This window comes from Paramisgurnus dabryanus, chromosome 16 (genome assembly GCF_030506205.2).
Source record: "Paramisgurnus dabryanus chromosome 16, PD_genome_1.1, whole genome shotgun sequence".
In the NCBI taxonomy this organism is placed as follows: Eukaryota; Metazoa; Chordata; class Actinopteri; order Cypriniformes; family Cobitidae; genus Paramisgurnus; species Paramisgurnus dabryanus.
Window position 1 is genome coordinate 18,973,783 of NC_133352.1, and position 116,674 is coordinate 19,090,456.

Here is a 116,674-nt window from a genome sequence, read left to right on the forward strand (position 1 = left end):
CATGGTGCATTATCCTGCTGGAAGTAGCCATCAGAGGATGGGTACATGATGGTCATAAAGGGATGGACATTGTCAGAAACAATGCTCAGGTATACCGTGGCATTTAAATGATGCCCAATTGGCACTAAGGAGCCTAATGTGTGCCAATAAAAAATCCCCCACACCATTACACCACCACCAGCCTGCACAGTGGTAACAAGGCATGATGGATCCATGTTCTCATTCTGTTTACGCCAAATTTTGACTCTACCATCTGAATGTCTCAACAGAAATCGAGACTCATCAGAGCAGGCAACATTTTTCCAGTCTTCAACTGTCAAATTTTGGTGAGCTTGTGCAAATTGTAGCCTCTTTTTCCTCTTTGTAGTGGATATGAGTGGTACCCGGTGGGGTCTTCTGCTGTTGTAGCCCATCCGCCTCAAGGTTGTGCGTGTTGTGTCTTCACAAATGCTTTGCTGCATACCTTGGTTGTAACGAGTGGTTATATCAGTAAAGTTGCTTCTATCAGCTTGAATCAGTCGTCCCATTCTCCTCTGACCTCTAGCATCAACAAGGCATTTTCGCCCACAGGACTGCCGCATACTGGATGTTTTTCCCTTTTCAAACCATTCTTTGTAAACCCTAGAAATGGTTGTGCATGAAAATCCTAGTAACTGAGCAGATTGTGAAATACTCAGCCCAGCCCGTCTGGCACCAACAATCATGCCACGCTCAAAATTGCTTAAATCACCTTTTTCTTTCACATTCTGACATTCAGTTTGGAGTTCAGGAGATTGTCTTGACCAGGACCACACCCCTAAATGCATTGAAGCAGCTGCCATGTGATTGGTTGATTAAATAATTGCATTAATGAGAAATTGAACAGGTGTTCCTAATAATCCTTTAGGTGAGTATATATAGGCTATGTTTAAGCTAGGGTAGTGCAAACTCCTTAAAGGGGACACTTCACAAGACTTTTTTAAGATGTAAAATTAATTTTTGGTGTCCCCAAAGTACATATGTGAAATCCTTGCTCAAAATACCATGTAGATAATTTATTATAGCATGTAACTTTGTTGGTGTATACAAAAAATGTGCCATTTTGGGTGTGTCCTTTAAACTGCTAATGAGCTTATCTCTGCACTAAATTGCAGTCCAGTGATTGAATAGTGCAGATTGTGGGGTGGTTTTATCCCCTTCTGACATCACAAGGGGAGCCAAATATCAATTACCTACTTTTCCACATGCTTGCAGAGAATAGTTTACCTTGGTTGATTTTTTAAACATTTTCTAGGTTGATAGAAGCACTGTGGTCCAGAAAAAGTCAGATTTTCATGATATGCCCCCCCCCCAAGTAAATAAAAACCCTTTGTTAAAATTGGAACAATATTATTAAGTTTTTCCTCGTTGCAGCTGGATGCAAAAGCATATTTACTTCAAGATTTATGTGATGGATGGAAATGTCCAGAAATCATTTGTGGTGCATTAATGTCTCCATTCCTATAGTACCCATTGAATCCCAACTAAATGTTTAAAACAACATGAGGGCAAATAAATGATGACAGATTTTTCATTTTTTGGGTGAACCATCTCTTAAATGTCAAAGATTGAAATCAATGTGAAATCAAAGACTGAAGTCTCATTAAAATATGATACTTTAACCTGGACTGAAAAGACAGGGTCACATTTTGAAATTTACATTTATTTTATGTCTTATTTGTAAGAGGTCGGACTAAGATTGCTAACCTGTCATTCATGATTCTAGCCCCCAGTTTCTGAGCCATATAATGTAATTAGCCCCTCTTGTTGGGTTTATCCGAATAGCCAATCAGTAGCAGATGAGGTAGATGACTCTTGTTATCAAAGTCACTCCAGCTCAGACAAGACCTTAATCAAGGCACATCAGTAATATTCAGAGGTCAATTTAATTCCCTTAAACAAATGGCCCAATTATCAGTAGCCAACACGTGTCTCTTTTTTACTCTCCATCTGTGAAAAGGGCTTGACAGTATCCTCTCCTGCTCTTCTATGGAGATCCCCATTTAATTGGGACGCACTGGCCTGGAGCTAATGAAACATGCTAATGTGTTCAATCGCCCATTTGAGCTGGTTATTCTCCACATAGACCTCTGCAAAACGTGCAGTTTCGCACCTTTATTTAGAAAGGCTATTTCTATCCCTGTATAAATATGTTTTTATTAGTTAAGGTGGCATGTTTATGTGGTGTGCATTTTTAGGGGTTAATTGATTAAATAAAAATAGATTCTTCTTTGGTTTGCCCACTCTCTAACACAGACACGCTTGGCAAATATAGATAATATTTATACTTCTGTGTTGTTTGTAATGGAATTAATGCAACGGAAGTCACGGATGGTAGCGCTGGTTTTGTAATGGCATAATTTGTAGACAAAGAGGGGGTGGAGGGCAATAGTGTTTCCTACTTTAATTCAAAAATAACCATTGATGCTCAAGTAAACATAATAATGGTTCTGTCTCTATGACTGACAGCATTTGTGTTTTGGGGAAATTACTAGAGTAAACTATGTTTCATTTACAATATAATTGTTGACCCATGAGTTTTTTTAAACCTTTGTTGGTTTTAAAATTGCACACTGTACAGTTTAAACCCTGGGTTAAAGGATTAGTCCATTTTCTTAAAAACAATATCCAGATAATTTACTCACCACCATGTCATCCAAAATGTTGATGTATTTTTTTGTTCAGTCGAGAAGAAATTATATTTTTTGAGGAAAACATTCCAAGATTTTTCTCAATTTAATGGACTTTAATGGACCCCAACACTTAACAGTTTTAATGCAGTTTAAAATTTCAGTTTCAAAGGACTCAAACGAGGCATAAGGGTCTTATTTAGCAAAACGATTGTCATTTTTGCCAGGAAAAAAAAAATGCACTTTTAAACCACAACTTCTCATCTTTCTCCGGTCGTGTGATGCGTCAGCCGGACCTCACGTAATTGTGTAATGACATTGAAAGGACACGTGTTACATAAACACACATTTGCAGATCATTTTAAACAATAAACTGACACAAAGACATTAATTAGTATCATTCCACATACAACAACGTTGAAACGGTCCTCTTTCTCCACACTTGTAAACAGTGGGGTGTAGTTTCGCATACGTCATCCGTTACCTCTTGACATGATGATGTATTACGTGAGGTCGCGCTGGCGCGTCACAGGACCGCAGAAAGATGAGAAGTTGTGGTTTAAAATTACATATTTTTTATTTTTCTTGCCAAAAATGACAATCGTTTGCTAGATAAGATCCTTATGCCTTGTTTGGGATCATTTTGAGTCCTTTGAAACTGCAATTTTAAACTGCATTAAAACTGTTAAGTGTTGGGGTCCATTCAAGTCAATTAAAATAAGAAAAATTCTGGAATGTTTTCCTCAAAAAAACATAATTTCTTCTCGACTGAACAAAGAAAGACATCAACATTTTGGATGACATGGTGGTGATAAATTATCTGGATTTTTTTTTTTAAGAAAATTGACTAATCCTTTAAGTCCAGAAAAGTGGTGATATCACAGTTGTGTATTTTCTCACCTATGTTAAATATATTATGTACAGTAAACCTCATGAATATGTAATGGAAGTAAGGCAACCATCGAAGCAGTTTCTTCTACTTAACAATGCATAGCTACGTCACATTCCAGCATTGTTTCACATAAACCTATAGAAGTTATATAGACAAACTCATATATACTGTATGTACATATGGGGATGAATCAGTGGAGGAAATCGGGCTAGGTTCCATCTTCACTCTTTTTAAGGACATGCCCTTGTATATTTAATGACCACCGAAAGTCAAAGCCCAAGTTTAAGGTCTGGGTCAAAGAAAACTGCCTTTTTATAGCACTCTGTCCCCATCACTTTACTGGGGCATTGGCGCCTGCACAGACTGCATGGTGATCGCCACCTGCTGGCTTCAGTAACAGCTTCTCCATCTGTGGAGTTTCCCCGTCAATGACATCCTGACAATACTGATGGCATCATGCCCTTCATTATTGACTTTCCTAAGCTCTGAAGACAGCAAAATAGGTGTCAGCAAAAAAAACTTAGATGATCTTACGTTACTATTAGAAAATATCAAGGTTAATGTTCTTTACATTATATAGGATGACTTATGTAGTAAATCACCAAAAGTAGGCCTACTTTAGTTAAGTTCTTACAGGCAGGTTCACAAACATGAACTGCTCACAAAAAAATAGTATGGGGCTGAATTATGCCAACCAGCCAAACTCACCTACGCACCGGACCGGCCCAACCTAAAAAGTAAGGTCATATTTGGCATGAGTTGTTTACAAAGTGTCCCACAACTCCATAGGACACGGTGACACATAAGTATGTAAGCAAAACGTTTTCATGCGCACATGCATTCGTGCACACACCTTTTCTCAAGGACACCTCCACATGCGGAGGCATACTGGCACAGCTCATCAACCCTCCTCTCTATGCCTGCTGGGTGGGTACAGCACATCTCGTTTCTACGCTTGGCACACAGTTGGGTCTACCGTTTGTCTGTCGTCCCGCAGGAAACGGCGTGAGAACGCCACATTCTCACCCACGTCTCAGTCACTCACTTCCTAAACGACACATCTTTATCATGATCTCTGCTATGACTGAATCAACCTGCTGGTGCCATCTGTGTCCGTATGTGTTTACGGGTAAATGTGTGTGGGTGTTGTGTTAACACATGCATATGGGTCACAGGGCCGTTAATACCAAAGACTCATCAGAATGTTGGATTTAGTTTTTTTAGATTTTAAATATTTGCAATTCTTAATATAGATTATAAAATAATCAAGTGTGTATTGTGTAGCTCAACTGGATGAGCATGTTTTTTTTTTTTTTTTGCTGAATGCGTAAATGTGTGCAATTGTACGGCCATTCACAGTTTTAGCCAGCAGTCAGCTCACAGGAAGGAGGAAAGGAATCAGGTTCACTAGACAATTAGGTTACAAAACCAGCTGCAAGATTCCATCACTTCATGTCTATTTTTGGACTCAGGACTCTGCGTGCTGCACTGCCCCCTTGTGGTCGACCAGAGTTAGCACTCAGACTCATGATTATGTAAGATGTTGCAGAGAATGAGTCATCATTGGGTTGTGTTTTAGAGAGGGCAGAACTGTGTGTGTGGGATGGGCGGGCCGCACAGGGGGCGATGAAACGTGAAAGTGGGTTTTTCCAGTTTCTTTTTTTGGCTATGGCTGATCGGTGCCAGTGGTCAATCCTCAAACCTGTTAAAGAGCAAACACTCTGATGCTGCTGATAGCTGATGGAACTGCATTTGTGGCTTGATCCAAGATTGAACATATTCAGCATGATATTCAATCTTCCTTGACTGAAAGAAAGCTTCTGAACAAAAAATGAACCTTGTTTCCTTCTTCTACCGAATATGCAATCATATACTGTAAGTCTTGTGTCATCATTACCCATTCGTCTCAAGTACAATAGTTCCATTATGATTCAGGCTTCCTTTTCCTTTCTTTTTCTGAGAGCTGAGAAAAGGCCGTCTTGCTGGCAGAATAGACTCTCTTTGTTTTCAGATCAGATCTGGGAAGCTCTATGAACCTACATCTGTGATTCAGTGGAAAAAGCACAACCCATCGATCAGAAGAGATGAATGGGTTGTGCAATAGTGTATTGTACTTTTCGAAATTAAATTATATTGTCTGGCACCTTAAAAGGTTTCCTAAAATAGTTTCAAGCAAGATGCTTTAAGTCTACGACTGTTCAGTGAACAAAAACAATAGATTACGTATCAAGCATTTATTTTCTCATGATCGGTTCTGTGAGCTACCATTTTCTCACAAAATTAGTTTTTATTGGTCTATCCCGCAGTATGGTTTCAGATATAGCACATGGTAATGTAATGCTTTGTAGAGCAACGCAAATGTTGTGGGTTCGATCCCAGGGAAAACACACATAATTATAAAATGTGAAGCCAGTAAGTCACTTTAGATCAAAGCATATACTATGATATTAACATACAATTATCATACCGTAAACATTTGTTTATTTCTGGTTTTGGAAAAATTATAATAAAGAAGATCTCACATGCGCTGCTGCGCATATGCAACTTCATTATTTTTCCAGCTTTATTTTTTTTTCAAATATTAATATTAATCGGCCGATTTTTGATGAATTTGAAACCATCGGCATATCGGCAATAGGATGAGAAAGGCCGATACCGATTGTTTATTAATTAACTGCATAAAGAAATCCATTATATGTAAAAAATAGTTAATGTTGTTAATAAAATAAATGCTGAATAGCAAAAACCACCTTTGAAGGTTGTCATGCTGTCTTATTATATTTGTTTTAGCTTAATTTGTGTCTCTCTTATTATGTTGGTCAGTTAAATGTTAATTAGATCCAATCCATGTTCAGTAAAAATAATTTGATGCAGAAATAAACTAGCTAATAGACCAACTGAATAGTATTGTATACAAGTGTTTAATATCGGTACCGGCCAGAAGTTGTCTGTTTAAATCGGTATCAGTATCGGCCCAAAAAAATCCTATCAGTGCATCCCTAATATCAACCGAATGCTCTTGGCACGTATTATATGAAAATTCACAATTTTGCTTCAAATGCACTTTATCCCAGCCTCAGACCATTCAGAAATACTGGTTTGTTGGCACAATCCATTAAAAAAGTCCCTATAAAATAAAAAAAAACTAATTTGTTTTGGAATATTGTGAATTTTTTTTACAAATGTAATCTGTGAGCCTCTTTTTTTATTCATGTACCGGAATAATTTTTAATCAAAAATTCTAATCTCCTCCCCTCCTTAAAACGATCTCTCTTTACTTCCGGTCATATGGTATGGCAGGTGGGCGGGGTCTGGGAGAAGATTGCTGTGATTAGCAACATGACCCAACTTTAAATGATCCAATCAGATCTCGATGGACAAAAACAAATCTAGCCCTGTCTTATTTCATTTCAGAAGCCATTTAACTCCGATATACATCACCAAGTGGAAAATAAGGCAATCAATACTTCCGTTTCATGGCAACTTTAAAGATGCCATGTTGTGATTGTTCTCTGATATCTACATAGAAGGTATGTGACTTTATTAAGTGCAAAAATGATCCAGAGATGCTTTAACATGTCTGTTTACAACCCAAGGATTTTTCCTGAGAATTAAATAGGCCGTTATTACCTTATTTGGAAGGGGCATGAATAATAATGTTGAGCTCTGCTCTGATTGGCTGTTTCACGGCGAGGCTCATGATGAGGAGCAACCAGCTGTTTGAAGATTGCAAATTGATGTTACTGGGTGGTACGTTTTGTGTGTTTTTTCATAATGGACATGCAAAACGTAACTGTAACGTCAATAGTAGAACTTCAGTCTAAACGTTAGCATATAGCATTAACTAATATATAACGCTAACTCAGCAGTCACAACTCTGTCTTTACACATTAAATTAATTACAATGCTAATGTAATGTTGGGGCGTATATCGAGACTGTAATGTCATAGTAGGTGCTATGTTGAGATTGGAATGTTTTTAGTGGTATTTTGCATGCATGAGGTTTACATAAGAAGGAGGCAACAATAATTTTGAGGCTTACGATAATATGTCATTACCATGTACAGAACACTTATGCCACGGTAAACACAGTTTTACATTCTATGGCACCTTTCAGAGTCTGATTAAAAAATGCTCTTTTACAAGAAAACATGCACTTAGAATCTTCATATTTTAGTATCTGTAAAATTACAGCTATATTTAAATGAACATATTGAAAATACAACATCGCAGTTCATGTTCTCATCAGGCTTGTGCTAATGAGAGGCAGACAGCTCCACAGCAGGACTCCGGAGCATCCCGTGGTTAGATGACTCAAGAGATCGGAAGGGAAGGGTTAAGCGGGGCACGCTAACGTGACTTTCCGCAAAGGAGGAAGCATATGAATGCCAAGAAAAGTAATGCAAAAAAAGGGGGTTCTGAAGCCAGATTTTAAGGGTCTTATCAAATTTATTACAGTAATAAATCCGGGATTGAAAATACAACATTGGCAGCAATGGTATAAAAAGAAACTACACAAAGTAATGTTGTGAGCATTATTGATGGTGGTGGGTAGAGGTTCGGAATGACTGAGTGGTTACTGAAAAACGGCAACGAATAACAACAAAATTTACCTTGACACTAGGAACATACAGAGATGCATATACAGCGTTGGTGCCCTGATATTGCTACATTTATTTCAATAGGAACCGGAAAAAGTAGAGATTGTAAAATTGTCAACAGAGCTGCAATATACTTTAACATGACATGGGAGAGTATCAAAAGACACGAGTCGTACAGCAGGTTTGGAGTCATAGTGCAGCTAGAAACTCTGAATAGCTCAGCATAACATTTAGTCCCTAAAATATAGTGCCTGTCTCTAAATCTCTTTCTAATGTAGTAGTTTGTATAGGTTGCTACATCTCCCATGAGAATGATCTCTGTACAATCTTGGGAATGTTGGCAGATATGCTCAGCTCATAAAACCTCTTTGTTGGATGAATCTATCAGTGCTTCCACTCTTCCACCTCTTGTTCCCTTTCTGGCCATCTGTCTCGATTAAAAGGCGTGGGGCCCGACGTAGACCGTTAAGCGCAGGGCAGAACTGGTCTGGATGCTCAAGAGAGGGTTTACAGAAACCATCTCCAGGTCCAGCACATACTCTGTGGGACCATTCACGGCACGGGCGAGAACAAGCATGCCGCTGATGTTGTTGATTTGCTGAGGAAAGAGAGATGAAAGGCATGAGAACTCTGCTCTGAAAGAAAGAGACGGAAGCTGTTCCTAAAGATTATCAGTTTAGACAGCAATGGTCTCATGAGTTCTTTCTCCTTTGACTGATAGATTACTGTGAATTAATTTGCATTAATCAGGAATTAGTTACTGGAATTTATCCTAGCTAACAGTGTCAGCCGGTTACATCTTTTTTCGTGGGCGCTCGATGCAAAGTTCGTCACAACATGTATGTAGCCCGTCATGTGTGTTACTCGTGTTTTCAAAATATGTGTTTGTTGCATAATGTGAACCATGTGCATCACGTGTTTTGTCAAAATAAGTGCCTGCTGCAGACGCGTCTAAAGGGTTTATGATAAAAGAGACGCTCACGTTTGCCAGATACTCGCACAATCTCATGCGTAATCACAGTTTAGTGTTAAGGGAGTGTCTTGCGTGTATTTTGTAAACGTGGGCGTCTCTTTTATTATAAATGGTTTTGACGCGTGTGCAGCAGGCACTTATTTTGACAAAACACGTGATGCACATGGTTCACATGACGCAACAAACACATATTTTGAAAACACGAGCAACACACGACACTCCGAACACTTAATTTGAATTTGCGCCCCTCGGATGAGCAGTCACGAGGCGCCACTGCTAACGTTAGCTAATCTCTCTGTCCAAAAGAATAGGGCTTGATGGACATGACCATGTTACGTATAATAATATGCACACACAAATATTTATTAGGAATATGTGACCCTGCATGTAAATGCATGTTTAAGATCTTGCACTGATATATCTGAACACATTTCAGTGCCAGCTGTTTTTTCTCAAGATGCACACCAGAATAGTTTTTTGTAAGGTATATTTGTAAAAACAATTTAAATTTCTCAATATAACTAAGGCCTAATCCTGGATTAATCTAAACCCTGTCCGGGAATCTGTCCCTTTATGTTTTTTTACATAAAGTCAACCCCCTTAATGTGTGAAAATATAACCTTGATATCTTTAATATTGACTAAGACTATGTCAAAGATTGAAATCAAACTTTGATGCTCCTAATCTCATTATTAGATTGTGAGACTAGCCTGGATTTCACAGACAGGGTCACATATACTTACTGGCAGAATAAACATTATATAACCTACCCTGATGTAAAAGTCTCCATTGTCATCTCCGGAACGGATGCGGAATGTGTTATAGGCTCCAGGATAGACGCTGGTTGCCTGAATCTGAAAGATATCCGAGGGGACGGAGCGTTCCGAAGTGATACTCATGTAGCGATAGACAATAGAATAGGGAAGATCTCGACAGCCAGACTTTGTGACGGGACAAATACAGCGACTGCAATAAAGAGACAGATCATCACTTAACAAAAATGTGCTATCAAACTAAAGAAGACAGGACTGAAGTAAACATTTGTTTTAAATCTGAGCCAAACCTTCTTTATTAAACTCAACTTTATACATTTCTTGGATTGTACTTAAAGGAATATTCAATTTTCTTAAAAGAAAAATACAGATAATTTACTCACCACCATGTCATCCAAAATGTTGATGTCTTTCTTTGTTCAGTCGAGAAGAAATTATGTTTTTTCTCATTTTAATGGACTTTAATAGTGCCCAAAATTTAATACTTAACTCAACACTTAACAGTTTTTTTTAAACGAGTTTCAAAGGACTATAAACGATCCCAAACGAGGCATAAGGGTCTTATCTAGCGAAACGATTTTCATTTTTGACAAAAATAAAATAAAAAATATGCTCTTTTAAACCACAACTTTTCGTCTAGGTCCGGTCCAGCTTGACCTAAGGTAAATGCGTAGTGACATAGGGAGGTCACGTGTTACATATATAAAACTCACATTTGGGGACCATTGTAAACAATAAACTGCCACAAAGACATTAATTAGTATCAGTTGACATACAACAACGTAGGAACGGTCCTCTTTCAACACACTTGTAAACACTGGGGCAGAGTTTCGCGTTCGTCCTCTGTGACCTCTTGACGTCATGACGTATTGCGTGGGGTCACGCTGGCGCAACACGACCGGATCTAGACGAGAAGTTGTGGTGTAAAAGTGGATATTTTTAATTTTTTTGTCAAAAATGACAATCGTTTCACTAGATAAGACCCTTATGCCTCGTTTGGGATCATTTAGAGTCCTTTGAAACTTCGTTGAAAAAAACTGTTAAGTGTTGAGTTAAGTATTAAATGTTGGGCTCTATTAAAGTCCATTAAAACGAGAAAAATCCTGCAATGTTTTCCTCAAAAAACATAATTTCTTCTCGACTGAACAAAGAAAGACATCAACATTTTGGATGACATGGTGGTGAGTAAATTATCTGGATTTTTCTTTTAAGAAAATTTACTATTCCTTTAAATGGATTCAAGTGAAAATAATTGAGATGTATTGAATAGAAAATAGAAAATATATAGAAAAGAGAGATTGTTAAATATTTGACACTGTACTTACAAATCAGATTACAATAGTAAACTTAATTCAGTCCGTTAATTTTTTTGCATGACTAATGTCTATGTTCGCTACAACTGTACCAAATTAAATGAATGTTTAACATACGCCAGACAAAATAGGCAAAATTTTTTGGATGGCATCCATCTACCCAGATATTTCTTGACCACCTGTTATTCATTAAAGTTTGTGGAACTTTGCAGATTATGTTGAGACGTGCTTACAGGCACAGACTCAGAAACTGGCATGAGATATGGAAAAATAAACAGGGCAATTTTAGAAACTGTGTCGGTTACGCTTCGAAGAGACACTATTGACGAATAGTGGTTTAAATAATAGACATCTAATGGAGAAGAAAATATCTCAGAAATTCCGCTGCGCAACTGTGTGCGAGTTGAATAAACTGCAATTCCTCACAATTTTTTGTGTTTACTTACTTGTCAGACACTTGTACATAGGGCTCCTGACAGCCTTTAGCGTCGACACATTTATGACCTCCATGAATGTTCACACACGTTTGTCCATCCGAACACTGGTGAGCTCCTGTCTCACATTCATTTATGTCTAGATTCAGCAGAAAACAGAGAGTAATTGAATCACTAAACAAGAAAACCTTTTCTTGAAACTTATAGAGAGAAAGATGCCAGCCAGATTAAATATAAAGCCTAAAAGGATTTGAGCGTCACAAATTTTCTGAGAAAATTGGGGAGATTGAGTATTATTGAATTGAGACAAACCTTGGCAGAGGCGCGAGCCCAGTAACTGATAGCCCTCAGGACAGACACATGAGAATTTCCCTCGCTCATTAACACACTGATGCTGGCACAGATAACTGGAGTAGCTGCACTCATCTATGTCTGGGTACAAAGAATGAACATTACCAGTTCCTCCAGTTGTAATATGCAAATTCATTTTTGTGATTCAGATTGGTTTGCACTTGCTCCCATCTTACCATTGCACGCGAAGCCATCTGCCCCCAGCTCATACCCCGTCTCACAGCGACAGAGGAACGTCCCGTATGTGTTATAACACCTCTGACTGCAGGGCGCTCCCATGCCACACTCATCAACATCTGAGCTCAAGCACAACGACAGCAGATGAAATATTAAAACATTAAGTGAAGAGCTCAGATGAAAAACTGCGTATTATAAGTTCATCAAATACTTTCACTTTAAATTCGCTTAATCCTGGCCATAAGCCATTCAGAAATACTGCCTTGTGGCCGAATCAGTTAAAAAGTGTGGCTTTTTCAGCAAAGTCCTCTACGTGCATGGAAATTAACTTAAATGAACGATGGTACGCAGGGGCGTCATGCACCAATTTTTTTTAAGGGGGCACAGTGTCAACAGCTCACAGAAATTTGTGCATACCCAGACATCAAACGAAATATTATAGAGCTTTCAGTCTTTTCCATGGCACTTACATTTCCAACAATCTGAAAACCCCTGCTTTCATGCAAAAACCTCCAAAATAAAAGTGATGACTAACTTTCATATCATATACTATTCAATCGGAATAATGACACATTTGCATCATATTCACATCTGAAACGGCATGTTTTATTTAAGTCTTAATGGCTTGTTTAATTGTGTCATTAATGCATTTTGCACAACAACTACATTATCATATAAAATTAATGTAATTTTAAATCCATAAAGTATATACACAACGAAAATGATATAAGCTATAGCCACGTGATTGATTTTAATGTTCAATAATGATTTAAAAAAATATGTTTAGATAAAATTATTAGAGGAACGGATTTTTGCATTAAATTTTACCTCATGTGAGCATGTGAGATTCCGCGCCCGCGTGAACTTTGGCGAACTTTGGCGTTGTGCCAAGAAGATGAATCTCTGCTAATATAACGTTGAGACGGTCACATTTAAAACCATACATTTTCTACACAGAGAAGGTTAACTGCACATTACCGTACTGGGGTTTGGAAATGTTGTGAGCGTTTCTAACACGTTTTAATTCCTCAGATAGCCAAATGCAGCAGCAAGCCAGCAACAGCAGAGAGCTCGAGAGCTCGCAGGTGCCCCCTCAGTTTGAATGGGCATGACGCCTCTGATGGTACGTGTATGTCGAGGTGCAAGATGTTTTTACCCGGTTAAAGGAGGCTTACAGAATATATTAGGATATTGACAGAATTTTTAGGCATTTAACCTTCATTCAGAAAGGACAGGGAAGGGTGACTGGACACTTTATTAGAAGGGAAGATTTTTGCATGTACTTAGAGGGTTTTGCAGCGAAAGACTGTCAAATTTGTTAAATACCAATGAAGTGACATTTGTGGCAAAAGGCATTTCAATTACTTATTAATAACCTAAGCATAGAGCCTGATAAAAAAAATGTTAATTTACAAGAAAACATGTCAGACGCACTATTTTGCATGGATTTTTTTGCATTTGCCTGCTATTGTTCAAACTCGTGCAGTGGGGTACTTTAAAACCACTATCACTTGGCTTGCACACTTAAAAAGGGAAAGGGACATTGGAAATAGTAGGGTTAGTAAGTGTATGTTTAAAATGAAGTGAGCTGTGGCCATTTTTGTTAGCATGCATCAGTGGCTTTAAATTAGTTTCATGACACTACTGCAAAAACAAAAGTTAACTGGGTCATGAAACTTCACTGGAAAATCATTAAAAAGAGGATTTGTGGGATATAATTGTAATATTTAAATGTATAATTAATCCAAAATTTCTGTTTGAAGAATGTTGTGTCCAAAAATCCAAATTGAGCGAAAGGGCAAATTGGATAAAAAGTCTACTGTTGCTTTAAACGAAGAGGATTTTTGTTCTCGAGAAAACTCATAATCCAACTTTTTGGTTATTTGTAAGCTGTATAATGAAATACTGGACGACCCTTTATTTAATTTCAAGCAGCTAAAATTGAACCAAAAATAGTTTGTGCCGTCTTGTCCGAGAGACATCCAAAGGCAACATTCAATTGAATTCAAGGTTTTTCCTCATTCTGCAACAGTATTAACATCCCCCTTTCCATCGAGCACAAAGTCCTCTTTTACTTGTTCAGATTTTGGCTCCATTCAAATAAAACGAGGTGTAGGATGGAATTGTGTAAGTATGTGGGTTTGGATTGCGAGTGTTTGTGTGTGCTGTTGAAGTGTGTGTGGGGTGTGTTGACCTATGACTCAGGGTATGGCAAAACCGGGCGTAGGAGGCTGCGTGTGGGTTGGCTTACCGATACAGGAGCGATTGTTGCTAGCCAGCTGAAAACCAGGCTCACACTGGCAGGAGAATGAACCAGGGACGTTAACACAGCGATGTTGACAGTAGCGATATCGGCACTCATCAATGTCTAAAAGTATGAAGAAGAGGTAAAATGTTTATTGGTATGAACAGGCCTGCGATAGCAGGTTAGGTTTTCTTTTAAAGTGCACAGTGATTTAAATCTTGTGGTTAAGTTAACACTCCATACTTATTTTAGGAGCCAGTGGTTTCCAACTCTGGTTCTTTGGATTGAAACCAAGTTAAAGCAATACTCCAGCCAAATATCCAAATTACCCCATGATGTACTCACTCTCAAGCAGTCAGAGATACAAATGTCCATAATCTTTCAGATGAACACATTTGGAGTTATTTTAGTAAATGTCCTTGCTTTTCCAAGCTTTTAATGGGAAAAAATAGGGGATCAGGGAAGCCCAAAATGGTTCACCCATCCTTTACAGAAGCAATCCACACGGCTACAGAGAGTTAACAAAGGTATTTTGCAGGTAATCTGTGCACTATTGTAAGTAAACTTTAAACTTTATAAACTATAATAACTAGCTTCCGGTAACAGCAGGATCTTAAGGGGATCGCACACCGGCCACGCCGGGCAGCGCGGCGCCATTCTAAAAAAAATCGAACACATTGTTTTCTATGAGTATACGCACACCGGCGCCGCCAGGTGGCACCTGTCCACACCGCCCAGCTGTGACTCAGGGAGTTCACTGCGCCACTCACATAGTTTAACATTAAATACCATCATATTTGTCCCAAATCCTCAACGATTAACATTGACTACTAACGTATATTTAGCATTTTGAAGTAGACGCTATCTGACAAAGCTTGCGCTATTTAATGTGCACTTCTGGTTTACAATACCTCCGAGTTGTCCTAGACGCGACTCGACGCGGCGCGACGCTGAACTGTGCAGCCGGTGTGCGATCCCTTTTAAACTCACACGATTAATGAGAGTCACTGCGCCACTGTACCCGTGTAAACCAATGCTTACTACGCTAAAATTCTTGGGTGAATCATGTGAGTCCAAGATGGCGCAGTTACCAGAAGGTTGTTATAATTTATAAAGTTACACAATTGCATTGATTACTAACAAAAGACCTTTACTAACTCATTGGATCCATGTGGATTACTTTTTTGAAGGATGAATGCACTTTATTGGGGTCAGAAGTTATTCCCTGATCCCTATTTTCTACCATTATAAAGCTTGGAAAAGCAAGGACATTACTAAAAAAACTCCAAATGTGTTTATCTGAAAGATGATTGACATATGTATTTCAGATTGCTTAAAGGTATAGCGGAAGATTTTCTTTTTCCGGGTGGATCATCAAGACTATTGGTCATCCCAGTTGTTAATCATTCTGGTGATATGTTGACGGAAGGCCATCGTATGTGCTCGTCCCTAGGTTCGCTTTTTGCACATTCGCACTTTAAGGGTGTATATGTATGATAGTTTACGGTTTCAGCCATTCATTGAAGCTTGCGTCCTCATCGTGTTTTTTCCAAATATCTGAGGGTCGCAAGAGAAAAGGTGTTTACGAATTGTATGACAAAAAGAGAAAGGCCTCTGAAGAAAGAAACAAGACCAGAGCGTTCGCTATAAGCACAGGTTGGGCTTCAGTCGCAAAGTTTCTACTCGACAGGTAAAGTTTGGCATGCTATAGTAGAAATCCATTTAAAATCACTGCTAGTAAAAGTTGATGTAAGCTATGATTAGTGATGCTAGCCCTGGCACAAGTCACGAACTGCGCAGACATAGTAAACATGCCGACAGCAACTTGTAAACAGAGCGAAGAGAAGAACTAGGCTTGTGGTTGCTCTCTCTCATGCACACGTTTAATAGGCGTTCCCTCTCTGGAGCAGGTAGAGTGCATTTTTTTTTTAAGTGGAGGGACGGTTCTGTTCAAAAATTCGGGAAAATCTTCCGCTATACCTTTTAAGGGTGAGTACATCATGGGATTATTTAGATTTTTGTCTGGAGTAACCCTTTAACCATATTATCTTGGTTATACTGTATTTATTTTCACCATGTCTGTGAAATCCAGGCTGACATCTTACAATCTATGATCTTAGGAGCATCAAAGTTTGATTTCTTACTCAGTCAATATTAAAGATATTAAGGTTATTTTTCATTACATTGTTGCATTATTTAATTATGTCAGATGATTTAGAAAATAGTAAATCACAAAAAAATGACATTAAAGACTGGGCCTGATTGCTCACCAATGCATTCTGTTCCCACTTTGCGGTAACCGTCCGGACATTGACAGGTGAAGGATCCTTCTGTATTAATGCACTGTTGACTGGGCTGACAGTCATGCGTGTCTCGTTCACATTCATCCACATCTGTGTTTGTGAGACAGAATCATGAAAATTAAATGTGAACGTTTTAATGATGCCTAGAAGGACAATAATTAGTTTACAGAAGCTCATGGGATGCTCATAAATCCTGCTCGCTTTTTAAGTGCCATGCATGCTTTCTCTATTCACTTCCTCTTGAGTCTTGATGGTAGACAACAGCTGGGATGTTTCAGTCTTAGTACATTTTTTGGACCCCCTGCAGCCCAGAGCCCTGCCAAGACTTCAGCGAGACTCTCACAGTTGTCTGCGTCCAAACACTAGCTGACCGCTTTCTAAATACCACCTGTTTCGGTCTGAATCATTCAAGTGTGAAGAAGCAAAACTTGCATATAATTCCTCCCAGACGCTCCCACCACTACTATCACATGCTGCTTTGATCTTCATTATGACTCAGATGCATGATTCAGTATAGCGCTCTATTGTTTACCACAAGCCATCTAACACCTGTTGTGAAAACACACACACACACACACAGTGTTCACACGCTTACCCACACAGCTGTCTCCCTGGGGCTCTAAACCAGGAAGACATGGATTGTAAGGCTCGCTGGCCGTGTTTTCCAATCCGGGGTGAATCTGGTTAGGTGGTTCTTGGGCGGGGATGACCGAAGCAGAGCGAGGGAGACACAGGTATCCGCCGTAATGGTTGAAGCACTTCATCTCGCCCTTACAGGCCTCTGGTATTGTCTCGCATTCATTTATATCTGCAAACACAATGCTGGAAAATGTTAGAGATCTTGATATTTGAGGTGATTGGGTAGTGGTAGAGATGTTTTACCTTTGCAGTGTTGTGTCTGTGAATCCCAATGGTACCCATCTGTACATTCCTATGAGATAAAAACAGAGATAAATTGGAATTGAAATGTGAGTGTTATGTTCTTTAAATACAATGTTATTGTCATTCAATGAAACATCAATTGAATTCAGTGAGAGGGTGAGACGAGGAGAAATCAGGAAAAGTTTTCATCCCTTCTTACCGTGTAGGTGTCAGTTTCTGTGGGTGGCTGTGAAATAGCGCTGTGAAGAAACACAGAGATGCACATACAAAAGACAAAAACATTCACGGGCCGCATCCTTGCGCACATCTTCAGCAGTCTCGTGTGAGCTCGGAGGAAAACACACTTCCAGAAGTGTTGACAAAAAAAGAGGAATCAGACACACATGCACACAAGCTCATATAAACTCGTGCACTCTTGTAGAGGTCTGGTGTGGAATAGATGATGCTGAGAAAGGGATTTCTGTGGATGAGAAAGAAAAAGTTTTGAGATCAGTTCAGAAACAAACACATCATTGTTTGAACACATCCCCCTGTATTCATTATTACCATAATTTCGGTGTACCGTCTGGAGCTATTATTAATGTAAGTACATGGTATCTGGCTTATAAAATAGCTTGATAGCTAGACTCCCTCTGGTGGTTGTTTTAAAATTGCAATAATTTTCTCCCAATATTGTGGCAATTCAAATTGCATAATAATTATGATAAATCATTTATGATACTTGTTGGGACGGTTTTCTGGATTAGACTAGTCCTAGACTAAAATAAATGTAAGAGCTATCCAATCTGAAAACAACTTGCACTGACATATCTTAAATTACATCAACGCCCTTTGATTTGCCTCAAAATGCACAAAAAAATGTTTTTAATAAGGCATGTTTGTTAAAACTAGTTATATTTACTAATTAAACTACAGCCTTGTCCTGGATAAAGCTAATCCCTGTCCGAGAAACCGCCCTTTTATTCATTTATTCATTCATTTATTTATTTATTTATTGCTGTGTAATCTTTAACTTTTACTGTTATCCAATATTATAATTATTAAATATCAATAAAACAATACTGATATATACATTTGCAGCATTTAATGATTTATGATTTCATTTATCCTCTGAATTCATGTTAATTTCAGCATTTACTGATATATTTGTGACTCTGGACCACAAAACCAGTCATAACGGTCAATTTTTATTTATTTATACACATTCATTGGTATGGTTTGTTAGACAATATTTGGCTGAGATACAACTTTTTGAACATCGTGAATCTGCGGTGCAAAAAAAAAAAGAAATATTCAGGGTTCCCACGGGTCCTTGAAATCCTTAAAAGTTTGTGAATCTGGGAAAAAAATTCAAGGCCCTGGTAAGTTTTTGAAAATATACGTACAAAGGTACAGGCCATTGAAAGTGCTTATATCTATTTTATGCAAGAAGTTTTCTGGAAAAAAATCCATATTATTCCCTGTGTAGTGTAGGATAAGATCATAAAAATTCTAGACTTTTTAAGCACTTTAAATGCTTATATCTTCTGTATGCAAATGTAAATTCATACCAAAATGCTTTAACACATGAAAACGTCTCGGGTTACGTATATGTAACTGTTGTTCCCTGAGAAGGGAACGAGACGCTGCGTCTCCCTTGCCATACTTCCTGCGTCCCTGTAACGCTGTCTTTGGCAATATTTCAGATAGCGATATACTTCCTGGCTCCCACGTCACCCTGTCTTTAACGTTAAGCCTCACCATTGGTTAAATTTGATATACACATTCAGAAGCACTTACCCACTGCAAGCGTCCCCAAAGTTTCACTGCAGTGACGCAGCGCGAGTTCCCTCGAAAGGGAACTGTAACAGTGTATCTTAAAAGGTAACACAATGTAACCTTGCTCTCACCCCTCGTTCAGACAGCCAGCGACGTTATCGCTGTGTGTCGCTTGTCTCTTTCAATGAGGCGTTTCTAAATCTGCTTGTCATAAACAAATGAGTACCATCCACGCCAGTAACTGACGAGAGAAGGGTGACGTGAACTCCACTGCTTTGTTCTCATTGGTAGTCGCTCCCGAAAGTCGCTGAACATTTGCATAAAGTTAAACTTTTCTTAACTTTCTCGCGTCGCTGGACACGCCCATACGGTCGCCAACGGTCACTGTCGCTCGTGTCGCCGGAAGTCGCCAGGTTTCCATTGAAATGAATGAGATCGCGTCGCTCTGCTACTGCTTGTCGTTGGCTGTCTGAACGAGGGGTCACTTGAAATTTGTCCCCACATTTAGTCCTTGAATTTGAGGGTATTGGACCTGGAAAGTCATTGAAAGGTCCTTGAATTTGAAGTTAAAGGAATAGTCTACTCATTTTCAATATTAAAATATGTTATTACCTTAACTAAGAAGAGTTGATACATCCCTCTATCATCTGTGTGCGTGCACGTAAGCGCTGGGGCGCGCTGCGACACTTCGATAGCATTTAGCTTAGCCCCATTCATTCAATGGTACCACTCAGAGATAAAGTTAGAAGTGACCAAACACATCAACATTTTTCCTATTTAAGACGAGTAGTTATACCAGCAAGTTTGGTGGTACAAAATAAAACGTAGCGCTTTTCTAAGCGGATTTAAAAGAGGAACTATATTGTATGGCGCAACAGCACTTTTGGGAGTACTTCAACTCGCCTGAAAAATCCGCTCCCCTTCTCCCTCTCAGAATGGGAGAGTGAGGGTGTTACTGCGCCGAGTCGAAGCACTCCCAAAAGTGCTGTTCCGCCATACAATATAGTTACCCTTTTAAATCCACTTAGAAAAGCGCTACGTTTTATTTTGTACCACCAAACTTGCTGGTATAACTACTCGTCTTAAATAGGAAAAACGTTGATGTGTTTGGTCACTTCTAACTTTATCTCTGAGTGGTACCATTGAATGAATGGGGCCAAGCTAAATGCTATTGAACTGTCGCAGCGCGCCCCAGCGCTTACGTGCACGCACACAGATGATAGAGGGATGTATCAACTCTTCTTAGTTAAGGTAATAACATATTTTAATATTGAAAATGAGTAGACAATTCCTTTAACTAAGGTGTGGAAACCCTTAGAAAATCGCCTTTTAATCGTCCTTAGCACTACATGTTATCTATGATAAATACATTTTTTATATATTTACAGTAGGAAATGTATACTATCTTAATGGAACATCTCTACATAATATCCTAATGATTTTGGGCATAAATAAAGATATTTTTGACCCATACAATGTATTTCTAGCTACAAATATACCCGTTCTTATGAGTGGTTTTGTGGTCCAGGGTGACATCAAATGCACAATGAACTAACACGAGCAATTGGATTGGCATTAACTAACATTACTAAAGATGAATAAATGCTGAAAAACTGTTCATTGTTAATTCATGTTAGTTAATGCATTTACTTATGTTAACAAATACAACCTTATTGTAAAGTTTTACCACTGTTATTTTGGTGTACTAACTAATTGCCACATTCATTTACAGTTTACTGCAAGGTACTTCAAAAAATATGGTATAGCTATTATGTCCTTTTGGTCATTTCTTTTTTACTTCTTAGAGACAAAATTTACTCTAACATGACCAAAAACCCTATAATTTCCTCTCTAAACCTTATGTTCTCAGAAACAAGAATAAAAGTATTGTCATGTTGACTCAGTGTGACAAACAGCAAGCCACGGGGTGACGTGCAGATTTGCACATTCTGCCTCAGTTACATCACTCTCCAAATACAGTTGTGCTTTTCCACCAAAACCGCATGAAATAATTTAAGTGACTCGCAGTGTATAGCATGCATGACACACTTAAACCCATTTATATCTTGTTAAAATTCAAATATGTCTATAACTCTCTTCTATGACCTACATGCTACTTATGGTTTAAGTAGTGTCCTGCAAGATCTCGAACCGGGCTGTCCCGGTGGTTTTGCATGCGACTGGGAAAAGCCTGAAATCGACCAACATAACAAATTTGACGCCAAAAAGGAGCTGGGTCGAGTCGCTTGGCCAGAGTGTGGCTGTGGGTGAAGCCTCAGATGAGGGACAGTTGACCCTCTGGAATGCCAGTGGAGAGGATGTGGGTACCACTCTGTACAACGGTCAACCGGACCATTGCTGTGTTTCCCAGAGTATCACGTTCCTAGGAAAACCCCCTATGAGGTTCACCAGAAAAGTCAAGTGTGGCTAAACAGAATGCTCTAGTCTGAGCCCCTCTTGCCCTTTTAAACAATGATACAGCAGGTGTTTTAGATTTATTTGGGAATTTGCATGGTAATTGTGCATTTATGATGTCTAGGTTTAAAATAAATCCACTAAACGTGACTCTAGCTGGTTAAAAGTGAATTAAAGAAGAAAGTAAGGTTCTAGTGTTATTTGTTTGCAGGTGCCTGTTGGTTTGATATTTGGTTATTTAATGCGAAGAAATGCATATAGTAGGCCGACAAATACTTTTTGGGTCATAGTGTATAATACACCAATGCACTGATTGTGTTTCTACAGTATATGTTTGTATAACACATTGCACTAAAGTAACATAATGTATATCATATACTGTATATAATATATTAATAATAAAGTCATTCATGTTTAAGTGTAATCAAATATGTGTTGGTTCAACTTAAAAACATCAGTTGACTCATAAAAAAGTTGTGTAAATTATTGTTAACTATTTTTAGGTTGAATTATTAAGGTAACTTACTTTTTTAAGTTGAACCAACTTTTTTACAGTGTATGTTATTTCAGTCAATAAAATAGTGTGAAGCACCTTAGGTAAATAAGTGGTATTAAGGCACAGCTCTTTGTGTGTTCATACGGATAGGTGACTTCTGTATATATGTAGTTAAAACCTGACTTCATAGGCACACCGCTGCAAGGCCCACACACATATAATGACAAACACTCTTTACCCACCTCTCTCTCACCTTTATAAACACCACAATCGCATTAGTCTAGTGTTATGCATAGCCTATGTTAACAGAGTCTGTTCACCTGGCCAAAAAAATCTGACAAGGTGCCGAAGGCATGTATGTTTCATTTTTTCATCTCGTTTTCTAATAAGTAGGCCTAGCAGAGGATCCAATACTTAAGGAAAGTGAATGACTATAGCAATCTCTATTCCATCCACTTCCATTGTACAGAAAAAAAATGTTTTCATACTCTGCCTCATGTCTCCTTTTGTGTGACATGTTAAATAAAGTTAAAAAATATTTCAAATAACAATTTCCCCTGTTGCATATAAAGGGCACCAGTCTGTTCAAGCACTGGTTCACGTATGCCCCGTCACACTTTCTGCTTTCAAATGAATGCTCAAGTCAGCATTCGGCCATATAAAATAATACAACTAACATAAGGTAATTAAGTGGCAAGATATATAAACAAATATGATGTAAGTGCTTGGTATAGAAGTAGCCTGTGCAAGTACAGTAAAGCAGTGTTCCCTGTTCTGATCTCACAGGCATTTTATTGTGTGGTCATTTTTGTTACAACACCTGCATTTCCAGAGGGGTCCAGAAAGTTTTGAAGAAACAGAAACTGTTACCAAGAATACCACAACCTTTTGTGTGTCCTCGAAAACCTCGGGGACGTGCGCTCAGTTCGCAGTATTCCCATTCTGCGATTTCTTTCGGATTAAACCAGCTCGTATAAACAGACAGCAGTTAGTATGAATCAGCTTTTTGTTTTCAAAAATAGAAACGCTATCTAAACAAAGTCACCCATTTACGTTCGCAGGGATCAAATAACGACTTACAGTGAATGGCATTAATCTGGTTGTGAAACAGTGGTTGGAAAACAGATTGGAAAGTTTTGCAACACTGAAGCGTGTCTCGGTGCTAGACATGTCGAGATGTGTAAAGCCATCATAATGGTTGAGTAACAAATGCTGGGGGGAAAAATCTAATTCATTTGTACGCATGTGCACCCCATACTGGGGGTGGAAAGTTATGATATGATGTTCACTATTTTGAGCATGTATGGTAGTAGACATGGAAAGTGCTGAATAATGTGATTGAATAGACTGTGGTGTCGTGGATTGGTTTGGAAGAGAGAAAGAAAGTGAATGTGTGACGTGTGCAACCCTTCAAAAAGCAGTTGAAATTTGCTGCCCTTAATCTCTATATATCATCCTCTGTTGCATGACATAACTTCACTTTAGCCCATTTTGCCACAAACCTTGCATTATTCATTTACTTAGGTGACCATGTCTCAATGGGACCAAGAGATCCCTCTCAAACAACAACAACCAGCAAAGCACAACATAAACATAATGCATACTTTCTTTTATCATTTTACACTTGATTCATTTATAAATGTGCTATACTCACAGGCCAAGCTTCTTTTCCCAGGCGTGTATCTTTCTTGTTTGAGCCTGTGTTTCTTTATCTTCCGGTGGCTTTGTGGATCAGCACCCAGTTCCTCTGGCTCTGCTGTGTCTTCTGTCCTCGCTCAGCCTGATAGAGCGAATGTGGAGACGGACAGCTGGACTGTGAACGTATGCAGGGGAGGGAAAGTCGGAAGAGAGGAAAGAAGGACGGCCCATTCCGACCCCCATACAGCCCCCCTGCACGGCCAACCTCCGCCCCCCATCTTACCCCCCAGGATGAAAATTCCTGGTCTGTGGCCCAAATTCCGAAATTCCAAATCTGTCCAAGTCTGCAACAGAACAACAGCATACAGATTCACACACACACACATATATAACCATCCAACCAACCAACCCCCCTCCATACACATAAGCACACACTATAAGGCAGAGAGTCCACCTGGTTTCATTTAAACTCACCCCCCACAGCCTACAACGTTCTCGCTTTTTTCCCCTCCGTCTCAAGTCACCCTTCATCTCTCCCATCTTTTTCTGTACTTCTCTTTCTCTCCTCTCTATTCCTTTCATTTGGCTGGATATTTATAGCTCGGGAGAAGCTGATGGAATGTAGACAAAAATTAGAGAGCAAACTAGAAAAAAAAGTAAGAAGGCAATGGTAGTTTGAATAGGGAGGATAGGACAGACACGTCTACTTGGAAAAGTTCTTTGCTTCTTTTTTTGCTCTGTCTAAATATTTAAACTGGAGGTATTTGTAGGCTGATATTAGGGAATGAAATGAAAGGTCGTGGAAAGACTGACATTTTTACTGCTGTTACACCTTCACAGACGCTTACTATAATGCAAGTTTGCAAAGTAAGACCGCTGTCAGACGCTTTTGACCAAAGTGCTTCTCTACTAGTTTTGATTCAGGAGAAACATTTTATATTGGACGTGAAGTGGTGACTCTATACAGTTTCAACATACCTGAAACAGTAGATTGGACGTATGGCCTTGATGTCAAGGTAACACTTTACAAAAAGGTTTTATTAGTTAACATTAGTAACTGCATTTATTTACATGAACAAACAATGAATATCCTCCTAAGACCTGGATATCCACATACAATTTTTTTTTTTTTTTTTTTGCACCATAATACTCTGTGTAACTGGAACCTGTTGTACACAAATGTGGACAATTACATTGCTTCATGTTCAAAGAAAAATATTTGGTTATTTTATTTATTGGTTCATTCTAACCCCAAAATAGCTGGAAGAAATCTGAAAAAAGACAAACCAAAGCTCGGGTCTTAGAAGGTTCAACAGTTTTCAGCATTTATTATTTCATTAATGTAAGGTAATGTCATTACAGTTATTCATGTTAATTCATGGTGCATTACCTACTGTTAACAGTTACACGTTTAATGTGTAAAAGATGTATTAGTAAATGGTGAAATTAACATGAACGAAGATAAGTCTAAGTTAGATTAATACATTAACTAATTGATAACAAATACAACCTAGGATGTTTTCTCTATTTACTTATGTCAGTTTTAAAAACTATTTATTTTAAGACTGTGGTCAATGCAAATCATTATACTTTGGCAGGTCAAAGGGTCGGTTTTACAGGTACATTAAAGTTAAAGGAATTGCATTATAATTTCATCAACAAATGGTCACAGAAAACTTCTTGCTATTACCTTTGTACCATAAAAAACCTAGGGTGGTGAGGCTGACAGCTGTCATTACAGTTATTGCCAAAACACACACTTTGTGGCACCAAAGACTTAACAAATTGTACCCCTTAATGCTTTCCGGCCCCCCACGGGCCCACACACAGACTCACCGCACCATGTATCAACTTGTTCTGGCTTAAGCCAAATGGATCAGACCACAAAAATGTTTGTGTTAAAGTTATAATTTCTTATACCAAAACAAAACATTTTAGGAAATTATCACATTATCACTCTTTAACTATCATAAATAAGACAAAACAAGTATGATCAATATTTATGTGTATGTATATATGTATTCGTGTGCGCACATGGGTGTGTGGGCCTATATTGTAATACTTCTAATCCATAAGGGAAACTAAAAGAATGCTGTCATTACCGAATTTACCATGTTTTGTCAAAGGGTTTGGTCACAGTAAACCTCACACACAGTAGAGCTAATAAAAACACAATGCAGACAGTGTCTGTTGAAAGCATGCTGTGTTTATTTACAAGTCATACACTTCTGGAGGCCAAGGGGTGAAAGAATGAAGCACAGATGAAGGAAAAGGGTAGGGAGGTGAAGAGATGGACAGCTGGTGGGGGGACATATTTGGGAATGGATTAAAGAAAGAAAATAAAAAACAGGGGAATTAAACATCGGGCCAGAAGATATCGTATGTCTGCCGATGAGGAGAAAAGAAAGAAAAGGAGAGGAATTGTGTAAATGGAAATTCTTCACTCGTGGTACATTCTAAGGATGCAACTTTTAATTACTCCCATGTATCTAGTCCAAACAGCATGATGCCTGAAACAGAAAGAGAGAAATATAACAGGGCCACAAAGTCCAACTTTATTATTGTTACTTTTGCTCTTGTGCAATATATTTGCCAGCACATTTTAAATTTCCTCTCTGATGAAAATTCTTACTTAATATTGTCTGGAATAAATGCATATTTTATAAGTCATTCAGTGTGTCATGATTTGGGTTGTGTAAACAGAAAACCACATTCTTCAGTGGTTCAACCATATAAATGACTGAGCATGAAACAAAGGTGACTGCGTATAAAGCAGAATATGCATACGATACAGTGACCCCCACTGGTTGTAAAGAGAATTTCCCTAAAACACAAAAATCCAGAAAGTTAGGCTGCGTCTAAATAACCACACTTGCGGTCTTTGGACTTGACCACTTGACTACTTACATGACGTATTTCCTGTATCTTACCTACGTGTTCTAGTGGGCGTGAAGTTCCCAAGCGTGCATGTAAAAATGTATATACCCAATGGTACAAACTAAGCAAGTGTAAAGATGTCAATCCAGGTAATGGCAGCAATTTGCACCAAAACGTATTCATTTTTTTATTTAGGCTACTTGAAATATATATTTTAAGTTTTTCTTTAAATAAACTCAACACATTAACAAATAAATAAATAAAACATTTAGATATTAATATCTACTTACCTGAAACTTTCAGAAGCAGAATTCTTTGCACCTGTAAAAATAACTATTTTGTGCATGCAGCTTTATTTAAGTTTATTGTTTATTCAGTAGTCCCTGAATAAACTACACCATTAATATTGTTTCTAATTATGTGATTAAAGCAGTTTATATGAAATGTGCATCACTTTTCATTTTATTACCAACATGTAATATCCATTTATTAACTTATAATTAAAAGTTTCTGCAACATTTCGCAAGGTTTTGGCAAAGGTCTCACGATTTACATCCAGAACATGATGCATGATGGGATACACTTAGCCTTGAATACCGCTTCGAAGCCGTATTCAAGATTGTGTGGTTTAAGGGACTGCACTTTGCCAGTTTTGCGCACTTACTTCATGTCGCGTGCACGCTATCTCAAGTGCCCAAGACCGCAAGTGTGGGTATTTGGACGCAGCCATATTTAAATAGAAATCCTGTAGTAACACTTACTTGAAGGTGTCGAGTATATGTGCCGAGTTAGTATAATGGGTAAGGAAGAGGTTTGTGTCTGTTGATGTCCATTTGTCCGATCGACAAGGTTCAATAAACTGTGATCAAAAACATGCGGTTAAGACCTCATTGCAACTTTTGCAATTCACTTTACACACTATTTGTAAAAACCTACCTTTTCCACAAGGTCAATGAAGAAATCACGGACATCTTTTGCGTTGATTAATTTGGCAGCGATATTAACAAGGCCTCGTGAGAGATTCTACAACAGGAAGCAAATTACAAAGAAATGTATTAAGCACACCACATCCATGACTTAATGCATGTTTGTGTAAAATGCAATAGACGTGACCAAGTCAGTGATATGAAGTTACTCTCTCAAACCTTAAAATTGGCTTCCATCTCAGTGAAGACATTAGTTTTTCCCCGCAGAGCGGTGCACACTAAACTGAGTAGACAAGAGGTTTATAGTATTTAGAGCAGTGGTCTCCAACCTTTTTGTGAGCAAGGGCTACTATAATGGATAAAACAATCTGGAGGGCTACTTTTTGATATAGTCTACTCAAAACTGTCTTGTTTTACTTGTTGATTTTATTTTATTTTACTTGTTGATATGTTTTAGTATTGTTTAAAATGTTATCATACGTAAACCAAGCCAAACTAATATAAAAAAATGTAATAAATAAATATTACAATTGAGACTATTAATAGAATGTTCTTTGGCGGGCACCAAGTTGGAGACCCCTGATTTAGAGAGATGAGACAGGGGAATTTTCATGAAACATATGATGTTTAGACACACACACACCCTGTTGAAAACAAACCTTTTGTGTTGATCTAAAAGATCCTTGTCTGTGATTAGAATTTTGAGGTCTTTAAGGTCTTGAAGAAATTCCTTATCCAGATCTACATCCATGTCTTCCATCATGTTATCTAAAAGAGAGAATTTAGTACAATAGAGGTTTTCACAACAGACAGCTACTAATACTCTTAAACACAAGTGGCCAGTTTTTATTATGCAACCTCAGACTAGATGCCCCAAAACATGCAGATGTCAATTTATTGACGCAAAGTCATAAGTGATTATGTGCAGTAAACTGATTATCATCAAAAAACCCACAAAGGAAGATGAGGGCCCTGACTTTAAAGGGCACTGACTCCAGCTCCCCTAGAGTTAAACATTTGATTTTTACTGTTTTGGAATCCATTCAGCTGATCTTCGGGTCTGGCGGTGCCACTTTTAGCATAGCTTAGCACAATCCATTGAATCTGATTAGACCATTAGCATCGAGTTAAAAAAATAACCAAAGAATTTCGATATTTTTCCCATTTAAAACATGACTCTTCTGTAGTTACCACGTGTACTAAGACAGATGAAAAATTAAAAGTTGCAATTTTCTAGGCAGATATGGGTAGGAACTATACTCTCATTCTGGCGTAAGAATCAAGGACTTTCCTGCTGTAACATGGCTGCAGGAGGCGCAATGATATTACGCAGTGCCTGAAAGTAGTCCCCTGCTATTGAAAGTTATCAAGGGAACTATTTTCAAGCACTGCGTAATATCATTGCGCCTCCTGCAGCCATGTTACAGCAGAAAAGTCCTTGATTACTTTGCCAGAATGAGATTATAGTTCCTAGCCATATCGCCTAAAATCGCAACTTTTAATTTTCCGTCAGTCTTAGTACACAATGTAACTACAGAAGAGTCAAGTTTTAAATAGAAATTGAATATTGAAACTCTTTGGTTACTTTTTAGCGTGATGCTAATGGACTAATCAGATTCAATGGATTGTGCTAAGCGGTGGCACCGCCAGACCCGGAGATCAGCTGAATGGATTCCAAAAACGGTAAAAATCAAATGTTTAACCCTAGGGGAGCTGGAAAATGAGCATATTTTCAAAAAAATGGAGTGCCCCTTTAAGATAAGAAGTCTTTAATTTTCTACAGTGCACTAAATAATAATAAAGCAAATGTGAGTTAATTGAAATATTAAACCAGTCTTACCCACAGCACCTACTGTCCAGTTGTTGATGAGCTGGCCGGCACAGAAAGCAAAGTCTTGGAAGGTGAGATACTGCAACTTTTTCTTACCCGTCTCAAAGCGATTATTGGCAAAGAAGACTATTGCTGCATAATCCCTGCAAACATTGACAGGATTGTTAAGCAAAATAAAGAGGAAAAGGCTTAATCAGCATTGAAAACATTTCTGTAGCTCAATTGATAGAACACTGCTTAGCAGTCGTGGGATTGATTCCCTGAAAACAGGTCGCTTTGGATAAAAGCATCTGCTAAATGCATGTAAATGTCCTTTGTTTGGTTGTTCACATAAAAAGGATTAGAAAGAATAAAGTTAATTTTTTCGAATTAAGAATAAATCCCAAGCTTAAGCAATTGTTCATTTCTTGTACCTTGCTAATTGGTCAGATAGCAGGAAGTGTTGCCGTATATTTTCCACCAGGGGGCCTTTGAGCTCTTCCACTACTTTGAAAACCCGTTTGAAGTTATCAAACTGCATTCAAGGAGATAGTGGTAATAGCAATATTAGTTGCATAAGGGAAATGCATAGCTAAAAATAGTCTCTTGATTCAGCCTACCTGTCTCCTGCAGCTCTTCAGTGAAATGTTTGTCTTTGCACTGACATCATCAAGATCTTTCTTGGTTCCTTTGGACAGCTTCTTTCCCAGGACCTCTCGAACAAATGCATCATCAAAAGCATAATACCTTTCAAAGAAAATACAAATACACTAAGCTATATAAACTAGAGAAAAAAATATTTACACTGAAAAGGCACAAAAATGTGCATGCATACCTTTCAATAAGCATTGCTTGTCGGTCTGGAGGTATCTGGAATAGAATCTGATTGGCTAGTTTGGATGGGTGATGTAAAAGTCTCTCGCACATCTGGAAGGTCCTGTACTGATCCATAGTGTCACTGAGCAGATCTTCTACACTTGCCTCACACTCCTCCATAATGCCACCATCTATCCGTACTTTCACAGCATCATTTACTAAAAACGCAATCACATTGTCATATATGTAACTAATTTTAAAAGATTGTTCACCCGATAATTTTTATTCTGTCATTATTACTCACCCTCAAGTTGTTCCAAACCTGTATAAACTTTCTGAACACAAAGAATAATATTTTGGGCAATTTTTTGAGCACCATTGACTTCCATTGATTACAAATATCTTCCTTTGTGTTCAGCAAAACAAAGAAATGTATACAGGTTTGTAACAACTCGAGGGTGAGTAATTACATATTTTCAAAGCTTATACAGTAGCTCATAATCATGTACTACCTGTATAACCATTTAACCACAGTTGATACACCTCTTTGTCCATAATAGTGGTGTTTCCAACAAATACATCCAGCTCCACAGACATCTTGACAATAGTACTGTATGTTTTAAAGCTGTACAGAGAAAGAGCTCAGTTAAATGGACGGTAAATAATTAACAGTTGCTTATAACATTCAAAGTTCACATTTGGTATAAACATTAGTGCAGGACTGACATCAAACCTACAGAACTGAACCTAGAGCTTCTCAATTAGCATGCTTTAACCATTTAACTAATGCATGCACCAGTCACACCACTGAACCTAAACATGCCATATCACTATGTATTTTATAACCACAATAAACCCCGTGTGAATATACCATGCACAAATGCATTAATGCGATAATACAATAAACGTAAGATGTCACAGCATAAGCTCTTGTTTTGGTATATCTTGTAGCTTTACCTTTACTATCTAACTAACGCAAACATTAGCTCATAGGACAGTTAAGCATGTTTAAAGATGTTTACCAACAGGCTGATCGCTATGTCGGGATGATCATACAGCTCTACCATCACATAAATCTTTACCAAATACCAACTGTCATAGCAAGCGGCTAGCCCACATCCATAGCAACAGCACACTGTCGTGACAGCTTCCGGGTGTGAGCCGCATACATACTGCGCAACATTCATTCACGTGACTTTATGTGTGCCGTTAGAAAAGCACGCGGTGTATTGTTACTGCATTTATAATATTATATTTTTACACAGATTTAGAAATGTTTACACAGATTCACGTAAATATAATTTCTTTATGATATTTCTGCTTTTATTTTGTTTATACTGTTAAAAGAATATATATTCTGATAAAAGTGTACATTTTAATGGTATAATTCATTATAAAATAAAATATAAAATAATGCAATACATTATAATGTAATTAAATTATGGTTTATAATAGTTTATTAAATTGTAATAAATTGTTTAAACATTTATGCTTTGGCACAATATAAGCTAGTGTTATTTGTTACAGCATATAGAGTGCCTAAAATGTTTTATTAACAAAGCTGAAACTCAATAATGTTAAAGTATGAGAGAGTATGTATATGCATCATTAAACATATCAGGAATAGGTTACTTGGTAATAGTATTTCATATTTTGCTTGAAGTGATTTAAATTTGTTAAAATGCAATACAGGCATATAGTTGTAACTAGGGGAAAATAGTCCTAGTAGTAGGGGAGTAACGCTTGTTGGCTTTGGCTCTACCACAATTAACACACACATCTCTGCTACAAATTAACACTTAAAGTTTGTTTGTGGGACCTACCGTTATCGTACAATTACACTGAAAGTGAAAGGAGTGCAAATATAACAACTTACCTTATAGGTGGGGTTAATTGTAACAAACAGAGGGTTTGTTGTAACACTTGCTAGAAAATTTTGTTTAAACACCACAAAATAATTCAATATAATTTTGTCTGTATACTAAAGGTGGATATTGTTTATATATCTGCATATAATAGATAGATATCCACACATTCATCCATCCATGATCATTTATCTAACCATCCTTGTATTATGCATCAATGCATATAAATAGATTTTTTGAAAGGGCTTGAAAGGTATTTAAACTGTTTTCTTTTTATTGTCATTGTATACCTGGGGCTTAATTAATTGTAACACTGTGTTACAACTAACCCACACTGTTTAAAAATGTTTTCAATCCCATCTATCAGTTGCTGGCATGTTTCAAAATGGTGTTATGTTTTAGGTTACAAGATAGTGATTAAAACAATACAAGGTTGGATTTAGTGACTTACACACCCAACATAAAAAACATAAGATAAAGAACTTTTTACAAATTTACAGGATATCATCTTCTGACAGTAAGAGAAAAAGACAAAAACCACTGATTGCTCAGCCCTGTATAAATATTTAATGTAGTTTGTCCCACACTTAGATCTATACCTGAGGCTTAATTAACGAAAGATGATGAAAATTTCAAGTTAAAGTAACCAAAATATTTCTAATTATTTATGATAAATCATTGCACATTTTTAACTGTATTTTAAAAATTGAAAATTGAAAAATGATAATATGTGCAGGAATGAAACGCATTTAATTAAAACTTATAAAATGATAATGTGACATTTTTTAAATGTGTATTGCATTAAAACTATATATTGTTGGCTCAGATGAAAGATCATAATGGCATATTCTATACAGCTTGTTTTATTTATATCTAAATGCAAGTCTTGTAATTACAATATTTAACTTTCACATTGTTTGTATGTTAAGTGTGTACACTTACATACTACCATCAATCCCCATTGCATCTGCATACAGTCAATGCAAGTCTTCAAAAATCCCACATTTTTCCCACCCAAAACTCTCTTTGTAGTCCACACCTCTCCCTCCTGTGCCTTGCTATTGTTTACCCCTCCCTCTCCTTTATCTTCAACTCTGGCCTGTTTTCATTCTCAGTCCAGCAGCCCCCCTTTCACCCCTGGCCATGGTTAACACCCCACATTGTTTTGGCCTCGTGGTAACAATTGTACTGAAGTGCTGGGCGGAAGGATGTGGCTGAATGCCACGGCTTAAAGCACAAAAAACAGCTTTTGTCACTGTTTCCGTTTGTTCTGTGTGTGTCCCGTGTGCATGCTGTCTCATCCCGGGGCAGTGGGAAAACCATCCAGACATATTTCAACAGAATTGTTTTACCATCCAAACATGAATTGCTTTAACTGCATATCGTTAGTTTATTAGAAATATATCACAAAGCTTTATACATTAAAAACAGATTGAGTGTGGAAACTCACTGTTTTACAAAATACAGTGCATATTTTTACAGTAAGGACAGAGGGGAGGAGGTGCAGCAGAGGGGGAGGAGAGCAGCAGGAGGAGATGGGGGAAGACATCACTGCCTCCTCAACCACCACCATCGCCAAAGGAAACACTGTAATCTCAAGGACCATCTCAACAAATTCCTCAGGATTTTAGCACGGGTTAAGTCCACAGGCTAATAACATTTCAACGTCGTTGCTTCGTATTATCCGACATCTTTGACTTTTTAAAACCGACCAATCCCAGGCAGCAAAACAACCAGGCTGTCCTACATTTCGACACTTATTTATTTATTTCTCGTAATCGCATCGCCCTTTCCGAAAAGTTGCGTCCTGGTGACGGTATTGGTTGTTTTTTTAAAGAAGTAAATCGTTTCGTTTTGAAGAGAATGCACCGGCAGGCACGAGGGCGGAGAGAGACTGATGCTTCCGAGCCACGAGAGCAACGATAAAAGCACGGACATTGTGATCCATGATAATGCAGAGGAGAGAGATGCTCGACGGAGATTATTTTAAACATCTGTGTTGACGTGAGAACCGCAACCGGAACAAAGGTGCTAAATAATCCCTATAGCCAAAATATCTAACCATTAATGTGGCCAATATCGATTTAACGCCTGAGGAGAGAGGTAGGCCTGCTGTTGACTGTTATTTAAATCGTGAAATATGGTGAATAAACCCAGCCACGATGTCTTTGTCCCCCTAATATAACGTTAAGCTATTTGTGGGGGAAATGGACCGTTGCGTGAGGAGTGTTGCGATCAATGTGCAGTGATTGACATCCCATGTGCCTCATAAGACTGACTAGATAACAGATGCAAATATTTCATGGTGCATCCGTTGTAATAGCAAACCTTTCCAAGTGACAATTTATTTTTCGACAATATGGGGAGCGACAGTGAAATTTTAAACCGGGAGCTGTCAAAGATATCAGATGAAGACTTGCTGGCTTGCTCGAAGGAAGAACTCGTGAACCGACTGCGCATGGAAGAATCGGAAAAGATGTCAGCATTAATACAGCGCGGTCGACTGATCAAAGAGGTCAATAAACAACTGCAGGGACATCTTCTCGAAATCAGGGAACTTAAAGTCATCAACCAGCGTCTTCTAGAGGAGAACCAAGAGCTGAGAGATCTATGCTGCTTTCTGGACGACGACCGCTTGAAAGTAAAGAAGCTCGCGCGAGAGTGGCAACTGTTTGGCCACCAGGCGGCAAAAGTGATGCGCGAGGACCTCGGCGGATACCTCAAGAAACTCGCCGATTTGGAGCGCATGCAAGACGGCCTGGTGAAGGAGAACCTGGACCTGAAGGAACTTTGCTTGGTGCTGGAGGAAGAGTGCGTGAGCAGGAGCGATTCAAGCCCAGGTGGCTCTACGGATCTCAACATACCGTGTATGGTGGCCCGGGACCTGGGTGATGGGAGCTCCAGCACAGGGAGCGTGGGGAGTCCAGACCAACTGCACTTGGTGTGTTCACCAGACGACTGATGGAGAGGCAGTGGAGCACAGCCATATCACTTTAACCTTCTCTTTTATGCTTAGAAGGACTGTATATATGTCTACAAACTCAGAGAGGCAGAGCAGTTTACATTTTCTGAAAATGACATCTCAGCTATTTCAATGGAAATAGACAATGAAGTAGGCTAGTTTACGCATGGCCTTTTGATGCCATAAGTACACTTTTCTCTATATCTCATGAATAACATTTTATAGTTGGGCACCTTTAAAACTTGAGTTTGGTTATTTTTAGAGGGTGGCAGGCGAATCGAAATAGTTTTAAGCTTTTGAAATGGCACACTTTCACAGAAATCTTCATTTTGGAAAGCATTACTTTGATGGAAATGCTTAATACATACACTGGTATGTATTTCAGCTGTTTTGCTTGCCAAATTTTAGATTTCTTGTAAATCCCATTTAGTAGCATTATTTGAATGTAAGTTTTATCCAAGTATTGCTGGAATTTTCCCATTCATCTCTTATTTAGGGACATAAATAAGTTTAGTTTGGAGGTTGACATTTGAAACAACTAACCATACTGTTAACTTTAACCAGGTTTTAATGTGCACTGATCTGTTCACATGCTGATGTTTCTTCTATGATGCACTACCACAGGGCTGAAATAAATCTTGAATCTTTAAAGATTCACATTTTTAAACTGATTAGAGCCATATACTCTGTAGTGATCTGTTTGAGATCATAAAAAAGCACTGAATACATTTTCAGCAATTCAGAGGATAGTTTCAAAGGATTGTGCAAAGTGAAGCCTCCGTTGTAAGCGGATCAGCCTGATTTTGTGATGTAATGACATGGCTGTAATTTGGAGGCCCAATAGTGTGATTCACTGGAAATGCACGTTATTAACTTTTTTACCCTATGAATTTTGTGTTTGTTTATTTTGAACTGGACAATATAATTGACTAGATGTAGTGATGTGTGCTCCACTAAACATGGTTTTTGTGCTCGACACTGGTTTCAAATTGAACATTATTTTGTATTAAGCCCACTTTATGACATAACTGTTCAGCTGTACTGTACAAAGCTTTTTTGTGTTCAGCTCTTGCTTTGATAAGGCTTTAATACATCCTAAATTGACAGACTGATGTTGTATATGACAACATTGACATACAATTTTTAGTAAAATAGTGTTATAGTAGTCTTTTTATTTGCTACGTACTACAAAACCCTCATACATAGGATTGTTTTGTTATACATGTTTAAATCTGAATATCATGACCAGTATTATTTTAGTGAATGCACATTGCAATGGTTTAGACCAGACCCAGTTCTCTGACTGCTTTGTTTCAGGCTATGCTCATAATGAATGGGATGGCTTTAAATACACTTTACTGAGACACCAACTTCCGTTCTCTTGTTTTTTGTGTGTCTGTGTCTTTTATCAGATTTTCATTCTACTTGGAAAATCAATACATGTAATCATGAATACCTAAATCTCGCTGGTTTATTTTTGGCATATTGTTTGCGCAACAGCTCAGAAAGAACAGTAACACTTTAACTCTGCAGGGCATACAGAGATCCTTTCACCAGACCATGTGCTCGCAGTTTACTCAGTACAAACTTCCTCTTCATTATCTCAATTATATGTTCTCAGACTTGCCTCCAAGTGACTCACTTGAAATCAGAAAGATAACAAAGGGTTTAGTGTGGAAGAAAGAGTCACCATGTTTTTTAAATTTGCACTCTGTATTTTTAGGAAGTTGACTCAGCTGATTCTCTCTCTGCTAGATTTGTTCATCCTCAGGTCATTTATTTCTAATTCATTTCATTGTCTGCATGAAGCCCAGACTGTATGCTGATATATATTCTTGGGTGATTTCATGCTTGTGCCAAGTAAATAATAATAATTTAAACTGTCGCGTATCACATGAATTGACTGACCACAGATGACAAATTCGCACATTACCACCAATTTGTCCTGAATAGAACTTTAATTCTTGGTAATTCACTAGTTGTTTAACATCTAGTTTCATTCTGTAAGCAGTTTGCAACTTTCAGTGATGTCATCAGGACATCCTATGAGGAAAGAGTGTGCTCCCTCCTCCTTTCCTCTTTCTTTATACCATAGTGTATTGAGAAGGAATCACTTCCCAATAACTTATTAAACAACTGTTTCAAATGTGCCATATTTTAAGTTTGCATTAGCATCCAATCAAATATAAAGTAAAGCATATTTGGCGTGCTGTGCAAGGGGTGGGCTACGAGCTTAGAATATTAGCCTGAACCCAGAGTGGATGGATGTGGTGGAGGAGTGATGCTGGAAAAAACTATATACATAGATACTTCTATGTATATAGATTCTTCTTCTTTTTTTTTTAATCAAAATTTAAGTTAAGATAACATAAAAGTTGAAAATTTGAGTAATTCTAAGTGAACACTTTATTGAGTATATGAAAAGTATAATCCACTCATGTAATCCACTTAAATTTGTAAGAAGAAAATTAACGTAATAATTTTGTTTTGAAACTACATGAATGATTTTAGCTAACTAGGCAGTAGACTCGCATGGGACTGCATTTGGACAGTGATATTCAAATTTAAACAATATTTTATGTGTTTATTATTATATTATTATAGACCGCAAACTGAAGTCACGCTTTACAGTTGCCCAAAACCAAACTGGGTGGGCGCGTTGATTGAATAAACAATTTGTGCCCTCATTTCACAGAAAGATAAAGTCTAAATCCATGTTTATGGAAACAACAACAAACCATAAAAAAGTAACTTGTACCAAGAAAAGTAAATTAAACTGAGTAATACTAGAACTATTAGTTAACTTTATTTTGTTGCGTTTGTATTAAGTAATATTACAGTGTTAATTATACTTAAAAAAGCCTGCAAGTTGACTCAACTTAAAACATCCAACACAGCCACTTGCCTCAATTTTTATAAGTTAGATTTAGGTATTACTTTTCATGCTCCTTTTTCATTACCAGTTCACTTTTATCATTGTTTTCATTAACACAAATTAATGGAAACAAAAGTTGGTAACACTTTACAATAAGGTTCATTAGTTAACTACATTAGTTAACATTAACTAATTATGAACTGCACTTATACAGCATTTATTAATCTTTGTTAATAGTAGTTGTAACGGGCCGGCATTCGTCAAACTTTTATGACCCCCTCCCCCACCCGGTGACAGTTGCTGTCTGACAGGTCGTTTTAATGACCCTTTGACAGGGGGGCGGGACCATCAATCAAAATCTGTACAAGTTGTCAACTTTAGACAGAAAGTATTTAATGGTTTTATTGCCGGTCATTTAGAGTGATTGTTTTTCCTGAGTGTGTTTTATGTCAAGCGTATGGTGTCATGTTTAATGACGGCTCGTGTTTGTGACATTTGCTGTTTATTGACATTTGATGTCAGATCTCAACCATCCTCCCTCCTTTGCTCGCCCCGTGCGCTTCTCAATACTGACTTTCACACCGCGGGTGTGTTGTTGAATCTAAAGTTTTGCAACAGCATAAGTTTATTTAAAGGCAATCACTAATCATATATATATATATATATTAGATGTACCAGGCTACGCTTAAAGCCGATGTTTTCTATCGAGCTATAGTTTCTGATCAGACACAAAGTCTGAACTAAATAAAATTTTAAACGGTTCACGAAGTCCGGGAATCTTTTCATGACCTGGTCTACAGTTTCACGCGTATTAAAGATCCGGCGGTGTCTGACAAAGCGTCGGGTGATTGTTCATATCTGTCATTTAAAATAAAGTTAATAAATGTAATTCTATCCACTATGGCAAAATAGGAATTTATTTTAGATTTAGGGGAATCTTTAACCATGTCTCTGATTAAAACTTTTGATTGTAACATCACAAGTTATTTAATTAAATATTCTGTATACGGGTATAGTTTAAGCAATGACCTGAGCCATTACCTTCGGAGCCGTCAATACTACATTCTTTAGACGATAGTCTAAACTAAATAAATTTTTAAACGGTTCAGGAATTCCGTGAATCTTTTCATAACCTGCACTATAGTTTCACGCGTATTAAAGATCCGGCGGTGCCTGACAAAGCGCCGGGTGAGTGTTCATATATGCCATTTTAAAATAATGTTAATAAATGTAATTCTGTCCACTATGGCAAAATAGGATTTTATTTTAGATTTAGGGGAGTCTTTAACCAAGTCTCTGACTAAGACATGTGTATACGTGCACAGATGGTGACAGAGAAACTTACATATGACGTTAATAAACTTTTAAATGTTTTTAAGACGTATTCACCCCATTTTGGGGTTTTATTTTTAATTAAAGGCTTCTTAAAACATGTGTGAATATGTGTATATTATACAAAGAGTCTTATATTGTCTGCTCTGACAAAAATAAAGTATTTTTTAGGTTTAGGGGAATTGACTGCGTGTGTCTTATAAATACAACTTGATAATACGTTTGTTTTGTAAAGAGACTTCTTTAAAGTCACGCAAGAATAAAATATTTTAGTTGTAACTGGTTAAACTTAAAGCCGATATTTTCTATCGAACTAGTCTATTTTCTGTTCAGACACAAAGTTTTCTGATGCTGATATTATGTCAGTGTGTGTTTGTGTGGGGGTCGTGTGATGTAATCTTTGAAAGTTTATGACCGAACCTTTATTGGGGAGCGACAAGAGATCTCCCGGAATCAGTTTGGATGGAGCAGAGCTGTTATACTCAAGTCTATTGGTATGTATGTGTTTCGCTGTGTTCGTGCCAGTATTTTGTATGATTTATTTAAAAACTAAAAATTCGATCTCTGGTATTGCAGCGAAATTGTCTAAACTGGTATTAACTATTCCTGGTAAATCGCGGAGAAGAGTGGCCTGAACAAAAAAGTCAGACCGAGACTAGAACCTCCCGCAGCGTAACACGGAAATCTTGGAACAAAAGAGACGCCGACTGGCTCGTGTTGTCCGGTGTGTTTTTATTTAATCCTGTTACAATAGATTTAAACAAACTGGTTTGGTTTAATATTTTCTAATAACATGTGTTATCTGTTTTAAAGGTTTGGATATCAGAGGCAAAGCGAACGTTGTGTGTACTATTGCAAAATATATAGCGGATCTCCACGGTACGTTTATCTTGCATAAGAAAATTGTTTTATTTAGATATTTGTCCTAATAACTTTGTTTTTATCTGTTTACAGGTTAGGATACAGACCACAACGCTTTGGACGTATCTTTAAAAAAGATTAAAATCAGAGACTTTTTGGATTTGTCTGGGGACATTTTAAACATTTTGTGGCAAATTGGATTTAAAACATTTCGGATACTGGATACCTAGTTTGATTTGTCCACAGAGCTTGTTTAAGACGTTTTCACCGCATTTTAGGGTTTATTTTTAATCAAAGGCTTCTTAAAACATGTGTGAAAATGTGTATATTATACAATGAGTCTTATATTGTCTGCTCTGACATAAATAAATTTTTATATTAGATTTTAGATCAATTGACTGTGTGTGTTTTATGTCAAGCGTATGCTGTTATGTTTAATGACGGCTCGTGTGACAGCTTGTGTTTAGGCATTTGATGTCAGATATCACCCTTCCTCCCTCCTTTCGCACAAGACCTGCATTCTTTCACAGGGGTGCGTGTTGTAAAGCGATTAAAGATTTCTAAAACTCAATGTTGGTAAAACAATCCCCCATTACGGTGTCAAAAAAGTAAAATGTTTATTTTAGATTTAGACAAATCATGAACAATGCTACGATTAAAACATTTGTTTGTAACATCACAAGTTATTTAATGAAATATTCCGTATACGTGTATAGTTTAAGCAATGATCTGAGCCATAACCTTCGGAGCCGGCAATACTATAATCTTTAGACGAAAGTCTAAACTAAATAAAATTTTAAACGATTCATGAGTTCAGTGAATCTTTTCATGACCTGCTCTATAGATTCACACGTATTAAAGATCCGACGGTGCCTGACAAAGCGCCGGGTGAGTGTTCATATATGCCGTTTTAAAATAACCTTAATAAATGTAATTCTGTCCACTATGACAAAATAGGATTTTATTTTAGATTTAGGGGAGTCTTTAACCAAGTCTCTGACTAAGACATGTGTATACGTGCACAGATGGTGACAGAGAAACTTACATATGACGTTAATAAACTTTTAAATGTTTTTAAGACGTATTCACCCCATTTTGGGGTTTTATTTTTAATTAAAGGCTTCTTAAAACATGTGTTAATATGTGTATATTATACAAAGAGTCTTATAGTGTCTGCTCTGACAAAAATAAATTATTATTTTAGATTTTAGGACAAATGACTGCGTCTATCTTATAAATACAACTTGATATATATACGTTTGTTTTGTCAATAGACTTCTTTAAAGTCACGCAAGAATAAAATATTTTAGTTGTAACTGGTTAAACTTAAATGTACTATTATCTATTTAACTATAAGCTATATTTTCTGAGCAGATATTTTTCTGTTTCTGATGCTGGTCTTATAACAGTGTGTGGGAGATGATGGCTGTTCACAGCAGGTGGCGGGTTGTAAACTAGGGTCTTTTTAAAACTGTAGTGGTAAAAAATGTAATAGCACATTGACAAAAATAAAGCATTTGGTTGTAACAAATTATTTAATGAAATATTCAGTATGTGTATAGCGATGAACGGTGTCAAAATCACCGGGGTCCCAACAATACTATAGTCTTTAGACTAAAGGGTATTTATTTTAATATAAATAAAATCTTAATCTTTTCGTGCACAATATTCTGATCACGCCATTAGATTGTGTACCAGCGTTTACAATAGAGAACATACGCGGATGAGTGTTCATATACACCGTTAAGAAACTTTTTTTTAAACGATTAAAGACATTTTCAAATCATCTTATGGGGTTTGTTTTAAATTAATGACATCTTAAAACCAACAGGGAATATGTGTTTATTACACAATAAAATGTAATTCTGGCCGCTCTGACAAAATAAGGGTTTAATTTTAGATTTAGTGAATTCTTTAATCAAGGCTCTGATTAAAACACATGAATGCGCGAACCACAGTTGCCAGAGAACGTACGCTGAGGCGCTCTTATGGCGTTAAGAACCTTTTTATTGTTTAAGACATTTTGACCCCATTTCCTGGTTTTGTGTCCGCTGTGGATCCCAACCTCTATGTGTTTATTATACAACAAATGCAATTCTGTCAGCATTTCTAATTTAGAACGCCTTTGATTTAAACATGAGGGTTTTAAAATGAAACGTCCATGTGACTTTTATGACAAAAGCTATTCGATCTTAATTTTTTGTTTTAACATCCAAAAGTTTTATACACAGTCCATAATTAAACAACTAGGTGTGTATGAGTAAGATTATATCTAATGTCACACGAGCAGCACCAAATCACGCATGTGTCTGTGTGTGTGTGTGTGCAACCAGGCTGTTTATGTGTGGGCGTGTTTATGAGCCTGTGTCTTTGCAAGGTGTGTGTGCGTGTGTGTGTGTGTGTGTGTGTGTGTGTGTGTGTGTGTGTGTGTGTGTGTGTGTGTGTTTGCATGGGGGGTCTATGATGTCTCTGTTTGTTACTAAAGTTTTGATATTAAGTCTGTGTCCTCATTGACAATAAGTAAGGGTTTTTAGATGTAGGCTTTATTACACAGATACTGATTAAATCATGTTATGCATTATTTGCGATTTAAAGAAACTTAAAAGGTTTAAGACATTTTATCTCACATTGTGGTGTTGTTTTTTAATTAATGTAACCTTAAAACCCTCTGTTATCCATTTAGGGAACAATAAAATGTTAGCAAATATTATTTATCAAAGTTGACGATGTTATAAGCCAGGATGTCACTAACGTGACAACAAACATTTATTTAAAGACAAAACATTTTAACAAAATTGCCATGGCTTACAGAGACACACTAGACTTAATAATAAAAATAAAAATATACTATTCGAACATCCTAACCTGGTATTAGGTTAGATTAGGTTTTAAGGTCAATCAGCGTCTTTAGCTTTACAACTTACAGCACAAAACCCCCAATGACAGGATTTTTATGAAGTGGAGCAGACCCTTGGTATGCCTGTGGGGTTAGGTACAACTAAGGTCAACATCTATCAGTGCATAATAAGCAAACATGAAATTATATTTTAACTATGGTTTGTTAATGATGTTGCTAGGTTCGCGTATTTTTTCTGAAACAAACTTTTCTTTTCAAACTTAGTTAGGATACACACGTTTGTCGCCTCAAACACCTGATCAAAGTTTTTCTTCGCTAGCGACAACTAATGTCTGAGATTTTGTAAATTCATCAGATGTTTCTTACTTGTGTATTTTCTTAAACAAACTTTTTCTTTTCAATCTTAGACAGTCTTCATACGTTTGTCTTTCGATAAGTTGTTCATAGTTTTTCTTCGCTAGTGTCAACTCATGTATGAGATTTGTAAATTTCATCATATGTTCTTACATGTGTATTTTCTGAAACAAATTTATGCTTTTCAAACTCAGGTAGTCATCATACTTTTGTCTCTACATACATTTGTTCAAAGTTTCTTGTAGCTAGTGTCAACTGATGTCTGAGATTTTGTAAATTCAACAGATGGTCTTACGTGTGTATTTCTTAAACAAACATGTTGCTGTTCAAACTTAGGCAGTGTTCATACGTTTGTCTTTTCATAAGTTGTTCATAGTTTTTATTTGTTAGCGTCAACTAATGACAGAGATTTTGTAAACTCATCAGATTCAAACAAAACTCATTCATTTCTGTAGTTTATGTAACACCTTGTCAAACTCTTAAAGGTAGTACTATCTGTTTAAAACAACAATGCAAAGTATTTTAGATTTACTTGATAAATCTTTTACATCAAAACAAACTAGGATAGCAATATGTTTGAATCTGTAACAGGTGATACCACCAATAGCGTGATGTACATAACAAAGTCTGTAAAATAATAAAGATTGATTAGGTTTTTATTTAGTAAACCTTTTAACACAAAGTGTAGAGTCTTTTGTATGTAACAACAAAGATGCGATGAAACAACGCAAAACAAGAGAGGATGCGTTTGTTAAAACACATATAAATTAAGATGCATACATCTACAAATGGGGCAATGTTTGAAATAGTTTGGCCGTATAGCCTCTAAATTCGGGACCAATAGATTAAAGACATTGCCCCATTTGTAGATGTATGCATCTTAATTTATATGTGTTTTAACAAACGCATCCTCTCTTGTTTTGCGTTGTTTCATCGCATCTTTGTTGTTACATACAAAAGACTCTACACTTTGTGTTAAAAGGTTTACTAAATAAAAACCTAATCAATCTTTATTATTTTACAGACTTTGTTATGTACATCACGCTATTGGTGGTATCACCTGTTACAGATTCAAACATATTGCTATCCTAGTTTGTTTTGATGTAAAAGATTTATCAAGTAAATCTAAAATACTTTGCATTGTTGTTTTAAACAGATAGTACTACCTTTAAGAGTTTGACAAGGTGTTACATAAACTACAGAAATGAATGAGTTTTGTTTGAATCTGATGAGTTTACAAAATCTCTGTCATTAGTTGACGCTAACAAATAAAAACTATGAACAACTTATGAAAAGACAAACGTATGAACACTGCCTAAGTTTGAACAGCAACATGTTTGTTTAAGAAATACACACGTAAGACCATCTGTTGAATTTACAAAATCTCAGACATCAGTTGACACTAGCTACAAGAAACTTTGAACAAATGTATGTAGAGACAAAAGTATGATGACTACCTGAGTTTGAAAAGCATAAATTTGTTTCAGAAAATACACATGTAAGAACATATGATGAAATTTACAAATCTCATACATGAGTTGACACTAGCGAAGAAAAACTATGAACAACTTATCGAAAGACAAACGTATGAAGACTGTCTAAGATTGAAAAGAAAAAGTTTGTTTAAGAAAATACACAAGTAAGAAACATCTGATGAATTTACAAAATCTCAGACATTAGTTGTCGCTAGCGAAGAAAAACTTTGATCAGGTGTTTGAGGCGACAAACGTGTGTATCCTAACTAAGTTTGAAAAGAAAAGTTTGTTTCAGAAAAAATACGCGAACCTAGCAACATCATTAACAAACCATAGTTAAAATATAATTTCATGTTTGCTTATTATGCACTGATAGATGTTGACCTTAGTTGTACCTAACCCCACAGGCATACCAAGGGTCTGCTCCACTTCATAAAAATCCTGTCATTGGGGGTTTTGTGCTGTAAGTTGTAAAGCTAAAGACGCTGATTGACCTTAAAACCTAATCTAACCTAATACCAGGTTAGGATGTTCGAATAGTATATTTTTATTTTTATTATTAAGTCTAGTGTGTCTCTGTAAGCCATGGCAATTTTGTTAAAATGTTTTGTCTTTAAATAAATGTTTGTTGTCACGTTAGTGACATCCTGGCTTATAACATCGTCAACTTTGATAAATAATATTTGCTAACATTTTATTGTTCCCTAAATGGATAACAGAGGGTTTTAAGGTTACATTAATTAAAAAACAACACCACAATGTGAGATAAAATGTCTTAAACCTTTTAAGTTTCTTTAAATCGCAAATAATGCATAACATGATTTAATCAGTATCTGTGTAATAAAGCCTACATCTAAAAACCCTTACTTATTGTCAATGAGGACACAGACTTAATATCAAAACTTTAGTAACAAACAGAGACATCATAGACCCCCCATGCAAACACACACACACACACACACACACACACACACACACACACACACACACACACACACACACACGCACACACACCTTGCAAAGACACAGGCTCATAAACACGCCCACACATAAACAGCCTGGTTGCACACACACACACACAGACACATGCGTGATTTGGTGCTGCTCGTGTGACATTAGATATAATCTTACTCATACACACCTAGTTGTTTAATTATGGACTGTGTATAAAACTTTTGGATGTTAAAACAAAAAATTAAGATCGAATAGCTTTTGTCATAAAAGTCACATGGACGTTTCATTTTAAAACCCTCATGTTTAAATCAAAGGCGTTCTAAATTAGAAATGCTGACAGAATTGCATTTGTTGTATAATAAACACATAGAGGTTGGGATCCACAGCGGACACAAAACCAGGAAATGGGGTCAAAATGTCTTAAACAATAAAAAGGTTCTTAACGCCATAAGAGCGCCTCAGCGTACGTTCTCTGGCAACTGTGGTTCGCGCATTCATGTGTTTTAATCAGAGCCTTGATTAAAGAATTCACTAAATCTAAAATTAAACCCTTATTTTGTCAGAGCGGCCAGAATTACATTTTATTGTGTAATAAACACATATTCCCTGTTGGTTTTAAGATGTCATTAATTTAAAACAAACCCCATAAGATGATTTGAAAATGTCTTTAATCGTTTAAAAAAAAGTTTCTTAACGGTGTATATGAACACTCATCCGCGTATGTTCTCTATTGTAAACGCTGGTACACAATCTAATGGCGTGATCAGAATATTGTGCACGAAAAGATTAAGATTTTATTTATATTAAAATAAATACCCTTTAGTCTAAAGACTATAGTATTGTTGGGACCCCGGTGATTTTGACACCGTTCATCGCTATACACATACTGAATATTTCATTAAATAATTTGTTACAACCAAATGCTTTATTTTTGTCAATGTGCTATTACATTTTTTACCACTACAGTTTTAAAAAGACCCTAGTTTACAACCCGCCACCTGCTGTGAACAGCCATCATCTCCCACACACTGTTATAAGACCAGCATCAGAAACAGAAAAATATCTGCTCAGAAAATATAGCTTATAGTTAAATAGATAATAGTACATTTAAGTTTAACCAGTTACAACTAAAATATTTTATTCTTGCGTGACTTTAAAGAAGTCTATTGACAAAACAAACGTATATATATCAAGTTGTATTTATAAGATAGACGCAGTCATTTGTCCTAAAATCTAAAATAATAATTTATTTTTGTCAGAGCAGACACTATAAGACTCTTTGTATAATATACACATATTAACACATGTTTTAAGAAGCCTTTAATTAAAAATAAAACCCCAAAATGGGGTGAATACGTCTTAAAAACATTTAAAAGTTTATTAACGTCATATGTAAGTTTCTCTGTCACCATCTGTGCACGTATACACATGTCTTAGTCAGAGACTTGGTTAAAGACTCCCCTAAATCTAAAATAAAATCCTATTTTGTCATAGTGGACAGAATTACATTTATTAAGGTTATTTTAAAACGGCATATATGAACACTCACCCGGCGCTTTGTCAGGCACCGTCGGATCTTTAATACGTGTGAATCTATAGAGCAGGTCATGAAAAGATTCACTGAACTCATGAATCGTTTAAAATTTTATTTAGTTTAGACTTTCGTCTAAAGATTATAGTATTGCCGGCTCCGAAGGTTATGGCTCAGATCATTGCTTAAACTATACACGTATACGGAATATTTCATTAAATAACTTGTGATGTTACAAACAAATGTTTTAATCGTAGCATTGTTCATGATTTGTCTAAATCTAAAATAAACATTTTACTTTTTTGACACCGTAATGGGGGATTGTTTTACCAACATTGAGTTTTAGAAATCTTTAATCGCTTTACAACACGCACCCCTGTGAAAGAATGCAGGTCTTGTGCGAAAGGAGGGAGGAAGGGTGATATCTGACATCAAATGCCTAAACACAAGCTGTCACACGAGCCGTCATTAAACATAACAGCATACGCTTGACATAAAACACACACAGTCAATTGATCTAAAATCTAATATAAAAATTTATTTATGTCAGAGCAGACAATATAAGACTCATTGTATAATATACACATTTTCACACATGTTTTAAGAAGCCTTTGATTAAAAATAAACCCTAAAATGCGGTGAAAACGTCTTAAACAAGCTCTGTGGACAAATCAAACTAGGTATCCAGTATCCGAAATGTTTTAAATCCAATTTGCCACAAAATGTTTAAAATGTCCCCAGACAAATCCAAAAAGTCTCTGATTTTAATCTTTTTTAAAGATACGTCCAAAGCGTTGTGGTCTGTATCCTAACCTGTAAACAGATAAAAACAAAGTTATTAGGACAAATATCTAAATAAAACAATTTTCTTATGCAAGATAAACGTACCGTGGAGATCCGCTATATATTTTGCAATAGTACACACAACGTTCGCTTTGCCTCTGATATCCAAACCTTTAAAACAGATAACACATGTTATTAGAAAATATTAAACCAAACCAGTTTGTTTAAATCTATTGTAACAGGATTAAATAAAAACACACCGGACAACACGAGCCAGTCGGCGTCTCTTTTGTTCCAAGATTTCCGTGTTACGCTGCGGGAGGTTCTAGTCTCGGTCTGACTTTTTTGTTCAGGCCACTCTTCTCCGCGATTTACCAGGAATAGTTAATACCAGTTTAGACAATTTCGCTGCAATACCAGAGATCGAATTTTTAGTTTTTAAATAAATCATACAAAATACTGGCACGAACACAGCGAAACACATACATACCAATAGACTTGAGTATAACAGCTCTGCTCCATCCAAACTGATTCCGGGAGATCTCTTGTCGCTCCCCAATAAAGGTTCGGTCATAAACTTTCAAAGATTACATCACACGACCCCCACACAAACACACACTGACATAATATCAGCATCAGAAAACTTTGTGTCTGAACAGAAAATAGACTAGTTCGATAGAAAATATCGGCTTTAAGTTTAACCAGTTACAACTAAAATATTTTATTCTTGCGTGACTTTAAAGAAGTCTCTTTACAAAACAAACGTATTATCAAGTTGTATTTATAAGACACACGCAGTCAATTCCCCTAAACCTAAAAAATACTTTATTTTTGTCAGAGCAGACAATATAAGACTCTTTGTATAATATACACATATTCACACATGTTTTAAGAAGCCTTTAATTAAAAATAAAACCCCAAAATGGGGTGAATACGTCTTAAAAACATTTAAAAGTTTATTAACGTCATATGTAAGTTTCTCTGTCACCATCTGTGCACGTATACACATGTCTTAGTCAGAGACTTGGTTAAAGACTCCCCTAAATCTAAAATAAAATCCTATTTTGCCATAGTGGACAGAATTACATTTATTAACATTATTTTAAAATGGCATATATGAACACTCACCCGGCGCTTTGTCAGGCACCGCCGGATCTTTAATACGCGTGAAACTATAGTGCAGGTTATGAAAAGATTCACGGAATTCCTGAACCGTTTAAAAATTTATTTAGTTTAGACTATCGTCTAAAGAATGTAGTATTGACGGCTCCGAAGGTAATGGCTCAGGTCATTGCTTAAACTATACCCGTATACAGAATATTTAATTAAATAACTTGTGATGTTACAATCAAAAGTTTTAATCAGAGACATGGTTAAAGATTCCCCTAAATCTAAAATAAATTCCTATTTTGCCATAGTGGATAGAATTACATTTATTAACTTTATTTTAAATGACAGATATGAACAATCACCCGACGCTTTGTCAGACACCGCCGGATCTTTAATACGCGTGAAACTGTAGACCAGGTCATGAAAAGATTCCCGGACTTCGTGAACCGTTTAAAATTTTATTTAGTTCAGACTTTGTGTCTGATCAGAAACTATAGCTCGATAGAAAACATCGGCTTTAAGCGTAGCCTGGTACATCTAATATATATATATATATATGATTAGTGATTGCCTTTAAATAAACTTATGCTGTTGCAAAACTTTAGATTCAACAACACACCCGCGGTGTGAAAGTCAGTATTGAGAAGCGCACGGGGCGAGCAAAGGAGGGAGGATGGTTGAGATCTGACATCAAATGTCAATAAACAGCAAATGTCACAAACACGAGCCGTCATTAAACATGACACCATACGCTTGACATAAAACACACTCAGGAAAAACAATCACTCTAAATGACCGGCAATAAAACCATTAAATACTTTCTGTCTAAAGTTGACAACTTGTACAGATTTTGATTGATGGTCCCGCCCCCCTGTCAAAGGGTCATTAAAACGACCTGTCAGACAGCAACTGTCACCGGGTGGGGGAGGGGGTCATAAAAGTTTGACGAATGCCGGCCCGTTACAACTACTGTTAATGTTAATTTCTACAATTACTAAGTCTTTATTAAACTGTGAACTAACATGAACAAACAATTAAAAGCTTTATTTCTATTAACTACATTAACAAAGATTAATAAATACTGTTACAAATGTATTGCTCATGGTTTGTTAATGTTAGTTAATACATATCAGGGGCGTTGCACAAGATCTCGGGCCCTATGCATAGGCAGTCCTGGTGGGCCCCCATGCCACACCCCCAGAATATATTCCAGACTTATCAAGGGCCCTATTTTCCTTTGGGGCCCTGGTAATCAGTACTGGTTTTATCCCCAGTCCTACGACCCTGAATACATTAACTAATGTTAACTAATGAACCTTATTGTAAAGTGTTACCCAAAAGTTGAAGTCACACTTGTACTAGAACTAAAAATCTCAGAAATCAAAGTTTTAGCAGAACACATTTTCAGTCATTGTTTATTAGACATTAAATAACATGCAACATAATGCAAGCATTACATCAGTATAAAGTGTCATTTCAAAAATATACTGTTTTCAAAAATAAATACAAATCCATACTTTTGTGGTCAAGCAGTTGTAACCGTAGTCTAACATATAGTGTGCTCAGTTCTTGATAAATTATCTATACTGGCCTGCAAACGTCACACAGCACGGTACTGTGTGCAGTGTAACCAAGTGTTCAATTACCATATAACTGTGTAACCAGTGTAACTGTAAAACTGTTATTGAAGTGCACATTTCCAGTGTTTTATGTGTTGTTGAAATTTTTGTAAAAAACATAAACCGGTAGGTTGCATCCCTGCCGTTTCTTTAGCTTATTCACCATACACTGTAATTTATAACTTTGCATTAATCAAAAACAGAGTGTAACAAAACACAGAAATAACATGATATTGTGGGCATCCACAATTATATGTGAATGGTAAAATGATGTAACCCACTACAATTCTTTGAGACAATTGTTTTATAAAATACTACCTGAATTTAATCAAGGCCCTGTCATTTATTATTTGTAATAATAATAAAGAGCTTTCCAAGATACTTTATAAAAACTGTTAACCTAAAGTACATAAAACATTCCTTACTGAAGAGAATGATAACAATAGATCTGGATTGTGCTTACAATAACTGTATAGCTCGTACAGTAACCCTTTAAACATTTTACTAGCAGGCCAGATATTCAACTGGAACAGTACCACCACCAAATCTATGTAGGTGTGTATACATATATAGTTAAAGTAAATGGATATTTAAATAACACTATTATTAATGCTAATAAGGTCAAATGTTAAGGACGGTCAGTCACTTTTTTTGTGTTATATTACTTAACAATAAACATGTTTACATTTAAAATATGAAGTGTAAAACTTTTGGGTCACTAGGGTAATCAAAAATATAAAAAATGTCAGCTTCCTGGCCACTCCCCCATCTGCCATTGGTCAAACTCACAAGACAATGTTTTTACTACGCAAGTCTAGTTGAAATGATCAATCACACAAAACTATATAATAATACCACCAAATTTTGAGGGTAAGTCAACCTACTAAGCCTTATTTATAACCGTCTTTGCATATTAAGTATTTTAACATTGTTAAACACTTCACTTATGTGTGCTTTATAGTGCATTTGGGTAGCTTGGTAATTATTATAAGCAGACACAGAATACTTAAAGGGATAGTTCACCCCAAAAAAACAATTCTGTCATAATTTACTAACACATGTTAATTTCTTTGTTCTGCTGAACACTAAAAAAGATATTTGTAACGAAGCAGGAAACAGAAGCACCATTGAGTTCCATAGTACTAGGACATTGACTTCCATAGTGCCCAAAAACGGGTTGGTTACAAACATTCTCGAAATATCTTCCTTTATGTTGTGTGAGTAAATGATGACAGAATTTTCATTTTTGGGTGAACTATACCTTTAAGTATAAGCATAACGCACGTATACGTATTCGCTACTCTACTTGTTATGCCTGTAAGGACACTTAAAAAATGAAACAGATGTTTTCTGCTGAGAAGATGAGTAATCACAGGGTGAGGATGGTTGGTGAATTAAGAGAATGATCTGACTGATCCCCACTGCTGCTGCTTCGGCGATGAGCAATGCCACAGGGCTGGGGGTTTCGAGACTGACTGGTACCCTGTTGAGAGGCAGAGAGACTTTGAGATGTAATGACAGAGCTGGTATCTAGTGAAGATGAGGGATAGCTGAAGACCAGGCTGGCAGTAAACGGAGTCAGAGAAGGAGTAGAAATAAGGATGGGGGTATGAAGAGGCTCAGAATCCATGGGTACACTGACAGCAGAGGATGGTGCAGCTGGAGGAGGCGGGATGGTAATTTTGGGCTTCGGTTTGTAAGGCTTAAAGTGGCTTTTTGATTTTCCAGAAGGTCCAGGAAGATCTTGGTCAACAGGCTCGATCTTGATTCCACTCAGGGCTGGGAGGTCGCTGTTGGAGTCAGAATCAGAGTCTGAATCATGGACTTTGCAGATGGGTTTGTGGGCCTCAAGTACCAACTCTAGCTTGTCTTTTTCCTTCTGGAGCTCAGCGATCTCCTTCTTCAGGCGTGATTTTTCATCCTCCAGGTGATCGGTTTCCTGTGAGGAGAAAGAGAGGTTATGAATTTTGGGTCTATGTAAAAAATACAATTATAATTAAGCTATTTTTAGTTAAATGAAGTAAATAAATGAAAGAGAGGATCAGCTTACATTCTGCAATGAGTCAGTCAGTTCCCGTCGACGATTCCTGCACTTGGCCGCAGCCATTTTGTTTCGTTCTCTTCTGATTCTGCGCCTCTCAAGCTCATCAGGAGATAGCTAATAAAAGAAATATGTTTCAAATTCATATTCGTGAGATGGTTTGACATCCATAATGAAAACTAAATTGTGGTATAAAACCTGATCTTATCAAATTTATTGACCCCATCATTACCCCTGTCTCAATTTTATTTGAAATTTATAGACTTATGGAAATCCTGCCATCTAGTGGATGGAGTTTAGATTTCTTAAAATTCCTATTTTTGGGTTTTTGTAAATACTTTCTTATGATTCAAATATTATTCAGTAAATTAAGTTCACGTTTGCTTACTATATATTTGCATCATATGCTGTTTCCTGTCGTAATTTTGATGAATCACCTATGTGACTCAGGTATGAGTCATATGACCCCACTCCACTGAATCACATGATATTCCATTTCCTGTTTCATTATTTTACTCTCACACTGCCAAAGACTTGGACGAATGAGTCACACAGGTTTTCATTAGTTAATATTTAATGAGCATCCCTGTGATGTCTCCTCAAATTCACATAGAGCAGCCGCTTTGTAAATAGTATAAGGAGAGTCTATAACATGCGTGTCTTATTTCTGCATACACCCATTTAAGAGTTACAGCTAAATGCATATCTCACACTCCCGAATAAGCCTAATTGAGATACACACCCTGCAGCTATCAGCATGAAGTATGTTCACCCAGGTCACGTAACACCCTACCGACTCACAGGATATTACACATTGTCTGATTCTGTGACTTGCGCACTTTTGTTTTTTAGACCGTCTCATCTTTACTGTAACAAGCACGGCTGTTTGTGGCCGAGGACATTGGCCGAAAGGGCCGAGCTGACAGGTGTACAGTGGTGACAAATCATGCTGTCATGGGTCCCCTGTGACGAGTCACTGGGATAGTTCATCCAAATATAAAAACTCACAAAATGTACTCACCCTCTTGCCATCCCAGATGCATATGGCTTTGTTTCTTCACTTGAACCCAAATAATTGTATATTACAATGCTGTCATGTTTTCTTGTTTTATGGAAGCCAACATATGAGCTCCTAAAAGCTCATACATCCATTCTTAAACCAATCCATATAACTCAAGGTAGTTAATATAGTTGGTGGCGGCAACATTAAATCTCACTGATTATTGTGTGTCTTGTGACTAGTTGATTTGTATGTTTCCGTAGATATAAGATACCTGGCAAAATAAGCTCAAAATATTTATCACATATGACTATATTATTTCACTTAAGTATATTAACCCACTTAGATGACTTTAATGATGGATAACTGTGCTCTTTGGAGCTTTTGCTATGTTGGCTCCCACAAAAGAAGATAGCATGATGGTATTTTAATATTAAATGAATTATTTTGGTTCAGCTGAAGACACAAAGTGCGCAATGGTGAGTAAAGTATTAGAGAATATTCACATTTGGATGACCTACTCATTAAACTCAAGAACAGACAAACAGCCTGTAAACTTACATGATCTTCAGCTCTGCTTCTTGTTGAGCTTCCGGCGCCTGTAGGTGCTCTTATAACACCTGGTCGGGATAGATGTGAATGGGTGAGTTGAGGATTCATAGATGGCACTCTCGGTGGAAGTTGGTAATGTGGGCGCAGTGGCCTGGATGGCCCCGGGGTGCCCACAAGGGAGGGCTGAAGCATCCATTGAAAGTCTTGGTTTGAAGTTATAGCATTGAGACTGGGCACAAACTGGCTGGATCCTGCCACAGAATACTTCTGCTGTAAAGAGCAGGCCACACGAAAGATGTAAGCACTGAAGACTTATAAAGTTTCTCATCATAATTTCTCATCAGAGAGATTAATGAATAAACATATACAATATAAAATACATACAAATACATATTAATTCTGATTATAGTATAATAAATGACCGGGACACCCACATCTAAAAGAGCAAAAATGAAAGAACAGCACACACATAAAGACCACACACTTTTTGATTATCATTACATTATTACTACACTATTATTAATGTTAGACTCAATCATGGCCACTAATGAGTAAAATAGTGAGTTTGTGATTTGTACAACTCAACATTGAAGTTTAAATGTAAATATTATTGGTAATTGGTGAAATAATACTGTCCACCTGTCTGGTTTCCCTGCCTTTGCTGGGATAAGCCTAAAATATGAATAAGCGATATAGAGAATGGATAATAATATTTATTTAAAGTGTAAATTATAAAAGTATCCCATTAGATGTAAAATGAAATATCGTTACCTGCTGTTGTTGAGATGTCACAGTGGTTGTCGTGATGGAGGCAGAGCTCGATCCTGATCCAGAGCTGTTATCTGGGAAAGTCCGGTCGATTCCTCTGCCTGGATTTCCGTAGTTGTACATGTATGCCGTTAACTGCGCAGTAATCCACAACAAGTGAGCTGACTAAAACTCTGCGCAACTGTTTCCTTTTTACGGCTGCCTACCCAAACGCGTTGTCCTTCTTATATCACTGACAGTTCACACGAAATTCAAAACGGGTTGAAAGTCTACCTGGTTGCGGGAAAACGGTAGAATCCACTAAAGTGAGCTTGGGGGATGCTAGAAGGTATTCTCCACGTTTAAAATCACCATATTGCTGGCATCTATTAAAAACAAGCGTGAAATAACGTTTAATAAGTTGTAAGATAAACTTCTGTTTTCAAGCAAGACTGGAGGTTCGCGGTGTTCACGAGAATATAAATAAGTGATGGTGTACCTTACGGTTTTCGCCCCTCCCAGTTTACGGGAAATGGATAAGCTGGTAGGGCTAAATGACGTATGATCACATGGAAGGTGACGTACATGACCATTTTTGGAGTTTTCCGGGAACTCCTTGTTTGAACTGGTGATAGCTGCTCTGAACAACTTTGTATCGAAACTAATATCACACTGATGCTAGCTTTCGTTGTTGTTTTAATTATTTAGCATATTCGTTTAGAAAGAACACAAATTTCTTATACTAGCGATCGGTTTAAGAACACCTCGTAAACAATGTTTGTTTTAAATTTAATTGGTCACAGTAAGCAGTGCACGTTCTTATTTGATGAGTAAACACGAAAGTGGTTGGTACTTCACTCTATACTGAGGTTTGAGCACGTTCCAGTGGAGACCACAATAGAGTGCTATGAAATGAAAGTATGCTATGAATGAATGAACGGTCATGGAACAATTTTCACTGGTTTATACAAATGTGCTTAATCATCCCTACAAATTGTAAAATGGGGAATGATTCAGCTAAATTAGACATGCATTCTGATTTAATTTGAATGCAGATGTTTTAGTCACAGATAAGATACGTTATCCAAATGTTTCCATACCGGAAGTTTGTATTTTATCATGTAAACTGTTTTTACAAATGCTTTATTGTACTGTATTGTATTACCATTCAAAAAAAGTGATGTTTATTTTTCTACTGTTTAACATCTGCCTGTTTTCAGCATCATTATGAGTCATCTGCTCACTACAGTACTACAATGGATGTACTCATTCTGTGAAACAGTGTAAAAATGAAACCACAAGGGTGAAAAAGGTGTCATATTTGAATTTCGTCACTCGAATTTCCTGTGGTATGATGTCACTGTTCCTTATGTCCTACTTTTCCCTCACCTTTTCAAATATCACTGTATTGAATCTCGGATATCTACTGGCAAAATCTGGTTGTAACCAGAGCATTAGTGCGACATTAAGTGAATTATGACCTAAGCAGTATGGAATGCTGTGAAGACACACCCCTTCTGCAATATTTTGGAACATGCCATGACATGCAAATGAGGTGCATTTAAGCTAATTTGATAGGATCTGCTATTACCCAAGGGTTTGGTACTGATGCAAGCAATAAATCTTGCGTGTTATATGGACTCTAAATTATGACACTCCCCGATTAATACACGCCTGTACAAAATATGCCAAACATATGACACTATTCTTCTATTTATCATGAACTTGTAGCGACTCCTGCTCTTTTATGATAGGTAATAGGGCACAGCACCTATTATTCTCACACACAATGGATTAAGTGTACTCAACCACCTATTTAGATATGCTTTTATTAAGAGCTTGTACATACAATGAGAAAGAAGAAAAATATTTCTTTATATCTGTCCTAAATACCTTTAATCACATAGAAATTGTGTCTGTAGTTTGAGAGGTATGAACAAGTTGTTGATGTATTTTACACAGAATCTAAATGAAAGTGGAAACAGAGACGGCGTAAACAGCTACATCACAGGTGCGAGTAAATCCAATTTACTGCACTGCAAAATAAAGTGTCAATCCTTCTTTAAAGAAGGGAATTAAAACTTTCCTCTTGCTTTTCATTTTCCAAAACAACCATAATGTTTTCAGGTTTTACTATTAATTTATAAACAACTTTGCTATGGATCATAAAAATCATGCAGGACACATAAACATGTAAGTGGTTTAAGTATAAGTACAAGAAAAACAACAACTGAATATTTTAATAATAATGGAAATAAGTTTCATTATAAAATTCATATTTCAAAGTGGTGCTATAAACAAAAAATGTTGTTATGGTTTATAAATGAGTTTACAAAGTATTTAATATAGTGAACTAGTAAAATTCTTAGACAATATATTGTTTAGAACCTTATTATAGCAAATATATAAACTATACTACAGTATTTAATTTGATCAATTTACTGTAGTTAAGACTAAAAAAAAATATTTTGTCATGCAAAATATAATAAAGTAGGCCTATGTCCTAATCTAATGCATAATCTAATAATAAATACTTCTAAATTTTATATTTAACCTGTCAAATGTTAGGCCTGTTACAACAAATACATTGTATCTTGTTGAAATACTAATTGTCTTCTATGAATTATTATTTATTTATTTATTTGTTATTTGTCTGTTTTGAATAATTATTTATTAAAGGGACTATTTTCGGTATTGTTTCAAGGAAATATACACCAGTTAAATGAATTCATGTGAAAAAAAAAACACTTGTTTTCGTATTTACTAAAAGAGGTTGCCTCGGTAAATAAACACGCGTCACCTTTTTGATTGTCTCGTTCTGCAGCCAATCAAAATGTCGAGCTTCCGTTCGCGTAATGCTGTTTTAAACCAATGAAAATGTGATGTTCTGATTCTCTGCCACGCAGGCACATTTCCCATCAGCCAATGAAAAGCGAGTAAGGAGGGCTTAAGGGAGAAGGTGTACTTGTGAGTACAAGCTAGCGCTCGAATTTACTTAAAAAACAATATTTTAACATTGCATTTTAAATGACTACCGATCGCGTGCATCTTTAGTAAAGTAAATGTATTTTTAATGACCCATGAACTACGTTTAAGAATAAATTGACGCGTTTTGTCAGTCATCTTTTAGAGTAGCCACATAGCAAGTTTATTATTAGTCTGATAACTTACTGACATCAGAAGCAACATTTTAGTGGTGAGACTTACTATGTTGAATTGCAAATTTATTCTGTGGTGAAGCTAATCAAATTATCTTATTGTAATCAAAGTAGGAAAGAAGATGGATTTTCAACAACATGGATACCGGGGAGGTAATGTTACGTCTGAAACAACTCGACATGATATTGTTGTGTTATCTGACATGCGTGGACAACATGTTGTGCTTTAAAAGCACAGATGAAGACGTTTGGCAGATAAGTTAGAAGAGCAACTGATATATTAAGCATTTGATGACGTCATGTATAAAATACTTGCTCTGCCACGTTTAGCTACTTGTTCACACTACTGGAGGTAGCCACATCACATACTATCTAAAGCAAGCCTAAATCGAAAGAAAGTATTCTTATCCTAGTATTTGTAACATAAATAGCCACACATATTATATGAGTAATGGTTTCATTTTATGTTCTAGTTTCTCTTTTAAACTCCAGTTCTTTAAATATCTGCAGCAAAACCCAGAACCAGAGCATCTCCACCTACTGGGGGTCCACTTCTTTTTGATGACACCAGTTCTGGACCTCCACCCATAAACAACCAAAACTACTATGAATCGGGTTATAATATGGCTGCTGCACCAGGTGGTCAGGATCCAGGAGTGAGCAATGTCTTTGCTGATCCGATGGCCAATGCTGCAATGATGTATGGCTCAACACTTGCCAACCAAGGCAAGGATATTGTCAACAAAGAGGTATGATGCTATGCTTGTTAAAGAGGTACATAAATAGTGCAGACAGGTACAAAATTTCCCCCCAGTTTCACAGACACGGCCTAAGGCTAGTATTAGACTAAATCACATGTTTGAGCTGTCTCAACAGAAAATAACTTGCACTGACAGATACACACCAGTAACATATTTTTGTTTTATAAGATGCTTAAACATCTTTATTTAACTAAGGCATAGTCCTGGGTTTAGCTAAGCCTTATCTGTGAAACCAGGCCATAAGTTTCTTTTTTTCAACTGTTCAGTAAGTGGTTTTGTCTTCCCTGTAATCTTCTCTACAGATTAGCCGATTCATGTCGGTGAACAAGTTGAAGTATTTCTTTGCAGTTGATACCAAATATGTTATGAAGAAACTGTTGCTTCTCATGTTCCCATACACACATCAGGTATATAATCATTTTTGAATCAAACATATAACTATGGGGTTTGAATGCTTTCTCCCAATTTTAGCAAGTACAGTGTTTCCCTTTGCATGAAAATAAATCTGAAATTGATGTGATATAATACATAATTGTTCAGTTCAGTGTGGTTACTGTAATGCAAGTGTTCAGATAGTTGCATTATTAAAAAAGTAGTGAGAGGAATTGTCTTGGCAAGTACTTGATGCTAATAAAAATGATACTAATTATGATAATCAACAGGACTGGGAAGTACGTTACCATAGAGACACTCCTCTCACTCCACGTCATGATGTCAATGCTCCAGATCTCTACATACCCAGTAAGTATCATTTAATCTTAAACAATCTGACAAATTCCCCATCTCTGCTGATAGATAAAAACAAAAACAAAAAAATATCTGTGATTAACATTTCGTTGAATTAAAAAATCTATAGATTTGTTGATGCACATGAGTTTTGATATCCACAACAATATGTTAATTTGTTTTCATCTAGCAATGGCTTTCATCACCTACATTTTACTGGCTGGAATGGCTTTAGGAATTCAGAAACGGTATGTGATTGTAATTTCATAGGTTGTAACTAATATAAGCTGAAGATCTTAGTCATTATGCAGAATTTGTACAGATATAAAAAAGTGAGATAGAAAGATTTAAAAATGCTTGCTGTAGGCATTCGATTATTTAAAATGATACCTTTGAAGGCAGGGTCCATGAAAGCCAATGTTGACATTTAAAATCACCTAAGCAAACACAACCCTACCCCAATAGAATCTGTACCTTCTTTTGATAGACCCGCCCCACACATATGGAAACTCAGGCAATGATGTCGGTTAGTAGACCAAACACGCTCCTTACTGCTGTTTGGCTACAAGTGTGTTTTGGTAGTCAGGCCAACCCAAAAGTGTTTTCCAAAAAGCATGCACCCCGCCTTTAAGAAGTTGTTGTTGTCATTTATTAAAGTTATGTATGACATCATACAACATGCCGATTTTCCACTGCATGGTATGGCTCGGTATGCTAACTTTTGAGGGTTGTCTTGTCCACTGTTTATAGTACCTGGTATTTTTTTGAGTACATCGAATCTGTACCAATACTAAAATGTCTTAAGTAGCACTGCTATATTTGAAGCAAAAGCCAAAAATACATTTTATGTGTCAAAAAAAAAAAATTCTATGCCAATAATTAAGATATTATGTAAAGATCCTGTACCATGAAGATTTTTTGTACATTTCCAACCGTTAATTCATCAAAACTTTATTTATTATTCATAACGTGTTGCTAACCACACATCGACGGAAACCTCATAAACCCACCTTTCATATGCCTTCAGGGTCACAAATGACTTGTAAACACTGCAGATCACTGATTGGTCAAAGAGAATCATCACTACCAGTGTCATTGCTTAATTCAAGATTAGCTTATCCTCACGCGCCTTCCAGCCAACCTAGTGATGTCGTCATCTGTGCTTTGTTGTACGAGTTCCAAACTCCCTTTTTAGCAGTGAAAAACATTCATAATGATGCAATGCATTAAAGAAACATATGAATCAGCTACCGATACGATGAGATTCACCTCATTAAGATGCACTGTGGTCTGATTTCACATTGGATTTGTACACAAGCATCCGAACCATTATAAGACTACTTTTTAAGAGACTACACTGTAAAAAAAATCTATGCTGCCTTACATTTTTTTGTTGAATCAACTCAGATTTACAAGTCATTTTAACTTACTATTATTTATCTTGACAAGAGATGAGTTGCTACAACTTATTACAACTCATCTGTAGTTATAACAACTTATCTCTAGTCAAGATAAATAATATTAAGTTGATATGAATCAGATTGTAAAGTTGATTAAACAAAAAAATTAAGGTAGCAAAGATTTTTACAGTGTAATGATATTGAATCCACTCACTTTTTCTATTTAGCGCATTTGTCTGTTCACTTGTCAGAGCGCCATCAGTCAAGTCAACTCCTAATAAATGTAACGCTAATAAACGCTTTATAAATTAAACTCCGTTCTGATAAGTCAACAGGACGTACTGTGGCAACAGTTTAGAGAGGAGAAAGCAATTTTAAAATATTGGTCACTTAATAAAAGCATAGCGCTTAATAATTATACATAAATAATTTTTTACCAATGCAAAATATATTAGAAATGATGCATTGCGATGCAAATGCTAATTTGTATCCGATGCACAGTTTTTAAACCGATCCACTGCATCATTAACTTTTTATGCTGATGCTCCAAGGGAATCAAGGAATCTTCCCATCCCAGTTTGTTAGTGCCGTTTTTACGATTATGTGACTGCCAAAGTAAAGCGAGCCGAGCTGTACCATGTCGAACCATGCAATGGAAAAGCACTAATAATTTTTGTGTTTTATTTCTCTTCACAGGTTCAGTCCAGAAGTTTTAGGTTTGTGTGCAAGCACAGCTCTGGTTTGGATCATCATTGAGGTTCTTGCTATGTTGCTTAGTCTTTACTTGCTCACAGTTCACACAGACCTCTCAACATTTGACCTTATTGCTTACAGTGGATACAAATATGTGGGGTATGTTTCAGTTGTATAGTGTCTGTAAGAGCTGTGTTCGTAATCAGGTCCTGTATTTTCATGCGGCACGTTTTCTGTTTGTGTTTAGGATGATTTTCACTCTGTTGTGTGGATTGCTGTTTGGTAGTGACGGCTACTATGTTGGCTTTGGTTGGTCTTCCTGTGCCCTGATGTTTTTTATTGTGAGTATTGGTAGACGTTTGCGACTTTCACTTTTTATTAAAAAAAATGTATGTTTTCAATTTATTATAAACTTATAATTTAAGTATTAAATGAATGAATAAAGACAACTTGATTTTGTAATTGTTTACAAAACACACATTTAAAGGTATTGCGGAGGACTTTCTTTTTCCAGGTGGATCATCAAGACTATTGGTCCTCCTAGTTGTCAATCATGAGTGTTGTTTTTTTAAAGTGGAGAAGGCGGTTCTTTTCTAAAATTTGAGAAAATCCTCCGCTACACCTTTAAGCAATATTAATTATTTTTACTTTTTTATTATTTTATATTTTATGCATTGACCTTTTAAAGTAATTCATGTTTTTTTCTCTTAGGTGCGTTCTTTAAAAATGAAGATCCTCTCTTCAGTCTCAGCGAACTCCATGGGTGCAGGAGCAAGTGTGAAGCCCCGCTTTCGCATGTACATTACTGTGGCCTCTGCTGTCTTTCAGCCAATCATCATTTACTGGCTCACCTCTCACTTGGTCAGGTGACCTACAGTGTATTTGTACACAAAGGAAATGAACTTTCAAAGATGAAGCAATGCTGGACTGGGATGGCTGCAGCCCTCAGTATTTCAGCACTGATGCAGACAAAAAGTGACTTAAACATGAAATTGTGTGTGGCATGGACAGCTATATCTTTTTACATTGTCTCTTTCTGCACAGTTGTTTGCAAATCAAATGTTTAAAACATTTAAATGTTGGAAATACTTTCACCAGTTTGCCATCTTCACTTTGAGGATATTGGGAAGAAGCCTTGCTCGACAGCTCTTGTGATTTCACCATGCTCCTTTGGTGACTCCTTTTTGAGAGAAATGCTAATTTATCTGCCTGTGTTGTGATTTTTGTTTGATGTGTAATTGGGAAACACAGTCAACTCAAGTGTCCTTCGTTTTTGGTATTCTGTGCATGAACAACAGTGTTTTCTTTATAGCCAAATAAATTCCATAATTTAAAATTTTTATATTTGTTTCTGTGCTGTTTCATTATTTTATAACGCTGTTAATCATATTTATGTACATGTTTTGTAATATATTTTGTGAACTGTTACCTACTGTTACATAATGTTGCCTACTAGGTTTTCTACATAACAATATATAAAACAGTTGTATACGAGTGCATAAAATTTGCAGTTAAGTTTTATAAACATGCTAAAAGGCATGTTATATGAACATAAAGATTTCTTCACGCGAATAGCAAATATTAAGATTTTATTACGATTAAACCAAACGCGTTTAGCCTCACCGCCCGTGTCTGGGTGTCTCTTTAAGGCGAGCCGGCTGCAAAGCGTCCTTCTGGTTGCCAAGGAAACGTGTGAGAGGACACAACGCAGACAGGAGCGTGATAGTGTGCTAGTGTTTCTTTTTACATATTTCAACATTATTTGCGAAACTTTCAATTTCTACGAGCTCGGAGTTGGAGGTTAATTGTTGTAAATTCATACTTTACAGTCTGGGTAAGTTTTTCGCTCTTCTTTACTTCTTTTGTCTTGACATAAAAGGTTCACGCGAGAATGAATGCGTGGGCAATTATTCTAAATGTAACTTAATATTCTTGCGCCATTTTCTCAGGTGTATGGACCATGTGGCTTTGCTTTCTCTGTTTGTGTTAGGTGGTGAAATGTTTGCGTATTTTTGTTATGCATAGTTTTTATATTTCATATCGCGCATTAATTCTGTCATATTCCCTTGTTTGTTTAGTACTGGCTGATTTGATACATTAGGATTTGGTTGGTTAGCTGCTCAATCATTTACTAAGAAGTTCTCTCAGTATTCTTGTTACATTTGGAAAGGAATGTGACTTCTGTGGGAACTAGGGTTCTCCATTTTCACCTTCACTTGTTTTAATACCTTTATAGTTTTTTAAATGCTTTTCTTTGTCAAGCTGCTTTGTATTGTAAAAATCACAGTACAATTTATACTATTATAACCTTCAGACTTTACAGAAATTAATAAGAATAAATATATAGCTGTATATTTAATGAGACATCCTTGCATCTCTATATTAAACTATCTGCTTGTGTATTTCTACAGTTCAACAGGTGAATGTGTGGACCTGTACCCCGCAACTAAAAGACAGATGGAGGAAAACACACAAGCACTGCCACTTAATTCTCCTCTGCATTCCCCTAGAAATCATTCAGAAAGTCTATCTCTGTCCCTCTCTCTTACACAGCCTGCTGCTGTCCTCCATGCTTCACTCCCTCTCTCCCCAACCACCCCTACCCATTCTTTCCCACCCTCTTATCTCCAGTCTTCATCAACCCCTCAGGTATCTGGAGGGTCACACTGCCTTAATCCCACCACAGCATCTGACCAGGATGACCTGACCTGTCTTAGCTGGCTGCATCAAAGAGGGAACCTTTTGCCCCTGCAGCCCATGCCCAGAGTTACCAATCTGCCGCAGCCATTGCACACCTTTTCCACCCAGTCGGTGCCCCCCTGCCCCGCTAAGCCACCTTACTCTTTCAGTAGTCTCATCTTCATGGCAATTGAAGACTCGCCAGAGAAACGACTCCCTGTGAAAGATATTTATGAATGGATTGTCAACAACTTCCCCTATTACAGAGAAGCTTCAAGTGGTTGGAGGAACTCTGTTCGACACAATCTGTCCTTGAGCAAGAGCTTCCAACGAATACATCGTGACAAGAGTCAAGTACGCCATTCGCCTGTTCTTGTATAGCATTGACTCTGATTAAACTTTATAGCCTAATTTAAAGAGATATTTTTTATGTTTTGTATTACAGTCCGTTGGAAAGGGCTCACTGTGGCGTGTCTGTCCGCAGTATCGTCCGGCCCTTCTGGAGGTTCTTAGAAAAACACACTACTGCCATCGTACCAACAGCAACTTGTTAAACAATTCTGTTTTGTGAGTTAATACACATATGCATGGTGCTATTTATTGTATTTAATGTAAAGGGACAAATGACTGCTTTATTTTAGTGTATGAGCGTATCTTACTTGCATTTTGAACAGATTGGAGGCATCTAATAATGGGCAGAGCTGCATTAGTGACACATTGGAAATATCAGGTCAGCCACACTTCTTTTAGATTGAATTATAATGAAAGTATACTAAATAAGAACAATAAAAATATCCTATAAAACACTTATGAGTTTAATAACAGTACATATATTGTGGCACAACCTTCTCATGGGTTTTGCCTGGTCTTTTACTAGGCTTCATTACTCTTTTTTGGAATGCTGGTATGTTTGTGAGCCGTTGTCTTGGTAACAGCCGGACATTACCCAAGCAACCTATAGTCATGTGATGACCGGCTCTTTATGCCTGGCTGTTTTACTGCATGGTCATTAATGTATGGTTTACTTGGTTTTATTGCTTAGATCTTTCACTGTTTATTACCAATTAGATTATAACAAATGTTTATGAAAATTAGAGAAAATATCATTACAGTTTAGTATGGTTCATAAGGATAGTTAGTCTAGTGTGCTTTTAAAAATGAAGGTGCTTCAAGAACCATTTGTTGCTAAATGGTTCCATAAAGATCCTATAACAATCAAAAGACCCTTATTTGTGGTGAAAAAAATAAGTGTGTGTGAATATTTTCCCTTTTGGCTTTCTTGTAGACCGTGATTCTATATTCTATTACATACATTTTTTTCCAACTTGTCCTTAGATCTTGAATCTCTCTCTTCAAACCCATCCTGCTCTTTGACACCAGATCATGAAGAGTTGGTCCCAATGGAGTCTGTAGACCTCACAGAAGTTTCAGGAGAGGATTCAGAAAAAGATCCATTGGGAGACAGTGGTTACATTGAGTTACACTATTATCAATACCAGCAGTATCAGTACTTGGTTCTTCCAGGAGAAACTGAGTTGGACCTGGAGACGGTTGAGATACTGCAGCTTGATGCAGAGGCACAGGAGGCTGCGGGGTCACTGCTTGATCTTGCAGGAGGCAACCACTGACATTGACATATGTGTGGTATGTTCAAGCAAGGAGGGTTAATGGGGAAAGGGCCCACTGTGGAAGCTCTTAAAAAACCTTGGCTTGATGTGCTATTGTCACTTTATAACTGCCTGTATTTTTATTTACTGTCATCAAAGGTGCAACACAAGCAAACCTAAATAATGTAGTGATTTAAAAAAAATTGACAGCACTGTGAGAAATCATGTGGGCTTATTCTTGCTCTTTGTGTATATTTTTAACAATGGAAAAAACCATCTGCAAAATGACAAAATATTTGTCAGAAAGAACAAACATATTTTTTTTATGTCATGTCTGATAAGAAAAAATGAATGCACTTCCATACCATTGTTTATTATGTTTTCCAATTTGATCTAGGTCTTTAAAGGGGACATACCATGAAAATCTGACTTTCCTTGTTTAAGTGCTATAACCTAGAAAATGTGATAAAAAAACTTAGTTTTGGTAAACCATTCTCATCAAGCATGTGAAAATAAGGTCATTGAAATTTGGCTCCCCCTGTGATGTCAGAAGGGGATCATCTTATAATAATACCACTCCTTTATCTGCACTATCCAACCACGGCACTGCCATTTGGTGCAGAGATCAACTAATTTGCATTTTGAGCTAAAACTTCCCATACGTACTCTGGGGACACCAAAGACTTAAAAAAGTCTTGTGAAATGTCCCCTTTAAAGCTTTACTGTATTCTGTATTTAAATTAAAGGGGTGATGTTCTGATGTGGTTTTTTAAGATAATTTTTTACAGTACAATATTCAACATTTCCAAGTATTATTGAGATACACTGCCAGCTGTAATTTGGGTATATGGAAAAAATAATAGCTAAGTCTTATTTCTTGTTGTGCATTGTCATGCTAAACAGTACTTAGTTTTCTTCATAGCATACTGCATGTTATATTTTACTTTATTATTGTATTTTTATTTTTTATTATTGTTAAACAGATTGACAGTAAATTTCACTGTGACTCTATGTCTTTTAACCAAAATTAATTTAGCAATAAAGTACTGAATTTTTAAATGTTTTCTTTATTTAATATTTTAAATGATAAAATGAATTTTTTAGCAGAAAATACATTTTAGCTTAAACTGCAGAAACATTAACTGTATGGAAACAAAAAAATGAAATGATATAAAAACAGTGAAGCTATCAAATACATGGTATTATGGCAGTTTTTATGTGCATTTTTTAAATGTACATTAACAATACCAACTCAATAATTGTCTATAGATTTGTAAATGGACCATTATACTGTTGGTTTTAAAACACTCACCGGTTCCACAGACAAGGCTTAAGGCTAGTCTTTAGCAATTTTAAACCCTTTTAAAACCATTTCAAGAAATAAATGCCTATCAAAAATACATCTGAAAGCTTGCCTTGTACCTAATTTGTTGGTTTATAAAAGCTTAATATATCAAGATTACCAAGACTGTATATACTTGATACCATGTGACATTTAGGGGCGTTTTCCTAGACTAGTCCTAGACTAAAATAAATGTAAGAGCTGTCCAAACTGAAAACAACTTGCACTGACATATAAAATACATTGATGCCCTTTGTTTTGCCTCAAAGTGCATGCCAGTAATGTTTTTAGTACTGCTGGGCATAGATTAATCGCATACAAAATAAAAGTGATTTTTTTGCATAATATATGTGTGTGTGTGCTGTGTGTAATTATTATGTATATACACACACCCACGCACACACATTCGTGTATGTATCAAAGAAACATTTACATGTGTATATATATTTATTTATATTTTTATATATTCTATATGATATTTAAATTAAATAAAATAAATATATATAAATAAAAATTTCTGAAATGAATATGTGTATGTGTGTCTGGTTAAATATACATAATAATTACACACAGTACACACACATATATTATGCAAAAAGATACTTTTATTTTGTATGCAATTAATCTTTGCCCAGCACTAGCTTTAAGTAAGGCATGTTTGTTAAAACTAGTTATATTTTCTAATTAAACTAAGGCCTAGTCCTGTGGCCGGTTGCATAAAACTTTAAGACTAGTCTTAAAAGTTAGTCTTGAATTTTTTTCTTTAAGACTGATCATAACTGTTTTAAGTATGTTACATAGAAAGGTAGATTGGTCTAATTTAAATCCAAATAATGAGACTGATTAGCCGTAACTAATTGCTAGTTAGTCAGAATCATTCTTAAGACGCAGTCTTAATGTCACGGCTATGTTTATGCAACCGGCCACTGGTTTAAGATAATCCCTGTCCGGGAAACCGCCCCATAGTCATTTAGCTGGACTATTCCAGTTTACGTGGATAAGAAACAAAAAAGTATTATGTGCAAAACACTGGGGATCTTAAGCTTTAAATAATGTTGACTTTGGTGGTCAGTGGTCTCCTCCATTATTGGGAGAAAAGGTCTTGTAAGAAAAGTGGTGGTAAAAAGGGCATTTCAATGCATCAATGTAACTGCATTGCCTTTACCATAACTAATAAATTATTTTGATCAAAATTAACAACAACCAACAGGCAAATACACAATTATTATTCTTTTAACATACAGGATCACTAAACAAAGATTGTATTATGATCTGCAAGATGTGCTGCTATAACAAAATGTCTGTTACTTTAAACCACTGGACAATATTCCACAACAATATTCTAACCAATAAAAATCCTGACTTAATTAAAAAATGTATATTTTATATAAAAATCTTGTTTTTGTTGTTTTTTGACTACATTTATTTTTCATAATCTTGAAGTCCCTTTGAAAGTCTGTGGGCCCCCAGTGGGCCATGAATCCCTGGTTTAGAACATAGGTTTAGAAACGCTGCTGTTCCATTATGAGAGTTAATGGCTTGCTCTTGGTCTTCTTTCCAGCACTATGACTCACTGTGGTAAAGCAGACACTCCCTACAGTAGAATATACGACTAAAACTATACTGCTGAAAAAATTACTGTCTGTAAGTTAATTTTTTATGTAAACATGAACTGACATATCGATAGGCTACTTTCAATTTATAAGTAAAAATGTGCGCGAAGCAGTTTCGCAACAGACTGATTAACGTGTTCCGCATTCATGACAAATCTGTAATCTTGCATTCTGACAGGACTGTGAACACGTTTAACAAGCCCCGTTTGTAAAAGTGAGTTGTGGGTTTCTCTTGGATATTGTAGTTCTTTTGTTGCCTTCTGACAGTTTAACAGCGTGAGAATTCTTTACGCAAAAGACTACATTTCCCAGCATTCATTTCGGTGGGAAGTTCTTAATCGCACGAAGTTGTGTTTATTGAAACTAAAAACCACACATCATCTGAAACAGAAGCCGTGGCGAGTCAGTAGTGAAAACAGACGGATAAGGTATTTGTTTTAATTGCATATTTTAAAAATAAATCTGCAAAATGTGACGTATTTGAAAACACGGACGATTGTTTGCTGTATCGTTGTGTTTCTGAACGGTTTGATTGAAAACATTAATGTTTGGGCGAGGCGACAGTAACGTAAACTAACGTTAGCTAGTTTAATATTAGCAGAATGTTTGATGTTGATATACAAGTCATATCCATGCATCTTTTAAGCTTCTAACAAATAAACAACTTATGCTTCACGTTTGAAAAAAGTTACATAAGCGATTTGGAAGTCAGCCATTCTGCCCGCATAAGTGGTTTAGATTTACATTGCATTCATAATCATTATTCTTTGTTTACCAAAAAATAGTTGGGGAGTTGGTCTTAGTAACACGCTAAAGAAACTTGCTAATGAATGTTGTGAAGCCACTGTAGATCACACAGACAGTTTGTGGTACGTTCATATGATCACGTGTCATTTTTTTACAGAAGCATTTCTTACAAGTAATGTAAAACAACTTATGAATGTAAAATGATGCATACATATATTAATTGAGACGACTGTGAAAGGATTCCTGACATTTTTCAACAGGTCTTCTCTTCCGCATCTATTTTAATAGGTTCCACCTTTGCTTTTTTACTCATCGTTTATTGTTTCACCTGTACACATGCTTGTGCAAAAACTGTTCAGCTGTACAGATCTCATTTGTTGCATCCACAGCAACTTTCCTCAAACACTGTCTGTGAAAACCCAGCAAAAGTCATAAGATCATGTCAAAGGTTAAAATCAATGTGATAAAATTCCAACATGGATGCTTCTAATCTTTACCCTGGATTTCACAGACAAGGTCACGATTTTTTAAGATAATGTTTAAGAGTGTGTTGGTTGTAGTCATTTTCTCGCAGATGAAAACAGTCAGATTCATTGAAACAATGAACGACATTCAAGCTAGAACCTTTTAGCCGGTTTGCCACAACGCAATTTGCAAACAAACCCCGGCCCTGCTGACCAACAGGGCCAGTAGTGTCTCAATAATGCCTCGCAGAAATTTTTTAATTTCCTTGAACTTGAATGTGTGACCTGTTTTTTGCTGCTGACTAAACGCAGCCATTGTTATTGCCATCCACAGCTAGCCTACAGTTTAACACATAAAATGGGGACTGAACCTGGGCCAGTCCAAATCGTGACAGTCAACAAAGAGGACCATTCCTTTGACCTAGATACGAAGGCACTCAGTCGAATTCTCTTGGCACCTGAAGTCAGAGATAAGAATGTGGTGGTGGTGTCTGTTGCCGGTGCCTTCCGAAAAGGCAAAAGTTTTCTCTTGGATTTCATGCTCCGATACATGTATAAGAAGGTTAGAATGATTATGTGGTTATAAATATATTTTTTCTCTGTTATTGCTGTATTCTTACACTATACACCTACTTGCAGAGTGCAATTTGCTGGAGGGGAGATGGCAGGACGTTATTATCCCCCCTCTGGTCTTTATATCCCTTCCTCTACAGGGCTCATAAAATTTCAAAACCCTGGTAGCCCTTCGGACAGTCACTCTTTAGTTTTTGGTAGCCCGAAATGAACGCAAGTAGCCTGAATAAAAAAGTCATTACTTTTAATGTAGAATATTGAGACAAAACATCTATCAAAACACAAATAACACATAAAATTACAATCATCCGTACAAATATTTGCTTCTAACTGAAGTGAAATATCTATAAACTTCGGAATCAGAATCTGAAATATTAACTGAAGTCACAGATAAGAAAATGCCACTTGACTTTGTGGGCATAGCACAGGGTTCCTCATTTAGCAAAATTTTGCCAATACAAAGCCAATAGGGCCTCTAACCACAATGCTTAATCTGCTATTCTTGTTGTTGTTTTGAAAACTGGATTTTCATGCAAACCAACTGTTCCTGCTCATCTCCACACCAGATATACTCACCATTTAATAGTGGTTCAATGGGTCACAAAACTCACAGTTGGGATCATCCAGTTCGATCAGAAAAAAGGGGCTACTGTCGCTTTAAGAGCGATCCAGAAGTCACATATACTGTAGCATTTTTTGTAATTCTCTTCACTGTCTGTACAATTTATATAACTTTGAAGCTTGCTTCGAGAGATTTTTTTTATGTGAGGATAGAAATGATTGACAGGAAGAAGTTGGAGGATTTTGCACAACAAATTCATGACAAATCAGTATGGATTGCTTCCTGTACTGGGGCTTCATGCGAAAGTAAAACTCGAGAGTGCACTTTACCCCAATTTAAATACCCGATGCCTGAATTTCATACAATCCTATTACCCATCCAAATCTGTGAGAGAATGCATAAGCATTTAAATATATTTTCCCTCCCTATAAGTCAAGATATCCCGACGGGCATGGCGGGGATGCATTTTGGTAGCCCGACTGCAAAAGCACAATAGCCCCGGGAGGTCGGGCTAGCGATTTGGGGAGCCCTATGGAATATTTTTTATCCCCAGTGTTGACAAAATTTATACCCGACCCATTAATGATCATATAACGGCCATATAAATGGCCTAAAATAAAGCTAATTTAAAAACCGCTGCCACCTAATAGTGCAAACAATAGTAAAATCAGTAATAGAGTATTACTGTCAGTGTTTCTGACAGCAAGTTTAGGTTATGTCATGATCCTTTATTAATCCATGCTTGGATTTTTCAAATGTCGACAAGCACAATAGTCTTTTTTAGTGCGAAAACAGCAAAATAATAAATGAAAAGGATTCAAAGCAGCATAGCATTGTATTTAACTGGGCTGTCACAATGCAAATCCAAGAAATATTACTATTGAGAATGAGCCAGCAGAAACATTATTAGAATCAAGAGGAACTCCCAGCATAACACAGGAAAGCAAAAAAGAGGTCAAACGTATGTCATCAAACTAACAGACTATTTTCTGTCTGACGTCTTGTCTGAGTAAGCATATATAGCCTATTTATTGTTATATTGAGAGTACATTGAGAGTTGTGCATTGCATTTTGTGTATCAAATATTTTGATTATAAACTAGTGTTTGGGCAGAGCATAATAAAGGAATGCCTTTTGGCATTTACAGTTCAGGTTCCGAAATTGTTTTATTACGTTTTTTTTATTTGAGACTAAGTAGTTAGTAAGAGCAGTGCAGTAAAATTAAACCTCACAAGATGTACTCTACCAACAGAAGTTAGAGCTTATGGCCTTTAGCCTCTTTGTTTGAGCGTCTAACTCATGCCAGACCAGAGTGGTTTGAATTTCACTCAGGGCTGGTGCAAGTAGGACTGGCTACATTTCTATACGTATTTTATTACAATAGTTACATGAAATAGCTTAAAACACTGCATAATTTATTTTCATAAATTAAAATATTTGAAAAACATCTCCCCTCTGATATAATTAACATGTATACTTGCCTTAACTTTTGTAATTTTGTCCCCATCAGCCTGGTGAGGACTGGCTTGGACAGGAGAATGAGCCCCTGACAGGATTCTCATGGAGAGGAGGCTCAGAGCCAGAAACCACTGGCATCCAGCTATGGAGTGAAGTCTTTGTTGTGGAGAAAAAAGATGGAAGTGAGGTAAGAACCACTCGATACCAAAAAATCACTTATTTTCCAGATATAATGGCCTTAAAGGTGAGGGGGATATTCCTTATGCTAAACATAGGCAAAGTGCCAAAAAAAGCAGTTGGATGTGTGAGAGTATTTCTGTGCCGAATGCATTTCGCCAGGGTTCGTACAAGTTTCAGAAAGTTTTCTTACGGGGCAGGGTTGCAGCAGAGTTTTGCGTTCGTGTTGTTTAATCTGTTGTGAATCATAGTCATCTACTCTATAATTACTCAAGATTAACATGAGATAAGCAGAAACAGCGTGTGTTATGGGAGTGTTAAGTATTTAGACACTTAGAATTAACTGCACTTTCTAGCCATTAAAGTATGATCAGATGCAAAACCCTCTTAGGGGCTGTTTACACTTGGTATTAAGATGAGTTTTCATCGATCGGATCACAAGTGGACGAGAGAGACACATTACGTTTACACCTGGTATTTAAATCCGTCTCTTTTGTCCACTTTCGACCACTTCTGTCCTGAATACTGTGAGGGGGCGGTCTGTCGAGACGATGGGCAAGTCTCTCTGCTGTCATTCAAACGTGAGCATGAGTAATTATGAGTTTATATGGATGCAAATTAATATTATGTCGGAGTCCGCTGCTTGTTTAGCAAGTAAACATGCTGCACAGAGTTTTGTACGTGTGTATGTTAGAGCTTTCTCTGAATTTTCAGCGCAATTGATGAAATAGGATCGCAAAACTTTCACACGCTTTCAAAGCGAAACGACGGAGATCATCCGCTTTAGTTTTATCAATGAAAGGCTAAAAATAGCGCTGTTCACTGTGTGTTCACGCCAGAAGTCAGCAAAGACGTAAAACTTGTGTTTAGTACCTCAGATTAGATAAATGGGCGGAGACACATTCAACCACGTGCGTTTACACTACAAAAGCAATCCGATCGAAAGGGGTTTCGACTACCTCTGAATGTGGTTGAAAGTGGACGCGTTCAAAACGTTTTGAACACCGTTTACACCTGGCATTAAGGTCGTCCACTTGTGATCCGATCGATGAAAACGCATGTTAATGCCAAGTGTAAACAGCCTCTTAGTGCTAACATGTTTTCTTGTAAATGAGCATTTTCATCACTCTTAGTAAATTCTGTATTTCTGAATGGCCTTAGGCCGGGATGAAGCAGATTTGAAGCAAAAGTATTTTGTTAATTTATAATACCTGCTGAGAGCATTCGGTTAAAATCATTATCTCAGTTTTGACAGAGATGGCGTTTAACGGCTTTTGGATCTGAGCTCCTCATGTGTAAATGTAAATGAAGAACTGAATAAAAAGTATTCATTGGTTCTCTAAAAATGACAGTTGTAGTATGAACTGAATTGTTAATCTGAGGTTTGTGTCTAGTAAGCAATATGCACTTGTGCAAGACCTTATGTCAGATTTATGGTAACCACAATGTGATGGGATGACATCATTTCCTGCCAAGGTTTTGTCGTGGGTAATTTTGTCTCGTTGCATAACGTGCATAAAGAAACCATTAAGACACTCTGATACTTGAATCATGTTTGTGGTAATTTTGAAATAAAGCATTTTTTTCTTTTTGTAGGTTGCAGTGGTTTTAATGGACACACAAGGAGCATTTGATTCTCAGTCGACTGTAAAAGATTGTGCCACTATTTTTGCCCTCAGCACCATGACCAGTTCTGTCCAGGTATTTATTTTTCCATTTGTTTACCAGATCATCTGAAAATAACATAATACGTTTACTTATTTCATTTTTAAGTTTGTTTTAATGTATTTTTTATTATTGATGCAGGGATACCATAGAAATAGTGCACCACAGTTTCCTTCACCCATCCTCTCATAACATAATGCATTCTGTTTTCTTTTTTTTTTTTTTTTTAGATTTATAACCTATCACAGAATATTCAGGAAGATGATCTACAACAACTTCAGGTTTGTTTAATCACAACAATCGATGAAACACTTTGTAGGTTGACTTTCCTTTGTGCATTTTAGCACTACAGAAATACTTTCCCACAGAATTTCCTTGACCTAGAAACTTGCTTTTACTACTGAAAGGCATTGCCATTTAGTAATGTGGATAGTGGGAAGTCTTTTTAAAGCCACAATATTTGTATATGTGAATTACCCTAATGGTGGCAGAGTTGGTGAGCTTCAGGTTACGGTTTGATTCTCACAGCAGGAAGTAACTAGGGTGCTCTTGAGCAAGGCACCTTATGTGTTTGTTTACTACTCACTGGCAGTGTTACTCAAAAAAGTAATTAATTACTAGTTACTAATTACATCTTCAATCCTGTAATTAGATTACTGTACAAATTACTTTCTCCAAAAATAATTTAATTGAGGGAGAGCAGTGTGGTCTGTCAATACCAGGTGGAGTTTTGAACAATGTAAGATGACTTCAGTATAATTTCACTTTGAACATAACCAGTGAATTGTTACTTTTGACCCTGTCAGCTGGGACGGAAGTAACACACATGTGGGTAAAATGTAACACAACAAAACAAGTAGTACACTTGTTTTAGTAAATATACATGACTATGACCCTGTTAATATGTAACTGCAAACATATTTGGACATTTATCTTTGCAAAAAATAATGAAATTACATTTTGATTTTAAATTTCAGTTTCATTAAATGTTTTAAAGCAAACCGACAATGTTTGAAAATTACTAATAAACAGCCAATATCTCAGTAATATTAATGCTAATAACCAACCAGTTTTATAGTGAGATTTGGAAACTACACTAGAGTGTTATCATTATTCACCAAAGTATTGAAAAACATGCATTAACCTTAGACTTCAAATTTTGATGTTTAATCCACTATTGAATTATATATAATTGATCTATTAATTGAGTCCACAGACATTATTTAGTTCAATTACATTTAAAGTAATTAAAATTAAATAACTGAAAAAATAAGAGTAATCCCTTACTTTACCCTTTTAAGAAAAAAGTATTTAAATGACAGTAATTAATTACTTAGTAACTAGTTACACACAACACTGCTCACTGGAGAGGTCACATTTAGAGTATGGGTTACCATACTTGACAATCACATCACTTTCGCTTTGATATAAGCATTAGGTGATTGCAAAAGTGTTTAATAATTGTATTCATTTATATAAAGATTATTGCTGACTAGCATTGGTTGTTAACTTAAACCAGTTTTATTTATGCAACATTTATGAATAAAGCTTAATTAGGTCAAATTATTTTCTTTTATTTAATCTCTACAGAGAAATTTAAAAATGTCACTTAAAGGATAAGTAATTTTTTTTTAAACAAATCCAGATAATTTACTCACCACCATGTCATCCAAAATGTTGATGTCTTTCTTTGTTCAGTGGAGAAGAAATTATGTTTTTTTGAGGAAGACATTCCAGGATTTTTCTCATTTTAATGGACTTAAATGGACCACAACACTTAACTCAACGCTTAACAGTTTTTTTCAACGGAGTTTCAAAGTACTCTAAACAATCTCAAACGAGGCATAAGGGTCTTATCTATCTAAACGATTGTCATTTTTGACAAGATAAATAAAAAATGCCCTTTTAAACCACAACTTATCTCTTTTTTTTTAAGAAAATTGACTAATCCTTTAATGCGGCAAAATATTTTTAAAGCAACACCTTTCTTAAATATAAAAATGCAGACCTTCTGCAAGGAAAACCCATTTATTTTTGGTTTTAAGATTCAGATGTCACAAACACGCAATTGGGTAAATCGTTTGTAAATACAATGTGATATTAAATATGTCTTTTAATAACATATTTGTGTCATTTTAAACTGCTACTGTCAAAATAATTTGTAACATGACCGTGTGTTAATAGTTTTGAGCAGTTGTTATCTGGGAATAACAAACCTGCAAATGTCACGACTGGCCAATCAGAATTAAACATTTCAATGAGCTGTGTAATAAAATGGTTTAACAGTCTTCTTAATTTTAAAGTACCAACCCTGTACCTATATTATTTAAGCAATATCACTCGAGTAGGAGTGTGATATAGGTCTATACCAAGAAACGGTAATATTAAGAAACGGCTATTCCATCTGTTGAGTTATTATGAGATTCAAAACAGCCAAAAGTGTTACCTGTCATTCTGCCGGAGAAAGTAGTTCCCAAACAACAGGCCTGGGAAGAGCTCTTAGCCAATCAGATTCGAGAACCAGAAAGAACTGTTGTATAAACATCTATATTGTGCTTTTAATCATTCTATAACTTTGTATGACCATGTTGTGCTTTTTCATTTTGTTTTTTGTCTGTAGCTGTTTACAGAGTATGGCCGACTTGCAATGGATGAAATCTTTCTCAAGCCTTTTCAGGTAGGAAACAAACCTTGTAGATTTATAGCCTTTCTTTACATAGAAATTTCGGTAAATTACCAGAGTGACTATACAAGTAAATACAAAAATGTGCTGTTCACACATACAGTGAAATTCTGTCTTTTTACCAAAAATCATATCATTCACACATCAGTACCAAAATACCGGTAAACTCTGTGAGAAAGCGGAAGTTACCTCTAAACTGCCACGCGGTGAAGTTAGTGTTGTATTTGTTAATAATTGCAGGTTATGACTTCATATCCACGGTACATATTGTGGTGTTTGTTGGTGTGGTCAGAAACGTCGTTAAACTGTGCTGGGGTAAACGCGTCATCTGAATCAAAACGTTATGATTGGCCCAAAGCTGTCAGCGTGTACTGATGTCATCCATTCTAATGCCTGTAATCCTTATTCTCAGTTCACGCATAACGCTTACCAGCAAATTACTGGTAATCTTACGACCTCTCTTACTGGTAAATTGGGTAACACTGACTTACCAGAAAAATTCTGTCCACACATGATCTATTAACTGCAATTTACCAGTGAAGACTGAATGTGTGAAAGGCACTAATGACATCGCTCAAACAATTTGAAATCTGTTTGTATCTGTAGTGACACGTGCCCTTATTTGTATTTTAAACTTTGCGGTTTTAACTTGGCAATTGTGCAAATTATTTAATATCTTCAGGCTCTAAAAGTTCAGTTGTGATACTATAAAAGAGCTGTGGTATAAGATTTAATAGCATGGTTAATAGTATCTAAAGATTGCCATTAATATATAAAAGGATTTACATGGCACAGTAAAGTATGTTAATACCATTTTGTTATTATAACATTTTAACATTTATTATTACCCAACCAGAAACAAATTGTGTCTAAGAAATAAGTAAGGAGATTAATTTCATGTTACTTCAATAATTTCTGTGCCCACAGTCACTTATGTTCCTGGTCAGAGATTGGAGTTTCCCATACGAATACAAATACGGGTTCAAAGGAGGAAGTAATTTCCTGGACAAGCGTCTGCAAGTTTGTGATTTGGCATGACTTTAGTTTCTTGTGGTGTTTCTGTTAATTGTGTATAGTAAATTTACTCTTGTGTGTTTGTGTGGTGATGTTCAGGTGAAACCGTCTCAACATGAGGAGCTCCAGACAGTGAGAGAGCACATTCATTCTTGTTTCACCTCAATATCCTGTTTTCTCCTACCACACCCTGGCCTAAAGGTGGCAACAAGCCCTGCTTTCAAAGGACAACTGTGTGGTATACGACAGCATTTATGTTTTAATATTCATGCCCTACACTATTCTCCGTTCTGCCTAAAGTTGGGTGTGACAGCAGAGGTTGGGCACAGTAAAGCACATTGATTTGAATCTCAAAACATTTTGCACCAATAGGTGCACATTTAAATTTTTGTGATTTGTCACGTCAGCATTTTTTTAGTGATCTATAGGGGCTTTTGAAGAAGTATTTTTTGTAACATGTTGTGAGTAGACAGAATTACTTCAATTACAGTACATACACACCAAAACATACACCTCTCAACAATTCATATCCTGACACGTGTTCTCTACTTCATGCCCTTATCTCCATTATCAGTGCATTTGATTTGTTGTTGTTACTTGTATTTAGCTTTCTGAATGTATGTCTCTTTATTTTTTACTTTTAGATGTGGCTCCAGAGTTTAAGGATGAGTTGCGAGCTCTCATTACACATCTGCTGGAGCCTAATGAACTGGCTGTGAAGGAGATCAATGGAAATCAGGTGACCTGCAGAGGCCTGCTGGAGTTTTTTAAGGTGAGCACACACCTGGTCTTTCAACGTTGCTCTCATGTTTGTTAGCAACAGCATTTTTTTATATGTTGTTTTTCTAATCTGTCAGGCATATATCAAGATATATCAGGGAGAGGACCTTCCACACCCAAAATCTATGCTAGAGGTAAACCTTATTATACGGTTTATTTAACATTTGAGTTTTTTGTAAAATTCTCTCACAATATTAAATGAAACTTTTTTCAGGCTACAGCAGAGGCCAATAACCTTGCGGCTGTTGCATCAGCTAAGGACCAGTACTACAAGAACATGGAGAAGGTTGGTATGGTGTTCAGAATTGTGTTGAACATTAATTACACATACAGAGAGTATAAAAAACAGGTTACTCTGAACCTCAATTTGTACTTCTACATCAAGTGTAGGCATACCCTAACATGCATCTCCCCAAAATTGTATTAATGTGTAAATTCCACACGGACCGCAAGCGCTGTTAAGGAGCCATATTAAACAACTTAGGCTTTAAACAAAAGCTGTCCTCACCGCTGATGCTTCTCCAACAACGTACACAACAAGCTTCTGTTTCTTTGGCTTTTGCCTTGATACTGTGGTTTACACCAATTAACATGCGGACAATGACGTAGAAGTATAAATAAACTGATGCTTAGCCTACGGCATAGAGGGTACAGCGTAGGTACGGTGCAGACGTTTAAATCAGGCTTTAGTCTGATTAATCATTTTTGAAAAAATGGTTTTAAATGGCTGTCTTTAATTTTCAATTTACACTGATCCATAAAAGCTTGCTTTACAGTTTGTTTTACAGTGTCTTTGTTGCACATGTAATTACTGTAGTAATAGCAGTAAATTATGCATAATTACATGCAGTTAAACCAACCCCTACAATAAGTACATGCTTTTAATTTATATTACTTGGTGCTTAAGTATGAAATTACACTAGGTATGTTTACATGCAACCAAATAATCCGTTTGTAATCGTATTGATGGCTCAATCGTATTGATAAGCCTTCATGTAAACACCTTAATCGATACGATTGAGGTCGATCAGATGCAAATTTCGATCGTATTGAAAGGGGTGGGGTAGTCCGATCTGTGATCCAATCAACAGGAGAAAAGTATGCATGTAAATGCGTGAATCGTAGTATTTTAGATGCAAAAATACACTGTGCACATGTTCAGAATATTTGTGCTTAAGTTCACGTCTTCTATTTATCTCTTATTTACGTCTCAAATAATCCTCATCACAGACACATGCAATACCAAGGCAATGGCAATGCATTATTAAGGTAATGGGGTCACACGCTGTACATTCTACGGTGTTCATGTGTACTTTCATAACATTAGGAAACATAAAGCTATAAAATAGCGTTGTGCCTTTTAAAAATTATGTTTTCATTGCCTATATTATATAAATAAAATTTATTAAAACAACTTTCTCCCAACTCTTTTATCCAACATTTATCCAAAAATAAAGCGTGAACTCGATGAGAGATGCTTTGTGCTAGGTGGCATTGCCAAGTCCTCTGCTTTTTTTCAAGTTCAGATTTGGGCGACTGTTGAAATTGTCTCAGTGGGTTGTTTTTTCCTGCGAGTTAAAGATGAAAGGATTTTGTTTATTAGTTTTTGGTACTGGGTTTGTGAATAGTCATGCTTTTGGGCTAGTTTTGAATGTCCATGGGGATGGTTTTGATACGCTAATCTGGCAACCCTGGCTATGTGCTTGCTCAGACGTTCACTTCAGATTATATAGAATGTACATGTAAAAAACATTTTAACCAGATTACAATGTTTAGGGTGCATGTAAACTGTATTGTCGTAACCTTCAATAGTATTTAATTCAGTCAGATTGATAACATTTTGTGCATAGCCACTGTAACAGAGGCACCTTAAAATAAGATGTAACCAAAACTTGAGGTTACCTGTGTGAATACCTACTGTGTGGCTGCAAAGCTTATGTTTACGGTGTGTATTCTCTTTACTTGTGTTTACATAATGCATGTTATTCTGAAATGTTTATTTTAAAGTCATTATTAACATTTTCAAACTAAATTCCCTTAGGTCTGTGGTGGTGATCTACCTTATGTGTCCCCTGACTCACTGGAGGAAAAGCACAGTTTCTTCCTGCAAGAAGCCCTGCGTCACTTTACTGGCACTAAGAAGATGGGTGGACGAGATTTCTGTAAACGTTATCAAGAACAGCTTGAAGCAGAGCTGGCAGAGCTTTGGGTGTCTTTCAGTAAGCACAATGAGGTAAGCATAATTTTAAAACTAAAACGTCCCCAGTACTGAATCATTTTATCAGTTTAAACTCATCTTTAAGCATCATAATTAATAGCATATGTAACAAATTTTCCTGTGACAGTAATTTCTTCATGCTAAACAGGTCGAATGTAACTACACACTTGCCTCATTTAGTATACGCAGACTAGTCCCCGCCTCTACACTTTCACACCACCTCAGAATTTATACGACAAGGTATTTGTTTCAGAGATCAGTTTAGCCACTAGCCAGGTCGATAAATAAATTCAGACTGGATTCGGTTCAGGTGCATAACTGTGACAACGGGCGTGTGTGTGTAGGATGAGACCATCTATAGGTATATATAAATAGGTCTACATTTCAGACACATAACTTCCAATCCAGTTTCACACAATGCATACGTGAACTGCGCATTTGCAGCACTATTTTATTGTGCTGATGTTGACAGGTTAGAGCATTCACACTGCATGTGTAAACAGCATGTGTCAGCATCACAGAAGTATAGCTGAAGCCGCAGTGCGTCTATGCAGTATTCATAATATCTATGGCTCGAACTACTGATCCACTTATTCAACTCTGTTGATATGATTGGTTACATGTTAGTGACGTAGCCATAGAGATGTGGAATAAGATGTTTAATCACTAAAAAATGTTAAGTAATTAATTAATTTTTCAATAATTCTTGATTTCTTTTCAGTCCAAGAATATCTTCAGTGCATTCCGGACACCTGCGGTGCTTTTTGTCTTGATTTGCCTTCTGTATATGCTGTCAACACTCTTGCTCTTCATCGGTCTGGGAATGATTTCCTTTGCATGTGACTGTGTAATTGGTCTGGCCATGATTGCTATGGTGACCTGGGCCTTTATTCGTTACTCTGGCCAATACAGAGCAGTAGGCACAGCTATAGACCAGGCTGCTGGGATCTTGCTGGAACAGGTAAAATGCATAAATCTCTATGTGACATTGAAGATGAAAAATGCATTTATTTACAAATACTTTCATTACTGTTTACAGGCCACAGATATATTGAACAAGACGAGAGGCCAGGGTCAAGTGGCTGTGCAACACAAGAAAACAAGTTAGCTTCTCAGGCAAACCAAAAACGCCAGAGATGTAAACTGCACAGACGTGACCAATAAGATAAAAATAATGCACAACTCCAACCAAAGCGCTTACATATCTACTTTTAATGCATGATGACCTATTTTGACAACATGTTTAGAACCAGATTTTTAAATATCAATAGAAATACGACCAAAATTCACAAACCAGCAGATAGTTTTTCAGGGACAGATATGGATTTAAGCACAAGGGCTTTCCACAAAGATGCAGTGATACGTTTACAGTTCATTCCAGTACTGCCAAAGACGTTACAAACATCCTTAGCAGGTCAGGGTCACTGGTTTGCACTCTATAGACATGTTTCTGTTTGTATTCCTTAGCCTGGGATACATTTGTACATATACTGTTACTTCATAAAAGCTTGTGCTTGGTAAGATGTTTAGTATTAAAAATGTAACTACACTATGTCTTATGTGACCCATGAAAAACCTTTATTATACCAAACTGTGGCCTTCTATGCATTCCATCGATATCATCCTATGATATCTTTGATAAATCTTGTAAATAATTTATAAAGTCTTTGCACTTTGATTTCATACATACTATTCAATGCAAAAAATCATTTAGTCCTGAACTGGTGCTGTACACCTCTTCTGTGTGTTGTTGGGTGTTTAAAACTATACTGAAACATTCATGAAGTAAGAAATTCTTGAACGTATTGATAGAAAAGCCAAAGCAAACGGTTTAATAGTGTCTTGAGGAAAACCCATTGTAGTCTGTCGTCTTATCCTGAAATGTTTGTCCATTGTTTGATATTTCCTTTCATTTTGGTAAACACCTGATTTTTTTGTATTTACAATAGTCCTGCGGGACTTTATTGCAGTCAGCTTCGGTAGTAGTGGTATTTAAATGATCACAGTAACATTCCATTTTATTTGTTATTATTTAATATTACTCAAAATGTGTAATATAGTGGTGAACTTCCCTTTCAAAAAGCTCTGTGGTGGTACTTTGGTTACATTAGCGGCATATGATGTTTAATACCAGGATATTTATGTGATACACCTAAGTACTTTTCTAAAAGAACATCTACATCTAAAAGATCGCAGTAGTTCTGTGCCATGTAAAAAAAATTGTAGTACCATGGTACTTTTTGTAACCATGATATTTTTCCAATGTGTATGTTGAGTAGCTGACCGTCTACACCCAGTCTTTAAAGAAAGAATTTACCATGAAAATATGCATATTTTAGCCACAAAGGCATGTTTGTAATGCGTCTTTGTTTTTTGTTGCATTCCACAACACCGGAGTCTCAGTTTGAGGCTTTGAATGTGTACTGTGGTCTGTTCACATTCTCAATTCAATGGACTTTGCCAAAACTGACCTACAAGGAAAACCTGTTACCTTTCTATGTCATTTTATTGTTATATACACTTGATATATTCAGAAAACAAAAGCTTTAAGCATACAACTGTTGGGTATTGGTGGCTACAGATAAATAAACAGTTTGTCATGTTTTAAAATGTCAATGTTTGCACACTAGATGTCAGCATTTATATGATGTTTGTTTGTGTCTTTGAAGGCCGTATGCCGTAATGGCCACGTGTGGACTTCTATCACAAAAACCTACATATATATATACTGAATGAAGTTAAATGCCTTTAGGTTGAAAATAAAGACTGTATTGTATACCATTTGGTCAGCGGGAGTTTTTTTCCTCTTTTGTTGTGTCATTCCTCGCTGCTGGGAAACACTCCCTCTAGCGCGTGCTGTACGAATTTCTCCTTTTGAATTGAAATGTCCTTGTTTCCTTATATGGCGATCGGAGTCGCGAACCGCCTGATGTGCGCGGCTTCGACTGATGCGCGCTCACGAATGTCACCATTTGCTTCCATATTTGGAAGCGAGTTAAGCGAACCTTAAAAAGGGGCAGAGACCACACAAAGGGTTAGAGAGTATGGAGAGCATCGTGCCTTGAGAATCACTAATATTGCACCCGGTGTGATATGTTTTTAATAAAATTATAAGCAGGTTTGTTTTTACAAAGATATGTCATTTTTATGCTACCCTAAAATAATTTCCCCAACCTGTTTATTCGCACATGGCATTGAAGTAGTCATTTAAATGACTCGGTTTTTGAATTAATATGTGTGTTTGTAAACATATGTTTATAATTTTTTTATAAATTTTACATATTGATTATAAGTATAAAATATTGACATTTAAAAGTATATTGTTAAATTCTTAAAAATGTTTATTAAAATCAATATTGTGTCTGTTAATGTAATGACAAATATATACTATAATGTCGTTTAACGTAAGTGCAACCTGAAATTACTCGATAAAAACGGGCATTTTAGGGACCATCAGTGTGTGCACTGTATACTGCCATAATTAAATTTATGTTAATATAATATGTGCACCGTTATGTAGACTTCAAAACTCCAGTTCCCATAACACCCCAACAAGCGCGTGACATAAGGCGCTCGCTCCCATCTGTCTCACGGCAACGCGCAAAAAGGGCGCGTCCGTGCGTTGTATCAAGTGTGCGAGACCGGAGGACTGCATCACAGCTCATTCAATTCCTATCCAGACGCCGACTAGCACAGAGATACAACTATGGTATGTCTACAATTAAATATTTACAAAATTTGCCCATCATTTCAACATGTGTTACATTTTTGTGACGAGACTGTAAGATTTTTTTTCGTTTTTATGTGAATAAATATGATAAAATCGCCGGTAGTCGACTGACGTCTTTCTTGAATGTAAAGGCTCTGTTGACCAAACCTGCAGACCCAAGTGGAATGGGTCGTTGCAATAAATGATAAAATGCTCGGATGCCAGGGATAAGGTGGCATATTTTAAATGGATATAATTGTTCTCGAAATTATTCTAGATTGTTTGATCTTTGTGCGTCGCCTAAAGTTTTACGGATGCATCGAGATTTAGCCCTAAAACAACTGGCGCCATTTCGCCGCTCAGCCCCTTTATTTCCGTGATCTCAGGCCCAGGAAGGGCCTTTCTGTGCTGTGGTCACATACTGACCGCAGGCCCCATCGCTTTATAAATCTACTAAATCGGATTGAGAATGAAAAAAGACGGGAACAAATCTTTGACCGCTGGCCGTGTGTGTATTAAACGATGTTTTTGCGTCCGGATGTATTGCTTGTCCGTCTCTGTCCTTTGTCTGAATCGCGGCATCATGAAAATAGCATCGCTCACATCTGCCGCAATAGTGAGGTTGCGGGCATGTGTAAAAACCACTGTGCCCTTTTAATACCAAAGGCTGCGATATTAATTTCTTATTTCAGTGAAAACGTATTAACTTCGCGGTCCGGCAGGACACATGCATGGACACTGCAATCATGGCCCCACCCTAATTCTTGATGCACAGATGGCCTTGGTTATTTAAAAATTTGGAAATTCGGTAAAAAAAACATGTATTAGATTGATATGTATCGTTTGGCACTCGTTTTCCGAAGAGACGTTTTAATAATAAGCGCAATGAAAGGAGGAACCTGTTTAAAACCGTTATCTAAGCATTTGCGTGTCAGGCAGTGTGTGCACGAGCCGACTCTTCCTGGTTAGACCTAGCTAACGAATCGTCACGTAATGCGTTTTAACGTTGTTTTCTTAACGTAGTTTTTTTAATGATACAGTCAAAGTGTTGGTATTATGACCATTTTGACCAATACAGGTTTTTTGTTGCGTGTGTGTATAAGCACGACGTTTCTCTTGCCTTTGTTATTGCAGGTAAGTTAGCGCATGTAGATCTTGCGTACAAGAGACTGGGCTCTGCTGTTTTTTTTTTATCTTTGACGCTGCTATTTTCACAAAAGTATGTCTGTAGACAAGTTGTTGGAGAAAAATGCTGTTCAGCTCGGTCATACCACATGTATGTAGGCTGAAGGAAATGCCGGTTCCGGTATGAACAGTCTCAGGATTTTAATCGTCAGTAGGCGAGAACAAAATGGAGCGTCATGAGCAACAAGTGTAGTTAACACATTTTTTGTGAGGCACGGTTTTTTTTAACAGCTTTTTAAAAACCGCATCCGAGGGCTAAGAAGTTTCATTTCCGGTATCCCTATACTTTTGTGCGTCTGTCTGGTTTCACGTCTGTTCACTGTGAACGTGGATGATTCACTCGTTGTATTCGTGCCATTGTATTTACACTTTGGACTTTATTTCGGCCTTTGGTATTTTATGACATGAGATTGTGGATTAACACACATGTGTTAACGTGCTTACAGACGTCAGAATTTGCAATTATTTGAATAAATGGCTATTTTTAAATGTAGCAACCTATAGTGGGCTTTAATTTAAGTATCTGTCGCAATGTTTATTACTACCTCAATGCCCACGTAAAAATAATTTCTCTGCGGCCCATTTTCTCCATATTTGTCCATGTTATGTAAAGAGTAGTCTGACGTATTCCTGTTGGTCTGGAATGCTATTCGCACCACAAGTATACCTGCTTCCACCCTTCATCACATACACACACATGCATTTTTTGTTTGTCAGTGATGCGGGTCTGATGCTGCTTTTTGTGTCCACTTATAGCTTATATGTGTCTTAATAATATTCTCTGATCATTTGGGAGCTGGATAGGCAGTATATAATTTAATTAATTGTGACCTTGCCTGTGCATCAAAAGTTGATTTGTCATTTCACTTCAGAAAAACAAATACTAGTATGCAAGTCAAAGGCTACTATCAACTGTGTGCTTGTCGTCATTTATCAAATTATCTTCTTTTGTCTTCAACACAATAAAGAAACTTTTACCGGTTTAAAAGAGCATGAAGGAGCGTAAATGATGACAGATTTTTCATTTTTGGGTGTTCTATCTCTTTAAAGCTATGACGGTTGTCCTTACAGAATGCTCTTTATTATTTAATGTAGAAAAATTTAAATGAATAAAAATGATTGACTAATTATGTAAGTTTTCATAGACAGGCTTTCTTTCTTTTATAATGTAATTCTTTGTTTCACATAGTATATTTGTATAATATGCAGTGTATTATGACACTAGGGTAATTTTCCATAGAGAAATGTGAAGTCTGTGTATTATAATGATAATCAGAAGACCTGAATAGACTTCTGGTTCTGTTGTGACAGACTGTTTGATATTCACAAAAGAATCATTCTGTCCCTTGCCCATGATTGAAAGTAACTGGATCGGTGTAGATGCCTGCCTTTTACTAATTATATACTGTCTATGGCTCAAATGGTCTTCGACTTGACCTGTTTTATGTGGAGAATCTAGCTTTTGTTATCTGCTTACATTCAGCGAATATTGTTATACCTCTTCAGTCTATGTAAATGTACAGCGTTCCCTCAGTACAGCAGATTTCCTTACAGGCTTTATGAGGAAGTGCCCAACTTTTCTTCAATTTGTATGAGGTGCTTTGAAAAGGGAATATTGTGCCTTGTTCAGCTCATCTTGTCTTTGGTTACTTTTCGCCACACCTGCCAATGGCCGTTGACTTGATCTAAATATTTTTTACTGGCCAAGAAATAATCTGCTGCACTAGTAAAACCTATATTATTAAATAACACTATGCAATAAGGTACTATGTATTAGCATTAGTTAGCTATGTTAGTTAACATGAAGTGATAATAAATAATACTTCTACAGATTATATTAATCTTAATTTTAATATTCAAACATAAGGTAATGCCCATAAACTAATTTAAACAGACAATGATTAACATTTATATCCTCTAACGGGTAATAAATTCTGTAAAATATTTATTGTTAGTTGTAAAATTATGTTAGCTATGTTGATAGGCCCAGCAGTTAATCTTTTTATTTTACACCTATTCATAGTTCATCCTCCTTATGTGTCTCTATTTACATACAAGCCAATCTCTCATAATTTATCATAATTGAAACCCCAAGCCCTGCAGTGAGTTTGTAACATTTGTGTGTCATTTTTCCGTTTGGTGGAGTTCAACTTCCTGTGGAGCTGCACAGAGCAACCAAATTATGACATTGAAGTACCACGAGAGCGATTCATAAGCATCGTTCTCGACTCTTTTTCCTTATGCCTTGATGTAGTAATCACTGATGGTTTTGTGCAGCACTGCATGAAGTCGACAACATCCGTTAGGGCTGTGCCTAGAGTTTATAAAATGTCACCTGCCAACTGGCAATTTACACGGTTTCATGTACTCGTCAGTGCCAATTTTTATGCTTGTTTGGTGCTTTGGGTAAGCATTTTGGCTCTATTTGGCTATTGCTTTTTTTACTAAAAACCAATCCCTGGTATAATCATTTCCCCTCCATAATAGTTTCAATTCTTCAATTCTTTTCAGTTTCGATTCCCTGTCTTCTGTACTTTAAAAGTATAGGCTTGTTTCTTATGTGTCATAGTTTCTGGTGGCTTATATCCGGTAGCTCTTACATTTCAAAACCCCTCGGCTCTAGTTTTGAGTTTATTCTACTTTTGTCAAAAGGGCAGTCGTTGTAACAAGAACAGAAAAGACTTTGTTGCAGAACCCTATTCATATTCGCTCACTTTCCTATTTTCAAAAGGAACCACTAGTAGTCCACATGACCCTTATTTTTTTATGCAATTTGCGCTTGCAGGCCTCCGGAGTTACAGTGGAAGAGAGTGTGTTGACGATCTTCAATGAGATGAAGGTCCGCAAGGCTAATGCCTGCGAGGAAGAGAAGAGGAATAGGAAGAAGGCTGTTCTCTTCTGCCTGAGCGACGACAAAAAGAAGATCATCATGGAGGAGGGCAATGAGATCCTGCAGGGCGATGAAGGAGATCCCTACCTCAAGTTTGTCAAAATGCTTCCTCCAAATGACTGCCGCTATGCTCTGTATGATGCCACATATGAGACTAAAGAGACTAAGAAGGAAGACCTGGTTTTTATTTTCTGGTAAGTTATTGATTTGTGTGTTCGCTTCAGTTTTACTGTACTGCTAGAAAAATATAGGAGTGCATTGACTTGTCCTCTATGTTGTTCAGGGCCCCAGAAAATGCCCCACTAAAAAGCAAGATGATCTACGCCAGTTCCAAGGATGCCATCAAGAAGAAGTTCACAGGTAATGCTGTCCATCAATGGTTTGTTTGTCTTATCAAATTGCAGGGAAGGTTTAGTTGTAACATTTTGTTTGTTTTTCATAGGCATCAAGCACGAGTGGCAAGTGAACGGTTTGGAAGATATCAAGGACCGAAAGACCCTTGCCGAGAAGCTTGGCGGCTCGTCAGTGGTTTCTCTCGAGGGGGTGCCTCTGTGCGATTGAGGGCTACACATTTCAGGGGTTAGCTGTTCATTCCGACATGGGTGGGGCAGATGGGTCAGCACGACTGTTGTGGGGCCACGGGGTGGGTTAACGTGGGTGGGGAGGGTTGGGCAAAAGTGACAGTTTCCAAACTCCACACATACTGAAGGATATGTAGGCTGTCATTCCAGTTCACACGTAAAATGAACAAAAGTGAATAAAGATCTTAAGACATAAGTGAAGGATGATTATTAAAAAAACAAAGTAATATAACTGTAAATGTGTATGGACAGGTTTTGGTTCTGTATGAATTCCATTAGATTGTTGAAAGAAAGGAGTAAGACGGCTTTCGTTACAATTCAGCTATTTGTTCCTGCAACATACTGTTTGTTCTGCAATTACAGTTGTTTTTTTTTTTTTTTTTGCCAAACTTACAGTTGACTTTTCTAAGTATGTGTCTGTCGTTGAGTCTAGGTGTAGTACAAAACAATTGACTTCAAAAAATCACAATGTATTGGACCATTCTGGGAACACAGTTACCCCCCTGTTTTATTTTGAGATCACAAGTTGTTTTAATGAAATTCCATCCAGTTAATATATTACCAAATGTAATTCAAAACCATGGCACTGGTGTCAAAATAAAAAACATTCCTTGAAACCTGTAAAATCTGGGACCTAGAGGGTAAGCAGTCTGTGGATGAATTGGATTGAGTGAGTCATGGATGAGGTTAGATGGGGAGCGATATATTTGTGCAGCCTGTGTACAGAGCTTTGATGGATATTGGTCAGTGGATGTTTTGTATCGTCTCCTTATCTCTAATAAAAAAGCACTAAACAACTCCATGTTTACTGTGTTTTTTTTCATGTTTGGCTTATTTTCTTGGGCTTTAGATTTAAATTGGCCTTTTTGTTTCTGATCCACATATATACTGATGTTTTAAATATTTTAATTTCTCAAAATTGTGTGGATACTCTGCATTTGCTGCTTTTGTAAGGGTACGGCATGGTTAAATGCATTTAATCAGGGTTCCTACGGGTTCTTGAAAGTTTGTGAATCTGAGGGAAAAAATTCAAGGCACTGGGAGGTTAATGAATATATAGATATACATGCATAGATACAGGTGATTGAAAGTGCTTGACACTATTTAAAGCAAGAAGTTTTCTAAAAAAATCCATATTATTCCCTGTGTAGTGTAAGATAATATCATAAAAATTCTAGACTTTTTAAGCACATGTGCTAAACTGTTCGCTTTAAATGCTTATATCTTCTGTATGTAAATGTTGATTCACACCAAAATGCTTTTTTTGCATAGTTGTGTTTGACACACAAAAACGTCTCTGGTTACGTATGTAACTCTTGTTCCCTGAAAATGGAACGAGACGCTGCGTCTCCCTTGCCATACTTCCAGCCTCCCTGTAACGCCGTCTTTGACAATATTTCATATAGCGATATATTTCCCGACTCCAGCATCACCCTGTCTTTGTCATTAAGCCTCACCATTGGTTGAATTTGATATACACATTGACCCACTTCACCCTGGAGGCGTCCCCAAAGTGTCACTGCAGTGACGCAGCGCAAGTTCCCTCAAAAGGGAACTGTAACTGTATCTTAAAAGGTTACACGATGTAACCTTGCTCTCACTTGAAATCTTTCCCCACATTTAGTCCTTGAATTTGAGGGTATTGGACCTGAAGTTAACTAAGCCTAGGTGTGGGAACCCTAATTTAAGGCATAGTTCCCCCAAAAATGAAATGTACTCACTCTCATGTTATTACCAACCTGTATACATTTCTTTGTTCTGATGAACACGAATGACGATATTTTAATGAATGTTTGTGACCAAACCGTTCATGAGCCACATTCACTTCCACAGTATTAATTTTTCCCTATTATGGAAGTGAATGGGGCTCATGATTGGTTTGGTTACAAACATTCTTAAAATATCTTCATTCATGTTCATCAGAACAAAGAAATGTATACAGGTTTGTAACAACATGTGTGAGAGAGAAAATAGACAGAATTTTTATTTTTGGCTGAACTATCCCTTTGTTTGCAATATTCACTTACAAATAAATGCAAACCAAATGTTTTTTTAGCCTTTATTCAGAAAGGACAGTGAAAAGTGACTAAAGTGGATATTTTTTGCGGCAAAAGACAGATTTAAATAACATTTAAATTTCATTTTTAAAAGTAAGGCATTTCAATTAAGGACTAATAAACTTTTCGTTGCAATTAAACTGAATTTCTGAACATAAACATATCAGGGTGATAAAAATGCTCATTTACAAGAAAACACCTCAGCTCTTCATATTTACTTAAATATACCGGTTTCTTCGTGTCCACCAGTACCAACACACAATGAGTAAGCGAAATGTTTGTATCAAAGTTTACTACAAATGTCGTCACGACACGTCACGAACACTGTAGTGTGTTGAATGCAGTGGATCGTAGGTTACCCGTTTGGTTTCAGTCGATGATGATGGTGAACGCTTGTCAAAATGTGTTTAGGTTACAGTCATGCAGACTGAGTAACTGAACTATTAAAACATTTTGTAGAGCATAGTAACATTAACATTACACAAGAGGACTAAATTGTACACATTTCTTTGACGTGGTGTGTCAAGCACTGATGAAAGGTAAGAAACGGCCATGTTGTGTAATAGTCAATGAAAGCTGTACTGTTATATACCAGCTGATGGCAGTAGAGATTCATATATAAAACCTGAGGAACAATTTGGACCTGTTTAGTATTTAGTACTTTATTCAACAGATTGTAATTTAGCAGACCCCCAGACGTTTAAAGGATTCAATAGCTGTTGCAGCTGACAACAACAAACTAAGCTAGACATCTTTGTAGTAAATGTACTGTAGTACATCTACAATAAGCAACATTGAAGTTTAATATTAAATTGGTTGTGTGATTTGAAAAGAAGTTGATGGTTGTAAATGTGTACCTGGGATTTTTACCTTATTTTAAAATACCCTTTAGTGGAGTTGCCCCTAACGCAAATTGGTATCAGAGCTCTTGCGGTGTCAAAGTTTAAATCGCAGCCCCTGTAAAATTGTTACCCAGGTGAAAAACTACACTAAAATACACTTTTAATACACTTATTAAATGCACAAATGTTGTACTTACTTACAAAAGTAACCTTAAGTACTTAAGATTAACTCGAGTTTAGATTAAGAGAGGACTAGGCCCTTGTTAAACTAGGACGTTTTAGCTGTTTTTAACTTACAAAAATCACTACTGGTGTGTAGGGCTGGGCCAAAAATCTTTTTGATTAATCGCTTGTTTTAAACGTGGCCACAAATCAATTATGAAATGACCTGATCCTGTTTGATCATGGAATGTGACTGTTTTGCCTTTTTTTCAGCATACATTTTTCATCTTGCATCAAAATTGTATTGTATTTAACATAATTGTATGCATTTGAAAATTAGAGATGGGTTCTGTTTTAATCTACCCAAGTGTACCTAAAATAAAAAGGTGTAATATACAGGGTGGTGGCTCTTAATTTCTTTTTATTAATTACCCACTTGTAAACTTATGTTCACTGTTTTTTATAAATAAAGTATTTGTATTAAATCTATATTCATTGAGTTGAACCAAGAAAAATCGGTCCAAGAACCAAAACCGAATCGTTCCGATAGCGTATTAATCAAAACCAAATCATTGTGGAACTTCTGAATCGATACCCAGCCATACTGGTCTGCTTCTTGAGATAAAACAATAGCACTGATATATGTTAAAATATGTCAGGGCAAGATGGCTTCAAATAAGCCCTGTCCGGGAAACCGGCCCAAGAACATCTAAATGTACTGTGCAATTTTGAGACAGCATTTATTTCAATACATTAAAAATTAATTTAAGTATTACTTGTATTTAGTGTACTTTTTGCCATAAGGTACTAGTAGTAGAACTATATTTTTTAATTAGTATATTTTTGTAGTGTAGCCTATAATTTAGTTGTACACTATTATTTAGCACAAAAAAATGTACTAAAATTATCTAAGTATATATTTAAAACATTGAAGTATTTTTTATTTTACCTGGGTATATGAAGGATATTTAATGTCATATACACCATAATTACTGCTAATATATAACTGCATATCTGCTTCAGGACCTCTAAAAAAGACACTGAAACAACAGACATGTTTAGTTTATTAAAATAAAAGCTTCTATAAAATAGAAATATATTTAACATTTACCCCACAACCTTTTTCTTAGTAAACGTGCATTCAAAAGAAAGAAAAGGGGTGGAGATTTCCCAGTAGATATTGTAATTGTTTTGAGTTGATTTGCAACTGTCAAAGACTAAAATATAGTCATGGATCGATTACAGATTACATTGTTTGTATTGAAGTCGATCATCTGATGTTATTTTGCATCCAAACATAATATATATTCAAGAGACCAAACAGATGTTCAGTAGAAGACAGGCAGGAAGTTTAACCCCTTTTGACTCTTTTCTATGTTACTCTTGTGTTAACAAAAACAAAGACCAAAGGATTAGTCATGATGAGATGAGATGGTAAGTATCCCAGACTTATGTAACCTAGCTCCATCCTAGATCTAAGCTTTAAAAGTGCAAACAGTAAGAGGCAGTAATGTGTAACTTAAGCAAAGCAAGGCTGTTGAGATAAATCTACTGTTTGTTGGCCTGGAGTTTAAAACTGTGTGTATCATTGGCAGCATACTGATGAAAAAGTACAGATAGTGGTTAAATAGTTCCAGCTCAGCCCATGTGAAAAAAACCTGTGGGTAGTGATCTACAAGCAATGCACTCGTATCAAATTCAGTAGCCACACCCAATACAAAGACTGACCGTAAAGTGCAGGTTACAAAAATCAGGTACGTCATATTTTGTCCATTCATGTACCGTTCTCAGTCTTTCTGTCCTCATCTGAATCATTCAGTCCTGACTACAATCAACCTTATTTCCATGAACCCAGTAACAGATCTGAGCAAACTTAAGCGGCGTAAAGCGAACAGCCACATTGTAGTCACGATTCTCGCCGTTGATTTCCAGCCACTGGTGTCCGGAGAAGACCCCGATGACTTTACGCTCCCATCGGTCTAAAGTGTTATCCCACAAGCGACCGTAAACGCCAGATCCACTTGCACCCGGTCGAGCGTCGCAGTGCTGGTAGATTAGATCGTTGGACTCATCCTCCACTGGACAAAAGCGGTACACGAGCTCTCCGGGCCGGTCGCTATCAAATCCAGAGAAGTGGATGCGTTTACCAGCCAAATCGTCTGAGGAGGGTGCCACAGCCAATCGCATGAAAGGCCGCTTGTGAGGCCAACGCAACTCTAGAAGCGCATAGTCAAAATCCATGCTGACCTCTGGTGGGCCTTGAATCCAACCTTTAGGCACCCGGGTCCGTTTCACTCTTACCCAGCGCACCAAAGGTTTCTTCACAGGAGCCTGACCTGACCTCGTGTTGTTTAAGAAAGGAGGGATTAAAAAGCCCACCCTTAGTTTTCTTGCTCCTTTAACGTAATCCTTCCCATCATGCACGCAGTGGGCCGCAGTTAGGACGTGCTGGCGAGAAACCAGAACTCCAGTGCAACCGGTCGAGATGCGAACGGCCGTGGAGAACGGATAGTCCAGCAGGAAGTGGTCACCGCGAATATTAAAGCGTCCATCGGAACCATAGATCTGCCGTTTTAGCCGCTTACGTCGTGGGCCTGTAACTTTGGGTGGCCCGAAAGGAAGTTCAGCGCTAACAGGGCTGTCATTTTCACTTTCAGCCAAGTCAACAGTGGTTAAGGTACGGGAGCCGTCCGCATAAAGCGTTTCGAAGGCTAGTTGCTCTGTTAGTTGCTCTTTAGCTGTGTCTTCTCTTTTATGGTAGCAGCTCTCATTGCAGTGAGTTGTGAGATCCAGCTGAGCTTTGGCGCTGAAGTGGGAGCGCGACAGCGGTAGGGTGGCGTGAGGTATCACCGAGGGGAGATGGGCGTGAGGATGGTGAGGAGGTTCTCTTACTGAAACTGAGCTGGGCAGCAGAAGTAAGAAAAGCAGACTAATACAACAAGGATGGGCCAGACCCAATCTCCGATTAGGCACCATGGCTGAGATGTGCACTACCTACGCAAAAAAAAAAAATGTACATATGAAATTAAACTGACTTGTACTTTATGTAGATACACCAAATGTTTACGGTCACCTGACAGAAATGTTCCTCGTGATCTTAAAGCAAGAGTGGGGAACCCTGGGTCCTGGAGGGCCACTGTCCTGCAGAGTTTAGTTCCAACCCTAATCAAACACACCTGAATTTCATTTCCAAGCAATCCTGAAGACTTTAATAGGATTTTTCGGGTGTATGTTTAATTAGGGTTGGAACTAAACTCTGCAGGACAGTGGCCTTCCAGGACCGGGGTTCCCCACCCCTGTCTTAAAGGGACAGTTCACACAAAAATGAAAATTCGGTCATTATTTACTTAATCTTACAAGCCTCATATACATTTTTTATGTTCTGATGAACACAAAGAAAAATATTTTGAGGGATGGTTGTAACAAAACCAATCAGAGGCCCCATTGACTTCCACAGTATTCTTTTTCAGTATTCCTCCTACTATGGAAGTCAATGGGGTCTCTGATCTGTGTTTTTGAAATCCATGACTTTGACAGAAAAATAAAGCAGCCAATAAGAGCTCAGAACTTTATAATTTTTTTAAAAGCATCTCATGGTGAGACGTTACTTAAAAAAAATTATATCTTTACAAAATCTCAGAAAAGGGGGCTATTTTAAAAGATAAAATATAACATTTAATTTATTTTAAATCTTCTTTGAATCTTCTAATTCCCAAATTATATCACTCCATAGTTTTGATGAGTTTACTATTATTCTAAAATTAGGGAAAAAATATTAATGAAAAATAAGTTGTAGTGCATTTCCAGTCAATGACTTAATTAATTTAATAGGTCATTGAATTTAATCCAAATTTGGTCAATTTACGAAAGCTTTACATGAGACAAGTTTAATACTGCAGTAACAAATACTGCATATGTAACCAGTGTGGTTTAGTTGGTTAGTTTATCATATTGTCAACATAATAAATAACCCGTCCTTGATAAGCTTTGTAATAAACATTTTTTGTATAGTGTGCATGTATTTGCTGTGTACCTGCTATACGTGCTGTGCGTGTAGGTCAGGACGACCAATGACAGACAAAAATGACAATAACAATCTACAATAGTATAAGTTATTTAACTTTATATATAAAATTGTTTTCAATTATGTGACTTGGAGATGGCAGAAAAAGTCCTTAATAAAAACTATCCTATTTATCTATTCAATTAATTTAAGGTACCTCTAGTGCAAGTAAAAGACTGCTATCATCTGGACGTCCATGCGTAACACCTGGGGAATTCCTTGCGCGCAACCTATTGAAACCAATCCTGAAAACCCCCAGCACAGGTTTTGTCTACTGCATTTGTCTTTAACATCATGAATGGATGTCCAACCGACCCTACTCACGCCTTTCGTAGTTGTTCAACGCAAGGAAAACAAACCATATTTACTTTCCCTCACTTTACCATTGCTACTATACAAACCAACAGCTGGCCTGTGCACTTGCGCAAATGGCAACTAGGGGATAGTATTCCTTTAAGAATGGTATTCGTGCACAATTTCAGTATTTTTACCTTGTAATATATCCTTAATATATCCCTATTTTACCTTGTAAAATATATTTATTATTATCCTAATAAATGTGATTGACACGTGCGCCACAGTTACGCGCGCGTTCCCGTAATCAAAACTCCAAATCACATCTACAAACCGTGCAAACCGAATAAATCAGTGTGGTATACTTAACTTTAAGATGTGTTAATAATGAAGAAGGTTTCTTTAAATACAAATCACAGTTTCCTCTCCTTCGCCGGGCATCCCATTATCTCCCATCTCGTCCGCGAAGGTCTTTGGTGAAGAGCGCGTGACAGGTCCCCTCAAAAATCGACACAATTCCTATAAGCCTATATGCGTTTATGTTAACTCCCCTTCAAGTATATCACAACACGAGACAGCATCTTTTACTCTCAGCTGAACGAGGACTGCTTAAGTGCAAAACTGAGGGTCGCCAATGCCAAATAACTGAAGGGAAACGTTGCTTCTTTCCGCGTGGTCCTAGTGCTGCCCCGTTAGTGGTTGGTGTATCCACAGGCAACATCTATCTATATATGTACAGTCTGGCATCTGTACAGTACTGCCTTCTTTTTTCCAACTCCAACAAACAAATCAGTTTGCCAACAGCTTTTCTTTGGGCATGTCCTGGCACACACTTAATTCAATAATATGATTCTTGCAGATGCTATTAAACTGTCAAAAAAGTGGCGCGAGTCAATGCAAACATGTCTCGAGGATATAGATTCCTTTCCAATACAATTAAATTACATTAGATGTATTATGGCACTTAAATAAGTAAAACACTTGTACAGATCTTTTGGTAACCCGGTTTTAGCTTGTAAACCTATTTGTCTTTACCTGTGCAATATTTCGACTCTGTAAATCTACCTTTAGGCGTGACTGAACGTACTTGTAATGGGTTAAGATGACCGATTGTTTCTAGGTTGGTCTTATGGCAGGACACATTCCAGACATACTTGGGTGTGTTGCAATTGTGATGGCGTCTTGAACTATAGTGTGGGCTTGAATATGACCTTCTGACCTTGATCTTCCTCAGACGCTCACACCACTTGCCCAAACCTGCCCAGAACACTTTCACACTTTCCTTCTTTCTTTGGACGTCTCGCACTCTGAGGATATACATAAAACGATACTTTTGTACAGCTTACGAATGCAATTTGTGCATTGTTTTGTTAATTCAAAAGTGCCTGACAAAGAGTTGATATATTCATCAAAGTTGGTTTATTACAACTGCTTTATTTTCAAAATAAATGAACGCAAATCAATTCCCATGAATCCCTATAGGGCTGTGAACCGACCCCTCATTTTAATATGGTGTGTTTTGTCTTGTAGGAGTGTAAATGTCTAATACCGCAGTAAAACACTGTTCGTTGATAGTATCATTTACTACATGCGGTGTCACGGTGGGTGAGCGAGATTCTGTTGATGTGTGTTGGCAAAGACATGCTGTACTCATTGTCAGTTTCCTGCCTCCTTTCTTTCAGCCGATTCCAGACATATATCTTATTTAACATCATAAGCCACCGGAGACTAGAGTGGATATCGTTTCTAACTCACAAGTCAATGATATTTGCAGTGTTCCTCCTTCACAGTTAGTGATAAGGGAGTCAGGACGGTCTAAATTCATCCCAAAGATCATTCACTCGACAGGAATCTGCTACTTTGGACAATCCCCAGATCTCTTTACAGTACGACTCTTGTTCTTGACCTGTCCTGGCTTCATGCCTTATGGTCGGGGCTTCACCATGAGAAGGGCCCTTGAAAGTGTGCCCATTCCTCCAGAGCAGATCTTTTATCACCTCCTGCTCCAGCTCAGGTCCTGTGACTCTTTGGCCTTGTCTTTATTCACAAGGGTGTCTATTTTCAGAACAACTGATTCCTGTCTTCTCTTCTTTTGAGCCTCTTTTTTACATCAACACTAGAAAATTTGCCATTGGAGAGACTTTGAAACTCTTGTTTTTGGACAGTTTCACCTACAAAAAACACTACAGCAGCCAACATCTGTCGAGATACTTAAAAATGTGCATGTTTTTCACACATATACAGTATGCTGCTGTTACGATACAATGCTTCGATTCAAAGCCGCTGAAACAGATGCTTGGGGATATTGTGGCACGGGTGTGTTGGTGCTGGAGTGCCATGTTAAATTTCCATTGAAACGCTTGAGTTAAAGCGAGGCAGAGCAAAACTGACATTTCCACCTATAATATGTACCAAGTGACCCAGCGTTAGCAGATAATGTGTATGGCAGGACAGATGATAGCAGACTTTTTGTCCTTCAGTGTAAGCTGAGAAGACACAATAGCTTGAAGAGTATTCAATAACATACTCTTTTAGTGGGTCATGCTTTCTTCCCATAAAGACCCAGACCTATTCAGTGCACTCCTTTGTAAATGAACCGTGAATGCATGTATGAACTTTGTCTTACATACACAGGTGTGGTTCACACATAAAATCCACTGCAGCGTGCAGCTCAGAAGTACAGCTCGCTTCAAGCCCCTAAATCACATTACAGTCAGGATCAGCGTACATTAGCCAGCCAAGCAAATAAGCATTGTTAACAAGATCAGAGCTGTCCCTCTGTAATCTTTAATCCATTAATTGGCCCCTGGTTCGACTCGGAGATTTGGACCCACAACAGTGTAAAAGCTTTTCATAACAATGGCTATTGTGCTTGATTGATTTCCACAGCAATCACACAGCGTTTATATGCCTCTAATGTACTCTAAAACCCAGCCACTGGATGTAATTAACCCACAAAATGTTTAAATTTAATTTAACCCAACATACACTCACCTAAAGGATTATTAGGAACACCATACTAATACTGTGTTTGGGCCCCTTTCACCTTCAGAACTGCCTTAATTCTACATGGCATTGATTCAACAAGGTGCTGAAAGCATTCTTTAGAAATGTTGATAGGATAGCATCTTGCAGTTGATGGAGATTTGTGGGATGCACTTCCAGGGCACGAAGCTCCCGTTCCACCACATCCCAAAGATGCTCTATTGGGTTGAGATCTGGTGACTGTGGGGGCCAATTTAGTACAGTGAACTCATTGTCATGTTCAAGAATCCAATTTGAAATTATTCAAGCTTTGTGACATGGTGCGTTATCCTGCTTAAAGTAGCCATCAGAGGATGGGTACATGGTGGTCATAAAGGGATGGACATGGTCAGAAACAATGTTCAGATAGGCCGTGGCATTTAAACGATGCCCTGTTGGCACTAAGGGGCCTAAAGTGCCAAGAAAACATCCCCACACCATTACACCACCAGCAGCCTGCACAGTGGTAACAAGGCATGATGGAACCATGTTCTCGTTCTGTTTACGCCAAATTCTCACTTTACCATCAGAACTCGAGACTCATTAGACCACAGTCTTCAACTGTCCAATTTTGGTGAGCTTGTGCAAATTGTAGCCTGTTTTTCCTATTTGTAGTGGAGATGAGTGGTACCCGGTGGGGTCTTCTGCTGTTGTGGCCCATCTGCCTCAGGGTTGTGACTTCACAAATGCTTTACTGCGTACCTCGGTTGCAACGAGTGGTTATTTCAGTCAAAGTTGCTCTTCTATCAGCTTGAATCAGTCGCCCATTCTCCTCTGACCTCTAGCATCAACAAAGCATTTTCGCCCACAGGACTGCCGCATACTGGATGTTTTTCCCTTTTCACACCATTGTTTGCAAACCCTAGAAATGGTTATGCGTCAAAATCCCAGTAACTGAGCAGATTGTGAAATACTCAGACCGGCCCGTCTGGCACCAACAACCATGCCACGCTCAAAATTGCTTAAATCACCTTTCTTTTCCATTCTGACATTCAGTTTGGAGTTCAGGAGATTGTCTTGACAAGGACCACACCCCTAAATGCATTGAAGCAACTGCCATGTGATTGATGGTTAGATAAATGCATTAATGAGAAACTGAACAAGTGTTCCTAATAATCCTTTAGGTGAGTGTAGGTTAAAATACAACCCAATGGGTTGGGTTCCTCCCCTTTTTACCTGGCACTGGTTTGGAAAAACCCTAAATTTTTTAGTGTGTATATGAATTTTGAGTGTGCATTATAGTGTTTATATAAGAATTAGTAAAAGGCTAAAATGTTTTGCATGAAACATGCAGGGACATAGTACCTCCATTAGCTACACTACACAAAAATGCTGGGTTATTTTCAGCTCAGTATTGGGTCAAACACAAACATTTTCTGGGATACTTTAAGGCAATGGTTGTGTTTTTCCATTAAAGATCCAACAGTAGGTTAAGAATAGCCCAGCATTTATAAGAGTTTAGCTATATGAGCCCAAAACTATAAACCTTTACAAAATGAAAATGTTTGCTCTTCTAACATTAAGCTTTTTATTTTGACCTCATTGCAACAAATGCACTTCTGGTCATTTCTGTTTCGTCTATACTGTTATACAGCTTCCCTTAGCTCCTATAATACAACTGTCCACCTTAACATCAATGACTATTATGTCACCGCTTTTTCATTACTTTAACTTTCTTTTATCTCAGTATTTATTCTGCTTCCTCATCTCGCCTGTCTGTACACCCCAGGAGCTACAGTAAGGTCTAAATACAGCCCTGTTTCCCTCACAGTATGAGATCATTATAAACTTGGCAGCACAGAGAACTGAGCAGAAAATCTAAAAAACACAGTTTGCCGAAACACGTTGAGGAACGCAGAGCAAACATTGTTATCGCAGTAAAACCGGACCAAGATACTGGCTCCAAGTACCGGGTTGCTCTGGTTAGTTGAAATAAAGTGTTATGCAGTTTTCCTAATCCTTATGGAACACTGTAATAATAAGCTGCTATCAGGTTTCAGAGCTCAGTTTTCAGGATAAAAGAAAACTAGATTTGCTTTGAATTATTTTGCTCATTTAAGATCCTCAGAGAAACTAATATGTGTGCAGTTTACAGATGAAGATGGCAATTTAAGATAATGACCATCTTAGCTCATATGTCTCGCAATGAAGTCCAGACTTTTATATTACAAAGGAAAAGTGGGAATGATGTGTTTTAATTTGTTCAGTTAGAAACAAAAGCAAGAGAAGATTAACAAAACCACATTTATTGTGCTCACAGGCTGGATATTTAGAAAATTACCAAGTTGGAAAAAAATATTGTGAATTGGAAAGCCAACTGTTTTACTCACCAACCTGCTGCAGAAAGCGTTTCATGCCATCCTACATGTGTATTTTTCCCATTACAGTAGCTGTAAAATACAAAAAACACATTTTAAGTGATTAAAGGAATAGGTCAGCCAAAAATACCAATTTTGTCATCGTTCGTTCATCCCAAGTCATTCCAAGCCCACATGATTTTATTTCCTCTACCAAATGTAAACGGTGGCTCTGTGTAATGAACAAACCACATTTTAATTTGTTGCGTAAGGTTCTGCTAAAGGTCTTACGTCTCATTTACAGTTGAGCATATTTATACTTGCCATGTCACATTTGGTCACTTGATACAGACATTTTGGTCTGCTTCTCATAAAGTGATCACATGATTTCAGAAGGCATGGAGAATCTGCCTTACACCATGTATGTTTTATATGAAGAAAAATAAATTTAGTACATAATTTATCAAACTCATGATCATCTTGTATAACTGCTGGTTATCCTTTGCTTGTCTTACCACACTTAAAAAGAGTAAAAAAACATTTAAAAGGTTTCTTAAAGAAAAAAACAAATGTTTTTTTATGTGACCCTGTCTGTGAAATCCAGGCTAAATTGTCATAATATAATTATGAGATTAGAAGCATCAAAGTTTGATTATTAATAAATTATTAATGCCAAAGTTCTTTAAATTTGGAGTGTATCAATCCCTATATCCCATGAGCATTATTCCCATAACCTAGCTCCATACTCCACCAGATGATACAGAAACACTGAAAACAAATTAAAAATATGTACAAGAGATCGTTTCAGATGAAAATCAAGCTGGATTTGCATCTGAAGGGAGTTAAGTAAATGGGTTGTCCATGTTATATGGTCAGAGCAATGGTCTGCGTGTATTGTCAGGACTAGCAGACAGACACAGCTGCTGTTGTGAGCATATAATGTGACTGCTCTGCAGATGTTACCACAGACACAGTCCAACACTCATCTGCATGCCTGACCATACTGAAAGTAATGGCCATTTGAAAGAGCTCCACGTCAGCCATTGAACTGAGGCTTGGTGTTTTCAAGTCATTTTGAGCTTGAACATTAATGTTGCATTGCAACACTGAGAGGTTTTATGTCAGAACAATGAGATTTCGGGGAGGATCGGGGGAAAGGGCTGCCAGAACAGCTGAGCAAACAGAACTTTATAATGATGGCAGATTAATGCACAGATTTGGGATAATAGTTTTGCACTTGGTTGAGGTCACAGATTTTCAATGCCCAGAGATCAATTATTCATGCAAAATGTACATTAACACAATGATATACCCCTAAAACTTAAATATAAAATAAAATTAATAGGTGATGGACAGTAGAGTAATATAATGCAAAATTATGTTACTTAAGTTAGATTTGTATCCTGTAAAGTGTTCAAACCTCACAAAATGATCAAACATCCCAGGTCTCTATTATAAATTATTTCTCTCTTGATCACCTTTAAAATGATCTGATGATAATATGTGACCCTTGAGCACAAAACCAGACATAAGGGTCAATTGTGAAATACTAAATAATTAAGCTTTCCATTGATATATGGTTTGGACAATATTTGGCCTAGATACAACTAGGCCTATTTGAAAATCTGGAATCTGAGGGTTTCCAAAAATGTTAAATATTGATAAAAAAAACTTTAAAGTTGTCCAAATGAAGTCCTTAGCACTGCATCCACTCACAAAAATAAAAGTTTTGATTTATTTACGGTAGAAAATGTACAAAATATCTACATAGAACATGATCTTTACATAATATCCTGATGATTTTTGGCATAAAAAAATATATCAATAATTTTGATCCATACAATGTATTTCGGCTTTTGCTACAAATATTGTTTTGTGATCCGGGGTAACATATATAGAAAAGCATTTAATTGAGTTTACAGCTTTAATACAACACTCCAGTGATCACAATAAGGAAGAATGAAAAGTTGTCTCAACTTTTGTCCAGTTATGACAGATAAATAAATTACAGCAGAAATACAAGTGAAAAAACAGTAAAGAACTTGCTGTAAGCCTCACTATAAACAATCCCAAATATTTATGGTGGATCTCGATGTGAACCCCTTAGAGTTTTTTTGGCTCTCCCATGCGTATTTGCTTTGTAAGCACAGGTGAGCTTTACACGTTGGGTTGCCAGGATGACTCTATCTTTGGAAGAAAAACATGGCTACTCACTTTATTAAATCTGTGTCGAGGCGGCTGCTTATATAATACTAAAATACCTTATTATTTCCTAAGCTGCCAAAATGATTCAGAATGAGAAACTGAATAGAAATATGAGCTCAGACATTAGCGAGCCCAGTACAAAGAGCCCTTCGTCTTTTGTGTTTCAAAATGTGATTTCTGATCCAACACAGACATTTGATTCTCCCGGTGCATGTCAGTCATCTGCACATCTATAGTTCTCCTTCAGTACAGCTTAAACTAATTATCAGACATATTTCACAAGCCAAACAAACAGCAGTCTGCATTATGTTTTTGATAAAGAGACATTTCCCCTTTGACAAATTATATCAAAACAAAGCATTTCCTTACAGTTGTAATGACAGTGCTTTTCAAACAGATTAAAAAACATTATACGTAAATACTTAATTCAATTCACTTTTATTGGCTAGCAGAGATAAGCACGAAACAATTTACTACTGTGATGTTTTCCTCCAGTCTGAAGCATTTGAATCACTCATTTTTGCCAAAACTGTGATACAGGGGAAAATAGAGAATCATATGGAACAGAGAGGATATTTTCCATGTTTTTTTATTTTGGGAGAGAGAGAGGGAAAAAATGTTGAGTAGAAAAAGAGAGGAAAATGTGGCTTCTCTTCCTGCTGAATTCTTTCCTTGATCTGGAATTCACTGAGGTTTTGGCAGAGTACTCTTATTACTGCATTATATCTCCTTCACTTAAGGAGGACAGACTTTAAAGACCCCGAGAGTGCAGGACACTGAGCACTAAATCATCTTATAACCTCCAGCGAATCTCAACCAAACTACCATAAGTTAGTGAATAAATAACAACCAGACTGGGTCACACAACTGATGATTAAATACAGGTCATAGATTATATTCTTGTATCACAGATTGCATTTTGAAGATTATGTTTTATTAATCTCCAGTGTTTGGGAAGCTACTTTGAAACCACTACATACACAAAATAAACTGTATTCAAGATACTCTATAGATCAGTGGTTCTCAAACTGGGGGTGCCAGGGGGGCTCCAGTTTTATGAAATTTTATAAAATACATTCTTTATCATGAATTCTGTGTAATTAAACCTAAAAAAATAAGGCTTCTAACTAACAGCACTACTTTGAATAACTAAATATGTTTTGTTTAATTAAAATCGTACATTTTAGAACAGTTTTTCTCATACATTTTCTCTGGGGGGACCGCGAAGGAATAAACCGTACACAAGGGACTACCGCACACGAAAAAAGTTTGAGAACCACTGCTATAGATAATGTCATTAGCTACACTACAAATACATAAACAAAAAGCAACTAAATATCTTTAAAAAAAACACTAATATTTAGTAGGCTATTAAAGGGCACATATACCCATTTTTACAAGATGTAATATAAGTCTCAGGTGCCTAGAATGTGTCTATGATGTTTCAGTTCAAAATACCCCACAGATTATTTATCATAGCATGTCAAACATGCCCCTATTTGGGTGGGAGCAAAAACTGTTTTCATGTCTGTACCTTTAAATGCAAATGAGCAACTGCCCCCACTCCCTTACCACCAGACAGTGGCTGAATCCGAAATCGCATACTGCCATACTATATAGTAGGCAAAAAGCAGTAGGCGAACGAATAGTATGTCCGAAACCTCAGTATACGTAAAAGGGTAGGCGAGAATTAGCGGGATTTTGGACTATTTCTCGCGAGATTCAGAGGAACGTGTACTTAAGTATTGTCCGAAACCGCCTACTTACTGAAAATGTAGTAGGGGAAACAGCACGTGAACAGAGTAGTATGTCCGAATCCTCAGTATCCATAAAATCAGTAGGCGAAAAATCCCCGGATGCCCTACTGAGTCGCCCCGATTCTGAAGCGTGCATCGGATGGACACTATCCCAGCTTTCCCATGATGCCACGGGAAAGCAAAGCAATCGACCGGAGACCAACCGGGTGATTTTGATACGTTACACAGGTCTGTTCCTCAGCACCCAGACTTCACGCACAGACCCTGGATATACCACAAAGTGCTCAGCTGATTCATGAAAATAAAGCTGTAGAATTGTCACAGCTGTGTTGAGATGACAGTAAATATGTGATGGTTTGTTAGAAAAATACATTTGAATAAAGTTTTGTTTCATATGGGATTCACTTCTATACGTTTTCATTTATTGTGATGGTTTAATTCATTCATTTTTTATTCATGTTTCCTGTTGTTTTAAGTAAATACAAGAGATTGCTTCACTAAAATGTATATAATCACATTGCCTGCATTGTCTAGTTTGTATTCAAGCACAGCTGTCATCTGACAATAGATATTAAATTACAATCTGCTTGTTTTACTTATTTTGTCCACTACAAAATAATGTGTAATATATCTGTAACACTGTTACAGATCAAGTAACTGATGCAATCAGGTGTTAGTGCACCTGTCCCTCATACACACGCATACGTTTTCATGGCTGTTATTAGGTTTGTTCGAGTTTATGCACCGCTGTAAGAACCAACAGCTGGATACCATCAAAGTACCGTGAGAGCGATTCCAGAAATCATACGAAGAAGTCTGATTTCCAGTTGCTCTCGCGGTATTGTGATGTAAATCTCCTGTCGGTTCTTGTGGTTCCGCATGAACTCGAACAAGTCTACTACGTCATATGTCACATGATAACGTCAACATGGCGAATGCTGTACATACTTAACGCGAACGTACATACTGCCTTAGCGCACGTTAAGTAGGTACCCAATGAAATTCAGTACCTACACATTAAGTATGCGATTTCGGATTCAGCCAGTGAGCACTTTTGGTAAATAATAGTTATAATTCTTGTGAATACAGTCTGAGACAATACCGCATTAGCACTACAACATGCTAACAAACACATTTAGAAAAGCTTTTGGGTCAAGTTAAGCAGTCAGTGGGCGTGGGGGCTTTATCAGTGTGATGTCACATTAACAAGAGAATCAAAACAGCATGTCTAATAAGCCTGCTTTGGTTTATTGGGTATTAATAAAGAAGGAAATGGTGGTTTTTTTTTCATTGTAGGGTTGTTGCTTTCACACACTGCCAACACACATTTATGTCCAAACACCTTGTAAAAGTGGATTATTATAGCATGCAAAAGCCAATGAGCATTTGATATCCATGCCATAAAGCAATGTTTCGTAAAGCTTGTTGATGCACAATATTTAAATGTAAATTAATAACGAACGTGAGATTTGACGTTTATGGTCGCTGATGAGAACTGGCTTCAAGATCGATAGATAGAGGGCTGAATCTGGATCTGTTCAAATAAATCTGTTCAAATAAATAAGATGTCAAATAAATCTTTGGTGTCCCCAGAGTGCGTATGTGAAGTTCTAGCTCAAAATACCATATAGATAATTTATTATAACATGTTACAATTGACACTTTATAGGTGTGAAAAAAATGTACCGTTTTGGGTTTTAAATGCAAATGATCTAATCTCTCCATTAAATGTCAGTGCCGTGGTTGGATATTGCAGATTAAGGGGCGGTATTATCCCCTTCTGACATCACAAGGGGAGCCAAATTTCATTTACCTATTTTTTCACATGCTTGCCAAGAATGGTTTACCAAAACTAAGTTACTGAGTTGATCTTTTTCACATTTTCTAGGTTGATAGAACACTGGGGACCCAATTATAGCACTTTAACAGACAAAATAGTTGTTCATGATATGTCCCCTTTAATATTGACTGAGTAAGGTCGTGTCAAAGATTGGAAAAAAAATTAAAATCAAACTTTGATGCTACAAATATCATCATTATAAGACTTTAGCCCCATTCAGGGTCCCACATAATCATATGCAAACATTTCTGAAAATGTCACATTTAGAATTTCATTTGGTCTAACAGACCACTGTCCTGACACGAATTTTTATTTCTATCTTTACCTCTGATTTGGATTCCATTGCTGTACAGCAAGCATCACACCTTTGGGGCATTAGCACCAGCAAGACCAGGCTCATCATAACTGTGAATACATGTCAGCATAGCAGAAGAAATGTCTACAGTCTCAAACATTTAGTATCTGGCCAAAAATAACATTAGGGAAAAACATCATTTCTGTCTATGACAGCAGGAATCTAACTGAGATTACAAAAACACAGCAACCGTGCTATAAAAGAACTGTTAGTGACAGCAGGTCTGTATCAGCAACAAAACCAAACACTCATCTTTGTCTTAATCTAATCAGAACATATTTGACAGCAGCTCTGTGTTTTATTCACAACATAAAGAATGGACTCGATACACTTACAAAAAGAAACTTTGGATCTTTCCAATATTTCACAGCTGAAGTGAGGAGTTTCTCTATACACTGTAAATGTGTTCATGTGACATCTTAACTGTATCCAAGTCACAAACCTTTCTTTTTCAATGCCTCATATATCATTAATCACATCAACACGAACAGGTACACAATCCAGATTGCCTTATGCAACAAAAGTGTTACATGATGCAAAGACATGCAAGAAATGTTCAACATTGACTTTTTTTACCCTCTTGTGTATCAAAACTTCAATTCAGAGGAGCCCCATCCATAAACAGACTTTAAGATCCACCCAGCTGCTCTTTAATTAATAGCATGAGGACTTCAGTTATGTCTCAGTGTTGATGCAAAGATATTTGCAGCTGCATGTCCTCTAGTTCAACTTTTATTTCTCCGTTTTGTCTGATTGAGCGCAAAATCTTATATCCCAAGAGAAAGACAACAGTCTTCCCAAGACTTTGCCAAGCACAGGCTAATACATCCTCCTCAACTATTCCCACTTCCCAGCACCTCCCCAAAACCAAATCCTGAGAGCCAGACACCTCAGGCTGCACTTTGGGGACAAAATTCAGCTATATGAGGAATAATGAAGATTAATGAGTCATCTTAAAGGGTTTAGATAATATGTACCTCTGCCAGTTTGGTGTCAAGGTTAATGATGAAGATCCGGAGTCGCGGAGCCAGTCCAGTTCTGAGACCATAAACTGTGAGTGAGAACAAAATGTGAACCAGCTGTTATTATGTAACATATCCTAAATGACCCACAACAGTTGCTTAAAAGGACTGGCACAGTCGGAGCAGTTTTTGAACTCCTGAACTCACAGGTACAGTCCCTGCTAAACACTGCCTAAGCCAATTTACATTGAGTGTGTTGCAGATTTTTGGTTTTAGTTGGCTGGGGTGTTGAGCAAAGAGCATGCAAAAGACATTAAACTCAGCTTTGTGAAAAATAACAAAATGATATTAACCGAATGCTCTCGGCACGTATTATATGTTCATCACATTTATTTCAAATCTGCATAATCCTGCCCACAGGCCATTCAGAAATACTGGTTACCCCTAAACGCCACATTCTTTGTTTTGGTGAAGTCCTCTAGGTGCAAAGAAGATAAATTGGTTTAAAAACCGCGAATCAATTGGTGGGGCAGGCACGTGATACCCCCTTCGGGTACAAATGGAGACTATACTAGCTACTGGCACTTCACTTCTTTGTCAGCCCTACTCTTTTCCAAATTATAATAAAAAAAATCTCTTTCCGTCTCTTATTTGTTTTACTATTGTCTGTAAGGTCCGAGACTGCTGTATGTCGTTGTTTGTCTGTTCTGTGTTTATAACTAGAAATTTACAATAAAAATAAATAAAAAAATAACAGTGATCAAATTCAAACTTGGGTCCCTTGTGAGTACTTGAATCCAATCCAAATATGGGCATTGACATGGATCACAGTGCCCCCTATGTGTGGTTTAGGTTCTTCATTTATACATTCTGACTTTCATCATTTGCAATGTTTCAAGTTCCATCTTTTTCAAAAGAAGTGGATTTTTTTTAAAGTGGAGGTTTTTGCCTAAAAAGCTTGGATGCACGTAGAGGGTTTTGCAGCGAAAGACTGCTAATTTGTTAGCTAATAACAATACTAATAAAGTGACTTTGGTGAAAATAAAGCATTTCAATTATTGACTAATAACCTTTTCATTTCCATTAAAGTGAAATTACTAAACCAAAACATACGAGCCTGATAAAAAATGCTCACTTATAAGAAAAAATACCAGATGCACTTAGAGGGTTTTGCATCTGAACACCTTAAATCTTCTTTCAGATTTAGATGATTTAATATTTACTTGCATGTGTGAATTGTCCCATTATGCATAAGTATTAAAAATATTTATCAAAAAATGCTAAAGAATTTTATCAAAGCTAAAGAATTTGTTTACCAAACTTAACAATGCTATGAATAAATACTTAGCTTGGCAAGAAACACAGCTTGACAGTGGGGTCCAAAATTCACAGAAATTATTGACTGTTTATGTTAATATTTATCCAACCGCTATTATAATATTGAATCTGACATTGTGGCCCTTTGTACAAAACTGAAGCAGACAAAATGCTTGGCCAACTGTACATTTTTGAACATCAGAAAGCCTGAAATGTGTTGTTTGGGTTGAATATCTGAAAGCAGATTTTATTTACACAGAGCTTCTCCATTTTTTTATGTATTCATAAAAGAAATGTCTTCCTCTCTTTAGTTTTAACCGACACCTAGGCACGATAACCGAACACCTGTCTTGGGTTGATTTCCGGAGGGCAAGCTTGTGAAGATAAAGAGATGAAGGGACTGATGAATTAAATATTATTGACAATCAAAATTCCTCAAAACAGCTTCCATGAAATGATTCATTGAAGCATTTTGTTGGATGCTGATAAACAAGAACTTGTAGTATGTTAGATTAGTTGAGGAGTCTGAAATGTTCAGCCAATAAAAGATTCAATGAGCTCAATTTTCCATATCAGTCAGGATTCGGGTTTGGACATGTTTCACAGCACCCAAACAATCCCAGATGTAGAGTCACAGTAAAGTCACGGTAGCTGATATATAGACAGAGACATACTGCGTTCTGTAATTTTTAGATAACACTTAGGATTATGCTAGCAGGTTACCAATATTTATTTATTAACTGGGATTATTTACAGTAAGCTTTAGTGCACTTATCTGATTGGTCAAGTGCATCCAAGAGAAATATGTCTGGATGATGTAAAGCTGGCCTATGCAATCACAGAATAAATAAAGTTTATATTATATATATCTATATTATTCTGGTTCTTACACAGCTACTTGCCAAATGAGTAAATTATTGAACACAAAACAGTGATTTGATCAGTGGCGGCTCGTGACTGCTCATCCGAGGATGCGCTAATTCAAAATAAATGTTCGGATTGTCACGTGTGTGGTTCCCTTTTCCAAAATAAGTGTCCTGCGTGTGGAGAGATCCTGTGTGCATCATGTGTTTTGTCAAAATAAGTGCCTGCTGCACACACCTCAAAACCGTTTATGATAAAAGAGACGATCATCTCCTAAATACATGCAAGACACTCCCTTAACAGTAAACTCATGATTACGCATGAGATTGTGCGAGTATATGGCAAACGTGAGTGTCTCTTTTCAAGTTCAATGCAGCAGGCACTTATTTTGGCATGACACGTGATGCACACACAATCTCTCAAAGCGCAGAACACATATTTTGAAATGACGAACAACACACATGACAAGCTACGTACATGTTGTGACGAACTTCGCATCATGCGATTAAAAAAAAATAAGTCACCAGCCGCCACTGGATTGATATATTCTGTTAGCTCATATGTAACAAATGTAAACATTCCACAAGGAAAAATATTTCCTTTAAGTCAAAATGCTTTCAAACAAGATTAGCATGCATTTGAAGAGTTTGTTCCAAAACGCGATAAACGCCATTTTTACAAAAAAAAAGAGTTACGGCCAATATCAGTATTGTATCAAGTCAGTATTAAAAAGTAATTTCTTCATTTTACGCAAAATCTTATTTCCGCCTTATTATTCTGTCATCTTTTCTCCCTTTTTCCAAACCGCGACACCGCCACTCCTCCTTCTCTGCAAAATGCAATAAATCCGCTCAACAAATCACAGCGCACCATTCCACGCATTGTAAACAACAATGGCAGCGCGCTGAATACTAGTTTGCCTCATCTACTTTGTAATTCATGATTAATAAACAAACAAAAACAACATAATACTTTTGATGGCATTGATAAACCTATGGTGGTTTTCTGTGGCGGAGAAGAAACGTAAGCCATCAAAATCGAATAATTTACGCGAGAGGCACTCAGGAGATGCCAGCTGTTGCTTGTTCTCCCGTCAGCATCAAGCTTCTGTCATGCTAACACATTGACCCCAGGGGATCTTATGAAAAACTTTCCATTATTTTACTTGAAGTAAACAAAAATCGAGCAGGACCAAATTTTTTTACAGCTGATCGCTGTCAAAAAAGTTCAGCGACGACGTCCCAAGGATGACAGCAGCAATGACAGTGTTATTAATATGACATTAATGTTTCTTTTTTTAATAATAGTGTATCCCACTAGTCAACTAAATGAATATAACATGGCAAAGATGAATACACATTTATAGATTGATTTAATAGATTTATAACATTTTGAAAAAAAAACTTGTCATGGATTTATTGCATTTTGCGAAAAAAAAAAATCTTTGCAAATCAAATTATAGATTTGAATTTTTTATGTTATTATCAAAGGCGGACACTACTTAAGTATTTTACCAGTAAATTTTTAAGTATTCGTATTTTATCAGTGTTTTTATTTGAAAAACATACATTCCAAAGTATATTATCATATAGCATATAGTTTTTGGTTTATATTTAATATTTAAGTACATTAAACATCTAGTAATTTTTTAACTTTTACTTAAGTAAAAAGTACTTTCGTACTTTTACTCAAGAAAAGTAAAAGTACACAATTTTTATGTAATTAGGTATTAACTCAATTTTAAAGAGGGGGTTCAATGGTATTTCATGCATTCTGACTTATTAACACAGTTATATAGTTGTTTCCTCATGCTAAACGTAGGCAAAGTGTCAAAAAAGCAGTTGGACATGTTACAGAGTATTTCTGTGCCGAATGCACTTCGCCAGGGTTCGTACAAGTTTCGGAAAGTTTTTTTGGATTACAGGTCCAACTGACGTTTCAGGGGTTTTCTATACGTATCACTTCTTTATATGGGCACTTCCCCCGGAAAACCCCGCCCACCCGTCAATCAGCGGGAGACGCTACAACTTACAAACATTCACATCACGCTACAGCTTTGTTTAATTTCAAAACTTAAAAATGGCACGTATAAAGAAGTGTGTTTTTGTATGTAAGGAGAAGAAATCCAGCCTTATGAAAACAATGGATATAGTTTATTATCCGGGGTAGCAACGGAGTTTTGCGTGTGTGTTTGATGCACTGGATTTCCCAACCGGGTCACGAGTTGCACGCGGTAAGTAAGACTTCTGTCTTATGTTGTAAATATGCGCGTGCATATTATATAAATGACACGAACATGTAGTGAGTCATAAGTTATAAGTGTTGTATAAAGTGTTGCATGACTCGTACTCGCTCCACCCGCGGTAGTAACTCCTCCTTCTTCATTGTTTTGTACGTTATCGGAAAGTTTCGGTAAAGCTAATCTTTCTTTTATAAATCTGATTAAACTAAAGACTTTTCGGAGATATAAAGGATGTCATACTACTCTATAGTTATTCCAGATTAACATCAGAAATGCAGAAACAGCGTACGTGAGCTTTAATATGCAATATAAAAGGAATACAGTGAACATTTTTTAGCAAACTACATTTTTTTCCAAGACAAACACTCTGATAAAGCACAGATGCTTGGAAAATGTAACTAAAATTCTCAATCTTGCCACTTTCTTGTTATAGAAAACACATTTTTACCCAAATTAGTCAAAATGGATTTATTGCGTTTTGGATCCAAACTCTTCATTTGGTTTAATAATTTGTCAATATAGTCTCACATGTTATTAATTATGCATGAAGTTATTTGTAATCAGCGTTTTATCAGATATTACTTCGGAATAACAAACATCGGAATAACAAACATCGGAATGTCACCACTGACCAATCAAATCAAGCATTCCAAAGTGCTGTGTAATAAATATTTAGTGTGAGAGATAGAGAGAGAGAGAGAGAGAGAGAGAGAGAGAGAGAGAGATAAATAGATAGAGAGAGAGAGAGAGAGAGAGAGAGAGAGAGAGAGAGAGAGAGAGAGAGAGAGAGAGAGAGAGAGCGTGAGAGAGTCTTTTTCAGCATTAACTTACTGTGTAATGTATATGTTAATATCATAAAATGATAAATGAACACGCTGCACTCCGATTTTTATATGGTGGGAAAATCACAAAGATCCAATTACGAGGAAGGGGAATAATTCAAGACGAATTAAAAAAACAATAACCACAAAGGGCAGGGACGGAATATTGCAACGCTGTTATCTTGAGGAAATAAATCACAGAACTTTGATGAGCGCATAGAAAAGACATCAGGGAGAAGTAACAAAAAAACCGAAAGAAGTCATTTTGTTGACAGGGAGGGGTGGGAGAGGTTTAAAATTAAAATCATCTGGTTTATTTCTTTTGTACACAAGTTGATCCTTCATAAAAATTGCCTGTTGGTGAAATAAACCGCAGATTAATCTGGCTTTGAGAGACACCCAGTGAACTGAATATAACTGTGTACATACATACTTCTAAACAATCTCCACAGGTCATAAAACGGCAGGTTTTCTTTGTTTGTGATTCTCATTGCTCTTTTATAGAGCTTTTATGAACACATTTCCCCTCTTTATTCTTGGCAGAAGGTGTACAAAACATTCAAGCAGGTCACCAAATGCCTCGGTGGGTCCAGAACCTCTCAGCACTTTGTAATCCTTCTGCTCCCTTCCCTTACTAATGACTGACCTTAAGACTCGAAATATTGAGGGAAATATTTCACTGTTGTATAACAGCAGGACAGCATAGAAACATTCAATATCATCAAGAAAAAACAGGTAATTCAGCCATCGTGGATCATATTCATTTACAATTTCCAAAGAGAAATACAGAAAAGACAGAACATAAAGTTCTCTCACTTACTGGAAGTGCAGCTCATTGAGATGTTTGGTTAGATTGATGCGTAACATACAGAAACGAAACCCTAACTGATCAATAAAAACCCCCATATGCGTCTTTATGAAAACATGGTCACGTTCAAGTACGCGTGGACTTTTTAGGCTGTATGACATAACAGCATTATAAACTCTAGGGATCAATGAAACGGCGGTCCGGTTGGTCCCCCCCAAAACATCCCACGTTTATACGATGTGAGAAAAAATTCGGCAAGCTCATTAAAGTCACAGTCTACTGCTCCAAGCAGGCTGCCATAAATCAGTCAAGCAAATCTAATTTCTGCACCCAGATGGGTTAGTCCTCTGGTACCACTTCTTAAAGCAATACGTCATATTAAGTCATATTCCTTTGTGTGTGGCAAGCTTGCTTTCACAGATTGGATGGATCCACTGTGAACGCTTGAGTAACATTGGAGAGGGAATGTAAACAGTGCACAACACAAAACTACAGTTTTCATAACAAACATAGCAACTGAGCTGAGAGTTTGGTTTATGCATGTGAAATGAAAAACTAAACTATCTGTGTGTTTTGTTTAGAGAAAAGTATAATAAAGATTTAGGGATCGCATCTAGTTTGCCGCTTGAACATTTGGAGTTTACTCGCTTCATTCATGCGTGAAAGCCGCGTGTGAAATTCTAGTTAGAGACATTCAATGGGAAATTTGCTTCATGGGAGGGGCTTCTGCGACTCCGCTCGCTTCCTGTAATCACGTCACTATTGGAGCAAGCTCCTGATTGGTTAACACAGGGCGTTTTTCTGCCAAAGTAAAAAAAAAATCTGCGCGAATG

The 116,674-nt window shown here is 36.9% G+C and overlaps 9 protein-coding genes and 2 long non-coding RNA genes across 14 annotated transcripts; 6 read left to right on the plus strand and 5 right to left on the minus strand.

Moving 5' to 3' along the window:
- Nucleotides 1-7,969: 7,969 nt before the first annotated feature.
- Nucleotides 7,970-24,088, minus strand: efemp2a (EGF containing fibulin extracellular matrix protein 2a). Its single transcript, XM_065271790.1, has 11 exons — nucleotides 23,916-24,088; nucleotides 17,792-18,052; nucleotides 17,593-17,641; nucleotides 17,306-17,518; nucleotides 16,678-16,800; nucleotides 14,414-14,530; nucleotides 12,162-12,281; nucleotides 11,947-12,066; nucleotides 11,647-11,773; nucleotides 9,885-10,080; nucleotides 7,970-8,739 (listed from the first exon to the last, which is right to left on the minus strand). The coding sequence occupies exons 2-11, from the start codon at nucleotides 17,897-17,899 to the stop codon at nucleotides 8,578-8,580; spliced, it is 1,335 nt and encodes a 444-aa protein (XP_065127862.1). The 5' UTR covers nucleotides 17,900-18,052; nucleotides 23,916-24,088; the 3' UTR covers nucleotides 7,970-8,577.
- Nucleotides 24,089-26,085: 1,997 nt separating this feature from the next.
- Nucleotides 26,086-31,482, minus strand: fibpa (fibroblast growth factor (acidic) intracellular binding protein a). Its single transcript, XM_065271791.1, has 11 exons — nucleotides 31,351-31,482; nucleotides 30,841-30,953; nucleotides 30,348-30,546; nucleotides 30,133-30,259; nucleotides 29,947-30,047; nucleotides 29,543-29,676; nucleotides 28,362-28,470; nucleotides 27,922-27,985; nucleotides 27,713-27,799; nucleotides 27,538-27,635; nucleotides 26,086-26,409 (listed from the first exon to the last, which is right to left on the minus strand). The coding sequence occupies exons 2-11, from the start codon at nucleotides 30,923-30,925 to the stop codon at nucleotides 26,340-26,342; spliced, it is 1,074 nt and encodes a 357-aa protein (XP_065127863.1). The 5' UTR covers nucleotides 30,926-30,953; nucleotides 31,351-31,482; the 3' UTR covers nucleotides 26,086-26,339.
- A 2,191-nt stretch (nucleotides 31,483-33,673) lies between these two features.
- ccdc85b (coiled-coil domain containing 85B) lies at nucleotides 33,674-36,525 on the plus strand. The gene has a single exon (XM_065271792.2). The coding sequence runs from the start codon at nucleotides 34,553-34,555 to the stop codon at nucleotides 35,153-35,155; it is 603 nt and encodes a 200-aa protein (XP_065127864.1). The 5' UTR covers nucleotides 33,674-34,552; the 3' UTR covers nucleotides 35,156-36,525.
- Nucleotides 36,526-38,268: 1,743 nt separating this feature from the next.
- On the plus strand, nucleotides 38,269-40,904 carry LOC135783065 (uncharacterized). Its single transcript, XR_010545566.2, has 4 exons — nucleotides 38,269-39,856; nucleotides 39,939-40,086; nucleotides 40,176-40,241; nucleotides 40,317-40,904. It is a non-coding gene; the product is annotated as an uncharacterized lncRNA (long non-coding RNA).
- A 6,680-nt stretch (nucleotides 40,905-47,584) lies between these two features.
- On the minus strand, nucleotides 47,585-50,145 carry LOC135751818 (uncharacterized). The gene is made up of 4 exons (XR_012335222.1): nucleotides 48,668-50,145; nucleotides 48,438-48,585; nucleotides 48,283-48,348; nucleotides 47,585-48,207 (listed from the first exon to the last, which is right to left on the minus strand). It is a non-coding gene; the product is annotated as an uncharacterized lncRNA (long non-coding RNA).
- A 528-nt stretch (nucleotides 50,146-50,673) lies between these two features.
- Nucleotides 50,674-55,720, minus strand: fosl1a (FOS like 1, AP-1 transcription factor subunit a). The gene is made up of 4 exons (XM_065271794.2): nucleotides 55,271-55,720; nucleotides 54,509-54,769; nucleotides 52,957-53,064; nucleotides 50,674-52,845 (listed from the first exon to the last, which is right to left on the minus strand). The coding sequence occupies exons 1-4, from the start codon at nucleotides 55,388-55,390 to the stop codon at nucleotides 52,276-52,278; spliced, it is 1,059 nt and encodes a 352-aa protein (XP_065127866.1). The 5' UTR covers nucleotides 55,391-55,720; the 3' UTR covers nucleotides 50,674-52,275.
- A 2,384-nt stretch (nucleotides 55,721-58,104) lies between these two features.
- On the plus strand, nucleotides 58,105-63,324 carry yif1a (Yip1 interacting factor homolog A (S. cerevisiae)). 2 transcript variants are annotated; one of them, XM_065271797.2, is made up of 9 exons: nucleotides 58,105-58,213; nucleotides 58,516-58,557; nucleotides 58,915-59,153; nucleotides 59,468-59,572; nucleotides 59,828-59,906; nucleotides 60,082-60,139; nucleotides 61,988-62,143; nucleotides 62,232-62,325; nucleotides 62,696-63,324. In XM_065271797.2, exons 2-9 carry the CDS (start codon nucleotides 58,527-58,529, stop codon nucleotides 62,852-62,854), a joined length of 921 nt encoding a protein of 306 aa, XP_065127869.1. In that variant the 5' UTR covers nucleotides 58,105-58,213; nucleotides 58,516-58,526; the 3' UTR covers nucleotides 62,855-63,324. The 2 variants fall into 2 exon arrangements, with proteins under 2 accessions (XP_065127869.1, XP_065127868.1); XM_065271796.2 differs by having other exon boundaries at nucleotides 58,139-58,213; nucleotides 58,519-58,557.
- A 358-nt stretch (nucleotides 63,325-63,682) lies between these two features.
- Nucleotides 63,683-67,157, plus strand: LOC135755205 (uncharacterized). Its single transcript, XM_065271795.1, has 5 exons — nucleotides 63,683-63,818; nucleotides 64,396-65,017; nucleotides 65,109-65,230; nucleotides 65,338-65,393; nucleotides 65,999-67,157. Exons 2-5 carry the CDS (start codon nucleotides 64,442-64,444, stop codon nucleotides 66,289-66,291), a joined length of 1,047 nt encoding a protein of 348 aa, XP_065127867.1. The 5' UTR covers nucleotides 63,683-63,818; nucleotides 64,396-64,441; the 3' UTR covers nucleotides 66,292-67,157.
- Nucleotides 67,158-69,538: 2,381 nt separating this feature from the next.
- On the plus strand, nucleotides 69,539-84,347 carry atl3 (atlastin 3). Its single transcript, XM_065271798.2, has 14 exons — nucleotides 69,539-69,653; nucleotides 70,771-70,998; nucleotides 73,082-73,216; nucleotides 74,803-74,907; nucleotides 75,102-75,152; nucleotides 77,492-77,548; nucleotides 78,482-78,574; nucleotides 78,668-78,806; nucleotides 79,213-79,340; nucleotides 79,426-79,482; nucleotides 79,563-79,634; nucleotides 81,390-81,581; nucleotides 82,288-82,527; nucleotides 82,606-84,347. The coding sequence occupies exons 2-14, from the start codon at nucleotides 70,795-70,797 to the stop codon at nucleotides 82,672-82,674; spliced, it is 1,542 nt and encodes a 513-aa protein (XP_065127870.1). The 5' UTR covers nucleotides 69,539-69,653; nucleotides 70,771-70,794; the 3' UTR covers nucleotides 82,675-84,347.
- A 771-nt stretch (nucleotides 84,348-85,118) lies between these two features.
- On the plus strand, nucleotides 85,119-90,729 carry cfl1 (cofilin 1). The gene is made up of 4 exons (XM_065271799.2): nucleotides 85,119-85,275; nucleotides 89,246-89,544; nucleotides 89,634-89,710; nucleotides 89,793-90,729. The coding sequence occupies exons 1-4, from the start codon at nucleotides 85,273-85,275 to the stop codon at nucleotides 89,909-89,911; spliced, it is 498 nt and encodes a 165-aa protein (XP_065127871.1). The 5' UTR covers nucleotides 85,119-85,272; the 3' UTR covers nucleotides 89,912-90,729.
- A 3,310-nt stretch (nucleotides 90,730-94,039) lies between these two features.
- prss23 (serine protease 23) lies at nucleotides 94,040-102,895 on the minus strand. Of its 3 annotated transcripts, none has more exons than XM_065271801.1 (2): nucleotides 102,708-102,895; nucleotides 94,040-95,986 (listed from the first exon to the last, which is right to left on the minus strand). In XM_065271801.1, the coding sequence occupies exons 1-2, from the start codon at nucleotides 102,726-102,728 to the stop codon at nucleotides 94,808-94,810; spliced, it is 1,200 nt and encodes a 399-aa protein (XP_065127873.1). In that variant the 5' UTR covers nucleotides 102,729-102,895; the 3' UTR covers nucleotides 94,040-94,807. The 3 variants fall into 3 exon arrangements, with proteins under 3 accessions (XP_065127873.1, XP_065127875.1, XP_065127874.1); XM_065271803.2 differs by having other exon boundaries at nucleotides 102,704-102,895; XM_065271802.2 differs by lacking the exon at nucleotides 102,708-102,895 and adding an exon at nucleotides 97,715-98,046 and having other exon boundaries at nucleotides 94,040-95,982.
- Between the last annotated feature and the right edge of the window lie 13,779 nt (nucleotides 102,896-116,674).

What these genes read in the sequence shown, in the direction of transcription:
- efemp2a (XM_065271790.1), bottom strand. Translation starts at nt 17,899, where the DNA reads ATGTGCGCAAGGATGCGGCCCGTGAATGTTTTTGTCTTTTGTATGTGC. An exon ending in TATGTACAAGTGTCTGACAA is followed by an intron (nt 10,081 to 11,646) that starts GTAAGTAAACAC and finishes TCTTTATTGCAG; the next exon opens with TCGCTGTATTTGTCCCGTCA. An exon ending in ATGGAGACTTTTACATCAGG is followed by an intron (nt 8,740 to 9,884) that starts GTAGGTTATATA and finishes CTCTTTCCTCAG; the next exon opens with CAAATCAACAACATCAGCGG.
- fibpa (XM_065271791.1), bottom strand. Translation starts at nt 30,925, where the DNA reads ATGTCTGTGGAGCTGGATGTATTTGTTGGAAACACCACTATTATGGAC. An exon ending in CAAGCAATGCTTATTGAAAG is followed by an intron (nt 30,260 to 30,347) that starts GTATGCATGCAC and finishes TTTCTTTGAAAG; the next exon opens with GTATTATGCTTTTGATGATG. An exon ending in CTTTTAGATCAACACAAAAG is followed by an intron (nt 27,986 to 28,361) that starts GTTTGTTTTCAA and finishes TTGTCTACTCAG; the next exon opens with TTTAGTGTGCACCGCTCTGC.
- ccdc85b (XM_065271792.2), top strand. Translation starts at nt 34,553, where the DNA reads ATGGGGAGCGACAGTGAAATTTTAAACCGGGAGCTGTCAAAGATATCA.
- fosl1a (XM_065271794.2), bottom strand. Translation starts at nt 55,390, where the DNA reads ATGTACAACTACGGAAATCCAGGCAGAGGAATCGACCGGACTTTCCCA. An exon ending in TGACATCTCAACAACAGCAG is followed by an intron (nt 54,770 to 55,270) that starts GTAACGATATTT and finishes TGCTCTTTACAG; the next exon opens with CAGAAGTATTCTGTGGCAGG. An exon ending in GAAGCAGAGCTGAAGATCAT is followed by an intron (nt 53,065 to 54,508) that starts GTAAGTTTACAG and finishes TTCTTTTATTAG; the next exon opens with CTATCTCCTGATGAGCTTGA.
- yif1a (XM_065271797.2), top strand. Translation starts at nt 58,527, where the DNA reads ATGGATTTTCAACAACATGGATACCGGGGAG. An exon ending in ACAACATGGATACCGGGGAG is followed by an intron (nt 58,558 to 58,914) that starts GTAATGTTACGT and finishes AAATATCTGCAG; the next exon opens with CAAAACCCAGAACCAGAGCA. An exon ending in AGGATATTGTCAACAAAGAG is followed by an intron (nt 59,154 to 59,467) that starts GTATGATGCTAT and finishes TCTTCTCTACAG; the next exon opens with ATTAGCCGATTCATGTCGGT.
- LOC135755205 (XM_065271795.1), top strand. Translation starts at nt 64,442, where the DNA reads ATGGAGGAAAACACACAAGCACTGCCACTTAATTCTCCTCTGCATTCC. An exon ending in TACATCGTGACAAGAGTCAA is followed by an intron (nt 65,018 to 65,108) that starts GTACGCCATTCG and finishes TTTGTATTACAG; the next exon opens with TCCGTTGGAAAGGGCTCACT. An exon ending in TTGTTAAACAATTCTGTTTT is followed by an intron (nt 65,231 to 65,337) that starts GTGAGTTAATAC and finishes CATTTTGAACAG; the next exon opens with ATTGGAGGCATCTAATAATG.
- atl3 (XM_065271798.2), top strand. Translation starts at nt 70,795, where the DNA reads ATGGGGACTGAACCTGGGCCAGTCCAAATCGTGACAGTCAACAAAGAG. An exon ending in TCCGATACATGTATAAGAAG is followed by an intron (nt 70,999 to 73,081) that starts GTTAGAATGATT and finishes TGTCCCCATCAG; the next exon opens with CCTGGTGAGGACTGGCTTGG. An exon ending in TCTTTCTCAAGCCTTTTCAG is followed by an intron (nt 77,549 to 78,481) that starts GTAGGAAACAAA and finishes CTGTGCCCACAG; the next exon opens with TCACTTATGTTCCTGGTCAG.
- cfl1 (XM_065271799.2), top strand. An exon ending in GACCTGGTTTTTATTTTCTG is followed by an intron (nt 89,545 to 89,633) that starts GTAAGTTATTGA and finishes TATGTTGTTCAG; the next exon opens with GGCCCCAGAAAATGCCCCAC. An exon ending in CATCAAGAAGAAGTTCACAG is followed by an intron (nt 89,711 to 89,792) that starts GTAATGCTGTCC and finishes TGTTTTTCATAG; the next exon opens with GCATCAAGCACGAGTGGCAA.
- prss23 (XM_065271801.1), bottom strand. Translation starts at nt 102,728, where the DNA reads ATGAAACGCTTTCTGCAGCAG. An exon ending in TGAAACGCTTTCTGCAGCAG is followed by an intron (nt 95,987 to 102,707) that starts GTTGGTGAGTAA and finishes TTTTTTGCGTAG; the next exon opens with GTAGTGCACATCTCAGCCAT.